Source organism: Ruditapes philippinarum, unplaced genomic scaffold (assembly GCF_026571515.1).
Source record: "Ruditapes philippinarum isolate M1 unplaced genomic scaffold, ASM2657151v2 ctg2837_1_1_1_1, whole genome shotgun sequence".
Taxonomy (NCBI): Eukaryota; Metazoa; Mollusca; class Bivalvia; order Venerida; family Veneridae; genus Ruditapes; species Ruditapes philippinarum.
In genome coordinates this window covers 63,465-192,885 of record NW_026861965.1, presented here as the reverse complement: position 1 = coordinate 192,885, position 129,421 = coordinate 63,465, and the positions used below count along the sequence as shown (strand labels likewise).

Sequence of the window (129,421 nt, the reverse complement as noted above, 5' to 3'; positions counted from 1 at the left end):
TAAGGCAGATAGGAAAGTGTTTGTATAGGCAAAATTTATAATAGGTCATGATACATGCTGTCTGTGTAAAGAGAACAGGTTTTTGTTATAAATGTCTTTATTGTAAGCTAAAATTTCAAAAGATCAAGTTAATCTCTTTTTAAATAACATTTAATTTGTATATCTTTTTAAGTATTACAGAGTTTCATTTCATTACTTGTGTAAATTGAGGTTTCCAAAATTTGTTCATTAAAAAAAAATATAATATGAATGCTGAGTTGTGTAGTGATTATGCTCAGTGAGCATTATACCTGGGGAGATTTGTGTGTCATGCTGAGTGCATAATGTTCCTATAGTGAGAATTGATCATTCTGAGTGAATAATGCCACTAGAGTGAGTCGATCATGTTGAGTAAATAATGTCCCTGGAGTGAGTAGTGATCATTCTGGTTGAATAATGTCCACTGATTATTGTGAATAATGTCTGTGAAGTGAGTTATGGTCATTCTGAGTGAATAATGTTCCTGGAGTGAGTAGTGATCATGCTGAGTGAATAATGATCCTGGAGTGAGTAGTGATCATGCTGAGTGAATAATGTTCCTTGAGTGAGTAGTGATCATGTTTAGTGAATAATGTCCCTGGAGCGAGTAATCTTCATGCTATGTGAATAATGTCCTTGGATTTAGTAGTGATTATGCTCAGCGAATAATGTCCCTTGAGTGAGTGGGTATCATGTGAAGTGAATGTCCATGGAGTGAAAAGTGATCATTCTGGAATAAGTAGTAATCTTGCTGAGTGAGTATTATACCTGGAAAGGTTAGTGAATAATGTTCCTAGAGTGAGAAGTGGTCATGCTCATAGAATTATATTTTGGAAGTGAGGAATGGTCATGCTGAGTGAATATTAAAAGGCATCAAATACATTGTATGAGGGTCTAACTTTGGTAACTGAAGTTAATAAAGTATTTGCAATTTTTTTTAAATCTTATGTCCACATTATGTAATCTTAAAGTATTGTACATTGCTAATAGACAGCTTTATTACCATCACATGATAAAGATTTTAATTAAGTTTTGCCACAAGGTCATACATAATCCTTCTGTACAAGAACACTTCTGTTGAGTGGCTCCAGGTATCAAATGGTGAAAAGGATATTGTTAATGTTCTATATAAGGATAAAAGATGAACACACTGAATTAAATGTCAAATTTCTCTCAATACATAGACGGTATACCTGAAATTATAGTGTGAATGCAAGGAAGTGAGGAAACTTGTATTATATTTATATGCTTCAGTTTGATTTAAGCTCTGTTGAATTATATACCTTCATAAATGCATGCATGCTGTTTATTTTACAAAACTTTAACTCATAAATTTTAATCATACACTCTTCAACAGTACATTAGCATGGAAAAAATGTACTTTTAACTACCATAAAATTTTCTCTTCCTTGAATAGATAGATCAACACTTTCAAGATCAAAATGTGTAAGATGTAAGCTTTATTAGCACACCTACAAATTCAATAAATGTTAATGTTTTATGAAAATTAAGAGCTGAGTGTTCTTATAAAATTACATCTTAATAAAAATTCATAGAGAAATACTTATTTTATATCAAAATATGTCAGCATTTATTACATAGAAAAGTTTAATCATTGTCACCAAGTATAAGGGGTATGACTTTAGTTTGAAATTCATCTTAACTTCTTTACCTTCACCTTTTTAGGTTAATCTAACTTGGATCAGGAATGGTAATATTGATTAATATAATTTAATACAGGTATAATATTTTATCTTTACACTGATAATATTGCCACATAATAAAGGTAATGTTGTCACACCGAAAGCCTGTTGTTATTGCATTATTTATGGTTTATTCTCAAGACTTATAGACGTATTACGTAATAATGCTTTATTCTTTACATAAATAATGGGGATTATTTGTAAATTGTCATATAAGGTAAACTAGAAAGGAAGTTATAGATAATTGTGTTATTGTTTAACTATTTAGATAAAGATCACAAGTATACAAAACATGTTATTGTGGTTGGATATTATATACAACAGTAATGTATTTGAAACTTATAGCTCCCAGACATGTACATATAAACACACATGTTGATTGACTGCCATCCTTAAGTTTTATCTATAGGCAATCATATCTTTATGAAATCACAACTGACTCAGTTGATGTAATCTTTTTCCTGTTCTTTAATTTTTACAAAATATAAAGATTTCATAACGGTTCATTTATCTAGAATTGTTTGGTATATTTAGAATTGTTTGGTATAATTTACGCTAGAAGTAAACTACCCATTTATTATATCCGTGACTATCAACCATTAACTGTGAAGTTGACTAAAAAATGAAAGTCAATCTGCAATAAAACTCCTATTTTGTAACATAAAGACATAATCATTCTAGATCATCTTTAAAAGATCATGTTTGTAAATAAAAAATGTGGTAAGGTAATTATTCAAATATCACATTTAAGTTTGATTTTGAAGTAAGTCTGGTGAGACGGTGCATGGATGTGCAGGCAGACTTGTCTCCAGGCATTATCCTGTAATATACAGTCAATTATACCCAAACATTTATTGATTAAATTTAATTCCTGAGTGTAATTTGACCATGCAAATCAAGTATTGAAGTGGTAATATCTTGTCTGTAGCCTAGAGTCATGTTACCTTATATGTTAAGGTGTGATTAGAAAAGCTGACAGATTGGCCGTCTTACTCACTAGCAGGTACAATGTTTGATAGGATAGTAAGTTTTAACAGATCCGCCAATGTCAGAAGTCTTGCTGAAATTAAACATCTATTGTCTTAAGCTAGCCTTCATTTAAGTATGATATTATAAAACTGAAATTTAACTTTATAAATTTCATTCAGATGATCAGTAGGTTTGTCCTTGTGTCCTTTCCAGTAAAATATTTTATTTTTTAAGAACTGTGTGCTTTTGTACTTCTTTATATGAACAACAACAGTTGCCTTATTGCAATTCCAAAATCTCATTTTCAGAACTGAGTAGTTTAGAACAAAAATGTTTGATTGAGTACTTAAGAGTATCCATACAATCCCTTCAGAAGAGCTAATAATATTCTGACTTCAAGGTTCCTGGAACTCTGAAGATAAATATACCTGACAATATAGATGTAATTTAATGTATCACATTGATAAGCTGGTATAATTAGACATTACACCTTTTAAAATATTCACAGTAGTACTCACAGTTATCTAAATTTAATATATCAATGAATAAGAAACAGTTTGCTTGAGCTTTTGCTCACCATGAATTGTTGAATGAATCCCAGGCAGTGCCTGTCTTAATACCAATACCCATTACATTAAATAACCCTGAAGCTCTTGCTGTGAGGTCTTACTCTTGGTTTCTACTTTACATTCTCATACAGTGCTCACCATGAATTGTTGAATGAATCCCAGGCAGTGCCTGTCTTAATAACAATACCCATTACATTTAATAACCCTGAATCTCTTGCTGTGAGGTCTTACTCTTGGTTTCTACTTTACATTATCATACAGTGCTCACCATAATTGTTGAATGAATCCCAGGCAGTGCCTGTCTTAATAACAATACCCATTACATTAACCCATTACTTCATGAGCATTTTGTGAAAAATGGCTGTTTTCATTGAAAAGTCTCCCGTTACAAGTTCAAATTGCTATAATACTATAAAAACTGCTTCAACACTAATCAAACTTGGCACAAATATTGACTGGACCATTGCCCTTGCAACAACATGCTCAGACATAAATTTTCTGTTACCATGGCAACGAGGGGACATCTCAAAATTGCCAAAAATCACTATTTTGCGTTGATTTTATCCATCATAATTGATTTCAAAGTGCTGCATCTTCTCAATGGATTGAGATAGAGTCAAATGCTTTTCAGCGTTGAATACACGTTACCTTATGATCAATCTGGGGTCATTTATAGCCTCTCACAAGACCAAAATTTTCTTGGCGATGAGGGGGACTCCGCCCCCCACCAAACCCCCCAAACAGAAGGGGGCACATCCCCCTTCTGGCAACCCCCTGATGTATCTTTTGGTAGGGGGGCCGCGCCAAAAAAGTGGTCACTTTTTTTAACAACATTTCTCAAACAAAAACAAGTGTTAGGGGCCTAAATAAGGCATTTTTTCACCATTTGAGACAACAAAAAAGGGGGGGGTGAAAAAGGCGTTAAAAGGCGTGTATATGAAGTAATGGGTTAAATAACCCTGAAGCTCTTGCTGTGAGGTCTTACTCTTGGTTTCTACTTTACATTCTCATACAGTGCTCACCATAATTGTTGAATGAATCCCAGGCAATGCCTGTCTTAATAACATTACTCATTACATTAAATAACCCTGAATCTCTTGCTGTGAGGTCTTACTCTTGGTTTCTACTTTACATTCTTATACAGTGTCTTAAGGATATGGAAACCCCAGTAGTAAAGTGCTGACCTTTAAAACTTCTTTCTCTCTCTGCCATCAAAGGAGTCTAGATGTATTGGAATATTGACTGTACAAGTATAATATCTACGTTATATGTTTTTCCCTCTCTCTCGTATTCTCTCTCGTATTCTGTCTCCGCGCTTCCGATGGCAGATCCAGATGAGTGAATCCAGGAATTATGAGGAAATCAATACTGTGGCAAATATTGGAATCATAGTATTGAATGAGGCTAGGGAAAATATAGCACACATAATCTGAGAAAGCATTATATAGCAGGAATGTCGATACGGCAATATTGACCTAATACAAAGCAGAATGGATCAATGTTTTATATTGTTATTATGTAGATTTAGCACACGTAGTAATGAGATTTGTTTATACCTGTAATGACTCAATAATTCACAAATGTTCTCAAATGTATTAACTAAAGAAACCCAGGATTTCTGCAATAGAGAAATTACATTTGAAAGTTAGAATAATAAGTGTCTAAAACTTTAGCTGTTAGAAATTTGTCAACCTTACTGCATGTATTTGTGAAATGATCTTTGAATGCTTTGAATTTAGCCTCTCCATCATTGTTTTAGAAAACATTTACTTCAAGATCAAGATCAAGCAGTCAACATGCACTAAAGTCTGGTTAGACAGTTTGCCTGGCATTATGTAGTCTGCATGTTCGCCTGACTTTATATTAAAATATAGACAACATGATAGCCTTGCATGAGTCTTTAATTATTATAGCTACTATCTCTGACAAGTAAGAAGAAGCACAAATTGAATCAAGTAAAAGGGAAACCTTAAAAAGACATTGGCAGAAAGCCTGAATTCACTGTTAGGAAATTATTGTTCTTCCCTCTTTGGACTGATGGGGGTAATCTTGCAAGTACATCATTTCAGTCTGATTATGTGTAATGCTGTCTAATGGGTAATTGTTTGAACTTTTATCTTGAACTCCATGAAATTGACATTGGACAGTTCACAATCAGTAAGGTTAGAGTTAATTGGAGAAGAAAATACATGGTGGCACCTTATCTGTCTAGCTGTTAAAGACAGTTGTTAAGTACTGTTTGTAGCAGACACCAATTCTTATTTATTGCAATTGTCTGCAGTACACTATCTTCAGCTCTTGCTGAGACTCACAAGTCCCAGACAGATTATAGATTTGTGTATGTAGGTAATTAAATCAGTAAGTTTCCTGCAGTGATTGGATTGAAAAAATTGCCAGAATCAAGTTATGCAAATTTAGACTTCAAGAAAGTAAGACTTGCCTTTAGAAAGAGATAGCACCGCAAATTACAAAGTTAAAGTAAACTGAGATTTCTATGTGACTAGCAAACAATTGTTTTGTCAGACAGCTCCTGCATGGAAATAAGTGGTATTCACCAATATTGAACTTGGGCTTGCACTGAGTAAAGGTGAACACTGTATAATTTCTTAGCTGATTTTATTTCATTTTGATTGAGGTGTTTAAATTGTTGAGATAAACTCTCAACAAAAATGGAAAGCATCCTAACACCTTGTTAGTTCTTTATTAACCAATTTCTTATTGCCATGGAGCATTATTATATTTTTCCATATGGACTTTCAATCTATGTTCATTATTGAATGGTATCTAATTTATTTTAATCATAAAAATTCAGTCTCTCCATGTCTTTCCATAATACCCTTGATGTTAACATTTCCAGTTAAGTACAGTAAAAGCAAAATCTTGAAAGAACATCCAAAACAGCAAAAATGCAAATGTTGTAGGCTCGGTTTGATTGAGCCTGTTCATGAAAGGTTGTGGTAATTTCAAAATGTAGCTACATTGTAGCTGTTAACGCGAGCTGATTTGGAGTGAACAAGAGCAGACATCCATTGACTCCATGCTATATTAGGTGAAAAATAATCAAACTCAGCTTGGCGCTTATGCATAATTATGCAGTAATACATGCTACAAACATTTACTGATCAATTGAAAACTACTATTAGTCATTTCACCATAGTGTATAGTGCATGGCTTTGAATTGATCAATGACAATTAAACCCTGCATGAAGGAATTCACAACAGAACAGATATTATTACACTTCAAGGTTAAAAAAAATTGCACCCAAAACCATGCGCAGTGAAAGAAATACTTATGATGATGTAGGTAGTTTAAAAATAGATTTGCTGCTAAATTCTATCCTAGATGAAGACATATGAGCCGCGTCACGACAAAACCAACATAGTGCGTTTGCAACTAGCATGGATCCAGACAAGCCTGCGCATCCACGCAGTCTGATCAGGATCCATGCTGTTCGCTATCAGTTTCTCTACTTGTAATAGAGTTGGTAAGCGAACAGCATGGATCCTGATCAGACTGCGCGGAAGCACAGGCTGGTCTGGATCCATGCTGGTCGCAAACGCACTATGTTGGTTTTGTCGTGACGCGGCTCATATATTTTACAGCTGCACCTCCAGCTTTCTACTTAAATATTACAAGATTTAAAGGAAACTGGTTGATTCAACTGAATTTACCCATGTGACCAGTGCAGACCAAAATGTGCAATCCAATCATGGTCTGTACTGTTTGCTATTCAGTCAGTACTTACCATAAGTTGAAATTTTTCCATAAAAAATGGGTTTTGCCAGAATAAAATGATAAAGAAGTCCATTATAGTGTGGTTAAAGGGTTAAATATAGTCAGGTTTATCAGGTTCCTGAGAGTAATGTTTTTTCTTTTGTCCTGCTTTATTACAAGAATGGTAAGTTTGTCTTATGTCTAGACATATTTGCCAAAAAATGAGTAGTCATATGTCCATTTATAATTGTTGCTGAGCTATAAGTTTCCTGCTTCAAACATAAATCAATGCTCCCATGGTACATCCTGTCTTACTTATATTTCTCAGACACACAAAAAAGTATATAATTTTGCTGCTTATAGGGTCTCCCAACATGAAATATTACTCTCTGAGCATGTAAATTAAGGTGATGTACAAGTAAACGTGATGGAGCCTTCCAGCCAAGTATTAAAATATAATTAAAATATTTGGTTGCAAAGTTATAAAACTGACACATTGCAACATAAGAAAATATTCTTAAAACTTCAAGACTCAAGGATTGTCATTTGTAATGAGTGTTAGATAATTTTGTTAGTTAAGTAACTAAACGTCTGAAAATTCAATGATTATTGTATATATTGTGGAAGTAAATTTTCTTTTGAGAATGCTTATTGATTTAAAATGACATACTAGTATTGGTTCATCATAATTGGTAATGAAAGTCTGAACATTCCTCTAGAAATAGAATAAGTTATACAAGTTTGGCAATAAGCCTGGTAATAAATCTCACAGGCCAGTTATATGTAATATTAATAAAAAATGTTTTCATGTTTTCTATATTTTATTTTAATTCTCTGAAATTATTCATGAAGAGTTTACAGTCACTTATTTTTTTTTTTTTCTTTAAGTAAGATTCGTAATTTATCGTAAACATACTAATTCATGAGCAGTTCATGAGCGCTGTTTCATGATTTATACGCATAGTGAAATGAGTTGGTGAAGAGTTATATTATGAGGTGTTTGTTAATTTCCTGGAGAATTCATGATATCACAATCTTTTCTTTCACTCTGAACCTTGCACCTTGAACACTTGGACAATTATTCATAATAATCTCTGAGTTTATATGGATTGAAAGTATAGTTCAATCAGAGGGTGTAATCTTTATATAATGAATAACACATGTTTTTGTTTTACATCCAACAGTATTAAAAGTCAAGTTTGATCCAAATTATCATTTAAAAAATATTTCTGACAGATTAAAATTACGTTCTTATTATCTCAAAAGACTTTCTCCTCAATAAGCATTTTTTTTAAATGCACAGACAGTCATGTATGAACAATATTAAGTGATCACAATTTCTTAAAAGCTTTTTCACCTAAGTTGTGGACATTTTGTCATACTTGAATCAACATCAGATAACATATAAATTGCCTCAAATTTACCTTCATCTTTAATTGTTGGGTCAATGAGTAAAGTTGCAGTCATGGTCCATAAAAGACTAGAAAGTTTTCAATATATATTGAACATAGTTATTATGTATCAAAAGTATTTAAAACTGAAAAATACTTGCCAGTATATTATTGCTGTAGATTCTAGTTATTTATACTGACAAAGAATGGAAGTCTCATGGTCAGGACCAAATTTATTACTTCAGTGATAGCTGTAAGAGTGGTAGAGCTTCTACCTTGTATGTATGAGGCCATAAGTGTGATTCCCAGTCATGTCATATCAAATTCAGATATAAAAATTATACTTGAACCTCTCTTACTTGTAACTTAAAATTTAAGTCGATAGTTACTGTTCTGTTCAATCTCAGGTATGGTTTAGTTAAAACATATTTGTTCCAGTTTGTAAAACTTGTGCTTGTTATTTACTATAAACACTTTTGAGTATACTTCCTGGAAATGAACCAGTGAGAGTGTGAGTTGTGATACTTATAGGGCTTGAACCCACCAATCAATGGGTTGAGGTGGAGACACCATTTCCCTCAATCTGGTATCAGTATATGAATTGAATTGGTGGTATGTTACAACAATAAATCTTAAAAGTCTTTGTCATCAAGATGGAGGAATATGCTGTGAGTATCACAGCATACTGCCATGCAAATTAAATAATTATTTGGGACTTAGGACATTCAAGGTAATTCCTAGACATACCAATCAATTAAGCAGACTTTATAATTTTAGGGTAACAATTTATAATATATTCTAGTTGTCATGAGGTTCATTGTTGATGTAATATATTTATATGACAAAGTAAGATTTTCATTAGCTATACAAATTGCTACTGTTTATTACAGGGACACAGTGTGGGGTGTGCTGACTGGTCAAGGTAGTGATAATGTTTCAAGTCTCGTGGTTCATGAGATCCGAGAGATTGAGACTTGGATATTACGTCTGCTTAGTGCTCCAGTTCCTGTACCAGGGAAGACCAAAGTCGAGGTATGCTCCCTAATTTATAAAGTTTATAATAATGATGACAAGCCACAGATTTAATTGGCAAAACTTTGGTCATGTCTGTCCCCAAGTATTATGAAGTGATTTAGATCAGTTTGTTAATTATAATGTGTGTGTGTGTTGAATTTTTTCAATCTTCCTTACTGGAGGCTGATGGTCAATTTTGGAAAAAACATTTTTGCAATTTTGGATAAATGTCATGTTTTTACAGGACAATTCTGGCAGAAAATAAAATATGTCATGCCATTGTCATATGCAAATAATACATAGCTGAACATCATCTGATTCAGCTCTTAAGTAGTCGACTTTCGCTTTTGTCCTATGTTACTATATCAGTATACATATATATATCCGACAATTGACAAATATACTGGTAAAAGTAGCTCAAAACATGCATTGCACAACACAACATATATAACTATTTACCATATTTATAACTATATACTATTCATTATTTAAATACATATATATTTATATAGAACATGAAACAGTAGCATAATAATTGCAATATCATTGTATGGAGTGTTTTCCAAGGCTGTTAATATAATTATTTATACTAATGTAAATGTTAATATAATAGAGAGACATTTCTTTAGTATCATTTTACCACTGTTGCATTCATTTGTTATGCATATAATGGCTCAAATTCCATGACAGATAGAACTGCTGACTCAGCCTTGTTATATTGTTCTATACTCTTTCCAAGGAAAATAACACAATATATTTGTATGGACAATAGCTGACAGAATTATTTATCTCTGAGATATAGCAGACACATTAAGTGATCAATCTTGCTTCAAACAAAATTGCAGGCAATACTATATTATTTGATGTTCAAATATCTCTTTGTAATTGTATGGGAAAATAGTTCTGAAAACAGATGGCTTGCATTAAAGGTGATCTGATATTCAATTTATCTGCTGATATAAATCTATATTATAAATGCTATATATAGAAAGTCAAGAGATATAATGTAAATGTTAATTCAAGTTTAATTCTTATATAATACATATATGGTCAACATTTTTATATTTGTTGGTCATTGTCTATATAACATGTTGGTTTATACAGAATTTATGTTTAGTTTGATTGTGTAGGAACCTATAAGCTTATAGCAACACTCTTGAATCTGTTCCTGGGACCAACCAGTAGTAAACAGTGAGTGTAAAGTTTCTTGCTCAAGGAAACCATTGCTCACCTGTGATGGGGGTTTAAAGTACTAGACAACCTTCCTCCGTGCTAAACTACCAAAGCATCTCCCGGGGATCGAACCCACGCCAGTTACTTCTCTGTCGTGGGTTTGATCCGGGGAGATCTTTGGTAGTTTAGCACGGAGGAAGGTAGTCTAGTACTGGTGTAACTCTCCGGGAATGATGGTTAGGAAACTACCTGCCTAAATGACTGAATTACTGTTGGGAAAAGGCGTAAAATGAAACAAACAAAGCAGGGGACCAGTGATCCTTAGATTACTTGTCTGAAGCATTAACCACTCGGCCGTTCCATCACTTATATAACCCGTTGCTTGCATATTGTCACTTCTCTGCCAGCAGATCTAGTCCAGCTAACAGTACTTTTTGCAGTCTTGCAAGGTTTTTTACAGCTTTAAAAAACTGAATATTTATTTTGTATAATTATATAAGGTACACAAGTCAAAAATCTTACTCGATCTGAGGACAGTTTTAAATTCAAAGCAGAACTGATCTTTTACTGATAAGGATTTTAATTTAGTTGCTCAGCCGCGTATTATATATATGAGCCGCGCCATGACAAAACCAACATAATGGGTTTGCGACCAGCATGGATACAGACCAGCCTGCGCTTCCGCACAGTTTGATCAGGATCCATGCTGTTCGCTATCAGTTTCTCTATTTGTTATACGATTTGTAAGCGGATGCGCAGGCTGGTCTGGATCCATGCTGGTCGCAAACCCATTATGTTGGTTTTGTCATGGCGCGGCTCATATATTCTTGGTTTTAACTTCTAGTATGATGGAATGTTTGTGTTTTAGAATAGTCTCAATAACAGAGGTATCAAATTTTAACACGTATAATGGAAAGTATCAAGTTTTAACCTGTATATATTGCCACTCAGGGATCAATTAATTAGTGTGTTAATTGGTTTATCAGTTATTGAATATTCAAGGTATGTTTACCTACTGATTTCAAACTACAGATCTTTTCTGATTAAGTTAATTAGTGTTTATTCAAATATATTGTTTTTCATATCATAATGTGATATAGATTTTGTTATAAGTTGACAAGGTTTTATCTATTATTTACATTGTAATTTCAGATTCAAGTGTTACCAAGGGATGTACAGCCTCCATTGTTGTTTGCTTTACCAGACCACACAAGATTTTCCTTGATAGATTTCCCCTTACACCTGCCATTAGAGCTTCTTGGAGTAGAAACTTGTCTCAAAGTTCTTACTGCTATAATGTTGGAGTTCAAAGTAAGTTTTTGATGAAAAATTACAATCATCACTTTTTTTTTTCGAGTGGGTAAAATACCTGTTGGGTCAGAGGATGAAGGGGTCACTAAGTTAGGCACTATTGTAATTTTAAATAATTGCCACACAATGACATTTCAGCTGCACCGATTGAGGAAGATCTGAAGGTTAACTAATGAATTCATGGCTTGGTTACTTTTTGTTTGTTTACAATATCCATTCTTTATTTTTATGTGACAGCTTGAGGGTTTATTGCATCATTGTCATACCTCTCTATATAATAAATTGTTAAGCCACAAACACAATTTTGTAAAAACATCCCACAACTGTGACTACTGTCAAATTGTTATTTTGAAGGTAGTTTACTATGCTTTTGGACGTTACTTTCAGAAAACAACATAAAGTTAGTCTTACATATGAAATGATTTATTTGTTCTTACGAGGAAACCATGATACATATATTATGTCAATCACATCTGTTGTATTTTATGTTGTATAAAGGCAATCAATTACATATGCTTGATTTTCATGATGTTGGGACACTCTTGGTGCAACTTCTATTGTTATATTAGGTAAACAGAAAAGCTGAATTTCCATGTTATACATGTTTAATGATTGTAAACATGTGTGAAATTACTACCACACTCTGGTTATGTTTTTGTGGGCAAGTTGGTATGTCCAAAACTACTGAAGGGAATGTGTTGAAACGTCAAACACTTGTTGTCTGTGATAATTTTACATGATGGACACAGGTCCAATAACTAAGAGTTACCTTTTTACAGAGTTATGCCCCCTTTTCTTATCGTCAAGTACTGAAATCAGATTACGTGTTGCCTTAAAGAAATTTTGTTTAATTTATTATTTCTTATTGAAAATAGAATTTTGTGTTTTGAATGTTCTTTATGAATTTTTGTTGTTGTAAACAGAAACTTGTATCTTAGTAATGGTTTTAATTCTCACTCATTGTACTCTGCCATTTTGAGGGCCACGGTAGCTGAGTGTTTAAATATGCTGACAGTGAATCACCTGTCCCTCACATTTTACCCCTCTATATTATGAAGTAGCTAGCTTACTTGGGGATATCTATCACACTTAATGCACACAGCTGGGGCATTGTTTAGCATTGATGCTAGCTTTTGTCTTAAAATTTTGATTTTTTTGTTATGCAAGTTGCGTTAAAAAAACCCCAAAAGAACAGTTTTAAACATATATCAGGCACAGGTTTTTGACAAACTAATTTTGTTCATAGACATTGGAATCTTGAGACAAAAAAAGCAATTACATATCTTTATAGATAGATATAAAAGGTGTCTCATTTATGTCCAGAAAATCTGTTGTAAATTACTAGGTGTCCAGTGAAGACTGTGATAAAAGTATTGATTTATCAGGTCATTTAATTAGATATAGAGGACAAATGATGGGTATTAATCAAGATGGTGACAGAATTTTCTGGATAGAACACAATCAGGTGACACATGTGCCAAAGTGCTCTGTATTTATCGCCCTATGTTAAAGATTTATTGTCAGAGATTGCTCTTTGCATTATTGTCTTGTGACTTGTGTTAAAGATTTTCTCTCTGATGTCTTATTATATCATTCTTTAAAGCAAGATATTTCTGTTTTCTTCAAATTTTTCAATCAACCATAAACTTTGCAGTCAGTCCTTTACCTAAATTTTTTTGCACATAAAAGAAATAAAAAAAAAAAATTGCTGTGAAATTGTTCTGTCTATATTCCATAGAAAAAGGCTAACACTTAAACTTCATATATATCATCACATTATGACCTGGCATGCTAGTATGTAAAATTTAATGTTTATATAGATATGTAAATTACTCACAAATTTTCTAGTTATAAATCTTGCAAGGAAGATGTACAGAAAAGTAATTATGGCTTTTGTAATCAGTCTTTCATATGAATATGCCATGTTGAATATTTAGCATGTAATTAACTTCTGGTGTTTGCATGCAAATGTACCGGTTTATATATTAGAACTTACTGGCATAATCATAATTCCTAGTTGAGAATATCTTGTAAGTTGACTGGGGAAATGACAGAGAATTGTTCAGAAACTAGGAACATTCAGATTTGATTAAGTACCCACAGCTAAATCACTTTACTATTTCTATAAGAGAAGTACAAAACAAACAAATCTTAAGAACATAAGCGTGACATTTACTTTATTAATCTTGTATCATGCAAAGAGACTGATTTCACATTGATAAAACCAATTACTATGATAATGTTGAACTTTGTTTTAGTGATTATTCTGTGGATTAACTTAATAATGTGGTTCCTGTGTATTTTCAGGTAATTATGCAATCACGAGATTACAACGCCCTGACTATGAGTGTTATGGCATTTGTGTCAATGTTGTATCCGTTAGAGTACATGTTTCCTGTGATACCATTGCTGCCAACGTGTATGTCCTCGGCTGAACAGGTGTGTATCTGAACATAATACTGTGACATTGTTGTATAAAGGACAAATGTTTGTCCTGTCTTGAATTTGGAACCATCCATTGTTTGTTGCTAAGGTTTGACAGGTTATATGACCTATTATAAACAGTTGTAAGGTTATATAACACCAAGTATACCAGCAGGCATAGCTAGAGCTGGAAACTTGTTTCCACTTTGTGGGTTCGATTCCCTGGCTGGCCACTTGAATTTACAAATCAGTCTTTCAGATAAGACTCTAAATTTAGGTTCTGTGTATGAGTGCTTTAACCCTTGGCACGCTAAAGAACCAGGAGAAGCTTCTTTGGCATTTTTCTGTATCTTGCACTGTCATACATGTGAACACTCCCACTTTAAGCAGGAGAAACTCTTTTTCTGCAGCTATATTTTCAAAGATTTTTCTTAAAATAAGGGGTATTTTCACAAATTAAAGAAATCTCCCTATTTTTGATGTCAGAATTTCCCTCTTTGTTTAATGCAAATTCTAAAATCTCCCTCTTTTTGAAGAAAAATCTCCCACTTGATCATAAAAAAAAGTTCACTATCCTCCAAAATATAAAATAACTAGTTATCTAAAAGTTTTTATATCTGCTTTACTACAAATACTGTACACATTAGTAAGACAAAAATCCAGCTGTTACTTTTATAGATGTTATTGACCTTACATGGTATTGTTTTCTTAAGATAAAAATCTTGATTGCCCCTGGATATTGCTAAATACTTTCTGTTTTAACATTCTAACTATATATAATTTTCCCTTACAAATATTCAATTTTGATAAGCAGACATGATGTAAATTTAAATAAACTTTCATAGTAAGAGTAAGTGTAGAAGTTTTCTTTATTGTAAGGTTTAGAAATATGAGCATGTTTTGTTGTTTTTTTTGCTCTGAGAAACAAAAAAGATTTTCCTACACTTCTACAACTATCTAAGCTCTAATATAAAATAGGAATATAATTGTCATCGATTTAAAATTGATTTAAATGAGAAAAATGGGGCCAATCACCAAAATGTAAAGTCTAGACAAATTAATTAAAATTAAAGAATTATACACAAAAAGTTAATATTGTATAATTTACAATATTGATATAGAACTTGGGTCGACAATAAATTTAGCTCTGCAGTCAATTTGCTTTTACTTTACCTGACAACGATTGAGTTTTAAATTAACATTAAATTCATTTGATCTCATGCATGCTGTTAACATGGCAACCAGCGTTACAAATTGTCATCGCAAGCTGAAATTGCTGGCGGCAATGACAACGAGAATCATTATACATGTAGTAGTGTTGGAAGAAGGATAATCATTAATCAGCAACTGATTCCATTAAAACATTCACATTCACAGACATGTCTTCTCTGTTTGGAATCCATTAACCTGTGTACACATTTTGTATGTATTGTACCATAGCTTGTCTCTTTAATCCTAAGGTGGTTTCTGGAAAAATATTGGCAAATAAAATCTGTATGTTGCAATAAAACCATAAAATAAGTATTATTTAAATAAGGTCCTCATTGATATTGTTAAAAATGTTAAGAATGAAAAGTTAAAATGAAAAAAGTGGCTAAATTGTAATACATATGTATGTGTATAAGTGTTTTTTTGTTTATGTTAATGATAATAAAGTAGCATGTTTTGTACATGTATATGTTGATTTTACAATTTGAATTCAAATGTCATGCATAAAAGATGATATGCAAGGTACAAATGTAATGTGAATGTAAAGTATAGGCTAGCCTTTCACCTACATAAACCAATATCAACTAGGAAAACTATGTGAAACTTTCAGCAGAAAAGAGCGAAAGAAAACAAAGGAAAAAAAAAGTCATTCTCTTAAAATAATCTGTTTTAATTAAATGGCAGAATGTTTCCATTTCATGTCATTAAATAAGAGGCTGTGTTTGTTATCAATTTGTAAAATGGATAATATTTCATGTTGACATAGAAAAAAATAAAACTTAATGACAATCAAGAAAATTTATTATCATCGCATTACTGTAGTAATTAGATTTTATTTTACAAAGATTCAGAACATTTCAAAATGCATATTTTAAGTGCTGTAAATGGAGCTTACTTGAACAGAATTTTAATTGTTTTGTTATTGAAATGTGGTGAGTCTTATATCTTAATTAGATGTAACAATATTTCAATTGTATTTTATTTCTTGTCTCCAACGGTAATGATGGTGTCAAATTTTCAATTTTTTTGGTGTCATACAAGGAACTATTCATGTTATTATACACATTATAGAAATATTAATGATCACAGAAAAATTATCATTTTATTGACAGTACATTTCATATACATGTACTGAGATATAAGCAGGAGGATAGTTATTTTCTCTACTTCACGATGATTACTTACTTACTTACTATAGCTTATAAGTTCAGTTTTGTAGAAAAAGTTGTCAAAGATCAATTTTTGTGTCCACAAATTAGTACCACTTCTTAGAAATTTGTTAATGTATTATTCTCAACAGTTTTTCTTTGATATGTTTATAGTATCTCGTTTCCTCTCCTCACTTCCATTCAATATATAATGTGTCTTGATTTATCTTTTTTATTTCTTTACTTTTTTTCTTGTTATTTACAGCTACTACTCGCCCCCACCCCATATTTGATTGGAGTTCCTGCCAGTTTTTTCTTGTACAAAAAAGATTTTCAATTACCCGAAGATGTGTGGCTCATAGATCTCGACTCAAACAAGGTAAGTCACAAGGCTGACAATTACAGAAATATGAATCACTCCTATGTCTACATTTATATTCTTCCAATATATGGTTAATAGGACTGGTGTTTGTGGGGGAGTGGTTCTTGCTGCAGGTTATCACACTTGTTCTTTCACTTTTGTGAGTTTAATACCAGATGTGAAGACTCTATCATGCCAGTTTGTACAAGAATTATGACTCTACTAGCATCTATTTCAGTGTATTTACTGTTTAGTTTGTCCCACAAAAAAATATAAAGTTCATCATTTATTTGCTCAGTCACATGCTAGGAAAAGAAATAGATATAATGTGTATTTGAATTTTGTATGTTCAGTTACATCACTTTTGAATGAAAGCAGTAACTGTTATATTGTCACCTTAGGATTGAAAGTTCTGTGCCTAAATAGTTTTTGTTTATTCTATTTTTAACTACAGAGTGAAAGAAATACAAAACTCTCAAATGAATTAAGAACCTAGATCAATAGCATTCAGCCAACAAAAAGGCTAGGCTCTCTGATAATGCAAATTATGCGAAATAGGAAAGCAAGGAAAGAATTAAGTTAAGAAAGTAGAAATATTGAATCAGAATTCTCCTCTTTTCGCCCATAAGGGAAATTGCTTCATTTACAGCAGTTAGAGGATTTCTAGACACCAGAAAGAAATGAATAATGTGGGCGGATAAGGTGGCGTGTCTTTCATAGATAAAAGTACAGAATTTTGCTGTAGAATTTTTAAGTGCTGTACAAATCAATACATAAAGTCACCTATTATTTTTGTCACTAATTTGAATATTATCGTCAGAATTTAGATCCTATACTCTAATAGCCTTTAGCTTGTTGACTGGACCAGGTGATTAAAGTAATAGTTCTGAATTGAGTTCAGTGATGTCAGTACCAAAGCTGTAGTACTAAGCAGTCAAATGTTATGTTAGATTTTCTTGGTCATACATATCAATTTTATAGCCAAGCTATAAAGCTATATTATACATGTTGTATGATAACTTTATAGGTCCCTAAATCAGTTATGAATTATTGGAATGAATCAAATAAAAAAAAGGTGAAATTGTATAATTATTATGGAAAACAATTTACAACCCCATTTCAACAACCTGGATACGTCATATGATTTAATAAAATGTCCTCTATAATTGTTTGTTGTCTTACACAAATGTCTGTTATTTATGGATTTAGTCTTGTGCTACAAACTGATGTTTGTAAATGAATCAATATTTTATAATTAATTGTTGTTACATTATTTAGAATCAATTAAGAACATGTTAATCAAACAAATCAATAGTTTAATCCCTGAACTGTTACATTGTTGGAACAGATTATTTCAGAGCTTTTCCTACAAACATAGAGATATGCCTGAAGTTCTATTGTACAGTCTGACCTGTGACTCTTGTTTGTTGACTGACCAGCTTCAAAACTTTCATTGTGATGTCCCAAAGATTTAGTATGTAATTGAAGTTAAACAAGTCCTTGCAGGAGAATTTAATGCTTTACTTAAAGCAGCACACCTCCAGATCTATGTTTATTTTTTTTAATTAAAAAAAGAAATTCAAATGTGATACTACCCTTGAAAATCAACAAATAAACTTCTTATAACATTATTTCATAAGTGGATTTAAGATAACCCTTCCATAAGCTTAGGTGGATAGCTTCCTTAAAGACAAAAAAATAGCCCTCAAAGACAAGGGAAAAAGGAAAATCATCTTGAATGTCAATTGTAAACATGTGATTGCTTGATATTACAGCTTTGATACTGACATCACTGGAAATTACAATATGGAAATTCAAACTCAATTCAGAAATAAATTTAATAGATTCAATCTGGCTGTAGTGAATCTCTGGAGTGTGAGTTGACTACTTTATATATTTAGCACACACATTTTTCTTGTTTTAAGCTGCTAACCTATCATTGAGTGATGAATTCCTTGCAACCTCTCCATCATAAACTTGCAGAATATTTAATTTGCATTCAAGATGATTTTTCTTTCTTGCCTTGTCTGTGATGGGCATTTTCTTGTCTTTCATGCTATTTTTAGAAGAAAAATAGATAAAAAGTGGCAGATGTGGTTTTCTTTAAAAGCATTTTTGATTTCAAATGATTATAATTGAACACATTATTTGACTGTTAAGGAAAGCAATTACTTTAATGGCTTCTTTGGATGTCTTAAAATAGATCAGTTCATCTGAATGTCTTCACCATTCTCTTAATGTTTACATGTAATTTAAATGCATTACTTTAAAAATCTAATTTTAGAATAATTGTAATTTGGGTGACATGTGTATTTCAAATTACATTTACTTGTATTTTGCAGGTTTTAGCGTAATTGCACAGAATTGTGCTAACATTAAAGTGCTATTTTATCATTGTTATGGGAAAAATTGTTATTTTGTACCTATTGCAGTTTGTGGGGTAGTTAATGTATGACAAGGATTAGTTTGTTGAGACAATTGATTGAGGGGTAGTTAGTGTATAACATGGATTTGTTTGATGAGACATGATTGAGTTAGTAAGTGGTAGTTAATGTATGACAAGGATTAGATGGTTGAGACATGATTAAGTGGTAGTTAAAGGTTTACAAGGATTTGTTTGTTGATACATGACTAAGGGGTAGTTAATATATTACATGGATTTGTTTGTTGAGACATGACTAAGGGGTAGTTAATATATTACATGGATTTGTTTGTTGAGACATGACTAAGGGGTAGTTAATATATTACATGGATTTGTTTGTTGATACATGACTAAGGGGTAGTTAATATATTACAAAGATTTGTTTGTTGATACATGACTAAGGGGTAGTTAATATATTACAAAGATTTGTTTGTTGATACATGACTAAGGGGTAGTTAATATATTACAAAGATTTGTTTGTTGAGACATGACTAAGGGGTAGTTAATATATTACAAAGATTTGTTTGTTGATACATGACTAAGGGGTAGTTAATATATTACATGGATTTGTTTGTTGAGACATGATTGAGGGGTAGTTAATATATTACATAGATTTGTTTGTTGATACATGACTAAGGGGTAGTTAATATATTACATGGATTTGTTTGTTGAGACATGACTAAGGGGTAGTTAATATATTACATGGATTTGTTTGTTTGATACATGACTAAGGGGTAGTTAATATACATGCGATTTGTTTGTTGAGACATGACTAGGGGTAGTTAATTATTACAATGGATGTTTTGTTGATACATGACTAAGGGGTAGTTAATATTATGTTACATGGATTTGTTTGTTTGATACATTGACTAAGGGGTAGTTATATTACATTGGATTGTTGTAGTTGAGAACATGACTAAGGGGTAGTTAATATATTACATAGATTTGTTTGTGAGACATGACTAAGGGGTGAATTATATTACATGGATTTGTTTGTTGAGACATGACTAAGGGGTAGTTAATATATTACATGTTTTGTTTGTTGAGAACATGGGACTATAGATTAATATATTACATGGATTTGTTTGTTGAAGACATGACTAAGGGGTAGTTAATATATTACATGAAGATTTGTTTGTTGAGACATGACTAAGGGGTAGTTAATATATTACATATTTGTTTGTTTGATACATGACTAAAGGGTAAGTTAATAATAGTTACATGGATTTGTTTGTTGAGACATGACTTAAGGGGTATAGTTAATATATTACATGGATTTGTTTGTTGAGACATGACTAAGGGGTAGTTAATAATATTACATGGATTTTGTTTGTTTGAGACATGACTTAAGGGGTAGTTAATATATATTACATGGATTTGTTTGTTGAGACATGACTAAGGGGTAGTTAATATATTACATGGATTTGTTTGTTGATACATGACTAAGGGTAGTTAATATATTACATGGATTTGTTTGTTGAGACATGACTAAGGGGTAGTTAAATATATTACATAGATTTGTTTGTTGATACATGACTAAGGGGTAGTTAATATATTACATGGATTTGTTTGTTGAGACATGACTAAGGGGTAGTTAAGTATATTTACATGGATTTGTTTGTTGAGACATGACTAAGGGGTAGTTAATATATTACATGGATTTGTTTGTTGAGACATGACTAAGGGTAGTTAATATATTACAAAGATTTGTTTGTTGATACATGACTAAGGGGTAGTTAATATATTACAAAGATTTGTTTGTTGAGACATGACTAAGGGGTAGTTAATATATTACAAAGATTTGTTTGTTGATACATGACTAAGGGGTAGTTAATATATAACATGGATTGTTTGTTGAGACATGACTAAGGGTAGTTAAAGTTTTACAAGGATTTGTTTGTTGGGACATGATTGAGTGGTAGTTAAAGTTTTACAAGGATTTGTTTGTTGAGACATGATTGAGTGGTAGTTAATGTTTTACAAGGATTTGTTTGTTGAGACATGATTGAGTGGTAGTTAATGTTTTACAAGGATTTGTTTGTTGAGACATGACTAAGGGGTAGTTAATATATTAACATGGATTTGTTTGTTGAGACATGACTAAGGGGTAGTTAATATATTACATGGATTTGTTTGTTGAGACATGATTGAGGGGTAGTTTAATATATTACATAGATTTGTTTTGTTGATACATGACTAAGGGGTAGTTAATATATTACATGGATTTGTTTGTTGAGACATGACTAAGGGGTAGTTAATATATTACATGGATTTGTTTGTTGAGACATGATTGAGGGGTAGCTAATATATTACATAGATTTGTTTGTTGATACATGACTAAGGGGTAGTTAATATATTACAAAGATTCATTTGTTGAGACATGATTTAGTGAGTGAGTGAGTGGTAGTTAAAGGTTTACAAGGATTTGTTTGTTGATACCTGACTAAGGGGGAGTTAATATTACATAGATTTGTTTGTTGAGACATGTTGGAGATTACAAGGATTTGTGTGTTGAGACATGCTTGAGTGGTAGTTAAAAGTTTTACTAGGATTCGTTTGTTAAGACATGATGGAGTGGTTGTTAATGTATAAAAGTATAAAGTATGGTATTTAATGTTCTTGTGATACATCGAAATTCTGAGCCAGTCTCTCCCTTATGCTTGATTGATTATTACGCCTGTTATTCTAGCATTTATAGCAGGGAAAAAATGTCCACATTTCCCCAGTCTGTCTCTTGATCAAAATATGGGATTAAAAGTATTCCCTTTACTGTGTCTAGATCAAACTACTGTTAGGAAAATATCCATATAGTTAGTTTTTCACTTGCAATGTTATGAATTTTTTGTGAATGATCACTCCCACAGGGATAGCTTGTTCAGCTCAAGTAAATTTTCCACTTATGCTTGGAAAGTTATCATGCTTATTTTGTTGTAAATAAATGCATATGTTGCCAGTGTTGTACAGTAAGGTTACTTTGTAACATTGACGTATTTGTGTAAAAGTAACTTAGTTGTAAGTTAGTTTTGTAACAAGTATTGACTTTCCTGTGTGTGGGAGTGACTAAAGGTCAAATCAAGAGAACATTCTTTCCTATTCTTTATTCCTTATGATATAAGAGAATATAGAATAGTTTTCAATTATTAATGATGATATTGATAAATCTCTCCTACTTTGAATTCTATTAACATTTCCCAATATAGATGGTCAAATCCATTTTTTATGGGGGTGTTCAAGTTCTTTTCCTATTATGACTACTGGGAAAGCTAAAGATCACTGTTATTCATTTCCATGTGTTTGGCTTTGTAGTTATTGCGTCTATAATATCAATTCTTTCACATGTTGGCTTTGAACTTATAATACATGTACTTTGAACTGCAACCTAAATCGATATTTTAATCCGACCCATTATTTTGTTCATTAAGCTATAAATGTCTTTTATTAGAGAATTTTGCAAGAGTTTAAATAAGTTTGATCATTCTAAAATGACAGAAAGTATTTCAGGGAAACTTTGTAAAGCTTCAGACTGATTCTGTATATGAAGATTTATTTAGCAATGTTATAATTATACAATATATAGAAAATTGCTTTTGTCCAGACTGATCTAAAAGCGGAGAAGAATTATTAAAACAGCCTAGAGACACTTGTGTTATGTAAATAGTTTTCGCAATATGCCATCCTAGTAATTTAGTTTCTGTAATAATAGAAATGCGTTATTTGTGTTTGTTGTGGAATTCTGTGATAGCTAGAGTGACAATATATAAAAGGGAATCATATTGTATTGATCTCTGATATATTGGACAGTATAGTGAGAGTTTGTTAACTATGTGACAGAAATTCTTGTCACAATCTAGCATCGTTCACAATTAGTGTAATAGTGTGATGCTGGTCAAACTGAGGTCTGTCACACTTTACTAATGAGCACTTTGGCTATAATTAAAGATCAGGATAAAATTACTGTAATTTATTTTGTCTTCCAATCAAGGCACTCTTTAATAGTGTTTGTATGTGGTGGCCAAATTCAATTTAAGTATTGCAGTGACACTGACTTACGTCATCCTAAAACTGACGCCATGTGCTGCTCTTGCCTTTGTTCTCTCTGTGTTGTATTATAACTAATATACTGATAAAATTTACTTATTTTATGACCAGTGACTGTTGATGTGTTGTGGCAATTATGTTGTCATTGTTCAAGTGTGACAATGATATATTGGCTGTGAGAATTAGAACATATGTTTTCCCTTTACCAATAATGTTATCTTGTTTATAGATTTTTATCAAATTAGTCAATGGCAAATCAATGCTTAAAAAGACTTTGGCTTAATGTCCTTTATTATTATTGCATTTATAAATGTTGCAAACCCCCTTCTGAATAACATACAATTTTAAATTATAACAAACTGAAAATAACCTTTCAAGTCAATGAAGTTAAAGTTTGCAAAAGAAAAAAAGGAGAATATGTATAATTAAAGCTATATACTGCTTCAAATTTTGTAAAAGAATACTTCCAAAATACCTGTATGATAAAAATATTCTTGTTTATTTTCCAAAAATCAAATTGAACATGCACAGAATCATTGATAAATTGTAAAGAACCTACTAACCATAGCAGTATCATATTTTTAGGAACATGTAATTCTGTTTACATGCAGTCGATATTCATGTGTGTTGTTGAATAGCGGAGACATTCTATGTTACAACTGTTTCAAGAATCATCCATATAATTATGGAAATAACATTATTATTTTACTTTATAGATTTTATGAAAATATTTCATATGATAATAACATAATACCATTCCACATATACATCAGAAATTTTGCACTTTTTCTGATGCATGCCAATTCAATATCCTTTACAATTACACTATCAAGTTCTTTTAGGGTTTATTTTGACAAATTTGAATTTAAAGATGTTGATATTGTTTCATTTACAGTGTTTTGCCATGGTAACAAAATAACATAAATTATTATAATTCATCTTCATTTATCACAGACCTATATAATGAAAATACAATGTGATAAAGGTTAAAGTGTAGAGTAATCTATAGTTTGTCAATATAAAGAAGTGGAAAAAGATTAAGATATAACTCAACCATCTGATAAAGTCATCCATATAAACCCAACACTTGCTTCTCATGAAAATTCCTTCAAGTCTTAATTGGTTGAATACATGATTATATAAGAACACCCACACTTTGACATTTCCCTTGAATATAATGACACCCTAAGGGGATAAAAGATATACAGAGGTAGCATTTAAGTAAAACTAAAAGTGTTGGGAATATGTGTTTTTAATATACTTGTATATATATTTTATTTAAGCTATTTTATTCTCAATATGTATTTGCAAAGAATGATACAGATATTAAGGTGAGTAGTGGGGCCTCATTGTTAGACATGACATACTAACTGCCCAATATCTGTATATTGATGTATTGAAATGTAACCTTGACTTTCATAAAAATTAAACAGTGATTTTGAAGGTATTCTTTTCACAAGTGTGAAAATTTCACAATAGCTTTGTTATTTATAGGTATATTTAAGATTATATATATTTTCACTTCTAGTTCTCTAATTATTGTAACTGTTATGAATATTAATTGAAAATCATCTATAGACTGTTTTTTTTTAAATCAAAACCATCTTAGCCTATCCTCTAAACTAGCATGTAACATAGTACTAATGAATTGCCATGCTTTTTTCCCCCTGTTTCTTTGTGATAATTGGAATAACGGTCTGAACTCTATATTTCATAATGTGATTATTGGGGGGAAAAAAACTGTGCTCAAGGAAATAGCAAAACATTAATGAAAATTGTTATTCTCATAGTAATAGACATTTGCGACATAATGTTGGGAACGATTATCGAGGAACAGTTACGTTAATATTGAGGGGTCATCTCAACACATAATAAAAACACTTGAAACAAAGCCAGGATATCCTACTGTGTTTCTTTCCTTACATCTTAACTTTCATTTTTAGCTCGACTTTTCTATGAAAAGGGGAGCTATCCTACTCGCCCCGGCGTCGGCGTTAGCGTCGGCGTTGGCGTCACACCTTGGTTAAGTTTTTCGTACCACCCCACTTTATTTCAGAAGTATTACAAGTATGGCTTTGAAACTTACCATACTTGTTCACCATCATAACCTCCATCTACAGACAAGAGTACATAACTCTGTCAAGGTTTTTGACCAGAATTATGGCCCTTTTTTGACTTAGAAAGTGTATTGAGCTTGGTTAAGTTTTTTGTACCACCTCACTTTATTTCAAAACCATTGGAGGTATTGCTTTGAAACTGACCATACTTGTTTACCATCACGACCTTCATCAACAGACAAGAGGACATAACTCTGTCAAGGTTTTTGACAGAATTATGCCCCTTTTTTGACTTAGAAAATACATTGAATATGGGTAAAAATCCACTTATTGCCTTAACCCTTTGAGATATTGCTTTGAAACTTTTAATGCTATTTCACATCATTACCCCCATCTGTACGCAAGAGAAGGTAACTCTGTCAAGGATTTGTTTTAAAAATTAAGGCCTTTTATCGACTTAGAATCTTGGTTAAGTTTTTAGTACCAGTCCACTTTTTGACTGAACTGTTTGAGATATTAATTTGAAAGTTGGAATACTTGTTTACAATCATGATTCCCAAACATGTCCAGGAGAAGGTAATTCTGTCAAAGATTTTATTTGAATTATGGCCCTTAACTGTCAATGTTTTGTATTATAGGCAAGCACTAAAAAACTTAAAAAATCTAAAAAAATTCATTCCTATCCACTTGTTCACTTTACCATAAATTATGTCATATAAACATTGCTGTAATATTCAAGGGTATCAAACAACTAGTTCACTTTAAAAATACAGAGATTCTTGTATTGCCTTTTACTGCAAAAACTTTTTTTATTGGCAAGCAATAAAAAAGTCGAGCGCGCTGTCTTACGGACAGCTCTTGTAGTAACTGCAAGAACGAACTGATGCCAAGTTCCCTAAATAAATTCGTAATTTTCTCATAAGCTCAGACAGTGGTCGTTTGCGTTAACGGTTGTTTTGTCTAGTGCACCGACGTGCATCTATAGTTTCGTCCTTTGATGATGTCAAAACGATAATGGATTGGTAGCTTGAGCACGGATATTTTGACGTCTTGACTACGGCCTCGATTGTGCAGTTCACGTGGGACTGGTCCGGGCTCGAGTTGTCTAGGGACTAGGCCAGAGCGAAGCTGCTGGTCAACTGTCCATGTTGGCCCTCATCATACGTCAAGATTAATCGGAGCTTACCTTGCAATGACTCCTGCATGTTAGTCGCTTAAGCTTGCCCTTGGTTTAGATGCCCGGTCTTTCCATAGGGACTGCACCTAAATGTGTTTTGTTTCGGCACTAAATCCTTAACTCAAAAGACGTCTTTCAAGACGTTGTACGGCCTAAGGCGCTGGCAATATTTTGAAAATATTGAAATATGAAATTGAAATGGAGTGAGTTACTGAATCGGAGTTATACATCAAAGCAGCAAGTGTCAAGTGCCGTGTGGCAGCCGTTAAAAGGTGCCCCGTACTTTACTTCAGTGTTGCTATATTTTCCTGGTCCTTTCCAGCATTTTTAAGTGTTGAGATTTGTGTCCCGCTTAAGCCGTTGTTAGGTGGCGTGAGGGTTGTTGCACTTTTATTGTCCATCAGGTACAACCCAATTAAACCGAGTCTACATTTTCATGATTACTTATGCTGTTTTTAATGCTTCCGAGGTATCACTTTTTTCCAGATATTTCAATACTTTTTTATTTTTTTCTTCATTTACTGATAGTCTATTGTAGGATCTAAACAGGTTCTCTAAACAGTGCACAATCCTATTTCTCACATGAAACATAGGTGGGCTATTGCTTGCCTTCGATATGTTAAACATTTTTCACTGCTGTTTTTTTTAAAGCTGATCGCCAAACCAGAAGCTGTCAGTTCAATAATTCATGTATTTGGTATCACGTGGCTTGAACTTATAACCTTCTTCAGTCAAAGAAGCCTGTCTACCAAAAGCCTTATGGAGGATATAAATTATATATTAAATATTAAAAATACCTATAAATATATAACCTTCTTCAGTCAAAGAAGCCTGTCTACTAAAAGCCTTATGGAGGATATAAATTATATATGGAATATTAAAAATACCTATAGATATATAACCTTCTTCAGTCGAAGAAGACTGTCTACTAAAAGCCTTATGGTGGATATAAATTATATATATATGTATGGAATATAAAAATACATCAGCATAATGCGTCAGTAAAATAGACAATGATGAATTTTATTGCAATTTACGTTAGGTTTGAAAGCTATTTTTTACATGATGTCAAAATATATTAAGAATGGTACCAATTTAGGGTAACTGTCTAACTGAATTAAGATGTAAATAGTTATGTAGTTTCATCGTTTCTCCTAATTATGTTCATTTTTTCGGTAGGATTTTTGCTTGCTTATAATCCCACCACAATTCTCACTGAAGAGGCAAATATGTATTTCAAATGCACACATTGATTTAAGTTCTTCGAGTTACGTTAAAGTATAAGTGTATCGTCAGTGAAAGACGTGATCCGGGCTTTTATTCCATGTTTTTATTTGACAAATGCGAGTACATATGGCGGTCAGGGCTATTGATGGGACATCTCACCTAAAGAAGAGCCACAGGAATGATATTATTCAGGACAAAGACAGTATCAAGTAATACAAACACAAGTTATCGTTGACAATGCTGGTGTTATCCGTTACCGTTATCCGTTAGAAACCGTGTTTATTATAAAATGTTAGATTATTTTGAGATTATCCCTTTATATAACTTGTTCTCGATCCTCAATTCCCGTTCCTCATTATAAGCCGCAAATGTCTAATATGAAGCCTGTTGCTTTATATGCCAGCAAATAAAAACTTGCTGCTTTTTTAGGCTAATTAGTATCGGGTCTGTTATTAATTACCCATTTAGTTATATAGTCCTCAAAGGCTTTCGGACTATTATTTTCTGTTTTTGCATAATTTTTGTTGTTTTGATATAATTGCTATTTTCACATGATGTAATCTTGTCATTTTCTTTGAAATATGATTAGTCATGCGAGTTAAAACATGGAAATATTGCAAAAAGAAGAATATAATTTCTTGACTACATTAAAGTCATTAAATGTCACATTGTTTGTCCATTAGTCAATTCACATGTTTTAATGCATGCACACATTCAAACTTGAGTTATACATGTGTGTATGATAGAAGCCTTTTAAACGAATTCAATTATAATTTTATAACTATACTTAGAGAGTAAGACCTAAAAAAAAATTTTGTTTTACTTTTTTACATAGTTTTTTGATTTTTACAGATGCAAAATAATTTGGTTAAATGTGTGGAAGCTTAACTTAAACCATTTAAAAACGCCTAACCAATCAGAAAAAGAAAAAAGTCCGCCAAGAAAAAAATGCGGGTTTTGGAACATTCATTTGAAAACCTTTTTAAAGTAAAAAAAGGGTCAACCCTATGAAAATTTGCAGAGTCTATGATTCCCCTTAAAGCAATTTTTTTTGTTTTACCAAATTTTTTTTTACCCCAAAAGGCTTTAAATTTTTTGTTTTTTGAAAATGATTTATTCGGAATTCCAGAAAAAGGGGAAAGACAACTTATGTTTAAAAGACAAAGAAAGAGAGGCAACAAAATTTTTTAAGTTTTTTTTTCCCAAAAAACTAAAAAAGATAAAGGGGGTTTATATTCCTGTTAAAAAAAATTAGAATTTTTTTTTTACTCAAGCCAGAAACATGTTATTTGTGACACTAATTTATTGCAATTTTCGTTTTAATTCTTTGAAATCAAGGAATATAAAACTATGGAAGGGAAAAAAAACTGGGTAATTGGGGAAAATATAAAGTGTGGGAAATTGGGAATATGTTTAGGGCCCTTATTTTACTCCCTTAAGATTTTTTTGTTTTTTTTCGTCACCCTTTTTAAAAAACAAAGAAGACTTGGGCTCAAAAAATTTTCCTGTAAAAAGTTTTTTCGCAATAGTTCCTTTATGAATTATTCATTACATTATATTTGAAATGGTTTATTTAATTTTAAGTTTTTATAATCCTTCAACAATTCCTGGGAATGTTTATTTTGGTTTGCAGATCAGGAGGGATAGCCTGTTTCACATTCACGTTGAGAGTTTTATGTAAGGGGCAGAAAATGGTATAAACATAAATAAATAAGTGAAGTGATTGAAGACATGATTTCATTGTGAGTTAACTTTCTTTGGTATCAGTACTAAGTCACATCAGTTCAAGAAAGCAGTTCAAAAGGGAAGAGAGTTGAGACATTGAAACGAAAAAGAAGGTTTCATAATTTATTGCACTTGATTGTAGAGGAAATAAATGACCAACACTTATATGATATGATATTAAGTCTATCCCACAAGTGTAATGATTTTACATAAAGTATTGATCAGGTTTGCCAACTTTTAGAACAGTTTATTAGAAGCCAGCAAATTTATGGTTCACCAGGGTGAAATATCCATGATGTTCCCCCATCAATATAGCTTTGCATATTCATCAAAGGATTGTTTGGACTCTTTTTTGGACCTTGTATTATCATTAAAAATAGTGATGCTTCAAAATATTCACAAGAAATTTGATCTATTTTTTCAATTTCCTTTACCCTTAACACACTGAATATCTTATATAGACTTGTCCAGCTTCTATTTTTGGAACTGTTCATTATCAATTTTGGTGATATCAAGATGTAAAAATTGAAGTTCAAGGTCAGCCAACAGTATAGAGCCTTGAACAGATTTTTTCTCTATAGTAGTTAAACAAAGGTTCCTGCATTTAAATTGTTTAGGCTTAAGAGACTATATTGCTATTCCATTCATTTTGAATTCAAACATGGATAAGGTTGATGTATGACTTTTTTTGGCATCTCAGTATCAAGTACTAGGAATTTTTTTTGTTATATCAAAATGTTTTTACTATGGCTTGCAGGAGGTAATTATTCATTTGGTCATAGCTATATGTGTGCTTCAGTAATAAAATACGAATACCATTTTTAAAACCATTCATCATTTGTAGGGAAAATTTCAAAGTTAGTAGTGACTGAATTATAGCTAAACAAGGCATAGTATGATCAGGCAGCATGGTTTTGCCGGCTGATCTAGTTCTACACTGGCTGTATGGGTAGAATTAGTCACTGCAAGTAGGTCAAGAGTCAAAGCACCATCATAAACAAAAATGAAACTTAACATTAATTTTTTAGACATTTATTTGTAAAATTCACCCATATGCCATACATATTTTTTCTTTCTTTCTGTTCTTTGTTTTTTGTACTTGCAAACTTAATGTAAATCATAATAATAAAAAAATTGCCAGTTTATGAGTGCCAATTTTGAAATTACTTATTTTGAGAGACTTTGTTTCACCAGAGGCCCCTTTTCTATGACTATTGGCATGCAGGCTTGAATGTTTCCCTTTAAAAACATTAATAAAAGATTTATAATGTAAAATGAATAAGCATATTGGTTTTCCACAGATGGATGACTTCATATTTGCTGCTGAATGCTTTAATTCTTTTGATATATGATAATAAACGAGTAATGGTGCTATTTGTGTTATCTAATATAAAATATTTAGTAAACCTGCATCATGGTTAATCAATTATGCCATAGTATCATTTGTTTGAAAATAGTAATTATATCCGGAAGATTAGTGCCTGATGTCAATACCCTAATACTTGGGGACTATTTGATTGTTATAACTGAGTTATCAGACAATTTACACATTAAACAAGAGATTCAGAAGTAGGCATTATTATGTAATTATGTAAGTGTACAGAAGGAAGGACAGAAATAAGCCACCTTATAAACCCCCTTAAATATATAAGGAGCATTTTACCTTTACCATGCTGAATATCTTAAATGGACTTGTCCATGATTCAATTTTGACAAAGCCATTCATCATTAAAGAGAAAATTTCAAAATATATTGACTGAATAGAATAGTGAACAGTGCAGACCTTGATCTGTGCCAGTTAATCTTGCTCTGCACTGTTTGCATAAGTAAATTAATTGTCACCATGCAGCAGGCAAGGTGTTAAAAAATGACAATGACAATTCTTTCATTCCATGTATAGGCTGATTACTGAATAGGAGGAGAAATTGCTATAAAAAAGAATTAAATATTTCTCTCTGTATTTAATCTCATTGAGTAACAGCCTGATCAAATGAGATCATTTTCAGATGAGAAAAAAATGGAGTAGGGATTTCAATCACGATAATAATGTTATGGCACCTTGCCAACTTTCTATTTTAATATTAAAGGAAGACCTGTGATACTTCTCTGCAATTCTTCATTGGTGGTTCTTTTGGAAGCTATGGATATATATTTCTCACCATCAAGAGTACATATTTGGTAAGATAGGTTTGAATTGGCTTCATTTGAAATTTTATGAATGACCCAAATTTAATTCTGTTTTCAGATTAATCCCCCAATACTGGCACAGTATGGCAGCAATGATTTACCTTGTATGCCGGAACCAGAGGGATCTATTCTCAAAAATCATCTCAAACAGGTAATTTAAAATCAATCTAGCCTCAAACTTTTCCTTTTTAATCATATTTATAACTTATAATGATATAGGTGGAATAACTTCCAGACAGATTGTACATAGCAATTTAAAGTGGTGATGGTTCCAAAATTATAACGCTAAACCTGTCACCCTGTGGAATTACGAAATCTTCTATTGCTGTAGGCATTCCAACCATGTTACTTGAGGTTTTACCCTGTTTTTGGCATTACTGGTATATAATGTACAGATTAGGGAGGAAGACATGGGACGCTCCAGCTTCAAAACTTCACTTGTGTTTTATGACTTCAAGTTCAATCAAATGCAAATTGTTTAGAAATAATTATTATTTTTATAGTATGAAAAAGTTATGTGCATTATTGATTTATTTCAACCATATCTTTAATAATTAGAAGTACTTTACAGATAACATATTTAAAGCCAAATCTATAATGCCCATCATTGTCCTTTGTATTTGACTATTGGCATCAACAAAGTTTTGATTCCAAGAATTTATGAAATCAGTAACATAATTTATGAAATAATAAATTGCAGGCACTAACAAGCATGAGTATGACACCACAACCAATAAAGAATTTAGATGCTCTTGCTCAAAATCCTGAGATGTGGAAACGGCGGGAAAGTTTTTCGTCCATGACAGGGTTCAATCCTTTAATTTACGGCAATGATGTAGATTCTGTTGATGTTGCTACTCGAGTTGCCATGGTAATATATTACTGATACTGTTTGTTGTAAACCAAATGTTCTTATTAATTCTGTGCTGATTGTCATGATGATGATTACTGTGTAAAAGTTTTTTTTAATTAATATGATGTGACATTTCACATTTATAAAGATTGTGTATGTCAAGGTCTGACTGCATTGTATTTTCATTGCTTTTTTACAGATTTGAAGTTATTATTTTATACATCAAATCTTAGATCTTTATAGAAAAAAATCTGAAGCCTTTGGTCATTCATAATTATAAATATTGAGATTTATTTGTAGAAATTTGGCTGCGAAATATGGTACACTTTTGCTGAATTTGCTAAGCTACATTTTTTTCAGCTTTATACATAAGAGCTTTGCACATTACACCTTTACAACTATTTGAAAAGAAAATGCATGAACTAAAGATGTTGGCAAGTTTTAAATAAAGTTTTATATTTCTAAACCTTTCTCATTACTGCTGTCAGATGTTGAAATCTAAAGAACAACTAGTGTGTGCTCTAATTTTGCTGGATAATTTTCCATGAAGCCTATAATATTTCTAGTTAATTGTTCAATTTAAGGGAGAGTTTTCAATCTGTATTGGCAGCAAACTTGATGGAAAGGGTGAAAGTTTTATAAAGAAAATTGGCAAAACTGTGATTGAGTGCACAGGTTTCTGCGTTATTGAGTTTTCTTAAATCAACGCAGGCTTTCTTTGTATTAAAAAAAATAAAAACAGTTTTGCACAATTATTTCAAATTAGCAAGAGGAAATTTCAAGTCCTTGGTGAAATATTGCAATTTATTCAATGCAAGTGACATGTGCTTTCCAATTACTACCTCAGGCTTCTTAATTGGAAAAATGATTTTTGCTTGTTCACGTTTTGGGGTTTCAAATAATGCCTGCACAGTATTTGGCTTATAATTAGCATTCTTGAAAGAGGAAGACTAAAAAATCTCCATCATACCTTCCTGAAATACTTTTTCAAGCAGAGTTAGCCATTTGGACGGAACCCAGGCAACAAGTGTTTAGCAAGTTGACTACCTCTAATAAATTTAATGTATTAAATACCTTAGGATGCTAGTGAAGTGATTGTACTTACAGTTTTTCTTTCATAAAGGCATTTTTACATTTACCTCACCCAATGACATTATTTTTCAGGTAATTTTATTTTGCATGGGAAAGAAAAAATATTTGTCATTTAACATCTTTCAAGTGCATGTACTAAGAGGAACAGGAAGGGACAAAGTTTAAAGTTAATTTCTTCTGGGATAATTAGGGATGAATACATATGAACATTTTGTTTAATTGTTTACAGGTGAGATTCTTCAACTCAGCAAATACATTAGGTAACTTTTCTGAGCATACAAGGACACTCAGACTGTATCCCAGACCTGTTGTAGCATTCCAGCTGTATAGTTTCCTAAAATCTAGACCAGTCAAGACACATTTTACCCATAGATTGGCTAAAACTCAGGTAAGACGGATGTATGCTATTTGTAATAATGGTTACAATATGTAAGTTGAAGTGTTGCTCTTACAAAAATAGGGGATATAATCTCTTACCTAGAATATTTCAACCCATTTCATGCTTAATACCATTTATGGACTTGTCCATCAAGCCATCATTTATTCGTATGGAAATATTCAAACAAGTACTGACTGAATAAAAACAGTGCTGACCATGATCAGATGGCCTGGATGTGCAAGGGGGTCTCGGTCTGCACTGGTTGAAAGGGTAGTTCTTTTACCACTAGCAAGCAGGGATTTCACGTTAAGATGAACTAAGTGTGGCTGATTTGTTTTATAAATAAATCTCTTGTATTTAAAATGGCTCCAACAGTTCAAACTACTATCAGTGAGCTTTATTAATAGGGCACAAAATGTAACATTGCTTTTCATTGAATAATTGTGATGTAGTATATAAAATCTATGTACTTGGCTAAAGAAATTTTCTCTTTTTTTTTTCTTCAAATAAAGTAATTCTGTATTAAAAATTATTTATAAAAATCACTGATATGTTATATAGCCATGCATAAATGGTTGTTTGCAATATAACCTGAGCGGCTTTAAGCTTACAACCATTCATACCGAGCCATATAAACCTGTCAGGCATCCTTATAACTAATAGTATATCAAATTTACAAGCATTTTATAATCATTATTGTTTTGAAAAGAAATTTCCCCTGCTTTTACATCAGTTTTTGTTATGTTGTTTATATAAATGGTATAAAAGTCAAGGTTTTGTTTGGTGCACCCTCTTTTGGTTTCAGTTCAGAGAAAATTAATCTGTGGTCAACTACTGTCTGTCAAGGATGTGTTTGTATTTTTATTCTTTTAGAAAGCAAATTCTAAATTTCCATTAATAGTTCAGGTTGCAATGTAATTCAGTCTTTACTTGTCAAGAATTGATACTTAATCTCTATTTTATGACAGATATTGAGAATATTTGCATTATCCAGAGATCATCATTTCAACCAGTACTTTAAGCTTTTACAATAATCAACCTTCAATTTGCATAATGCCTTGTCAACTATTTGTATAGAAAAGTCATAAAATGATACTTGTTTTCAGATGAATAATCACCATCATATTAGAGATTTATACATGTGTATTGCGTTCATGCTACATTTGAGACATCCATACAATTTCTTGAGACTTTCCAAACAAAATGATTTCTCATGTATATTTTCCTTTCACTGTTGTTAAAAGAATCTATTTAGGAAATAGATATAAATTTTGTGTGTACTGTTGTAGAATAATTTGAGTTCAAATACCCAGGAATATAATCACAAAGGTTGATAGGCATGAGTGATTAATTACAAAGCATTTAAACGCAATATTAATATACTATAATGCAAGAAAAATTAATATATTAACGCAATATTAATATACTATAATGCATGAAAAATTAATAATGAATGATTAATTACAAAGCATTTAAACGCAATATTAATATACTATAATGCATGAAAAATTAATATATTAACGCAATATTAATATACTATAATGCATGAAAAATTAATAATGAATGATTAATTACAAAGCATTTAAACGCAATATTAATATACTATAATGCATGAAAAATTAATATATTAACGCAATATTAATATACTATAATGCATGAAAAATTAATATATTAACGCAATATTAATATACTATAATGCATGAAAAATTAATATCTGTTTCCATTCTAACATACTAATTAGATAAAGAATTGATAAAAACATGTTCAACTATGTTGAGCGTACAAGTAATTTTCCTGACACCATTTGGTTTATTGATGTCATATATGACATGTAAGCATTTATATGCTTTGCATATATTTTGTAATAATGCAATTGATTGGCCTATCTTCTGTTTGATAGGGGTAAAGTGTGACAGTTTTGCACATTTTGTGATATTGATTTTCATTGGATACAATTTAATGTGATGTTACACTGCTGTTTGTTCTATTATCCTGTTCTTACAGATCGGGTTATTTAAGCTTTCAACAGTTCATACTTGACCATATTAACTGGTCATATAACCTGGCCATATAACTGGTAAATGAAGGGTAATGTGTACAGCTTAATTCAGTCTAGTCATAACGTCTTTAATTATGAAAATGCTGAATAATATAAACATTATCATTACAGGCAACGGAATATTTTGGAGAATGGTCACTATGTCCACAGAATGTTGCATTTCTACGGGTACAAACATCTGTGTTTGATCCACTCCTAATAGGGGACAAGGCCAAATGGTACGCCAATCAGTTACAGCCAATAACATTTCGTGTTTATGATGAGGCATCATCACTTGGTGCAGCACTGAGTTCAGCAACAGAGGTTGTTAGTGATGATTATCCTACAGGTAAATAAAAAAAACAAAAACAATACTGCATGAAAATTTTGTGAAAAATGTGGCAATCTAGTTAAGAGACTGTTTCAATGAAAGCTTGAAAGTAATCTGAGACTTTTGGAATAAAGCATAGAATAAAGTTGTCTATAAAACAATATAACAAAATTTTAGATAAAGCTAAAATTCAAAGGTATCTCAATATTTAAGCTTTTTTGATAACAATTATGTTGTCAAGTGGCCAGACTGATAGCCAAAAGGTGGTCCAAACTATTTAAAGACAGCTAATTATTGAATAAAAAGTGATAATTAGTTATTTGAAACTTGTTTTATATGAATTTTGCCAAGAAATTCATGGTAATTGTTTTACAGTAACTTTACAAAAGACAGCATTTAAATTATGTTTTAAATGAATTTTGCAGATGAAAGTGACAGTGAAAGTTTAAACCATATTTTACAGATTTTGCAGATGAATATGTAATAACCATATTTAAATGAATTTAGCAGATGAAAGTGGTAGTGACATTGATATTTTAAACCATATTTTACATGAATTTAGCAGATGAAAGTGGTGATGAAAGTGATAGTTTAATACATATTTTACATGAATTTTTCAGATGAAAGTGGTAGTGACAGTGATGGAGCTGAATCAACATCATCTTCCTACTCTTCCCTCAGTGACTTTGTTACTGACATGGTGAATAGTGAAATAGATGGAGATACACCATGTAAGATTTTCCTGTTTCATAAAGTACCTATGGTTAAGATAACATGATCAGGCTGTCATTACAGATTGATTTTGTTTAAAATGCAGTGCTATTTTTATGTGGATCAATCAGGATATTCACCTAACAATGAACAGTCAAATTTAAAATAAAGTAAATTATTTTTTTCACTTGTTAAGATCAAAAGATATTCTATTTTTCAAACATTTGCGGTGGTGTGGTACAGATTGTTACCCTTGAAATTTTTTCATAATCATTTGTATAATTTCAGCATTTCTGCCAGAGAATCAAGTTTTAGCAGTAGATGAATCGAAAGTGTACAACCCACCAGACAGATTACAGTTACCTGATTCATCATTACCAATGAGTGACTCCGCCCACTCACAGAATGACAGTGAAGATGATGATGGAGGGGATTCATCCGATAGTTCGTACTCCAGTAGTCCGAGATATGCCCCGGAACCTGACTCCTTAGCTGTATCTAATCCTAATATACAGGAAATGGTAAATAACTCAGTTGCTATTATCATTAGTTAAATGAGTTAGTGACGGGATATATTGCAGAATATACCCTGAGTAAGATAAAATATGACACAAGGGGTTAGCTTAAAGAAATAAACTTAACTGACATGCAGTGGCCTGAAAATTGAAAAGAGGTAGTGGGTATTTTAGTAATTATGTGTGGCCTTAAAATAAAATAAAGGCAGGTGGTATTCTAGTTTATATGTGTAGCTTGAAAATTAAATCAATAATGAATATTGTTGTACTTTTTTTATGTATTCTTAGCATAATACCATAACTACACCTCAACATATAAGAAATACATATAAAACACTGTTTTGATTACCATTTTAGTATAGTGTATGAAAGTCAACTGCCACAATGTCTATATTTTCAACTAATTAGCACAGTAAGACACCCTTTAGATAACAGATATTATGGTTGCTTAGAGGTGTTGCTTTACTTTTTACATTATTTAAAACGGGGTTTACTCTGAAAATAGGCAAACAAATTCATTAAATTAATTATTTCAGATATTTCATTTTCTTAGGGTATATAGTTTGTGGCTAATGTTATTACTGGAATGATTTTATCAGGAAGGCATTATTTAAAACTGTTTGATAAAAACATTACAGAAATACATTAATGTCTTAAAACATATTCAGTCTCTCCTAGATGAATTGTCCCGTAACAATTATTATGAAGTATAACATAATTACTACAAGTATGAAAACTAGAGTTCTCATCAAATGATGTTATATAAAGGTTGATTTTGCTCTCTCTAAACTTGTTTATGCTCTTTCTCTGATAGATATTGCCTGCTTCCTGTGCATTAGTTTTATATAGTCTGTAAATGATGAAAGATCTATTGATATCTTGTTATAAAATTGTGCTGAATCAGCATTTGTAATACAGAATGCCAGAGCATTGAATACCAGCAAGGTAAGCTCATTAAAGGAAAGCATTCGATATACTGATCTGGTTCTTTTGAGTGCGAAACTTTTGATGTTTGGTGTAGCAGAAGAGTTTAGCGTGTGACTATTTGGGTATAAGGTGATATCTCTATGGCAATTTTGTCCTATATTTATGATTATGAAGATGAAAAAACTGACATGGGCAAGATGTTGCTGCTAACTCTGTTTAAGTTTCTAAAACATTTCTTAATAATAGTAACTTGTTTAATCAGAATGTTTTATTTTTTAGGAACCATCAAAAGAGTTCAGATATGATTCAGGAAATATCACCCCAACTGGCAGACACAGAATTATAAGGTAAATATTTTTCATTTGATTTAAAATTTTGTGTTCATTTTGACAATCTCTTAAGTTAAAGATTACACTTTAGAAAAATAAGTTTGGCCTTTGTGCAGTTAGTTGATAACTTAAAGGCTGATAATAATAATAAAGACTTTATTTAAAGAGGCAACACTGTTGGACCTGTAGTAACCAGTTGAGCTTATTTGTTTACAGTCGTCAGGACAGTAGTGGGTCAGGCAGTCCCCCACCCCCAGGTCGATCAAGACCTCCATTACAACCTCTCAACAAGAGCATAAATTCTGCATTTGAATCTTACGAGAAACCACCCAGTCCTAGAGACAAAGTTCCTCCAAGTCCTAGGGAAAGGTTGCCTTCTGGTTCAAGTCATAGGTGAGAATATTGTGTTCATGAATATTATACAGTAACACAAATTTTTATATATTTTATCTGATTTCATTTTGAGTTTTGTACTTCCAATTAAAAATAACCCTTTTCATGTTTTGTATTTAAAGGGTGCCAACAAGCCCTAGACCTCCATTAAGTCCAAGAGATCGAACCCCAGGAAGCCCTAGAGACTTAAATCCTCCAAGTCCAAGATTCCCAAGGGTGCCACCTCCCAGTCCAAACATGGGTCGAGAGAGGTTTGGATCTCAGGGTAGCCAAGGAAGTCAGGACAGTGGTAAAGGTGGACCAACTGTACCTAGATCATTGAGCATGCTACATCCAAACAAAAATGGAACAAAGGTAATATACTCCAATATCTAGACTGATAAGGTAGAATACTCTATTATCAAGACTGTTGCCCATCAGGTTTTTGCTATATTGAACACATTGTTATATTGTTTAGGTTTGTAAAATTTCAACTGAGGAAGTTACAAGGATGCTTGTCCATAGCTTTTGGATGAGGTGAAATACTCTCTTCAGTCGTGATAGTTAAACATTACCATAGAAACTTTTATAAAGTTGTTTGTTTCCTTACACTCATATGTTTAAATTTAATGGCAATGATAAGTTTTTGAAAAAAATTTAAATGTCTCAAAGACTATTCCTTTGGTAAATTATATTAAGAAAATTTGAATTAGTTAGTTTTAGGTATAATTGTAATTAATGAGGAATAAATATGTAAAATATAAACACATTTAGTATTAGTACAACAATACTTCTCAAATTTTCAACAACAAAAAAATGAATTAATTGATTTCAGGTAAAATAATAATGAGGAATTATTTGGCACTTTATATAAAAATTACTCTGAGTAAAAGCGTACCAATACTGCTTTGAAATATTTAAAAGAATGAATTTCAGATTTAAAATATCATTAATTCTTAGTTCATATAGAGGTGTTCAACATTCAACATAAAAACATTTGTATTGATGGATATATCTACATAAATAAGAAGAGAAAATTTAGCTATCTGTAGAGTAGAAGCTGTTACCTGGATTACCTGTAATCAGCTGATGAATTATGTCAAGTAAACATGTGACCATGTGTCATCATAATGATGAAATGTTGATAAACAATATACAAATTGAATGTCAAGGGGAGATAATAGGACTCTTTTACCACTGTAATGATACATGGGATGTGAGCTTGCACATCAATTCAAATTTACAAAGCACTATACAGTCACTTTACATTCATATGCTTGATTAATTGATGTAGTTTGAATGTTTTTGTTCTAAATCTAAAATGGGAAGCATCCATTAAACAAAATATCCATCAAGACTTTACAAAACAAATCTATAGGTATGATACATATATGTAGGTCAGATTTAACTGCCATTTATAAAATCATTGGACACACATTGTTGTTGTTTCACAGTTATTGAAAATGTAACATCTGCAAATTGACCTTGGTATAACTGTTAATACTATAAGGTATTTTAAGACAACCTTGTAGCATACATATATATATATTCACTCACCTATATATTAACATTCTTTATTATTTTATATAATGTAGAATAAGGATAAAGATAAGAATTCATTTTGAAATTATTATTATTGTATTATTGTAAAGTTGATTTAAAAAAAATCAGAACTAATGGGGACTTTTATGCCTCGACTATTTTCCTATCATTATTGCGAGTATTTGCCTATCGTAATTGATATGTTAAAGATGATTAATGGTTAAATACTTTAGAAAATTAATTATAATGGTTGATGTTATAATTGATTATGAAAACATTGTAGTTTCAGTCAGTATTGTATATAATTTTCAGCCTTTAGATGGTACAGAGAACAGGCAGTCAGCCGGGTCTGAGCGAGGTGCGAGCCCTTCCTCTCTCATCTCAACTCTCAGTAGCGATTTGACAGATTTTGCTCACAATGCTAGCAGTACTTTTGCAGAGCTTTTTGGTAAGTATCTTTACATAGGGTGAGTTTAATACTACACTTTGATAACAAAATGGGCTTAAAGTACGAGAAACAATTGTTGTGATGTGTGGTCAATATTATATAGAGGATATTTGTTTGTTTTGCATGTAAGATTGAAATATAATTTCACTGAGTGAACACCAGATGCAATATTTTCATGAGTGGCGTAGCCACGAGTGAAAATATAATAGCTGGTGTTCACGAATGAAATATATTTCAATCTTATATGTAAAACAAATAAATTTTCTTTTTATTTCATGCTTTTTAAGTGATTTTAAGTATTTTTTTACTGACTTTGCCGCGTAACGTCGCGCATTCTCCTTTTTGACGTCATCACATCATGACGTCACATCATCAATTTTGAAATATAGTTCTGTTAAATTTCTCGAGCTTTGTTACATTTTAAACATGATGTATGGTGACATCGACTTTCTTTTCCTAAAGAAGCAAAATTTACGCATGATGGCATTTATTTTTGCCTGTTATTCCATTTAGTTATGATTTTCTTTTCATCCGCATTCAGATATAGTTCGGCTACAGTGAAAATTATATTTTATAAATTTCACTTGTGGTTTATCAGAATATAATCATCTGATATATTACAATAAAACACTGGAAAGCATGAAATAAATAAATATTACACTGGCTGCAGGTGAAGATAACAATATCCAGCTCAAGGGAAACTGTAAAGTGTGGTAACAAGGTTCTCCCAAGAGCCTGATATTCCTGTCTGTACAGGCAGTCAGTGTTTGATTATTTTTCTTGCATATATATATTTTTCATTGTTCGGAAGAAATAATAAAAAACTAATACTTTTATTTAGCCTATTGTATGAATTAACTACTTTATTAATGATGACCTAATGTCATCACTCAATGTAAGCGACTTATTTATAAAACGGTCTCACTCACACCAGGTGTGTGATGACAATTTCCAACACCTGTGCAAACATTGACACATCAAATTGATATGCAAGAAATATAGTTACATGTATGTGTATTCTTGATACAATTAAAATGATATCCCTGTTTAAATGGATCTATGCATGTTAGTGTTTTGTATTTATAAGATTTACCTCCCCTGCTGTAATGTATTGTTAATATTTTAGTATAAATGCTATATTGATAACTGTTATTATATGAAGAGTACTTTCAAGATATGGAAATTATATTGATTAAACCCTTACTGCTTTGAAAGTCAGCCAAGATAGCTTATAATAAATAAGAAGTAGTAACAATTCAGTGGATGACAGTTTACCTAGGCAGTTCATATAGTGTCACTGTGTGTAGCTATTCACAGTTGTCAGTTACTGGCAAAGCATAGAATAGAAAAAATACATGCCAGTATATATGCCAGAAATACTGTTTAAAATCAACACTGAATGGTTATGTATTGTATAAAGTACATAAATATTTTGATATATTGAAAGTATGTTAATAATAATGATATACAAGGTAAAGAAATGCATTATTCATTGATATAATTGCCACTCTTTGTTGTCAACAGAGTTATTCGGTTATTATTAAACTTGATATATCACACTTTGTTTAAACACGGTCATTCATTTATTATTAAACTTTAAATATCACAATTTGTTTAAACAGGATTATCTAGTAACAAAGGTAATGTGCATTATAAACAAAATCAGCCTGCTCAGTTTACGGATTTAGACAATATAGATTCCATCAGTCTCTCATCTGAACATAAAATTTGAAAATCTGGAGAAAATGAAATGTCTGCAATTTGATATAGGGTTATTGTTATTGTCTCTGAAATTCATTAATTTAATTGTTTTCAGCATTAATTAGAGTGTTTTCCAGTATTAATTAAAGGGAATAATTACTTTTCTGTAAAAATAATAAATCTGAGTAGGAAGATTTTGTTCTATTAACATCACAGTGAGTACATGTAGTTGAAACTATTTTTTTTAGGAGTGAAAACTATGTTCATCTTTTCCCTGTCCTGAAATCTACATTCACTTTTAACTAAGATCCTTACAGCTATAACTTTTTTTCCTGTATTTTATTTAAGTAATAAAGATTTTTGACTGATTATATAGGCCAGTATGAATGGCTGAAAGCACCCCAAAAATAACCAGGTGAGGTTTTATAACAACAAGGCCAAATAACATGTCAAAAGTCTTTATAAATAATTTATAATACTGCACAATTTATTTCAATTTTGAAAAAATAAAAATTTATTCATAGAATCTACATCAACTTAAGATTATAAATACATGTATCTTGATTATCCAATGAAAATTGACGTTGTAAAATGTGCAGTAGTATAATAGTGTTTGTTTTATAAAATGTCATACTTTATTCCTATTGTAGAGAATGTCTTAACAAAACTCATCTTTTAACTTATTATTTTGTAGTTTTTATTGATTAAGAAACTCCCTTTGCTAGGGGTTTATGTTCTGTTAGGAATGTAAAATTCTTAGATTATTTAAAAAGTATAGAAGTATATGGAACTACCAAAGAGTCTGTGTTATGTCTAAACAAGAAAGAGGTGTCTGTGACAGAGTGGTTAATGTTGTTTACTTCAAACCTCTTGACTCTCACCACTGTTGGTTCGAGTTACACAAGCGTCTTTGGATGTTTTCATGAAGGAAAGATATACAGCAGCTTACAGAAAGTCTGTGGTTCTACTCAATTGGCCATTTATGCCTGAAATAACACAAAGAGGGGCACCTGAAGTCGTCGTTCACCAGTAAAGCTGGAAAGTTGACTTATGACCTATCGGTTATGACCTATGTTGGTTCAATGTTAAACCCAATCGGAAAAAAAAAATTGTCTAAACAATGCACAAAGTGGCTTGTGAAGTCATCCTTCATCAGTTATACTTGGAATTAGCCATATAACCTATATGGAGTTGGTGTAACTTGAAACGTACTCCCTATAACCCTATATGAAAAATAATCTGTTTGTCTAAAAGTAGCATAAGGTGTATATATGATTTTCCGCAGACTCTATATTTTGGAAGACAGGGATGTATAATAGATATGGTGAATTTTTAGCTCGACTTTTCTATGAAAAGGGGAGCTATCCTACTCGCCCACCTTGGTTAAGTTTTTCGTACCACCCCACTTTATTTCAGAAGTATTACAAGTATGGCTTTGAAACTTACCATACTTGTTCACCATCATAACCTCCATCTTACAGACAAGAGTACATAACTCTGTCAAGGTTTTTGACAGAATTATGGCCCTTTTTTGACTTAGAAAGTGTATTGAGCTTGGTTAAGTTTTTTGTACCACCTCACTTTATTTCAAAACCATTGGAGGTATTGCTTTGAAACTGACCATACTTGTTTACCATCACGACCTTCATCAACAGACAAGAGGACATAACTCTGTCAAGGTTTTTGACAGAATTATGCCCCTTTTTGACTTAGAAAATACATTGAATATGGGTAAAATCCACTTATTGCCTTAACCCTTTGAGATATTGCTTTGAAACTTTTAATGCTATTTCACATTCATTACCCCCATCTGTACGCAAGAGAAGGTAACTCTGTCAAGGATTTGTTTTAAAAATTAAGGCCTTTTATCGACTTAGAATCTTGGTTAAGTTTTTAGTACCAGTCCACTTTTTGACTGAACTGTTTGAGATATTAATTTGAAAGTTGGAATATGTCATTTACCAAGGTGTTCTGAGTGACGTAAAAATACCTTATTCTCTCAAAGTGGGTTTAATACTATTAAATTTATTTAAGGCTCAACTCAGTTTTTTTTTCTTTCTTACCAGCCCTCTTTTGACTTAAACATTTCAAACTTTGCTGCAGTGTTCAAGGGTATCACACAATTCAGTAAAATAATTCTTCACTAAATATCTTAATGCTCATGGCCATTGTTCACTTTAAAAATACAGAGATTCTTGTATTGCCTTTTACTGCAAAAACTTTTTTTATTGGCAAGCAATAAAAAAGTCGAGCGCGCTGTCTTACGGACAGCTCTTGTTATAACACTTCTCATAGACATGTGTTCAAATATTATACTACACTCTCCTTGTGTTCATTTGTAGATTTTGTCTGTAATTAAAAGACAAGAGTTAAATAGTATCTGATGAAATTTTATTTTTATGTTTATTTTGACATTGATATGAATTATTATGCATTTTACTGGACTAGATTAAGTACATGTTACTGTTTTCATTTTTTTTCCAGGTTCTAAAACAGGTACGAGCCCAGTTCCTATCACTAACCCTGGCCCTCAGCACCAGAAGCCTACACCTAAACCATTTGCTCCCCTAGGCAACCGAAAGGCTCTAGTCGAGAAGTCTGGTTTAGTGAAGCATGCCACTAACAGAAAACCAACTAGCAAAGAAAAACAGAAGGCAAATGAAACAAAAGGTTCTTCCAACAGGTAATTCTGTTAATAAGTCATAAATTTAAATATCAAAACATGAACAAGAAGTAGTAGTTATTTATTTAAATTTCAGCATAATGATGTCTTCACTCTTAGTGCAGCAACATGTTCTTGTTTTTATAAACAGAAATAGTCTAATAAGAATTTCTGATATGTTTTATTGAGTTTGATAACCTAAGACCAAGAAAATTAAGCAAAGGATGGCAGGTTTGACTTTTGATGTTATGAAATTATATATTCTAATCCTCAATTACGTAAAAATATGAACTCATGTATAGGTTTTATATAAAAAATATATAGGGGAATAAATCAGGACTTTCATTTTACTTCGACAATTATTATAGAGAAAATTGACTAAATGAAGTTCAACTCATAGAAGTTCTACTGTATTACAAAAAATAAAATGTTATTTTTCTCCAGCTTTTTAAATACTAGATATTTGGTATTTCTTAGTGATTTGTCTTAATTTATGTTTGTGAATGGAGAACATAAAGTAATCAATGTCTCATATATCTCAATTTAACATGGTTTGATATTTACTTTTCTCTTAAAATTACTGTAATTAAATCCAAGTACAGACAGTCAATGAACGGAAACTACTATAAAAAGATTATTTTGTGAAGCTTGCATAACAATTTTTTATTAGTCCCCTACCGGTTTACCGGAGGGGACTTTAGGTTTACCCTCCGTCCGTCTGTCTGTCCGTCCGTCCGTCTGTCCGTCCGTCAGTCCGTCCGTCCACAAAACTGGATCCCGCGATAACACAAAAAGTACTGAAAATATTTTAATGAAACTTGGTATATGGATAGATGGCAGTATGGAGATTATGCACGTCTTTTTCTTTTCTTCCTATGTTGAAAATTCTGGTTGCTATGGCAACAAATAGACTGAAAATATGGCAAATTTTACACATAACCTGGATCCCGCGATAACGCAAAAAGTACTGAAATTTTTTTTATGAAACTTGATATATGGATAGATGGCAGTATGGAGATTATGCACGTCTTTTTCTTTTTTTCCTATGCTGAAAATTCTGGTTGCTATGGCAACAAATAGACTGAAAATATGGCAGATTTTACTTATAACCTGGATCCAGTGATAACGCAAAAAGTATTGAAAATATTTTTATGAAACTTGACATATGGGTAGATGGCAGTATGGAAATTATGCACATCCTTTTCTTATCTTCCTGTGTTGAAAATTCTGGTTGCTATGGCAACAAATAGACTGAATTTCAAGATTTCTGATTCTAGTTTTTAAGTTTTTTCACTATAAGTTCTTTATTTCTTAAGATATTTTCTTCAAACTTTAAAAATAAGTTGCTAGTCATCAACCACATCATATGTGACAAAGTTTACAACTCTAGCACAAAATTTATCAAAATTACCTCCCTTGAACTTAAAATTTTCATGAAAAAAAAAAATTGTTTTTTTTTTAATAACTTCTTTTTTTCTGAACGTATCTACTTCAAACTTCATATAAAGTTTCTTATTATCACTCAACATTTGTGAGTGTTCAATACTCTAGCAAGACTATTTCCAGAATTATGCCCCTTTTGAACTTAGACTTTTTTTTGAGAAATTGGTAATTTTTACTCCAACTTCTTCAATCATGATAGAATTTTCTTCAAACTCCCACATCATTATAATATGACAAGGTTTATAAATCTAGCATCCATATTTCCAGAATTATCTCCTCCTTAAACTTTTAATTTTTCCTATTTGTTCTTTTAACTTTCATTTACTTCAATTTCAAAATAAATATTCAATATTCATACCTTCATTACTAATTGTTCTTTGTTACAATCACATCATGTATGACATCGTTATCTCCTTTTTTTTAAATTTTGCTTTTAAAATGTTATATTTTGATAACAGGGATGTTTAAAAAATAACTTTAGACTGTCCTTTAGTCCGTCTGTCTGTCTGTTCACTGTGATCACTTTTAAAGAACTTTTTCAACAAATTTACTTAAAATAGAAACATAAGTGAATGGCCAATGGCCCTTCAGAATGTTGCTTGGGCTCTTACCGGTAGGGGACTTATGGATTGCTTGCAATACTATGATAATTGCTTGTTTATATTCTACTAACCCAGTTTTTATCTAAATCAAACATGTTCTGAATTTCTGGTATAAATGGCATTTCTATAATCTTCAGATTCTTAGAATAATGAAGAATTACATAAAAAAAGAAAAAAAAAAAAGGAAAGAAGAATAATATAATAACATGGCATTCCCATGCTAAAAAATAGCAGTAAATGATATCATAATATTGAAGGCTTAATATCTGATGTTTAAACAAAATATATTGATTTACAGTGCTTAATATCTTAAATGGACTCATCCTTTTTTCAATCAGGACAAAACCATTCATCATATATAAGGAAAATTAAAAAAATATGTATACACTAACTAGCCAACATCAGTGCATGAATGTGTTGACTGATCTTGGTCTGCATTGGTCACATGGGTAGAATCAGTTGCTGCTAGCAGACTAAGGGTTAATGTTGTTATTGATGCTATTAAGAAGGCAATATTTAGTACTTTATTTAACATGCATGACATTAAGGAAAATAAAGATTAAAAAATAGCTGTAAAGATAGTAATGGCTTGAGTATTTGACATTGTGCATTCATTATAACAATTTGATGGAAAAATCATTTTGAAGGTAATTGACAGATGAAGTAGAAATTCACGATACTAGAAAAATAATACTTATTTTATTTCAAGACCGGCTTAAGCAACATTTTCAATTTTGTTGTTTCAGGCATTCTTTAAGGATTCCATTTTTCTTGTTTTCAAAATAAGGTTGAGGTTTCTAAAACAAATTTTGATTGAATAAGTGGTTTCTTAATTGATTTAAAGTATTTTCAAGTCTCTTATTTGTCAAATGGGAAAGGGCCATAAAGCTATGATTAAAATCTAAAGTGGGAAAAGTTTTTTCATAATGTACATATATAACACTGTAAGAATTTTATGGTATTTGTTTACAGTGAGAATCAGCAGTTTTTGAAGGAAGTGGTGAGCAGTGTTCAAGAAGGTCAGGGAATAAGCTGGTTAAAGATGGGCAGGGTGAAGAAACTATTAGAAGATGAGAACTATCGTAACTTCATGATCAGTAGATTAAATAAAAATCTAGACAAGAAACTCAATGATGATGATGTACATATAGAAGATGTGGTAGGTGTTTCATAGTCTTTGGTTCTATTGAATATTGATGACTTGTTTAATTGCTTTGTGGTTTAAGTTGATGTCAAAAGGGATATCTGTTGTTGTTTAGTTTGTGTATCTGATTCTAACTACAGTGGCTAACACATGTTAATATAATAATACGAACATTTAACATTATGATTGAGGTGTTATATTGACTAAGTTAGTATAATTAGATACCTGTTAGAAAGTATTAGAGTTGTCCCCACCAATTCATATGAATGCAAAGCTGCAACATTGTCCAGGATAATTACAGGGAGAACTTTGAAATTTTTTTTTTGGTCATCTGTCATTATAATTTTTGAAATTCTGTTTACCATTTACACTTAGTTGCTATAACATAACTTTCAAACATAAGGGGAATAACAACAACAACAACAGATAGTGTTAATTGTATTTGAATCATTATTAAAGGGTATAAAGCTATAATGTCTCTGTTACAAGGCACGCATGAAACAGAATAACATTTTCAAGCTGCTGTTTTAAGTAGGGTTTAAATCGCTTAGCAATGATTTTCATGCATGTTTCATTTACTCTTAAGTAAATATACAAACATATCTTTATCAAGTATTTGTTTCGTAATTCAAGCAGTAATTTTGTAAATGAATGACAGCAGATAAATAAATTTATTGTATTATACTTTTTAAGTTGTCTATATGACTTAATAATTACAATATTATTTAACCTTGTTTTCAGGCAATATCAAAAGCTGTGTACAAGGGTATGTTGTCATTGTTGAAGGCTTTTGTACATGGGTTAGAAACAACATTCCAGAACTATGGTATAGGTGGCATGGCCAGCGCCTTTATGGTGCTAGAAATAGCTCACACACATCACTGGGCACGTGAACACACAGGCAGTAATAAAAGTGACACTTCCTTAACACCTGAGGTAATAATTCATAAGATCTGGTTAATCAATATCTGCAAAGCTATGAATCGTTTGGAGACTGTTTCATGTCTTTTGCTGAAACTAATTCATTAAAATTTTGTAGTATTTGAAAGAGATTCTGAGAGTTGTGGTAAAATAATTTCTGCAAAGCTAGGATTTAATTCAAAGCTAGCTTGTGTCCTGTAATGTTCATAGACATATAGACTAGTTTCACTTCTTGAAACATTGAAACAAAGCAATTTTGAAAGTTTTTTGATTGAATCTTTTATTAGAGATGACAATATATTACATTGTTTGTATCTATAAAATCTATGGTTACACCAGATTAGGAGAGATATATAAACTTTATTTTAATACAAATGATAAAGGTTCAGGCCACAGACATGATATGAATGAAACAAAAATTATTTAGATAATTTGTACTAACATCGACTTAATTGCTGTGTGCTTAAATAGCATTATAAGATGTATTGCTGTGCATGTGAGTGGGGTGTGTTTTTATTTTGATGTTTTTATGATAAAAAACAGTGCATATATCATGACTTACTTTATACTCCAGTGCTAATGTAAGGCTTGTTTTTTTATATGAAATTCATGTATGTTACTTCTTTGATTTCAATAATTTAAAGTGTCTCAAAGAAATTACTTAGTTTGAATTTACTTTCAAAATATTATAATGTAATTTTCTAAATGAATACTTTACTCTGCAAGAATTATATTTATCATTTTCATTTAAATGGAGAATTGAGCAAAATATTTTGGTGCAAACTAACATTTGATTGTTTTGTGCATGTGTTTGAGATATGTACTAACCTTTTTGTAGCTGAATTCTCCATATGGCAGTCAAGAAAGTCTCTCCATCAAGGGAGAAAACTCTCCAAGAAATCCAGACTCACAAAGTTTGAATGAAGATTCCATGGTTGCTGCCCTTGGTATGATCTTCCTTCCTTTTGTTACAAAATGACTTTTTAAACCTTCTTAAGGCATAAAGACAACTTATTGAAATCATTACATTTATAAATCATTAAATGAGTGATTTATTTCTATGTTACTAAACATACAGCATGAACTTCATGTTTAAAAGAAATTAGTATTCAGGAAATCATAGTGTTATTTAGGAAATGTTTTTGTTTTATGAGTGTTCTTGGACAAAAAAAGTTAGATTTTAATGATTTCATGTTGTCTTTTGATATAGAAGAAAAGTTTTTATAAGCATGCAGCCTTTTTTATATTTTATGGACATGGACCAAGGAAATAAACTTGAAGGTTTTAATACTAATTGTGTGTTTTACTTTGTGTGTGAGCTTTGTAAATTAAAATATTTATCTTTTCTTATATTGGCTTCCTTGAAAAATAACTTTTTCTAGGTACTATGCTTCATTTAAAATAATCAGTTAACCAATCTTCCACAAGAACTGGTGTCAGCCTTTAGTACATGGTACATGGTACATTTCTTGCACACACACATTATATAAGGTGATGGGTTACATAGACTATCTCACTATTCAACCCAATGTTAATGAAAATGTTCCTGAGTGTAAGCTACCTTACACTGAATATTGTTAGGTCATTTGGATTATCTTTTATAAAGTAACTATCCAGCTATGAGTGGAAAGTTGGTGGGTGGTTCTACCAAGCAGTCTGCTTTTGATTAAAATACTTCACAACACATACCTTAGCAGGTGACTTACGGAAGAAAAAAAAAAGAATGTATAAAATGTAAGGAAGCATTATTTTGAAATATGTTTTATACAGGTACACATTTAATTATGAAGGAATAGGGTAAAATTATTCTTTATACTTTTCCCTTAAAGATGAATAAAACACTTGCATTGTGGAGCAACATGGTATGGAATGCTTTGATTTGATGCCATTGAAAATACTATTGGCAAAAATAGAATATAATTCAGAATTATTGTAAGAGTTCTGCTTCTTTGAAAAGAAAATTACTTAAAGAATTATAAAATGAATAAATATATGTGCCATGTAAAGTGTATTTATTGCTTTATTTTCAAAAAAACTAACTTTATTGCATAGTACGCATTTAACAGTTGAAGGCTTGAGAAAAATTTCTGCTTTAGTATGATAAATGAATCTGCCTATTAGATGCTTTCTTTTTTCCTGATTTATTATCCTTGTGCTATATATATAATGATTGTACCTGACTTGTGTCCATCACCTTCTAACAGGACAACAGCAGAGACCATCCCCTCTCTCTTCCTTACCTTATGGCGGCTGGAACCCTGAGCACCCGCACGGACATCTACACAGACATAACAGCTCCCCAGGTAACACAAGGAGGGATTTCAAAATATAAATCTGACCTAAATATGAAAAATCCAAGTATGATATTGTTCCCGGAAAGTATATTGCCACTTCGAAACAAACCAGTTTCTATTTGCTGTTAATTTCATTGCTTTGGGTTCAGAGGTCAGTTTTGAAAATAAAACAAATATGGTAGGAAATGACTAGGCATGATTGAGTGTGGATTAAAATGAACATATATATGTTCAAATAGATTAGTGGGACTGTCATAGATATTGAACCGTAATCAGATATTTGTGATTATTTTATCATATACTCTTACCTTAATTTCTTAAATGAACTTGTAAATTTTTCAATCTGGGCAAAACCATTCCTCATTTTTAGGTGAAAATCTCAATGTATATACAGACTGAATATCAGACAGTGCAGACCATGATCAGAGCAGGGATATGCTGGCTGATCTTGGTCTGCACTGGTTGCATGGGTGAAATCAATTACTGCCAGTAGACTAAGATATAAGTTTTCAACATCATTTGTTCTTATTCCATTGTATTACATGTATTTTAATTACATGTTATGATCTATATAATAGTATTATATGTACCAACCATTGCTGAATTAGGATACTACACTTACCCAACTACCAGTTTTAGAACTGTTCATTATCAGTATCAGGGATATCAAGGTGAAAAATTTAAAGTTAGGCCCACAGTATTGAGCCTGGTCAGACTGCATGGATGTGCAGAATAGCCTGGCTCTATACAGGTGAGAAAGACATCACTTTCTGATTCAGCAGTTTTACGGTTAAAAACTAACAAGAAATAGAGTTGGTATGGAAATGTCAGTTTGATTAATTTACAATGTATTTAATACAGGACTAATTAAAGATATTTGTGAAATATATCCATACTAATTAATTATTGCACACAATTTCCTGATACCAATTTTGAAGAACTTTGGAAAACTATTAAAACTAGAGCAAAGAAATTTGTAAAATTTAGTTTAGATATGATGTGTTTTATAATTTTATTGATAATTTTCTGAGTAACCCCTTCCTTACCCATATATTGTACAGTTTTTTTTCCTTTTCTCTTTCCCCGCAATGATTGCTTCATATGCTATAAAATACTAAAAATACTCTGATTTCATTATACTGTTAGTGCTAACATTTCCTATGTGTTATACATGTTATATCTCTTTCATTGAAAATATTACTCATGATGAAAATGTTTAAAAAAAGGATTATATTTATGATCTGTTATTTTCTTAATATGGATTATGAATTGACTTTAAATTAATGTAGGTTATATTTTAATGTAAAGTTTCTTATACTTATAGTTTTTCATTTAATTAGAATTGAAAGTAATAAAATGTAACACATTAAAGTTAAAGAAGGTAAGAATTAGCTGTATAAACTGTTCTTTGTACCTAAATCTTTCTATGTAGTTTATTTATAATAGCTAAAACTCTGTATTTAAGTATAATAGTATTATATATCAAAACTTGAATGAACAAACAACTCTAAATAATACACAAACTAACTTTAGAAGTCCCTGCTTTGTCTATATATGGTATTGTATACTGTAACTTACTAAAACATAATATTATATAGTTATACTGTGAACATTTTTACTAATAAATGTTAGAAGAAATAATTATTAAAAGCCACTATTTCTGTTTTCTGAGTTGTGATTAAGAGTTATTTTGTATATATCACTTTTTCAGGATCTCCAGTGATTGTGAATGCTTTTACAGCTATTTGTTTATTTGACTATTCCAGAAGGATCTCTTGTGATTGTGAATTGTTTACAGCTGTTTATTTCTATAACTATTTCAGGATCTCCAGTGATTGTGAATGGTGACGAGTTTGAAAACATTGAGATCGTCCATAACAACATGTCTGATGATAACCCATACAAACTGAAGGGCTACTCCGGTCCTGATTTGAATAGAAATATTACCAATTCAAACCAAAAATGTGACATTATAATAACTGGATCAGCAGATGACCGTCATCGAAATATCCACCAGCATTCTTTATCATCACCTCCGGCAGACAGGGACGTGATGTTAGAAATGGTAAAAAACAAAGGTTTAATCAAGACTGCAAAAATGGACGAGCGCATGAGCAGCATTGATTCAGACATGTCGGAGGCAAGTACTCTGGTTAGTGTTGCTTCCGATAAGACCGGACTTGATGATAAAAGTAGGCGGCGCTCTAGGATTAACCACCATTCTATACGAGGTTTCGTCTCGGACTCGGAAACCGAGACATCAGGGGTCTGTGTTTCTCGTAAAATAAGTGATATTTTTTGCATGCTTTGTGGCAGGGTTTTTTTTTTCAAATTGGCTTCTTTGCTTTAAGTTCATAGAGTTAGTGGGAAATTTTTTCTCTTCATCATATGGTGCCAAATAAGGTGGCATATGCATATAGATTTTGAATTGTCCTTCTGTCCGTCAGTTTTTTGTTTGGTCCACAAATTTTGTATTTACGGATTGATTTGAAATAGTTTTTTACAGATGTGTAGCACATCTCACATGCAAGATCAAGGTTAGTAGGTTCAAGGTCAAGGTCAAAGTTACACTTGAAAGGAATTTTCATATAAGTGCATTGATGGTCTTGTCCGGTCAACAAATCTTTCATTATGAATTTTAAGTAAGTCAAAGTTATAGTTAAGATATGAATTTTTCATAAAAGTGCATGGATGGTTGTGTCCAATCAACATCTATCATTCCTTAATTGATTTTAGAATAATGTGGCATAAATGTGGTTGACATTATGATGCCAGTCACACTTGTACACCCAAAGTTGTGTTTTGAGATTTTCATAAAAAAACACTTCTGTCATTGTGCCCTGTCATTTGTCATTTCTAGATGGATTTTAAAGTAACTTGGCATATATGTATTGGACACCATGATGTTGTATTTATGCAATCCCAAGGCTTTTTGCTCAAAGGTAAAGGTCACACATATTCATACCCTAAGTATTGTTTCGGGGGCATTTGTCTGTTCCTGTTCACAAAGCCAGGTCTTGTTTTTTCTTTTGTTCCATTTTGTTAAAAAAAAGTATGTATATAAAGCGAAACAACAAATATGTTACCTAAAGGTATGATACTGAATTGTCATATTACAAGATCATGTTGCTATGGCAACAAAGTATGATTTAATGTAAGCATGAGAGCTTATGTTTGTGCTGCTTTAATGTACACAAAGTTAAGAGGAAATGGCTGACCAACTTTAGCTTTTGATATCAAAATCCTGTCACTAACAATGAACTGTTTCAAATTCAAAGCAAGTCAATTAGAACAATTTAAAGGATTCAGCTGTTATGTTGTTATGGTGGTTTCAAGGAAGAAATCATTTTACAAATTTGAGGTATTTGTTGTGTTTGCATGAATTTTGTCCTCAACCTGTCACCATTCATTGTTATTAAAGTAGTCCCTGTGTCTGTCTCGATTGTACAATACATATGACTGTTCACAGGCCACACTAAATGTTATTAAAGTAGTCCATGTGTCTGTGTTGATTGTACAATACATGACTGTTCACAGGTCACACCAAAATGTAATTAAAGTAGTCCATGTGTCTGTGTTGATTGTACAATACATATGACTGTTCACAGGTCACACCAAAATGTAATTAAAGTAGTCCATGTGTCTGTGTTGATTGTACAATACATGACTGTTCACAGGTCACACCAAAATGTAATTAAAGTAGTCCATGTGTCTGTGTTGATTGTACAATACATGACTGTTCACAGGTCACACCAAATGTAATTAAAGTAGTCCATGTGTCTGTCTCGATTGTACAATACATATGACTGTACACAGGTCACACCAAATGTAATTAAAGTAGTCCCTGTGTCTGTCTCGATTTACAATACATATGACTGTTCACAGGTCACACTAAAATTTGTTTATGAATAAATTTATATGGATAGAAGACAGAACAAAACTAGTTTCAAGAGTCATAACAAAGAAAATTTTGAAAAGCTAGTTGCCATTCATATTATCCCAGGTATGGCAGCTATGTCTCTGATTATAGAGCTTGGATTTTAGGAGATAATTTGTGTAAATAGAATACATGTAAATCTTTTATCAGATATTTGAAAGATAAACTTACAAACTAAGAAAATGCCACTGTGAAAACACCACTAGTTATCCCAGTCAAACATAAAAATCAGATTTAGTTTGACTAGGTTGAAGGCAATGTTAAAATTCATTGTGTCTTTCCAGGCCTTAAAACAACAGTTATTGTTCTTACAATGAAACAGCAAATGGAAAGCAGTGCAGAAAAATTTAAAATCCTTTATTTACAAACCTTCTTGCCGTATCTTGAATTTAAAAATATTGTTAGCTAAACTGTAAAAACTAAAAATTATCTTATGATTTAGCTAGTTTTTGAAGGAAAAGTCAAGTTATTAATATCAAGTTTTGGGTGTTGTCATCATTGTTGTGCAAAAACTTTAAGGTAGCCCATTATTATTCAACATTTAAAAAGTCTTCAACATGAAACCTGGGATACTTGCTTACCATGCCCCTTTTTAACTTGGAAATTTTAACAGACTAGCATCAAAACTTCATGTGGTGCTATTGTTTAACTAGTATTATGCCCTGTCTCTGACCGAGATAGACATTAGTTCATCATATAAATGGTACAGGTCAGCTGAATTGTACATTGCAAGTAGGTTTCTAAAGTTATCCTATATTATCTTATTTTCAGTTTTCATTTTTGATGCTTTTTTCCCTTTATAAGCTTCCATAGCAAACACTTAATTATTTTTATAATTTCCATATATTTTTAATTGGTTTAATTGCTTTTTTAATCTACATGAAGATTTTCTAAGTTGTTATTTATATAGATTTTAATTCTGAATGCATGTATAAAGGAGGCAATTAGGTTTGGATTTATTGTGGTTAGTAATGTTTACCAAGTTGGTGGTGGTTCAATCCCATGTGAAGCCTGTCTCAATTTTATCTCTTTTACACTGTTCAAATCTTACAAAATTTTACCAGAAAAATAAACTTTATCAGAAACACAAATTTCACCAGAAATACCAGTATATTTCCTTTGATTTGAAGACACTAGAAGCTTATTAAAATGCTATTTATTTGTCATCGTTAGTTTTACAATATTTTTGGACAGAAATACTTTTGAGCTTATAGATAATTATTATCAAAATTATTAAAATTTGACTATATTGTTATTTATGATCAGAAGCCTTATTTGTATTGCAAACCAATGTATTTTTGCTAACTTTTTTGTTGCTGATAAAATTTGTAGCTTTGAACAGCTGTCCATTTTTTTTTTAATTTTCTTTGCATTTACAATTTTAAAATCTCTTTTTTATTAAACTTTTCTGCATTTGCAGTTTCTTAATTAATGATATCCAATAAAAAAGTTATAAAATTGATTTTCTATAAAAGTATTTTATTTGCTTTATGAAATAATTATATTAATTTTGTAATTTAATAATATTACCTTAAAAAAGTAAACATTATGTAGTAAGTATAGTTCTTAACAAGACGAAATATAGCAGTAAAACATTAGTTTTATAACAAAAGAGATATTATATGTATACAGGGTAAAGGAAGTCTTAAGAAGGGTCGTTCATCAAGTTTATACAGTAATAAAAGCAGTTTAAGTACAGGGTCACGGTATAGGGAAGGTCAGATAATCTCAACATCCCCTATACCAGGCACTCCAGAAGTCACAAAAACATACCTGTTTGAGGGACTTATAGGTAAGATTTTCATTTCTTTTTACAATATTATCAAGTCATTGTTGATGATATTTCTTGTTAACTTCTAGTCAGTACTTCATTCAAGGCATTTTTGAACTTTTGAGGTTTTTTTTTTTATCCCTGCATAATGTTAGTGCCTTAGACTAGTTTAGAAAATTTTCCTTTTACAGTTGATGATTTTCTTACGGAGTAACACAATTTTCTTAATTCTTAAGAATGGCATGAATTCTTGAGGTTTACTTCCAGCACTTGTTTGTGTTAAAAATTAAGTACCGCTCAAGACGGTGCTAGTTACAGTGAGGGATGTTGCGCTTTTTCATTATCCCCCATGTACAATCAAACAGATTCTGCAGGTTTCATGTAATTTTGTTGTGATTAATGCTTCGGAGGGATCACACTTCTTCCAGATTTTTTACTGTTTTTAAGCTCATATACTAACATAGTTACTATAAACAATTAATTCCTAATTATGTGAACAATAATTTACTTGTATAATGATATATTATATAGGCAAGGAGAGGAGTAGATTGTGGGATCAGATGCAGTTTTGGGAAGATGTTTACCTAGATGCTGTAGCCCAGGAGAGAGATATCATTGGAATGGACCAGGGTCCAGCAGAAATGATGGACAGGTAAATTTATATTGAATTTGACAGTTTAATAACCAAAATGACATCAGAGTGATATTCTGAAAACCAATACAGTATAGAATTGTCACATAATTAAACCTGTAAGAGAGAAATGTGTGTATACATTTTGCTCATAGTAAAAGTGAAAACTTTATTTGTAATTAAACATATGTTCAACTGAAAATTAATGTGCCATTAGCAATGACTCTGAAAGAAATGAAAAGCAACACTAGTTGTCTCCCTTTACATATAATTTGTGAAAATATCTTTTAACAAGAGTATAAGGTGGTTTGTTTATACTGGTGGTCCAGAATCTCTTATTTATTGATGATTTTTGAAGAAAAAAATTGTTGTATAATTGAAAATGAAGACAATTTGAAATTTGTAGACCATGCATAATTTCTGTTACATTTCTATGTCATATTTTGATCATTTATATGAATACAGTTCTATAAAACTTAACAACATTTTTTTGATTATAATAACAGAAATCAATTGCCTTTAGAATAACGGATGATGTGTTTGATGACTGTAAAACAGTTGTTTTTAGCTCCCTATTCGGAAAATAGGGAGAGCTATTGTACTCACTCGGGCGTTGTCATTGCCATCAGACTTTGTTAAGTTTTTGTGAGTAAGATGATATATTCAAATCTACTGAAGGGAATGGGTTGAAACTTCACATGCTTATTCTCTGTGGTTATCTGACATGATGTGCATAGGTCTCTTAACTGTGAACTACCTTTTGACAGAGTTGTGAGCTGTGTCTTACTTTAAAAGCATCAAAAACAGGCAAGTGCGCTGTCCTATGGACAGGTCTTATTTTCGGGCGGTTATGATCGCTGCAATGTTGTTGTCGTTGTGCAGTAACTTTAATGTTTGCTATTACATGAACAATTCTAAAGGTATCAATATGAAACTAGGCATACTTGGTTATTGTGACAAGAGGCAGTTGTAAGACAAGGCGCATAATAATGAAAGCTATGTTTTTGGACTTATGCCACTTTTTAGCTTAAAATGCTTGAAAAGATGTTTATTTTAAGAGACAAGCATTAACATCACATAGTGCTCTTCTTTTAAAGAATAGGAAGTCAGATCTATGTTATAATGTAACAAATTTTTGTTGTTATATATCAGGTACAATTCATTGGGACCTGGTGATCGTAAAAGACTGGAGCATGATGAAGATAAACTGTTATCTGTGATGCTGTATAATCTGGTCAGTTTTATGGTGATGACCAAAGTACACAAGGTGGAAATAAAGAAGAAAGTACGTAGACTGCTGGGGAAGTCTCACATGGGCTTAAGTTATAGTCAAGAAATAAACAATCTGCTGGACAAGATTGAAACATTGGTAAGTACTGTTGTAATGAGACCAGCCATTACACTGATGCTACATTCTTCTCACATTTAAAGAAACAGACAGTCTTCAAGGAAAATCTTATAGAGAATTACTCGTAAAAGTAATATACTTTAAAGTGCAAGTTATATTTTTTCTTAATTCACACCATCAAAAGATGACTAATACATATATAGACAAGGTCTTTGTTACTGACTTCCCCTTGATTTTAATATCTTTTGAATTGATTAGCCGGTTAAAATGTCAGCATTCATTAAATGCCACTGAAATAAATAATCAACTTCAGATTGAATTGCAGAGCTTGAAATGATTGTAAGATGACCAATATAATTGTACCAAAATTTCTTTTTAAGTGCTCTGTATATAGTTATTTTTACTTTGTATGTAGAGATTTTTTTTCTGGACCCCTGTATAAACTTTTTCTAATCACCATGCACCTGTACAAAAATACACAGGTTTGATACATTAATGGTAACAAATATTATTGGTAACAAAGAAAAAGAGAATAATTAGAGCATGTATATGATTTAAATGATATAAATACTGATGGTTTTAATGTTGAAATTTAGATTTCTTATTTACAATTAGAAGTTATACATATTTGCGTTGTTTTGTTCATTTATGCCTGTTATTCACTGATTTTTGTTTCATTTGAATAATAGCATGGCAATGATATTGACCTTCGACCTATGGGGAGTCGTTTTATGCAGAAACAGTCTTTTACAGTTCACTGGGGCAGTGATAATAAAGGAGACATGCTTTTTATGGAGGTAGGCAGTTTTCTTACATGCCATCACGCATGAATTATGTGCTGAAATAAAAGATGTATTTCCTTTCAAAAAAACAAAATTCATAAAAATGACATTTAATGAACAGAATGGTAATTCTCATTTTTATCTCTGAAATATTCAAACAAAAAATACAGAATTATGTAGATTGATAGTGTGTTAGTTACTAATTTGTGATCATGAGGTAATGCTTGAGTATTTTCTGTGGTGACCATGACAACTGATTAGTAAGTAAGTAACGACTTTAATTAATGAGGTAAACACATGCGATTTTCTGATCTTCCAAGCAGGCCTCTGTAAATTCCACCTATGATTTAAAAGGCTTATATCTGAATTCACATTTATTGAATTTTATAAACCAGTAAAATAATCTTGTAAAATTAATTAGGCTTATTAATCAGGCTTATTGTACTCGGATAATAATCTGAAAATACTGGGAAAAATGGATAAAAACCTGACAAAAAAGTAATTTAATTAAGATAATAATTTTGTTAATTTACCTCAGGTATGTGATGATTGTATAATATTACGAAGTGTTACTGGTGCAATATGTGACAGATGGTGGTACGAGAAACTTGTCAATATGACATACTGTCCGAAAACTAAAGTCCTCTGTCTATGGAGAAAACTTGGTGACAAAGTACAACTCAATCAATTCTATACTAAAAAGGTAAGCATAATAACATGTGTATAGAAATACATTAATTTCAAACAAAATATATACCATCTGTTCTGAATATTCACAGTATTAGTTAAGGTAAGGTTTTGTTAGTTGGTAAAATGTAATGTTAAAGGTACAACAATGAAACTTTCTCATACAAATTCTGAATCATGAAAAGCAAGGTAATTTTTAATCGCAGTATTTTATTAAAAACAATTTATGAAATAATGTTATTTAAGCTAGTTGTTACATATAAATGTTTTGTTCTTTAGACAGCTATAGTATTTTACCTCCTGAAAGATATTTTTTCTTGTGTTATAATTAATCAAAAATATCAAAAAATAATTTTAAGAAGATACCATCAAACAAAAAAGTTGTAAAGTAGTTTCAATGAGTCTTAATAAAATTTGAATATATATTGAAAAACAAACTAAATAAAATTGATTTCAGTGTCGAGAGTTGTATTTCTGTGTGAAGGAGGCCATGGAGAAGGCAGCTACGAGAAATAATAGTAAGATACCAGGTGAGTGTTTCTAACAGGTGCTTCACATCATGTTCTCTTGCACTCCCAATGTGGTGTTGCCCACTTTCTGTGTCTCAGTCTGTCTGTCTGTCTGTCTGTCATGAGAGCTTTTAGCGTGCTTTCTCATACGCTACCAACACAGGTCACTCACTAGCCTATATTTCAAAAGATTTCATTCTCTTAAACAACTTATACTTTTAATTCTATGTAAAGCAAATGCTAAAATATAAAACAAGATATGTTATAATTTCAGCATATAGAAAAACGTTTGAAAATTAAGTAATGTGAGTGACATTATGATTTGTTGTCTTGTTTGTGATGTTAAATCTTTACGTGTTAACTCTTTACAATATTTACTTAATATTTATGACAGTCAGGCATAAATTTTGTAACTTGTGAACTCAATCTCCTGTTTAATTTCATTAAGTAATTGTTTTTTCCAGCAGAATAAAAAGGTTAGTACTGGAATATGATCCAGGAATTATTGCAGGTGTATGACTGAAATACTTAGTTAACTTGAATTTAAACAAACAAAATTTAATTGCCAAACAAAGATTGCTATAATAATTTTTCAGCAAACTATGAAAATAGTTGAATTATAATAAAATTGACTGTTGTTGGATATTGGTTTCAGTTCTAGTAATGCCAATGGGTGAATGTGAGTATGAGGTGTCATTATAAAATTAGGACAGAAATACCCATAATTATACATGATATACAATATGGGTATGGGGTTACATTTGAGAACGGGAAAGAAAAAAATCTCATCATTATTTATTCTAAACCACAATTTTACTTTGCTTGATCAGTTTCTGTTTCAGAGTATATATTGTCCTTCTTTACTTTTTGTTTTTGGGGAAATGTGATCTGGTTTTTTTTGTTTATTTTTCCCCTTCAAATTTGACAATGTCACAACACTTGTTTTCTATTTAAGTTCTGGTGAATTAGGCTTTTCACAACAAACTTAGATCATTTTATGAAAATGAGTCAAAATTTAATTTTTTGTTTTCTAAAATTATTGTACAATCTTTAGAAATTTTTACAATTTTGAAATTGTTTGTTGACATGACAAAAAGTAAAACATACTTATAGACAGTAAGATTATATGATCAAGTCTATCAGCTGATGCTGCACAAATATTTTATAAAAAATTCTCAGGAGAAAGATGTTGTTAAGCACAAATATGGATAATGTGTTTGTCAATAAGAATATTTTAATTAAGTAAACTAATGAAGTGAATATACTTTATAGAAACTGGTCAGCTTAAGGTTTTTATCATGATTATCATTTAATGTTATGCATGGGAATTAATTTTTGTCAATCACTTGCTCCTATTTATTGCTTTTATTCCCAAAATCCTTTCATTTAATTAATTACCAAAAATAAAACACACAAAAAAAGATAAGTTTGGGTCAGGTTAATATTTTCATATTCATAAAGCGCCTAAAAATGCTGTGAGTTTAAGTATAAGGAATAACTAATAAAACCAACAAAATCAACTAGTTGTAATAAAGGAAATAAGATTGTAAAATGCACAGTGCCTTTAATTATGTGATCTTTAAACATACTAGTAAGTTGATCTTTTAACATATGGTAAATAAATATGTCTATCTGAATAATTTGAAGACTTAAATTATTACTAACTTATTGTATCAGCCGATTGGGGAAAGCCCAAGAAAGGTAAGCCCTGTAGCGTCCAGTGATGTCGAATGGTCGTGATCTTTATACATTCCTCGCTTACAATGTTTATACTTGTCTTCTTTTTTCTGAACTGTTAATGAATGTGATGATTGATATTTAATTACTTTTACAAGTACAGTCTAGTGTGATGATATACACTTTTAAATCATTACAAGTTCTTTATAGCACTTTATTTTAATTTTTTTGCTCTTAATTCCAAAGGGAATTACTAAAATAAAATTGAATAGTAGTTTTCAATATAATAAACTCATCTGATGTTAAACAGAAAGAACAAGTGTAAAAAAATGACACATCATGAGCTTTGGACTTTATACCCAAGGATATGAAAGCTGTGAAATCTTTTATCATTGGCAATTTATATATGCATGCATTGAAATGATGAAAAATTATTCTGAAAAAGCAATATGGATAATTCATAAATCAAAGTGTTATAAAGTGTTTGTACTGTAATTCATTTTAAATTTGCAAGTATTTGATTTTATTTAATCACTGATTGATAACTGTTACATGATTTTAAAAACACATTTATCTGCTGAAACTTCTATGCACTTTTTTTACTTTTTATTTGCAATGTTTTGTACTGCAGTTAATTATATGTACTTTACCTTTGTGCTTTTATTATTTACTGGCTATGATTGTTCAGATGTTCGAGTGCTAACCTTCAATCATTCGGACATTTGATTTTGGAGTGTCCCACTGTAATTTCAATCGTGTTTCCTCAGTTAGTATATGTTGCTACTCCATTTAGCTATACGTTGATTAAACTCTAGTTTATTTGTGCATGGCAGTTTGAGTTATATACAAGCTATTTTGGAAATTCCTTTCCATATTAAAGAAACAACAAACCATCTTACCTTGTTTTTCTTCTTCCATTTGATGTTTTCACCCTTCGCTTCTTTATGAATATTTGTAAAGGGATTGTGGAAGGCAACTGAAGGATCAGTAAAATCGTTGAAATAACACATACCATTTTTCAGGCCCTGAACTAGGGGGCGAGTTTCCGGTGCAAGATGTAAAGTCGGGGCAGGGTGGGTTACTACAAGTTTGTATGGAAGGCATAGGTTTGCTACTAGCCAATAGTAAGGTAGGCGTATGTTGCATGTTATCCCATATCTTATCAGTTTGCATGGCTTTTGTTCTTCTTGTTGTAAACCTTAAACCATCAGCCACTTTTGGGCAATTAGATTTACCTAAATTAAGTTGTTTTTTTTTACTGCATTTACAAAAAAAACAAAAACAAGAAAACCAATAAAAAAAAAAAACGTGATAAACAGATATTTTTTGAGATTCAGTCAAATATTTGCCAAAGTTGCCCAGAGGTTGCTGATAATTTTTCCATTTCATGTCATGTATATTGTGTTTCCTAACATTAAGGTTTATTAGATATCAGTAATAGGACAGTTATGTGATAATCAATGTCAAGTTCCTAAACAATAAGATCAAGATATTTTTTAATGTAAGAATTTCCATTTTCTTGTAGTATAAAGGTCATGATTGAATTTTAGTGCTTTAAGTGACATTAAAATAAAAAAAGATTTTACCAAATTACTCATAGTTTCATTTTTATTTTCTGCAAACCTTTCTGTTGCTTTTATACACCATTGTAAGGTTTTAATTATTTTTTGGATTCAGTAAATTCAGGCACTAAATTAGTATCTTTATCACCTGTACAAAAAGAGATTAATTAGACCAAGTAAATGCTTACCTTTATGTAAAGCATTAATATGTTTTTAGCATTTTTCTAAATTTATTAACAAGAAATTAAACAATGGATTGTTGTATAATGGATAGTAATTGTTTTTTTATGTTATTGAACAAAGTATGAAAGTGTAATAACATTAGGCAAGTGTATTTTATGTATGCTTTGGTTTGTAGAATCATGTTTCATATTGAATGTTAGAATGGCCTGTTCTTATCTTATAAATGAATATTTGATTGCCTTGAATCTTCTTGATTGCATAATGACAGTGTAATAAGAAATAATTGTCAACAATGTACTCAGATCACATGCATGATGCCTGCTCACTGTTATAGAAATAATATTAGGGTAGTTGCATAAAATTTCACTGCCTGTGAAATCTTTCACACACTAACAACACACTATTGTGTAGCATATAGTTCACAAATTCTTGTAGAATAAAAAAAGCATAAATAACCAACTTGAATTAATGTTAGTTCTATCTGTAATACATAGATTAAATGTTGTATAATCATTAGTGATAATAAAACACATTGATTCCTTGTAAGTAATGACGTTTATACATATATAAAACCTGCACTTTAGTGACTTACATCTACATTATAATTCTACTACAAATTGTTTTAACATTTTATAAGCACATTTTCCAATGATCATGCAGTTTAGTATCATATAATATTATTTAATGTTTTAATAATAAACTACCCTAGTATTGTTAAAGAAAGTTAAAAATATCCTTGTGTTGCATATTTGTATGAAATTTCTGAAAACTTGGGACTTTAGATTCTAGATGAGATTTTGTTTCATTTTGGGATAAGACGTTTAGATGTTTTCATTTATTTGTTGAAAAACAAAAACAACACTAAACAACTTTAATTGTTTAAATTGTATGCATTTAAAAAAGTTCTAAATACAGTTGAATTAAGTACTTCTTAATTTCAATTTCATCATATCATCTGTTTTTGTACTTATTGTTTCCTAGATAAAGATGCAATTTAATCTAGTATGAAACCAGATATAATAGAATATTACTTACTACGGCAACAACAAATATGCAATGCATGGTTATAGTGTTTGTCTTGTTATTGCATTTAACTTTCTCTTCTTCTTTTTTCCCTATTGCCAACCCTGTGGTGCAGGATTTTGAGGTAATGCTATTTCTGTACATTGTATGGTACCATGTGACACACTCTAAAGTCACATGACCATGTTTGTCATGTGACTTTTGAGTGTTCGCAAGTGTACTACGTGAATGCTGGTGGACACCTTGTGAGCTTCTTTATTATTTCAATCATTTTCCTAAGTGTGCTTGTTCTTTATGTTGGTTTTTGTTGCAATTCTGTTCATTTTTGCTATCTGTTTCATTTTCCTCTCTCGTAGTTTTACTTAGTATTTTTTCATACAATACCACTTGTGGATTTTAAATTTTGATATCTGTTTTGCTACTTTAAATAAATTGGACGTTTATATCCAGGACAAATATCTATCAACTGCTTTTCATTGATCCTTTTTTTATTAAAGCCAAAAAAACACTAGATAAAAGCTAATATAAAGTTTATATTATTTATAATTTGGCTAAGTAAATATAAAGATTTCTGTTTATTACGGTGACTGGTGCCTTATTTTTCCCGTTAATTTCGAATCTCGATTTCTTTATATACAATACAAGTAAAGCAAGAAGTAAATTTCAAATGAATAATCTCTCAAGAGAATCAGCTATTTCAGTTAATATATTTTTTATTGTTTATTTATTTTCTACATGTGATATAACAGTGAAATAGAAATACTGATATTGTTATATTTTCTTTTATATTGTGCACTTGCCGGGACGTCACAAGTGGTATGGTAGCCCCATCACTCTACTGCCTAGTCATTTTGCTTTTAATTTATTTCAGTCGTTTATAGAGCTAAATCGTATCAAGAAGTGTTTTACCTTGAAGGGGGAGATATTTATTCTTGAAGAATTCGGTAAGATCTCAGTCATTTGTTTTTCTTTCATTTTTATTTTTTTCTATTTTAGATTTCAAGATTGAAACGTAAAGCAATGAATTCCGCTAGTATAGAACGAGGGTATATACCGGCTGCCACAGTCGCACCATTATCATATTTAGATGTGTATGTGTAAATGGTCTTGATTTTTAACCTGTTATTTTTTTCCATTTCCTTTTTTACCAAGTTCATGGAACTGAATGAATCTTAGCATGTCAAAATTGGAACTTTCTTCTCTATCTTTTCCAAATTTGAACCTGCCTGATAATAAGACACTTTGTATTTCAAACATTTATTTTTCTTGTTTTTATTCTTTCTTGATACCATTTGATTCTTCATGGTGTTTTTTGAATATATAAATTTTTGAATGATTTTTTTTTTTAATTCAACTCGTATTTTCTCTTTATACCTTTTGAATGAAGATTTAAGAATGTTAAAATGTATTTTTACCATTGTTGTGTTCCAGTTTATTTCAAGGCCATTTACATTTAAAGTGTTATATGTTGTCAGGATGTAATTGCACCATGGTATTCTTAAAACATAAAAACAGCATCTTAGATATTTGAATCAGTCTTTCTGAAGAAAACAGTTACTGTGAAAGAAGCAATATCAAAATGAAATGACTTACTTGAATGTAATATAAATTTGAAATAACATGTATAGACAAGAGACTAGCTCAAATATTGTGGTGCAGTTAATTTTAGTGTGATATTTGTTCTACAACTTTTGCAACCAAATCAATATTTGTGATCAAAATCAGATCAATATTTCTCTTTTGAAAAAAATCGATCAAAATCATGAATTATCCTTTCTCAAAGTATGATCTAAATTCTGTAAAAAAAATGATAAAGTTGGCAATGTAATTATTTATTGACACTGCTTCCCACAATAACTTCTAGATTTGTTGGTGTTTAGAACATTGTAAAAGTTGTTGCACAAAATGTTGTAACTCTGTCTGCTTTTATTGAAATTGTAAAACATAGATTTTAAGGTAAGTTTATTATATATGTAATAGACATGGTATAATAGGTTGCTGTGAAGTTTATTAGAAAGAAAAAAAATGTGTGTTATATTTCATAATTTGATAAATAATACGTGTATATATATTTTAATGCAAAGGGAAACAGTTATTATTGTCTGTTTAATTATACAATGAACTTGTTTTATTTGAATAAAAAAATAACAAGAAGGATAAGAGGTGAATGTTGTTTATGACATGGAAGGAATATATACAGAAATTAATGAGATCCAATGTAGATTGGACAAATGCAAATTCCAACTTTGATTTTATATAGCACATGCACTATCAATTATTTTATCTTGATTAAATGCTAATAAATGTCTTCCAATTTTGAAAATATTGAAAATGTAACATATTTGGTTTTACTGAATGAATATACATGTATTAAAGATGGTGAAATGAAGTAATTCTGAAACGTTTGCTGTCTAGTTCAAAATTTCATTTATTATAAATTTTATCAATTTGATACATTTCATCATAATTTTGCATTTGATATGTAAAGCCATCGTAAGTTTGCAAAGTAATATGTACCAACCAAATTTGTCAATTTATTCTTTATTTAAGTTACTAAATACATTCAATGTATTTTATAAGAATGTGTTAACATTTTCTTTCATGGAAAAAATAATATGAGTATATCATTCATGAGAGTTACATTTTATAGATTATTCTATAGCTATTGGTCATGTAGTAATATTTAATAAAGAAAGATTGCATTTACATGTGTTTAACCCTGCTAAATATCTGAAATTGACTGACAAGTCTTTAATTCTGGACAAAATTAGTCATTGTAATTTTCTAAATAAATACTGACTGAATGGCGACCGGAGCTGATCATGATCAGACAACAGGGAGCTGAGGTGCCATCCTGATCTTGGTCTGCATTGGTCGCACGGATAATATTAGTTGCCAGAGGCACGCTATTGTTGAAACTCTGTTCTTAAGAATAGTGAACAGATGGAAATAGCAAACTCGATTTGTGAGAGATAATGATAAGTCTCTCATGCCCCTAGCACCAACTTTAGCACAATAGCAAATGCTTTATCTAAAATTACACATAAACATGATCTACATATAAATAAAGTGTAAAACATGAACCTTTGCCAACAAAATGCGTCTGTCAGTTTGGTTGATTGTTTAAAACTGCTTTTCATTTATGAAAATCAGAAAAGAACATGAAAAAAAAAACAGTTCCTTTTTGAATATCAAAATAGAATATTTTTACCTTATTACATTGCAACTGTCAATCAAAAAAGTATAAAATCGTAGAAAGAAAAAACATACTTTATAATTTGACCTTTGTCCTTCTTGTAATACTTGTCATTTCTAAGTATAACAGTATTTCTCCTATGTTATCATGATTAAATAATGCATAATTTCAGATTCCAAAAGTAAACAAGTAGTTCAGCACCGTTTTCAATCCAGTATGGTGAGTAATGATCAAATACTATATAATGAATGCCTAGACTATCCCAGTTGCATGTTGAAATTCTCCTCAACCCTTCCTACTTGAATTGTTTTATTGTTTGAATTCTAATTGGATATTTAAGTTTGTTTTATACGAGTGGTTAATCTTGTGATAATATACCGTCGTAAATGGTTTTAGTTGTTTTGTATTTGTGCTATATGTTTTACATAGTAACCTGTCAGTAATAGTTTCACCATCTCCTGCTAGGAAACCACGAATGAGTATTGTAGAATATGTTATTTGTCCATTTTGTTTAAAGAGTGCTTCACATTTTTTTTTTATTAAAGAATGATACGAACTTACATGTCTTTCTTCAATAAGTATTAAAAAATGATTACAAGTCATCAGTGTTTGAAAGAAAGTGGCATTTTTCTGAATCTTTTGCGTAAACAAAATTATAGTTTAGTTTATATTATCATGGCCTTAAAGATGAAGAACGTATTGCATTAAGAATAAATGAATATAACATTGTTTATATTGGTTGATCATAAATTAGCTTGGACTAATAATAAAGATATATAGATATACATATATTTACTCACTTAAACATTCTTTAAATATTATAGGTGTATGACCATCCAACCTTGTTTTATTTACCTTTGTATTATGACGTTATGTTTGCATTCTCAGAAAGCATATTTTTTTGTTTATTTCTCCACTGGGTATTCATTTTTTGTTTTCTGTTGCATGTATCTACGTATCTTCCCTATTTTGTTGGATAGGCAAATTCAATAGGAATGACTGTACATCGTGTTATAAACTGTCCAAGTTGCCAAAATAGAACAAACAGAAAAAAAGACAAGAAAGTTTCGTCGTTTTGAGCAGAAGACTTTCTCATAAAGTTTTGTTTTCCTTTTTTTTCCCCCCCGTACTCACGTAAATGAAACCATTCGTTCTTTTTTTTCCTTTTTTAAATGGGTTCAAACTTGTTAAAATCTTGTTTCTATAATATAAAGAGTATTTATTAATTATATGATGTTCTTAAAACTTTATGACGTTTTGTGACTTTTAACAAGTATTTATTATTTCAAGATGAATATCTGTCAAGAAATATTTTAAGTATGTAAACTTGTTTAAATTGTTATTAAACAATTGCCTTATTGGTGATAAATTTTAGAGGAATTGATTGAAATAAGAATTATTTTTGTGAAAGAAGATCTGTGCTTATAATGTTCGTTACATATTACCATGCTAATACTGCCTGGTTCAATTTCTATGATACTTTTTCTTCATTATACAGGCTGACCAGATCTGTTACGCTGTGTTGTGTGTTTTTTCCTATGTTGCTGCTGGAAACGAGATTAAAGATCATCATCGCAAACAGACTTGACCAGAGTAGAGTCTTATACTACTAATATATATATATAATTATATTTTCATAAAAATAACGTACCTCAGGAGGTGAATGCCCATTGTGTTCATTTCACATATAGTTTCCATTGTCCATAATTATGCGTAAATAAATAAAAGTGAAATAATTTAGCTGAAAATATATGTAGATAAAGATACTAAGATTTTGGACCAAAGGTCAAATGTTAAAATAAATTGCCGATTGGGAAACATGGCATTTGTAGAAATTAGTTTTAAGAAATGGCAATGAAAGAACAATAGTAATGGGGTAACATAATAGGTACATGACATGTATATTGAATATTAATTAGTATTAATTTTCGAATGGTGCTTTTATGATGTCATTGACCTCGGAAATGTGCGTATTTTGATTCTTTGTTATAAAAATATATCAAATATAGTTGAATATAGTTGCTTATTTTTCTTGCAGATTACTTTTATAATATAGTAAAATCTGTCTGATTTTGTCTTTCATTATTCAAATTAACATTATTATTTTTTGTACAGAAAGTCTTTAAATATATAAATATTCTATTTTTTGACTTTTAAGTGTCATTTGTGTATTGCTTGACACTGTAAATGCCTTTATTCAGCTTTGAATATTTGTCCAAAGCTTTATATTGACAACAATTTGCCTTGCTTTCAGTTCAAAGGTAAACTATGAGTCATTTTCATATGTTTTCTTGCAGATATTGCCCTGAAAAAAAATCAAATAAGTATTTGGGCAAACGCTTTAAATTTCTATCTGTTGCATAATAGTTCACATCATAATATTAATGTCTCAAGTCTTCTTTACTTATATGCTTAAACTTTGTACTTTTTATCTTTCACTAAAATAATTCCACAAGAACGCTGAATTATTAGCAATTTAAAAGGAAATGAAATCTTGGAAAAAATTGATAATTATGACTCTACTCTGGTCACAACCGTGAACTGCAGAAGGAAGTATAGAAACAATAGAAGTTTAGTGAAACAGTTTACTGACAATACTGATGATTTCTTTGTGGAAAACAAAGAGTATAAGCAGACCGAGATATTTGTCGATTATTTAAGAGTGCAAAATCAGAGCAAATTGTGAAAAGAAGTGTAATGATTGGTTCGAATCACAGTGCTTGTGTACTTTTCTATACTTGATACATATCCCTCGGCCTTGACAGGAGAAAAAGAAAGCAGCGTGTTATTCTTATTTGTGTATTTTATTTGTTAATTGTCTGCTGAATGCAAACATGTGTTTAACACAATATTTGTAAAATGGCTATATTTTATACCCCATACGTTACGTCACATGTGTAAAATGTCTGTAAATTAAATAGCTTTATTTACTTTAAGAGTTTTATGTTTATATGCTGTGTACAGTGCTTTTCAGCCAACTGGAATTGAAGCTCAACAAATCTTGTTACAGAATGACATATGTATAAATGTTATTTATAAAGTTTATGTAAATTTGTTGTTACATTAATCGATGTGAATTTTTTGTATTTATTACAATTATGTAGTTTGTAATGAATCTCAAACAGAAATTTGTAAAGAAAATATTAAAAGTACATTTGTATGAATATGTTACAGCTATAATGTTGAGTAATTTAAGAAAAAAAGAGGCTCAAGTGCCGCTAGGGGAAAATAATTTTTTTGAAAAAAATTGTCGTCTTTCCCAACATTTTGATAAGGTGACGCTAAGTTAATTTTAAATTTTAATGGCTTATAAACTAGAAAATTTATAAGATTAAAATAGGGTAATTTTAAATTTTAAAGCGCTGGAAATCCCCCAAGTATTTAAAACTTTTTCATTTATAGGAAGATAATTACATACATTTTATTTTTCTTTTTTATTCCTCTCGGAAAAAAATCTGCTTTTTAGATCTACCCAGGATTTAAAAATATGTTATTAAACTTTTATTTTAAATATAATAATAGGGCATGTGTCTGTATTCAAAGGGGAACATTATTTGATTTCTAGTTTAGAAAAACTTGATTAGCTGAAAGCAAAATTTTGAAATATCTTTGTTTACAAAAAATGGGAAATGACCCCGAAATCCAAAAAAATTAAAAAAAATCCCAAATTTTACAATTAGTATGCTGAGTAGCAATGTTACGTAGATAAAACCTTCAATCATCGTAATTTTAGTTTTATCTGCATTTAGAAATTGATATCTAATGTTCATATTTCAGGAATTATTGACTTGGATAACTTTAAGTACTGATATATAACTTTTGATCATTAGTTATTTAATACCTTTGAAAATATGTAGTTAGTTAGCTTATTACAAATGAGCGTGTTTTTTGTTCTACCTAATTTGATCATGTTTGTCTAGATAACTTTTGCCACGCCTATGATGGCAGTATAAAGTAAGATCATTGTGTATGTTTCAAATTAAAGTAACGACAAGCCCATTACATCAAATAGAGGTCATATGTACTAAGAACTGATAGCTAAACAGTATTGTCATTAAATCTTTCGATTTATATTTAAGTATGAACGTTTCATAGTAAGTTATCAATATGCAGACAAATGTAAACAAAAATATAGTTAATTTACCGGTTCAGACTGTTGTTATTTTTATGATTGTTTAGGCTGTGATGGGTTCAGATGATAGTGATCTTTTTTATTCTAATGTAAAGGCATTTTGACTGTCTGTGCAATATTGTTATAACAAAACTTAATAAAGCTAATCACAGATATTACTTTGTTGTTGTGTCTTATTGAAACATTAGTTTACATCAGTCCAGATGTATGAATTTATAACAAACGTACTGAAATAACATAAATACTTTTCTGAACAATTCATTTATAGAATAGGACATCCAATCATGATATGTTTTCTACAAAATTTATGTACAGGGTCACATGTTTGAGAAAAAATATGTATTTATGAACCCTGTACATAAATGTCAGTAGTGAAAAATGTAAACATTGCACACAGACCTGTATATAGGATGGAACAAATCAGAAGCTGACTTGTATGCAGGCCTTGCATTAAACACTTTGACTAATTATTCTATGAAATGATAAAATTTGATTTAGTGCCATTGGCTTTTGTTTTTAGTTTTCGTCTCAAAAAAAAAAAACTAACACAGATTGCTCACTTTATGAAGTTTCTGGAGCTTGTTTAGAGAACGTCCACGATCTGCATTTTCATCTAGTTTGCAGCACTTTTTCTTACTAAAATAAACAAACCATAACCCTTAGTTTATAATAATTGCTGTGTTATGTCAATGACTATGGAACTTATCCGTGAAGAAGAAAAAAAACTTTCAAATCTTGGTCCCAGTTTCACCTTCCCGTAGCGTCCATGATCAGGTTCAATCAACCCGAAGCTACAATATTTTCATTTTGTCGTTTTGAGCGTTAGATATAGGGATTCCGTTTTCCTGTTGTTTTTTATAGGAATTGGGCATCGAGTATATTATATGTGAAATATTCATGCTTATACTGTATAGCTTATCACATGGCTATTTTTGCAAAACAGAATCTTACAAGCTGGTTCAAATTATTTGAGCATTTGTGCCTTGAATAGAAATAATCCTTTGAAATAATTAGTAAATGCAATTTTACAATAGCATTCTTATTTGAAAAAAAATGGATACATGTCTTATCTATTGTGGCTGAAGGTTTGCCTTTTAGGTATGAGGCATCAGAATTGCAGCCACCGTTTATCCCTGCATGATCGTAAAAGGCGACAAAATTGGTTCGATTAAATGAAGTCTCCGGCAGGTGAGGTAGTTTTGATCTCTGGTGTTGCTTAAGCTTTGTAACACCTGTGTTTAGCCAGAATTATTTTTTCTTGTTTAACGCCATATCATACGGCCTCAGTTGTTTAGGTTCACCGTAAAACAAAACGAAATCAATAGCCAAATATTCAACTATTAACTCGCTTGAACCGAAAATGAACTATCAACATTTGTCGCCTGGTTATTGCTGGAAAAAACTGTATATCCATACTGTTGGTTCATGTAGTTCAATTTCCGCACTTTGTTATTGAAATTCTTTCGAATAGACAAGTTTCCATCATGTGCATATAAAACATCAAGCCTTTATTTTACTAGTTTTAGGCGTGTACAAACCCTTAAGTACATTCCAACATGTTTTGACATTCTTATAACAGTTTACCAGGCTGTTCTTGTCTATAAACATACTTTGCTTTACGTATCTAAACCTTTTTACATACTTCTGGCCCGTCTCATTTCTTGTGTATTTACATCCTTTTAATTTAATCTATATGCATGATAGATAATGATATAATGGAGTTTATATTTAAATGTTTATTCCTGGTCCAATTGGATTCAATAAATTTGGTAACTTTAATATGCTTTTATAATCTCGAATCCTGAGGTTGCAATTCTTATACAATATACTTAAAAAGAATGACTGAATGACATTAAATATTGTTAAAATACTATCATTGAAAATGGATGTGTTTGTACTTGACACTGCTCATTTTGGTTGTATTTGTATTATGATAGTGCCCTACATATAGCACTAGGAAGCTTCAATAAAGTGATTTGTATAATGCGACGATTCAACGAATGTACTTATTCATTACAAAAATGTGTTTTTAGATTAATTTATTTAAAATGATACTATATTTTGTACCTTTTTGCACAAAAGAAATTCCTCTTATAATCATGATAAGTGACAGATTGGAAAAGTTAAATTTGGAAACGAACTATTTGTTTCTTTATTGCTGATATTGTTACATAAGTATACAGTTATAGCTAACCAAATTTGTAACAATGTATGGAACTACTTTCCCACTACTCCTGGCTGTGTTGCGCGTATAACATTGCATAATTGATATTTGTATTGTCTGTCCCTGAAACAAATTACAATTAATTTATTTAAACAAATATTAACAATATTGTCTTGAGCAATGTTTTATATCAGGGCTGTGAGTTCGAACGTAATTTGAAAATTATATTTACTTTTAAATAAATCATATGGTGTATATATGCTGTCATTAAAATGTCAACATAGAAATTAATGATATATAACCAATCACAAAAGCAAACATTTACTAAATTGATTTTACATAACAAAACAAAACAAGAAGAAGCAAAAGAGGAACATAATTTGACAAACACTGTCAAAACGCATTAACAAAACCTACCTAACTCGATGATCTCAATTTTGACAATAATCCTTATTCTGTGTTTAATAGAAGTATATTTGACTTGGATTTTCTCCAGATTTGTTTTGACCTCATTGGATGTTACAAGTGCAATGTTATAAAGAAGCTTACTCTTTATGATTGTCATGTATCGACACCACACCTTTCATTACTTTACCAGCAGGAGCGTGGAAATTCTGCGCACCATCGTAAGCGTTTGTCCATTGAGTGTAATCGCAATCATCTAGGTGGACATCTGTCAAAATAATAATATTTTCATCAATAAGCTATTCAGTTTTGAATATTTTTGCCGAAAAGATTTGTCAAATTTAAAGTATGAGTTAACAATTATTTAACAGATGAAAATCCCTGCAAAACACTAGGTCAAATGCAGCAGGCTCGGTTTGATTCAACATGGTCAAGAATGGCAATAATGTGCATGCTAAACCTCTGATTAGTTTATTGTACTTTTATTCAGCTAACGTCATGTTAATGAATGATTTGATACGTGTAATTGCGAATCTTTATTTCAAATTACTTCTAAATTTTCATGTTAAAATTTCAGGACTGCGTTACAGTTTTTGGACAATATTTAGGCCATAAAATGTCGACCAACTTCGTTACCATCCATGTGTAATATTCTTTTCGAAAGCTATTTATTTCCTGTCAAAAACATGTAAATAAACAATAATTATGTTAATGGTATTAGGAATGATGATTAGTAACATTATTTACATTACCATGCATTTCACAACACTTGAATCTCCAGATCCTGTCTTCATATTTGTTATCATGATGACTGTACATGCCGCTAATGTAGTGGTTACCTGGACACTCGTATGCAAGCAGTTGATCATATTGATTCTGATGACCTAGTGATAAAATCAACTTTGATAAATATATATTTTTGTTAACTGCGTTTAAAGCAAATATCCCACGCATTGTACTAAGTCTGATTGCTTTCGAAATTAAACGTCATCAAAAGATAAATTTTCACCATAGACTGGTACATTTGTAAATATGGAACTAGATGATTAATACATGTCTTGTCCGACAAAAATCATCAAAGTAAAGTATTTATAATGTTTATCCTTCTGTAATTTTAAACCGTTGCAATGTTTTATTATGCAAATATTGACTTAAAAATTGTACCTGTTACAAAACATGATGCACGTACACCGCTTACGTCATTAGTGACGTCAGAACAGGAAATGTCGAACATTCTGTCTTCTTTATGGTTGTCATGAATACTCTCTACATGACTTACAGACTGTGTTTCCTTTGGACATGCGAAATTTAGGTCTTGATCATAGGCATTCAAATATGCCATACCCTGACGCAGCATGCATAACGCGAAGATACTTGCAAATATCATCTGTATTAAATAGAAAATAAAACATTTCATCATGGCTGTCAATCCCTGTAAAACATTTTAGTTTAGTTTAAACAATATTTAGTTCATTGGATCTACTTTCAAACAGCGATGGCCAAGTTGTTGCTCGACATACCAAAAGGAGCGTTAAAAGAGTTATGTAGATCTACTGACAGTGATGAACTAGTGGCTCATGTCGTTGTGCCTTAGAGGCACATTTTACCGTGACCATGTTTTCATTGCTATAGTTAATTACTACATTACAAATAACCCAGTGTCCGGGTTGCGCGGGAATAAATTATTTCGTGATAATGCACAAGTGCACCGGCCAGCATTGCTCCATGCTTATTTAGAGGATCAGAGAATTGAGGTTTTGCTACATATTCCGCGTATAGTCTTAAACTCTCTTCATGTGACTTTTGGTTAAATCCATACATCAAATCTTGCCCTAGCGGTCGAATGATATAAACAGTTAACCAAAAGATCTGTTCAAAATGCTTTTTGGGAACGGATTATGACCCTTGAAAAGTTTGTAGAGGTCCATGGTGAATATTTTGAAGGACTCTACTAATCATTTTTTTCACAGGTATGACTTATTTATAAAAACGCGCTGCCGTCTAATTAAAATTTGCCCTGTACTAGTTCGAGGCGTTTCATTTATAAAAGAAATGTCAATTCAATATATAAAAAGTAAATGCTGTCATATGACTTTCAAATGTAACTTGAACTACTATATAACTGAAAAGCAATCAGAATGGAAGGGAAAGTGGAAATAAAAGACAATGATCATTTAATAACAAATCGACGTTTAGAACAAGATGCTACTACGCACAGTAATAATTTTAAAGCGTTGTGAGAACAAATCCCACCGTCCAAACAAAGAATGCTTATTTACAATAAAATGTTTCCCAAAATAATCTAAGGAAAGAAAGCTAGTTTTATTATTTTTCATCGCAGTGAAACTTTTTTCTCCGCATTTTTACTGGTGTTTTGCCGGACTACTTCTTCAAAATTTAGAAAATACACAAAATTTAAGGGAAAGTCTTTCAAATTGTGATGTCAAAAAAAAAAGAGAAAAATGTATATAATAAACATAAAATTAAAGTTTTTTTATAAATACAGGATTTATTTTTATCTTGTGGTATGAAAATTATCATATTTCACGCGTGGCTACCGCCGCTCATGAAATATTTATTTTCACACCAATCGATGAAAATAAATCCTGTACAAATGTTTTTGTAAAAAATGAATACCCTCTAAATACTAGATTATTTTTAATGAAAGTATAATTTTAAAAATATAATAAAAATGAAGATCTATTCGATCTCATTCAAAACTATTAACAAGAAAAGCATTGATGCAAAGCATCAAAGGGCGTCCAAGCAAGAAATGCAGCAGGTGAAGATGAACTAGTAGATATATGATGACAAGATATTCTTATAAACTTTTCAATGAATATTTGGTTTTTACCACTTATGAATGAATGGACGAAAGACATTGTTCATTATTAACTTTGATTGGCATGCTAGAGATTAGAATATTACATGTAATTTCTTTATGAGCAACGGATATATATGTATACAATCATTTATAATCCATATGTGTAACGCATGGTCAACACCACACTTGTGTTATTGTTATTATGTTATCACTATTAGCGAAGACCCCTCTAAAGGTATCTGTTCACACTTACTAACAATATGACACTGGTTATCATGGTTATATTACCATGTTGATCATGTTGAGCATAATTGTTTACAATAATTGTAAAATCTATTTTAATAAAAAAAAATACAGATTTTATGAATATTGTTTTCTTTTCTTTTTTTTTGTGTTTTATGTGCTTTTATAATACTGAGTTTTTACGTTAACTATTATTTTAAGAATTCAATTGTCATATTGACCGACCATTATAAGTCAAAACTTAACTGGAAAAAGCAGAGACATAGATATCTATGTCTCTGGAAAAAGTCAGAAAATTATGGTTAATCTTTCAATATATAATATTGTTTATTCTTAAAACATATACATGTACATTTGTATTTTTCTTTATCATTTTTTAAATTATCAATCAATTATCTAATTTGTAACTTTGAATAATTCCTCGGCATCTTTACTAAATAATTCCTCGGCATCTATACTAAACACGAATAACAAATTAAATAAAATGTTTCAAAGTTGATAGTGTCATATTAATACCATAAAAATGTCCCTTTTTATTGTACATATTAATTGTTTTCATCTCATATAGATAAAATAAAACATGCTATTGTTGTTGTTGGTTTTTTTTTCGAATTGTATGTTTATGTATAATAATAATCAATAAATTTGAGAGTTGATCTGTGTTTATTAATTATTGTAACCAAACTAAGTGACAAACATTCATTTTGAAAAAAAGCATATTTATCTGTAAAATATTTGTTCTGTTCTGTAACGATATCAAACATCTACTGCAAAACCGGGAGAGACCGGACAATAAACGTGTGGTACTATTCGCCGGCCATTAGTAAATCCCGGTCAAAATAGACCAGCAGAGACCGGGAATTACCGATAGGAGTACATCCCTCTATAAATAGATTTTCGGTATATTGGTAATAACATACCATAATAACCCACTGTGTACTACAAAATGATAAATAATAAATACCCCGAAGAGCGCGATTTATTGACGGAAAAGGTTATTTCATTTGAAAATTCTCCAGTTCGCGATTTCATTGTATATATCGCGACATTATAATCAAGCACCCTTTATGTCCGACTAAAAGGCTCGAGAAGTTGCTGTCGCCCTTTCACAAAATCTGATTTCATTCCATAAAAGGCGCCGCGCTTCGGCGCGGACGCCAATTAATGCGTCAGGGAATTGGTACTGTTTGTAAGTACAAAGAGTAACTATGCATACCATAGCAACTACATATAAAATATGGTAATAATGCTAGGTAATAATTTAAGTATGCTGTCATCAGACAGGAGTGGTGGCTTAATCGATGTGGTCAAGGGTTGGTAGACTTGCACCCTAATAACCAGCTTTTTATAATATACCACCAACTGGATAGCTCTAGGAAAGGGGCCCGGGTAGATTAATTAAGCTGCAAGCTTTCTTCACATTTGAGATTAAATAAACATTTAAAAGCATTAAAGAAATGAGCTGTTAATCACTTCAGATTTTCTGTTTTGATTTGAAGCATTTTGTTTACGAATAAAATCTTATAATTATGGAATATAACAGGCTTTTTAATTGGTTATTTTCTAAGGTTATAGGTTAAATGATATTATGACAGGTTAAAGGTCAAATTGTTTTACTACGCTAGTGCTTATAAATAGATAGTTTTGGCGCCATTCTTGTTACAGTTTTGTCAGACACGTTTGAGATTAGACGCTTTTTTAAATTTGAGAAAATTGTTGTCATGAAAGGTTTTACTGTGCCCGACATTTAGTTTCAAATATTTTCTGTTATCAATTTACTCGTATACGATGTAGTACTCGGGACTATTTGTTATTGAAAATCAGCTGTTTTGGGACCAGCTTGTAGTCTTTTTGTGTGAAGGACAAGTATAATTTGTTTTCGAATTTACTGTTCATCATGAGTGACCGAAAATAAGCGAGAAATAAAGAAGTAATCGATTACAAAGCAATGAATAAAGGAAGAATATCCACACCTGCTAAGAAACCACATATTTCAGAGGCAATAACGATTTCTCCCGTCCAGTTGTATGATTTTCCTAGGGAGAATGTCGCTTCGTCACAGTCTAAAGTACTTCAGGGAGATGTCAAGGTTTCTGAAAAAGAACATTTGTTGGCTCGTTTGTCAGCTTTAGACGAACAGCAGGCTCGCTTGCAGGAACGGAATGAGCTGGAGATGCTTAGGAGGCAAGTAGAAAAAAAGGAAACGTACATTCACGACCTTGAGAAGTTACTATCTGTGTCAGGTTCCGCTCATGTGAAGGATAGTGGCACCACTACAAAAAGTAAGAAGAGGGGTCAAGTTGACAAAAAGGGTAAACAGACTGTATTGAGTGCCCCTCCGGTGAAACAGACGTCGTCCAAAGGTGCGGGTACTTCAAAAGAAGGTATGTTTGTTACTATTGACGCTTTGCTGAAAGTACCTGGTTTAAAAAAGTCTGCCAAGAAGGAATTAGCAAATTTAGGTTTGTTAAGTTCTGAATCATCTGATACAGATTCAAGTTCTACCTCTGATTCAAGTTCTACTTCTGAGGATGAAAGTTACTCTGATTCCTCTTTAAAAATCTGGAAACACAGTGATCCCTCGGAAGCATTAATCACAACAAAATTACGTAAGAATTGCAGACTCGGCTTGATTGAGTCTGTACATTTAGACTTTAAGTCATGAGAGGGTTAAGATTCAAGGTAGAAAACACAGAACTAAATCAGGTATTACTTCTAGATCTTCTGACTCGGTTAGATATAAGCAACGTTATCCACATGCGAATCTGCGCTTTGATTTTGTGAGTAAGGACGTTTCATTTGAGAAACTTGATTTTAACTTATTCATTGCGGGAGAGTTAGAGATTGTTTGTTCTTCAAAGATTAGTAGACAAGAGAAACAAGGACGCTTAAATTTATTTAAAAAAAACTGATGTATCTTAACAGCTCATATGAATTTGTAGTAACTAAGTCTTTAAACGCTGCCAAACAGAGAGAAATTGAGTTCTGTCTAGATATGGTTAAAAATTTAAGTATAGGTCAGAGTAAGTACAGTTGAAGCCTAATCCCAGGAATGGCCTCCCTCAAGAAAAAGTTAGTACTGGTACAGTTGATTATAAGAGTGTCTGGTTTTGTTCTAAGTTTCAGAGAAATAAATGTTCTCTAAAGTCTGCTCATGAAGTCACTAGTAAAGGAGGTAAAATTCGTTTTGCTAAACACATCTGCGCTACTTCCTGGGACTTGGATAAGAAAGAATTACCACATCCAGAATGCTCTAGTGCTTGCCCACATACAAATCAGTGACTGTCTATTAATGTTGTTTAAAGAAATAATTTGGTTGATGTTTTCTTACCTGATTATTGTAAAAGGAAATTTGTCAGTTCTTTGGTCGGTAAAGTTCCTTCTTCTAATACTGGTTGTTTTTGTAATCATGATAGAAGATGTAAAGTTTGTTTAACTCTTAAAGAGGAGTTGAATTCATCTTCTGTAGAGAAGATTGATATTGCTAAGCAAGTTAAAGCTTCTGGTAAGTTTTACTTTGAAGGTTGCCGGATTCAGGTTAATCATAAAATTGATACTGATTTTATGAGTAAGATGCTTCATGGTTATTTTGATATGCAGGTTTGTGATATATTGAAATTCGGGTTTCCTATTGATATTGATTTAGAGGATAAAAGTATTTTATTGTCTGAAGCTTCAAAAGTGAAGAATCATATTGGTGCTGTTTTGTTTCCAGATGATATGGTCAAATATTTACAGAAAGAAGCTTCATATGGGGCTATTATTGGACCTTTCGATAGTTGTCCTTTTGTTGAAGGTATGGTTATTTCTCCTCTTAAAACTGTTCATAAATCAAATCCAAATAAACGAAGGGTGATTTTGGATTTAAGTTATCCTAAGAATGGTAATGGGGTAAATGACTCTGTTCCTAAAGATCATTATCTTGGGAACAAGGTGGAGTTAGTTTTCCCGAAAATTGATGATTTTGTAGCCTTAATTAAGAGCAAAGGTCAAGGTTTTTTATGTATAAACTGGATTTAAGGCGGGCATATAGACAGATTAGTATTTGTCCTTCTAGTTATAATCTGGTCGGTTTTTCATGGAAAAATCATATCTTTTTTGATACAGCTTAAGCAATGACGTTAAGGTCTTCCGCATATATTTGTCAAAGGGTTACTAACGCCTTTGCTATCATGATGTGTAATGTGGGTTTATCTTGTTTAAATTATTTGGATGGTTTTGCAGGGGTAGAAAATGAATTAACGGCTACTTTTGCATTCAATTTTTACGTGAACTTTTTATTAGAAGTGGAATTGAGGAGGCTATTGATAAAGCTTGTGCTCCTTCTCAGGTTATGATATTTTTAGGTGTTTTATTTGACAGACGTTCTTAACTATGCAGGTTACAGAAGACAGGCCTAAAGAGATTAAGGATTTAGTTTCTTCATGGTTGAACCGAGAGCCTGCATCTTTAAAAGATATACAGAAATTGCTTGGCAAATTAAATTTTGTCGGAGCATGTGTTAGATCAAGTCGTGTTTTTATTAATCGTATTTTGAATTGGTTAAGAGAGTGTTATGATACTCAAATGAATGTTTTTAATATTCCCTAAGAAGTGAAAAAAGACTTATTATGGTGGAATAATTTTTTACCCATTTATAATGGAATTTCCTTAATTGATTACGGAGAGTGGTTACAAGTTGACAGTGTTTTTAGTTCTGATAGTTGTTTAATTGGTTGTGGCGGTATTTATGGTTCTAAATTTTTTCATACTCCATTTCCAGGATATTTTTGGATCAGTTATTGAGCATTTCTTGTTTAGAGATGTTGACTGTTTTAGTTGCATTGAAGCTTTGGGGTCCTGATTTACAAGGGAAAAAAGTGGTTATTTTTTGTGATAACTTGGCCGTTTGTATTGTTATCAATACAGGTAGAGCTAGGAATACATTTTGCAAAATTGTTTGAGAGAGATTTGTTTCATAGCTTCAGTACATGAGTTTCAGTTAAGGGCTACTCATCTTGCAGGTACTAATAATCGTATTGCAGATTGCTTGAGAAGATGGCATTTAGATCCTAAATTTAAAGCACAGTTTTTTGACTGTGTTTCAACTTTTTCTTCTTTGACCGATGTTATGGTTCCTGTAGATCATTTTAAATTTCTACATGATTGGTAACTTCTTGTTTCAGAATCAGAGCTTAAGGTTTTGAAGCGAGAGCTTAGAAAGTCCAACACTTCAGCGTTTGCAGAAGGGACAAATAAAAATCTTAGCATTCAGTGGGAAAGTTTTATTCTGTTTTGTTTATATTTTACATTGTGTTATTTACCCGCCTCTACTGTCACTTTTCAATTATACGCTCAATTTATGAGCAGATCATTTGTCTCAGTGGAAAGTATTAAGAATTATGTGAGTGGTGTTAAAACCTTACATTTGTGTTTAGGTTACAATATTGATAATATTAACACGTACTTGTTAAATTTGTCTTTTAAAGGTTTACATAGATTAAAGCCTAGGTCAATTAAGAAGGCGGAGCCCATTACTCTGAATATATTGTTACAGATTTATGGAATTTTCGACTTTTCAATTGGTGATAATCTTATTTATTGGTGTTTGTTTTTATTTGCCTTTTTTCTTGTGGCTAGAAAATCTAATTTGGTCCCCGCAAATTTTTCAGATATTGCTAAAGGTCGGTTTTTAAGTAAAGAGAGTGTGCGCTATTTCGGTGATTATGTTTTGGTTTATTTTAATTGGTCAAAAACAATTCAGTATGGAGAAAGAGAGGTTATTAGTCCTTTGTTGAGGCTTAAGGATGTTAGATTATGTCCTGTATAGTTGCATATGAAAAAAGGCTTGCCTTAAAGTTTAACAATAGTAATAATGTTTTATTTTCTCTTTCTAATGGTTCTTATGTTTCATATTATTTATTTCAAAAGAAATTAAGGAAGTGTATTGCCTCAATTGGCTTATCTCCTAAACACTTTTCTTCCCATTCTTTTAGGGGTTTTGCAACTTTAGCTCATCGTTCTGATATTTCCCCAGAGCATATTCAGCTTTTAGGGGATTGGAAGTCAGACGCTTATAAATCGTATTTGGAACTGAATTGGTCTGATAAGGCTAACATTTTATCAAAAATGTTCGAGACAATATAATTTTTATAGCTCTGATTTTTCTATTTACAGATGTGCAAGTTCACATTTTATCGGATTCCATGGCTAAGTATGTAGATGGAATTTGGCATTCAAAAGTTCATGCTTTTACGGGCATCAATCTGGTTCGCTTGACTTCTAAGATTCAACGGGATCATTCTTTAGTGAAAAAAAAAACATTTTACTATTATACATGTTGGTACTAATGATATAAACTCTCGTGATAAATTGTCTGTAGACCAAATTATCAGTTATTTCAACAATTTGATCACAGTTATTCGTGATATTTCTCCTACACACATTGTTTTCTCCAGCATTCTGCCTAGGCCTGCCGATTATTCTCAAACAAGTGGTAAAGTCAAATTAGTTAACCAAAGGTTAGAGGCTAAATGCAAGGAACGTAAATGTCAATTTGTTCATTCATACCGTTTCTTTTTTCATGGTGGCAAGCCAATTTCTGATTTGTTTGCAGTCAGAGATGGTGGGTTACATTTAAATTTTGAAGGAACTCGTCGTTTACGTAATTTCTTCATTCACACTTTTTCACATTTAATTAAGGGTAAATTTGCTATGTAAACCAGGTTAAATTTTTGTTTACAGCAAGTGGTGCAGATTTGTTTTTTATACATAAATATTTGATATGTCCGGATAGGCATTTTTCTGTGTTTGTTGATTTGATCAATAGCTACTGTTGCTTTTAGGGATATAACTTTTGTATCCTTGTGTATATATAGTTTGTTGTTATAATATGTAGTTTGTGACTTTTCTTTTATATGATTCTTTTGAATATTGTGATAATAGTCAGTTGGGTAAATTGATGAGTAGGTTAGGGCTAGAAGGAAGTGTATTATTCCTTCAGTCTTTTATATACTCTTATGGTGGAAGTATCAGTATTTCACCTAGGCTTTTTCCGTTTTAAAGGAGGTATTGTTCTTCTTTAAGGGCTTCTGGACAAGTGGTAATGGTTACTGGACGTTATCCTTAAATAATTGTTCTTGTTTGGGTTGTTGTTTGTCTGATATCACAATGTTTTATTTCAATGTATTTATTGTACAGTGTTTTAGTTGCTTTTTTCTGTTTGTCTTTTTGTAAATTAAAGCTACACGAATTCAGATGTTCCATAACTTCTTAAAAATCAATCTTAGGTTAGTAGATTGTTGATGGTTATAATTTTCCTTTTTTGTGGGTCTTTACTGCAAAGGGATTCTGAAGGCTTGTTGTTTTAATGTTTGTATGTATACTTGTTTATATTTATGTATAGATGTTCTAATGTTTGTATATGTTACGCTTTAATTGTTGTTTTGCTGAAATTTTGCTTTTTTTGGACTGGGAGTTGTCGGATTTGTTGTATTTCATACTAGTTGTTTAAGCAGTTATAGGTCACTGTAACATTTTTCTGTGAAAGGATTTGATACATCAGGTGACTTTCTGTTCTAATGGAATTATCTTATCTAGTTGAGTTTAATAAGATATTCATTAAGTGAATTAATTATTATCATGCTTTTGTGTTTAACGTGTCTGCTTGCTCTATTAAAAATTATTATTATTTATTATTGTGTTTCTGGTTATGACATAATTATTGCACAGGAGCAGATCTATAAATACGTTGGATCAGGAAAACCATCACCGATTGAATGATTTGATTTAATCGTAAAGCAAAAACGATAAAACTTTATTTCAAAAATGTTGCTACCGAACAAGACACTTAAATACTGTATGCCATAATTAATACGGTTTTCTTTTCCTTAGAGCTATTGTTTCAATGGAAAGTTCGCAAAAGCTATTCATACACTGTACCATTCATACGGTCAACTTGAAATAGCTTAAATAAACACAAACTTTGAAAATATTTAAAAAGTTTTAATATAAGTAACAATTTGTTTAAAGTTAATTGAACTAACCTTGATTGTTGTTTACTCCTCTTGTAACTCAAACTAACAAACAGGTCTAAAAGTCACAACCTGACTTTATATCACTCCTTTAAGAACAATAGATATGAATTGACCTCTAAGACACCGTGATTTCATCAATATTTACTAAATTATCTACGCTATCACGTGGCGTTATGTTATAATTGTGCCTGATAAGAATATCCAGATGTGGTTTCGAATATTTGTTACTTTTAAATTTTTATCTATTTTGAGTTACTAAATTATTGTGTTTTTTTATATAAAATTAAGCCTGACTATCCATGCCTCATCTATATGTTTATTGAAATATTTAACAAAAACGTTTTAAAACTATATATGCATTTTAAAAACAATAATTGACTGAAATGTACAAAAATAAACAAATAAGAAATATCTATAGCGTCTTTTGATTATCTGTCATGAATAATAATAATAATAGTCTGTAAATGAACCTGTTCAGCAAATAAAGAGATTGCAGTAGGATGGCAAATAGCCACGCGGATTTTTCATCCTTGGCTGACAACCTAAAAACTAAATGAAATTTAAAGCTATTGAAATATGCAAGCCATGAGCTAATAAATACAACAAATAGTATCTATAACATTTAAAGCAAAATCAGTCACCTGAAGAAAATTGCAACGTATTTTGTAGTATTTTGATAAAGATTGAGGAAATGAAATTTACTTTGAAATCGAATAGTTGATAGTACAAACTATAAGTTGCTTGTTTTGGTTGCTTTAGGTTTATACCGTTTTGTGCCTTCTTCAACGATTCAGCTGTTCTTCTCAGATTGTATTTATTGATAATTATATAGTTTATATATATATCAAATAACAAACACTACATCCTATGTTATGCCAAGGATACCTGAGATTATACACTCAGTTTATATTATCATGAGCTTAAAGAGGAATAAAGTATTGCATAAAGAATAACTGAATATAACATTTTTATGTTGGTTGGTCAAAAATGAGCCTGATATTTATAATAAATATATAGGAATACATATATTTCCTCATTTCAACTTCTTTGAATATTATCGGTGTATGTTCATCCAACCTTGTTACCATTGTATTTTTGCATTCTCAGAGAGCAACATTTTTGTTTATTTCTCCACTTGGTATTCTTTTTTTTCTGTTGCATGTATCTAGGTATCTTCCCTATTTAGTTGGACGGGCAAATTCAATAGGAATGACTGTACAGCGTGTTATAACTGTTCAAGTCGCCAAAGTAAACAACAGACCCAGATGTTTTTCTTTAAATGTATCATTGTTTGTTGAAGTGTGAATGCTAAACACAAAATGGATATTTATCCTTTGCTGTATATGTACCTAAACTGGTTAGCATTGTCCAAGAAACTTTACTTAACATCGGTATACACTGCGGCCCAATTGAATTGTGAAACTTAGCAATTATTTGTAAATATACTTTATTTCACAAGATACTTGTATGTTAACATTATAATTCTCTGCTCACTTATCCAATCTGTAATTCAATGTAATACCTCTGTAATTTCCAACGTCATTCAATTTAATTGTATAATGTAATCATTAATCCATACCTTTGAAAAATACGCTAATTGTCTTATTTAGTATAAATATCTGGGAAAAAGTGACCCCCGGAAGCATTAAAAACAGCAAAATTATATGGAAATTGCAGACTCGGTTTGATTGAGTCTGTAGATGAGGGATAATGAAAAAGTGCAATATCCCTCACGCCCCTAGCACCGGGTTGAGGGGCACTCAATTCTGAACACTTAAAGTGTTGGACTCAATGACCCCGAAAGATCAGAAAAATATAACAACGCTGAAGTGAAGTAAGGGGCAACTTATAACGGCTGCCACATAGCACTTGACATCTGCTGTAGTGATGTATAAATATCTTATTTATAGATTTAATTGACGAATGCAGCTGGGAACTACCATGTTTAAAAAAATATTGATGTAAAAATCAGGACCACAACCTTTCCAATTTCTTGATTGTTTTATAGTTATTTGTAACTCTTTTATAATCATATCAGGATCGAATTCTAGAAACATTATATACAGTTTATTTACTATTAAGGTACGGTTTATTAAACTCTATAATCAGTTTTATCAGGAACATATACATGTCATCTGGGATGTTAATTGCTTTAAAATGATCCTCAAAACCATTCAACTTTATTTTTCCAGTTAAGGCGTGTATAAACCACAATCCAATATGTTTTAGCATTCTTATAACAGTTTACCAGTCTGTTCTTATCTAAACATACTTTGCTAATCTTTTTATATACTCCATATACCTATCCTTTCTTGTTGATTAACATCAATTTAATTTAATCTACATGCATAATAAATGATGATATAATTGAGTTCCTCTCATAATCATGTTAAGTGACATTTTGGGAAAGTAAAATTTTTTGGAACAACTAAATTTGTTTTCTTTTATTGCTGATTTTGTTAAGTATGCAAGTATACATCTATAACCATTCAAATTTGTAACAATGTATGGAACTACTTTCCCACTACTCCTGGCTCTGTTCCGCGTATAGCATTACATAATTGATATTTATATTGTCTGTCCCTGAAACAAAATGAAATTTGGCGTATTTTACAAAACACAATTAAAACAGATATACTCTTATATTATCTTTCAAGATAATGTTAATTTATCAGGGCTGTGACATACTATTTGTTTAAAAAATAAATCGTATGATGTATATATGCTGTCGTTATAATGTCGCCATAGAAATAAATGATATATAACCATTCACAAAAGTACACATTTACTAAGTACATTTTACTTAACGAAACACAATTTTACGTAACGAAACACAATTTTCATTTTTAAAGAAGCAGCAAAAGAGGACTACCACTGCCAGGCTTGAAATCAACCCAGCGCCAAAACGCAGTGACAACAAAGTTTTAAACAAAACCTACCTAACTCGATGATCTCAATTTTGAGAATACTCTTAAATCTTGGTTCAATAGAAGAATATTCGAGCCATGACTTGGTTTTTCTCCAGATTTGTTTTGACCTCATTGGTTGTTAGAGGTGCAATTTAAACGGGTAAATAGGTAAAAAAGCTTACTCTTTATGATTGTCATGTACCGACACCACACCTTTCATTACTTTATCAGCAGGAGCGTGGAAATTTTGTGCACCATCGTAAGCGTTTGTCCATTGAGTGTAATCGCAGTCAACTAGATGGATATCTGTCAAAATAATAATAATAATAGAATAAAAATAATTTCGGACCTAATCCTTTTTCAACAATTCGTGTTTGTATTGTGTACATTATTACTGTCATTATCTATATATACTGTGAATTTGTTCGAAATAAACTATGTTTAAACTAACTAAAATAATAATATTTTCATCAATTAGTTATTCAGTTTTGAAAACATTTTGTCGAAAAGATTTGTCAAATTCAAAATACGATTTAACAATTATTATAGATATATATATTCCTTTACAACACTAGGTCAAATGAAGCAGGCTCGATTTGATTTGAACATGCTCAAAAAATGGCAGTAATGTGCATGGTAAATCTTTAATGATTTGATATGTGTAATTGCGAATTTTTTATTCGAAGTACCTGTAAATTTCGTTAAAATTTCGATTGTGTTACTTAGACAGTTTTTTGAATAAGAGTGAGGTCAATGATTCAGTGCACACATGCGATTCAGATAAGGAAAACCGATATTTTATTTAGAATTCTTTATCATTGGAAGTACAGTTTAAGAAATCTTCAGCACGTTTGCACTTAAAGAGTGTATTATTTCCCTTGACACAATTACCAAAATGCCGGTAAAAATAATTAGTGAATTGATATTTTACAAGCTTCTCAGGAATAATTAATGAATAAAAGTTAATGTGTTCACACAATATTTAGGTCGTAAAATGTCGGCAAACTTCGTTACCATTCATATGTAATATTCTTTTCGAGAGCTATTTATTTGCTTTCATAAAACATGTAAAGAGAAAATAATTATGTTAAGGGCATTAAGAATGATAATAAATGACATTATTTACATTACCATGTATTTCACAACACCTGAAACTCCAGATTCTGTCTTCATGACGGTTATCATGATGACTGTACATGCCGCTTATGTAGTGGTTACTTGGACACTCGTATGCAAGAAGTTGATCATATTGATTCTGATGACCTAGTGATAAAATCAACTCTGATAAATATATATTTTTACTAAATTTAAGTGAGTATGTCCAAGGATATTTGCTCATACTCATGTATACATACTGTCATGGTTTCATCATTACCCCTGACCCCGACACAAGTAAATAAAAGACCAAGACACAAAAACTGTATTTTACGGGGCACAAGAACAGGCAAAATAGGCTCATGAACGGTAGTGGTCATTGCCCACGTCACCTAGAACCGTTTTATGCAGACATGAACATGCTTGAACTTTGAATAATTTATATCTATAATCCTTCAATATATATACATTTTTGTGCCATTTTGTAAAAAGCATCGCATGGTCCCAAAGTAAAAAGAAATATTAAGCACCTAGGCCTATAAATTCACCGGTATACATGTAACACATTAAAGTATGGTGGCTAATTTGGTACATTGGCGTTGCGTTGTTGATAGCGACAACGCAACCTATAGCGTTATCCACTTTTTGTCTTGTTGCTAGTGACAACGCGAAAAAGCACCAAACGACACGTTATCAACTTGTTGCCCTGTCTTTAACGAAGCACGCCAAACGGTGAGTGGTCGTGTGGCGGGTTGTCGCTTCTTCGATTTGAACCGAGCAACAAGGTGACATCGCAAAAAACACGCCGCAGGACAACGCGCCGTTTGGCGTACATTGTTAGCGATAGGACGACAAGACGAGAGTCCAACAACGTGCCGTTTTTGCTTTGTACTGTTGTCGCTAGCGCCAACACGACACACAAAAGCGTTCGAAATCAGCAATCATATCAAAGTGCCGACAAATGGAAACCGAAGTCAAAGTAGCTAGTATGTGCTTTAAGGTAATTAATCCCTACGTCTTTGTGTGTACGTTGGTTCATCGTTGATTTTCAGCAAATATACAAGTGCATTACATGTGATCTAATGATATTTCAAATAATGACAGATCTAATTGGCTATTTTAGTCTACTTTCTGGTATTTTTGTTTCATAATGAAATTAATATTAAAAATATTTCCCGACTTCTATTTACGATATAAAATATCTACCTGTAATAAAACATGATGTACTACCATCGCTTACGTCATCAGTAACGTCAGAACAGGAAATGTCGAACATTCTATCTTCTTTATGGTTGTCATGAATACTCTCTACATGACTTACATACTGTGTTTGTTTTGGACATGCGAAATTCAGGTCATGATCATAGGCATTCAAATATGCCATACTCTGACGCAGCATGCAAAACGCAAAAATACTTGCAAATATCATCTTTATTAGATCTTTTAAGGTGGCCAGATCAATCCCTGTAAAACATTTTAGCTCTAGTTTTACCAAATTCTATTTCATTACTTACATATATATATATATATACAAACACCCTACAGTATAATTAAAAACATGATTTAGAAGGTTAATAACTTTTGTAAATCTCGTTCCTGTAAAAAGTGAAAAAGTAACAACATAGAATCAATGTATAGATGTACTGATTATGTATTACAATTATTGTAATTTTAGGAGCAAACAGATTTGGAATTAAGGATCAGCAAAACAAAACGACGACGACAATTACCGAAAATTCCATACATATAGTAAAAGAAACTATTAATGAATTGACATAGTAATACTAGTTATGTGCGTTTCATTGATAAAAGAAGTAAAATTCTATCATCTACTTTCCTTTTTTGTAAAACATTATATTTAAATGTAACTTGAAATAATATACAAAGGCGTGGAAGAAAGGGGAAGTAGAAATAAAAGAGAAATATCACTTAATGTAATTTTTTTGACAAACTGATCAACGTTTAGAACTAGATTCTAGCTCTACAACACAGCAGCAATTATTTTTGAAACGTTGTGAGAACAAATCCCGACTTCCTAACAAAATATACTTCTTTACAATAAAAGTTTCCAAAACAATGTTGGTCAACAAAATCTAAGAAAAACATTCTAGATATATCTATATTTTAATGTTCCATGTATATACATATATCTATAATGCTTTCATAAGTTTGAGAGGAGCGGTGACCTGGTCGGTATGGTTTCTGCCTCTCAGTCCAGGGTTGGTGGACTAGAGCCCTAATGACCAGTATTTGTTTTTCCATATGACACAAACTGGGTAGTTCTAGGAAACGGACTCGAGTAGTTTAAATAAGCTGCAGGCTTTATTCACATTCCAGATTAAATGAATATTAAAAACATAAGCTGATGAGTCATAAAGTTCTTCAGATCTTGTGTTTTGATTATTGCACTGGAACATATAAAGATGTGCGGTCAGGTGAAATGAGGAGTATAAGCGTAAAACAAAAGCGACAAAACTTTACTTTTAAAATGATGCTACCGCACAAGACACTTCAAAACACTTGAAGTATGCCAGAGTTTACGGTTTTTTTAATAGAGCTATTATTTCATGAAAGTTTTGCGAAAAACATATTTCTCATAGGGTCAACTGGAAATTTATAAAACTTTGAAATATTTCAATTTAACTATCTATTTGTTTTAACTTGAACTGACCTTTATTGTTGTTTACTCCTCTATAACTAAACTTAACAATAAGTCTAAAAGTCACTACCTGTCTTTATATCAATAGATTTGAATTGAGCTCCAATACAAGACCGTGATTTCAACATTATCTTTGCTATCACGTGGCTTTATGTTAACATTGTGCCTACTTTATACGTTCGAATGTACTTATTTGGTACTTAAACTCATTATCAATTTTGACTGACTAACTTGTTTTAGAATAAAAGGTTAACTAACTGTAAATGCAATGGTGCCATGCCTTATCTGTTTATTGAAATGTTTTAATAACAACAACGTTCTGAAATTATATATGCATTTTAAAAATAAATTGACTTAAATGTAAAAAAAATCAATAAGAAGAATCTATAGCGTCATTTGAATTATTGACAATAAAAAAAGTGATAACAATAAAAACCCTACTTCACTTGTATTTATGTTAATCGTATTTTCATATATTTTGTAATGAAACAGCACACGGATTATCTCGTGGCAGAGCCCCTAAATGAACCTGTTTAGCAAATAAAGTTGTTTTTCCATAGGATGGCAAATCGCCCGTGCATTTGTCATCCTTGGCTGAAAACTAAAAGAAAAAGAAAAAAATAAATAGTTAAAAAAAATTAAATTTAAAGCTAATGTTTAAAATATGCAGGCCAAGAGGTTATTACACTTTTAAAGTAATTAGCCAATTAATGCAGGAATTTATATCAATAAAAATCTTTAAAGCAAAATCAGCCACCCGAAGAAAATTGCAGCATATTTCGTAATAGTTCGATAAAGATTAAGGAAATGACGAATAGTTGGTAGCACAAACCATCTTTAAGTTATATTTTGGTTGCTTTAGTCTTGCAAGCTTGTCATATGTGAAGTTTATACCGCTTTGTGCCTTCTTCAATGATTCAGCTATTGTTCTCATTATTTTTGTATTTATTGATAAATATATACTAGTAGTAGTTATGAGTTTCATTGGGCATTTGTAAAAGAATATATAAAAGTATATTGTATGACTACGTTATAATCATGAAATAAGTAATTATGAAAAGAGGTTTAAGTATGTCAAGATCAAGAAAGATAGCTCTTTAGAAAACATTGCCGTCTGCTCTCATCTTACCCAAGTAATGCGCTTATTAACTAGAACACATTTTATGATTAAAGGCATGCGCCGGAAATTTAATAACTATCTCTCCATTGTATTAGTCTCTTCATTGACTTTGAGGATAATTACATTCATTGATTGTTCTTTTTTACTCCTCAAAGACAAGTCTGCTGTCATATTTACCTAGAATAATCTACTTATATGTAATGATATTAGTGAAGTATATTAAACAGAATATATCTGTATTCACATATAGAAATTATTAGATGCTAATCGTGTCAACGATATTGGCTTTTGTTATGTAATGAAATATTTCTAAGAATATAAAATGAATGGTTACCGATTTCTATCCGACTGGCGCCTGGCATAGTGGTTAGTTATAATAATAGTCATCATCAAATACAATTCAAAATTACTTTGCTTGTCAACATGTGAGTGTAATAATTATTAAAGGTATTCTTCGCATAAGGTCAGGTAAAAGTCTTGTTTTATTATAGTGTCACCCCTACTGAAAAGGCCAGCCATTTCTGACTTATGAGACACCTTTTGCTTGCATACCATGTACCTCCCACCTCCTACCACTATGCCAGGCGCCAGTCGGATAGAAATCGGTAACCATTCATTTTAACTACCTCGCGACTCACGAAGCGGCCATTTCGGCACGAGTCCCACGAGAAACATTCATCTTTCAATTAACGTTCCCCGTGGGGCTCGAACCTCCGACCTCCCGATCCGAAAGCGGACGCCTTAACCACTAGGCCAACGGTACCGGTGCATAATGCAAAACTCATTGTCATGAAACAAATCGGACAACACTACAAAATCCAATTGCTTTACAAACGTTTTTACAAGATAGAAAAATGTTATGGACATATAAAACCTACTAAGAGATATTTTATCTTATCTCTTTAGCAATGGATTTTTTTAATTTGTAATTTTATTTACCCCGTCATAGGTACTAAAGGGTCAGGGGGCATCCTCAGTGTACCTTACAATTACAGTATTAGTATATATGAAATGCAAAGATATAAGTTGAATTAGTTTATAGCATTGTGTAGAGCAATATATTAATAAGTTCATAAACACTTAAAAGTTTATATAGATCATTATTATATTTGATACTACAAAGTTTTAAGCCTTTAAAAAGAAAGGAAATTTTAATATGTATCTGTATATTCAAAGTATTATTAATTATATAGAAAGCATGAGTTCAGAGAGATTCTTGTAATTTGCAAATATAAAAATGAATAAAAGGCTTCTATAAAAATAATGAGATCAAAAAACTTGCTTTTCATAATTCCTTAGTTGTAAAAGTCATTCTTCAATGTTACCTCACTTGTGGATATTTATCAACAATCTGATTTAATTTCTTAATTACTGTTTTGATATTTGGAGGAATGTAGCATTCATTGTAAGAATTTTACCAATATATGTTTCTTATCTGACCTTTAAAATCCCAATTACTATTTACAAAATAATGACAAGAAGTTTTCTAACAACTAGTTGTTGCCCACTTAATAGGTAAAAAGACTTCTCTTTCCAGTTATATACAAGAAAAGCATTGATGCAAAGAATCAAAGGGCGTCCAAGCAAGAAATGCAGCAAGTGAAGATGAACTAGTACACATATGATGACAAGATATTCTTATAAACTACCAGAAATGTATACCACTTATGAATGAGCGGACGAAAGACATTGTTCATTATGAACTTTGATTGGCATGCTAGAGATTAGAATATTACTTGTTATTTCTTTATGATCGTGGTTATTAATAGCAACGGATATACATGTATGCAATCATTTATAATCCATATGTGTAACGCATGATCAACACGTACCACACATTTGTCCCTTATTATGTACATGTTATCGCTATTAGCGAAGACCCCCTTAAGGTATCTGTTCACACTTTAAGTTAGTAAAAATATGACACTGGTTATATTACTATGTTGATCATGTTGAGCATAATTGTTTATTATATAGAGGATATTTGTTTGTTTTGCATGTAAGATTGAAATATAATTTCACTGAGTGAACACCAGATGTAATATTTTCACGAGTGGCGTAGCCACGAGTGAAAATATAATAGCTGGTGTTCACGAATGAAATATATTTCAATCTTATATGTAAAACAAATAAATTTTCTTTTTATTTCATGCGTTTTAAGTGATTTTAAGTAATTTTTACTACTTTTGCCGCGTAACGTCGCGCATTCTCCTTTGTGACGTCATCACATCATGACGTCACATCATCAATTTTGAAATATAGTTCTGTTAAATTTCTCTTAATTTTGTTACATTTTTAACATGATGTATGCTGACATCGACTTTCTTTTCCTACAGAAGCAAAATTTACGCATGGCGGCATTTATTTCTGCCTGTTATTCTATTTAGTTATGATTTTCTTTTCATCCGCATTCAGATATAGTCCGGCTACAGTGAAAATTATATTTTATAAATTTCACTAGTGGTTTATCAGAATTTATTTCATGCTTTCCAGTGTTTTATTGTAATATATCAGATGATTATATTCTGATAAACCACTAGTGAAATTTATACAATTGTTTTCAATTCAGTGAAAAACTGGAAAAATGTCATCTTGAAAGATTTAGCATTTCATGATTAATTGTGTTTCAGGAAAGACACAATCAACATAAATCCTTAACCATATATACAATATTTGACAAAAGGTTCCTGTTTACATTAAACGCTTAACACTTTTAAAACAAATGCGCAAACCTTATCCAGTGCAAATTACTTCAAATGCGCAATCTGGCTCATAAAAATCGTTTTTAAACGTCAATTACCCTCAATATTTAAGTGGTATCCGCAATCTTAATGGCAAATATCCCGAATAAATGAAACACCCAAAATCTTACATAACAATACCAGCTCAATATTAAGATGTTTTTACAATATTACCAGTTTCATCTATATCAATATAGGTCTAAGAATGATACACTAATCACTAATATCATCAGGTGACCGATGAAGAACATTACATATTTAAACGTGGGAAGCCATCATAATTTCATCCAGTAACATCATTTTTAACAGCATATTATATATACATATATAAATAGTAAATATATATAATTTAGACTTAAGTCTAATTGGCTTGAGAAATACTGAATCTAAGCCTAGAAATGTTAATTTAAGGCAAAGATGTATTTTAAGTATGCCAAATACTAGAAACATCTTGACATTCATACATTTGCGGAGCTGTGGATGTTTCACATATTCTGAAAACACGCAGAATAAAAAAATTCAATTATAGAGCAAAACAAAATTGTCGATTAAATATAAAAAATGTATGAATCAAACATAAAAAACATTAAAAGATCTTTGATAAGTTTGAGTGTCGTGAATCAATACAAAATATCTTCTTTATTTTTATAAGCAGCTGTAAATGTTAACAAACACACACACTCCAGTGCTTAAATACATTGATAGTAATGTTATAACTGTAAGAATATTGTAACAAAGTGACATATAGAAACAAATCAGTATTTTTAATAAATAACTTTTGCCTTTTTCTTTAAATCGTGTTTCAACTGAAGCTTATTTATTCGGATAGTAAGTTTCAACAGAACCGAGATGTTCCATTGATTTGTTTTTACCTCAATGATTGTATCACATGTTATTTATTTATGTAAATATTTGTCAATTTTCATATTGCAAGTCTCATTGGTATATTCATTTTCATGGAATACATTTTTGGCCAGTTCATTTTGAAACCAAATGCGGGTTCACTGTTAAGCTGTGAGGTCCGAGGCGCTGTGTTCCGTTTCTGTCATAACAGCGCATTTAATTACAAAAAAACAACAACAAAAAACCGGAAAGATATGTACTTACAAAGAAATTATATAACATAAACTTAAAATAACAAATCAGATAATCTGAAAATATCCAGCAGTCGGATTGTATATTGCGGACGTCTCCGCCATAATATTTTTATTGGCCCGCTGACTGCATCCTGATAATTCTATTATTTGAAGGCCCCTCCCCATCCCATCCCGTCACTTATATATCTAATAAAGAAGGGGCATATTAACGCACGGTGAAATATACAGTTTAAAGTTATATTTTCTATTGTGTATATATACAATGGTTACAGTGTAATAACGTGATATTTCATTTTTTCTTTATGGTATTATGATATATATTACACTCATGGGTACCAATAAAATGTATATTCAAGCCACCAGTAGACGTAAGATGTCGACAAACTTCGTAACCGTCCGTATGTAATATTCCTTAAGAAAGAGGTAAATTGACTAAAACATTAAAAGAAAACAAAAACAAAAAAACCCCAGAAAAACACATAAAATGGCGAAGAGTATATTCTATTATGGTTTGATTTGGTATTATTATTAACAGATTTACATTTCCAGGCATATCACAGCACTTGAATCGCTCGACTTTGTCTTCATATCTGTTGCCATGGTAACTGTACATGTCGCTAATGTAGTGATTCCCTGTGCACTGTAGCAACTGCTGTTTGTCTCCCTTCAGTCCTTGTCATCTCTTTATAAACTATACTAGATATAAATTGACCACTGACATGTTTTATGTTGAGTCAAGAATAATAACAATCATTGTAAAAGTTAAATAACACTTCAACAATTTTTTCATGCTATGCAACGTGACGTAATGTTTTGTCATTTTCAGGCTTACTCTATTCGTTACAAATGATCATTATACTGTTTTAATACTCATATGGTTTCGAATAACTTACTGTTTAAATACTCATATGGTTTCGAATAACTTATATCAGGTTATTATAGAATAAGGAAAATTCCGCGATTTATGCAGTTATCTAATTTTAGCGATTTTGTTGTATTAGATTCTTTAAATGGTTTCGCGTTTTTTGTGCTGCTGACAAAGCAGCATCACTCTTTTCTCTTTTTAATTTTCAATTTCATTCATTCAAGAAGTGTTAACCGTAACCGAGCTGTTGCTATATATGTACGTCGAAATGTTACATCAACGACAGTGTTCATAACAAAAAACATTTATAATTAGGATATACATGTTAACCTTTGTTGTGTATTTTCTGATGATTACTAGTTAATTAATGCAAAAATATTGGCAATTGCTCCTGTTTTTTTTTGTTTTTTTCTGAGTTGGGAGACTGGTCTTATATTGCAAGGGATTGGAAAATATTGCTAAAGTGTTTGATGCCAAGGAAAATAAATTACAGAACAAGTAAAGGGGAATAAAAAACCGAAAACGCATGTCATCTTTGTTAACAAATACTATCTTCTGCAAACTTACAAAATAAAACATTTAACAATACTGAATGTAATATAACATTACTATAGCTTTGATATTTATCGTACTTTCTTATATTTTATAGTTTTGATACATTTAAACTCAACAATAACAACAAAACATGAATATAACTTAATTGTTTTTATTTGTTTTTTTATCTATCTAATGAAATAGCAAAATTTGTCCGAAAAGAAAGTAGAGTGAAAGAAAAATGGCGAATGTAAGGTAAATTTACCTAGTTGAAAGGATCGCAAATAGCTCGTGCATCTGTTTTCCCAAAGTAAAAACAAATAGCCTTCGGCCGAAAAATAATTTAAATTTAGAACTATGAAATATTGAATATCAGACAACATGTTATATCATTATTAATACAATTGACCAATTAAAATAACCAAAAAAAATAAACATGTAATGAAAATAACTCCAAATCATAAAAACAATGTGGATGGAATTTAAAATAAAGGTCAGTCGACTGAAGACATCGTATTTTGATGGAAATACACTTTTGTCTGTTAATAAAGATATTAGAAACGAAATGTACTTTTTGAATTTGAGTGGTACTGTCTTTAAAGTTCTCAAGCCACAGCAGCAACGCTTTAACCTTGATTAAGACCGCATACACCTCTAATAGAACACAGATTTTGTGACGTAGATTATGTAAGCTCAAGTTCGCTGGATATCTTCTCGACATTCATTATCAAATAAGTCTGTAACAAATATATACGGTATTATACTGCAACATGCAGCAAACAAAACACACGAAGGTTCATATGAACATGTATTTAAAAAATCTGATAACGTTTTTTTTTTTCGTCAATGTCTCTTATCGAGATAGTTTAATAAAAACAACCTAAACATTTAACCAATAAAGAATTCCAATACACTTATGTATGTCATAAGAGGACAGGGAAGGCAATGTCCTGAACAATAATGAATTTTAAACGGATAAGTTCGTTGTTCCTTTTCTTTTTGTAAGATCACTGAAATCATGATTTCGTCTCTTATATTATTACGGTATCATTAGTAGTATATATCATTTAAATCAGCAGGCAGCATTTGTGATCTCTTTTGGTAAAAACAACAACAAACAAATCAAAATCTTCTAAAAGACTACGCTACATCAAAGGTCTTACGAGACTGATTGTATCTTTTTTCTTGTAAGGATCTAAATGCATTTGTTTCAATTCAGACTAAAGTCGATACATGCTTATTACATCTCCTGTTGTTAATTAACCACCATAGCAACGGATTTTAAGTTTTGCAAATGATAAAGATTGGTTGCTATGGACGCTTCCAACAAAGGATAAAGTAACAGCTGCAGTCTTTAAAGTGTTCTGTTAATAGGAAACAATTCCCTCGAACCTTGATCGTCAATATTTGTCTCGAATTTATTTATTTTTGCAATAAGAAAAATTATAATAAAAAAAAAAACAAATTTGTGTTATTTCAATTTTCGGATATTATTGGTTTTAACTTACTAAATCGGTAGGGTACATGCGAACGTTTTCGCGTTTTAGAATATTTATTTCCTTCACCGGTCTGATAAGACCAAGTCTACAAATGTTTTGTTTAGTGCTGTTATTTCTGCTATGTCATCTCCGTTTATCAACCTTCCTTTTTACCTGAATATGTATCAGAACAGCGTGTGCTATAGTTTATAGTTTACACAATAAACCAACTTTAAAGCTAAGTCAAATACGTACTATTTTTCGTACATACTTTACGGAGTTTATCTTAATCAAAACAAACAGTGATGTCATTTCTAAAAAAGGGTTATCATTGATTGAAATTTCTTTTAACTCTCTTTATTAAAATGCACACAAAAAAACAGACAAGAATAAAGGTAATAAGCGCCTTATATATCTATCCAATTACATAATTTGTTAAATTATGCGTTTTATGTGTGATAGAACGACACAGAATTTTTGTATATATACAAATTGCATCTTCGCCATTTCCTAAAAAAGAATAATGACAATACAATCAATTCGTGAAAACTGTTGTAAGTTTTATATAGAGTTTTGTAAAGTAACTATAACACAATTGGCATCACATGTCATACACATTTCTATGAACAATTTGTCATGGAAACATTAATTTTATATGAAAAAGTACACGATAAAACAATATGGCTTCCTAATACTAAAACTAAAAAATATCTAAAGAGACTGATAACAAGTTGGTTCAATATTACTTATTCTATTTTGTTTCATGATAAAATACTGAACATATGGTTACTTAAAACGGAATGACGAAGGCAAGAATCTTTGTTTTTGATGTCTTAACATGTTTCTACCATGATACTTACAGCAAACAATATTATGACTTTTGTAAACAGACAATACATATTTAGTATAGTATAGGAGGGAGAGCAGCGCTCGTAGAAAGCAGTCCAACAATATCGGTTATAATATTGGATAACTTGAACGAGTGTTGCAGTAACTGTCGCGCTTTCATTGTATTAACACATTTCAGAGTCACCGTCAATAAGAGTGTGTTACAGGTGCGATACAGTGTCTCACACTAGATATAACCTTTGCAATATTGCCTAATGGATACTAATGGTTGAGGTATGTGTTTAAATTTTCAAAACTACATTGATTTTGTGGTAACTTTTGTATAATTGCTCTAATATTTGATTGTAATTTTATGTAAAAGAGCCGTTAACAATATATATAAATTAACGATTTGATCAGTCCACGCCTTAATTGGTTTATAAATATTTTCATTAAGGAATAAAAGTGATTTCACAAATATTCATTATTATGTAAAGTTATTCTTCAATTACTGGTTTTATTTAGTAGTTAATCTGAATTAAATATCAAGACAAACAAGTACAAAATTGTAAACAATATAACAATATCTTTCAAGAAGTCAAAATTGTATTGACATATTTCTAGAAATGTTCATAAAAATAGTAAAATTTGTTGTAAAGAGCCAAATCATATTGACTCCGTGAGAAAAAGAATAATGTAAACATAGCTAAACTATTTTAATATTCTTATCAGTTAATAATTTTGGTTTGACATTAGAAATTGTGTTTTGTTCATATTTCTTCATGTTCATGCCTTCACGAAATGAAAATTCAATTATTTATACTAAATTGCATGCAAACATTGTTTTGCTTATAATGTACTTGAAATCTTTATTATAATTACGGACACTTCGTCGAATTATATATTTAACATACTATCACATGTTTTAACAATTGAAAACCAGTCAGTTAAACACTGTTGAATATATGGTTGATTTATTGACCGGGATTTATACCACTTAGTAACCAAGTTATGTCTGTCAAGAAAGTTCATATAAAGAACACGCTTTTTAATTACATATCTTTATTCTTTAAATGTACATCACTTCAAAATATTTTTAAAGTTAATAATATACATTGATACATGTACAATATATTATTCTTTGGCATCAAAATAGTATTATTAATTTATAAATTATTTTTCTAACGTATATATTATAGTGAACAAATGTGAAGGTAAACTTTGCACATGCCATTTACTTAATTACATAATTTTAATGTTGTATAAGAAAATAACAGTCACTTTTGTTATTAAAAAGAAGCAATGTCGCGTGACATTGACGTCAAATTTCGTCAAGCAAGGAAAACATAATTAATAATCCACTCAATTTGATTCCTTTCAACACGCGAAGTCTTTGGTTTCGTATAAAATCTGACCAAATTAAGCATAAAAGGGGAAATATGAAATAAGTGTAGTCTGTAAACATGTACACAGGACTTTTGAAATTGAACAAAAAATATTTTCCTAACTAAGTATCCGTTTCTTTTCTTCATATCTTGTAAAGAAATAAAAGATCTAATCTGAATTTGGAATTCTGTATATATCGACAGGATCATGCGTTATAAACACATGTAAAAAGTGTATGGGCATTCTATATAGGTAGCCACCAAATGATATTTTTGGAGAATTATTTGTAATTCAAATAAACGTTTTACGTTTAATTGTATTCAGATTGCTACTATACGTAAACAAACATGTGAATTAACTAAGACTTTATCAAAATAACTATACTACTAAGTTAAGGCTACATCAAGTATTTCTGGAAAATGTTTCATAAATGTGTTCGGTCCATTATTTTGTCGTTGAAGTCACAGTATCACATTGATATTTCCATGATCACCGCCATAGGAATACATCTTCGCGCCATTCTAAAGTCTTAATTGGGAACCATTTTCATGTTTGAATGTTGGGTTGTGTTTCAGCCGGTGCTATAGGGCGTGAACCGTAGATTGCAGACATGAACTGAGCTTACTCAATCAGTCTGGATCCATGCTGGTCGCAAACCCATTATGTTGGTTTTGTCGTGACGCGGCTAATGTGTAGTCATGACAGTAACTATTGTCATTAAGGTTTTTTTATGATTGCGTGACAAAACAGGCAAAACCTCTTTCTGACATAACAAAGTCTCTGAACCTTCTTAATGAAAAGAAAATTTACAAAATATCTCCATGGCAACATAAATAATGTATTTATATTGTTATTTTTGTTTCACATAAAGGTAATGTACAATTGAGTCAATAATATGAGCATAGTGGATCTTGAACATTGTTATGTTGTGATAAATATCGTAATATCAAATAATGGCAAATGTACGGTCGAAGCAGTAAATTTGTTTTAAAACTGCAACATAATGTGTCTGCTTACCTGTATGATGTATGATATTGTGTAATTATTATTTATTAATGAACAGATGGCCATTTGAAAATACCATATAAATATTATCCTCTACTGATATCGTATAAATCAAACACACAACGACACTCAATTAAAACTGCCAACGCAATAAATCAATGGTGATGAATGAGATCTGATGGTCATCATTAACTTTTCATTAGTGCAAGTTTTTGTTATATAAAATGTACTGATATATCATAAGCTCTAAATATAGGATGACAGTAAGAGCTTTAATTTCAGCACGATTGATATTCCGGGGAGATTTACTGTAAATAGTTGGATGAACAATAACATTATGGTTTCATATGTTAATGAGATAAGATCAGAATACAGTAGACTGAACTTGATATCCCCATTCATTAAATAAGACCAGTGAGAAAGTTATGAATCAAGAGTTTCCTTTGATAAAGAATTAATTAGTCGCCATTTTTAAGTTTCATGCGAAAGAGGAAACTATTAGTTTGATCATCAACTTATCGTCTCCACCAAAGCACCACCAAAATTACAGGAATCTCTACACGACAAAAGTTAGTGTCATTTCTTAGTATGGTAACAAAAAGTATGTCATGTGAACACTTACTTGCACATGCATGGGATCAACATTGTGTTTACATAGCTACACCACCATAGTGCCACTACAACAACTGTTTTTTGTTTCTATTTAAGTTTAATCATTATTTTAAGTTTGTTTGTAAATAATAATATCGTTGTTATTTGAAACGCCTCCCAACTCCGTCTCATGGAACTAATGGTCATATAAGGTGAAACGACTGCCTATTGTTACCTGGATGTAGATACATTATCTTCACATTTACATTTATATCCACTAAGTAAATCTTGCCATTCTTGTAAATGTGTCAAACTATGACTTTATTCTTAAATATTAGTATAGCATACACATTCTATAATTACGCTTAAACCGAATGTATTTGAAATGTATTTGAATGTAAGTTTTTGTCTTAAAATAACCATGCAGGTTCACGTTGTAGAATTCTATCATTAGATAGAGCAATACATGTATCGTATTATGTAAATTTAGTTTCACTTTGTTTTTACAAATATAATATTACAATGTAATATTCTACCTATGAAATATTTATGTGTTTTATGAAAAGAATTGATGGCAATATGAAAACCAATGAATTTAATCAGCTCTTAAATTCAACTAAATTATTAACTGAACAAACTCAGAATAAAAGTGCCATGAAATTGATATTGCAATAGTTATAGTTAGAAGACAACTAAAAATATAAACCGAGTGTATGAGATAATATGGCTTTGTTTTCTGTTTTGGAAATAAGAGTAACAAAACTGCAAACATTTGTGCATTTATTCATTTCTGGCCTTGCTACTTTTAATATTTATTCAATTCATTTCAGTTTTCAGACACACGGTTTACTTTGTTGAGGACTGCATACCGCTTAAGTCGTTCCTAGAGGGCATGCGTGGTATTGGTAATTACAAAATTCTGCATTTGTAAACTAGTTGCTTTGTTTTCACTACTTTTAATAGTTCTACACTTTTCCACAGTTTTTTTTACTCACAACGAAAGTTGTCATGTGCTCATGTTGTTCCATACTTTATGCCCGTGTCGTTATAGTTTTCAGGTCCTTCGGGATCATTTACTGAAATACTCTTGGTGCCAACTATTTTACTTTCTTTACATAGGTCTTGCGGGATTCCCCTTTTCAAGATTCTTATAGTGATATTGGGAGCTTTTTTCAAAATATTTTACCTTGAAGATCTTAGAAAAGCCATTGTATATGTTAACAACATCTAATGTTTACATAACATTATTCCAATAAGAGCAGTGTCATGATATTCTATACATTATTGTTTATGCATCAAATGTTATCGACTTTTAAAGTCTGCTCATAATTTATTGCGTCATTGAATTGAAAAAGATTGATATAAATTCTAGATAATTCAATATGGATTTTACAACGATTTCATTAGTGTGCACACGTTTTACATAAATACAACAAAGAAAAAAATCTGTAATTTAAATGTGCTCTTTATACCAAATGAAAATACATTTTTAACTTATGATGTAAAAATTAAAGAAAAAAAGATACTTGTTTTGGTTTAATGAATCACGCAATGAGACAGCATCTGTCAATTTTGTTGATTAATTAGATATTTTTTATTATTACAATTAGGTTATCTTAAAATAGCCACAAATATATTGGCTTGTTGACATATAAATAGAAGTTAACTAAACTTGTTTTTAGATTTAGATATCCTCACGGAATAGGAAAATACACAGGAGTTCAATTAGATAATTGCCTTTCAGAGAAACAAATAAGTACAATTACAGGAGAGAAATGAGCCGCGTCACGACAAAACCAACATAATGGGTTTGCGATCAGCATGGATCCAGACCAGCCTGCGCATCCGCGCAGTCTGATCAGGATCCATGCTGTTCACTATAAGTTTATTTACTTATTATAGGGTCTGTAAGCGAACAGCATGGATCCTGATCAGACTGCGCGGATGCGCAGGCTGGTCTGGATCCATGCTGGTCGCAAACGCACTATGTTGGTTTTGTCGTGACGTGGCTCAAATATTTTCTGTGAAGAATGTTGTAGACAAGCGAAGTATATAAATTGATTTCTGTATCTTCTATAGTCATATCATATTTAACAGTCGCCATGGTGTTCACCTGACACACATGTTATTACTTCATTCAAAACGGTGACTTTGACTTTATGTGCTTTTTTCACAAGAAATAAGTATAGTTATTGTTATGAGAATAATTTGTTATAGGCTTTAATATTCAAAAGGATCAGTTGTCACCTATTATTCTAACTATATTTGAACAATTACGAGCCACAATGACTGTTTTATCATGAAATTGTCCAAGCAAAAATGTCATATAAAGCCAGCAATGTATTCACAACAAATCATCCTTTGACTAAGAATTAAATACAGCACTTTGATTTGTCATAATTTTACCTGTTATATTCAATTATACACATCATAATTAAACTAGCATGGAAACACATTGGAATAAATCATCTTTTAGTATGATGATTGATAGAAATTTTCACCTGCGAAAAGGGATTTCCTTATTAAGGGTGGACAGTTTTCTCTATCACCCTCAGTGGGATGTTATATTTATATTATTATACAGAACAAATCAATATTAGAATAAATATCTCTAACTAAATAAGTGACAACTTCCGGCAGTGCCGTTTTGTAATGTTGACATTTAACATTTTAAATAAAAACCTATAAAAACAGTGTCCTAATCAAATTCCTAATGTTAAAGCATTTGTTCCTGGTAATGAAATACATAAATAACACACAGGTTTGTGAGTAAAAACGGTTACTTATTTTATTACCCCGTGAGTCACTGTTTCTATTTTTTAGGTTTTTATTTTTCAGATCTTTATTTAAAAAAGTACTGTTACCTATGGAACAGTACAAATTTTTTTAGTAACATTGTAGTTTGTACAATTGAATTAACAGTAAGAATAACCACCATTGACCTTTGGGAAATTAACATTACACAAATGTGAGGGGTAATAATATGGAATGTTACCCTCTGATGTCACATTAGGCCAAATTGTAAAGAAATCAAGTGAGGTATAATAAAAAGTTCCTGTTACACAAATTAATAAAATGTAAACATGTAACTATAGTTGTAATCAATACTGGTTATATTTTGTAAAAACACAGTTATATGACTATGATTTTAAATCTAAATAGTTAAACAACAAAACAACAGGAAATTCATATTATATCTGAAAGGTAAACCACGATGGTAATTACTTTAATTTAAAATCTGGTTTGCTTCCGTTGTAATGACAAGATAAAATGTAAAATAACTCAAAACTAAGTTAAATTGAAACCAGAATAAAGTTATTATATCAAGTTATGTTGTTTTTTCATAATATTTAAATGTATATGTACAGAGTTGTTGGAACTTATTGATATTCTGTTTTCAGACATAAAGGGAAAAAATAAAGATTCATGACGTCATGAGGCTAAGGCTAAAACGTCACTCCTCAATGGAATGGTTCTGGAAAGCGCATATGATTTACGTAACTCCAGGTAAAACACAATATTATACCTTAAAACAGACAGAGCACACGTGGTTTACCCAACGCCATGTAAAGCATATATATTTACATAACAACATATAAACCACATTTATATTAAAAAAAAATAATACCAGGTAAAGCACATATGGCTTACCTAACTCTAGGAAAAGCACCTTACCACAGTCTAAGCACATACGGTTTATCTAACGCCATGTAAAGCACATATATTTATATAACAACATATAAAACACACACAAATCACCTTACGTCAGGTAAAGCACGTATATTTTACCTAACACTAGGAGAACCACATGAAATTTACATATCACTAGACAATTTTAACATTATGTTGAATTTAGTCATGTTCTTAGTAAAACATTTTTTAAGTTTTATTCTTTACTAGTATATGTCATCATGGAAACGTTTTCTTAACATAATTAATGGTCCGGATTGTTTCAATGCAATGATATTGCGAATAATCTTTTTAATTAACCCAAAATGTTCGTTCTGGCTTCAAGTTAAATATACATATACATTGTAGTTTCTTTTTCTTTTGCAGGTGTGTTGTTGCTAGTGGTGAATGGTCTTGTAAACTCTGGTAAGGTTTACTGTTATTTTGTTTTTTAACATAGCTGACGTATTTTTGTTCATGTCCTAACTCGTAATCTACTGATACAAACAGATTCTACCCATGTGACCAGTACCGACCAACATCATTGATTATGGTCTGGACTGTTCGCTTTAAATTCAATATTAAATTTGAAGATATCTCTAAAACGATTATTGAATTAGTCCAGGATGAAAGATAGACACAACGATCTGGAGAAAGGGTGATCCCTTTGAAGCATAAATTACAACGAAATTACTTTAAAAAAGTGCAACATCCCTTACGCCCCTAGCACCGACTTGAGCTGTACTAAATTGTCAACACTGAAAAGTGATGCAATCAATGATCCCAAATATAATAACACTGAAGTGTAGTACGGGTCCATGTAAGATAATTACAATAGCAATTAAAGGTTTAACCAGTTGACGTATTTTTGTGACAGTTTTTTAAAAAACAACATTTTCACGGTCATGTCTGATGATTTTAAGAAGACATTATTATGTAATAAGCTGAATGTCACCGCCAATAAAAATTGAAACTCGTAAAATTTTAAAATAGGATTTTCAAATCAATAAACTGTTACATAAAATATTGTCACCAAAATATATTGTAGTCATTATGTTATAAATAAATTAAAAATGTTTTAAAAATAGATGGATATTAAGTAAGACTGAATGTTCAATACGAAATATGAAAAAAAGTATAATATGAACACTTTCGACTTAATGACACTTGATTTTTTGCAATTTACAAGTTGTCTTATTTAGAAATGCGTAAAATGTATCGATTGAGAGTCTATGAAATTCCTGTCAATTGGATATTAATTCCCAGCTCATTCCCGGTATTTATCTTTTTTATGTTTCATCTTTATCTAATGATGAACATGACAGCAGTATCGTGACATTCAGTTATATATTAATAGATAAATTACAACTGCTTTCATTTCATTGCCTGTTGATCAAGAAAATATGGAAAATCCATAATCAAGACAAATTTCTAAATATAATATTATATGTTTCTGCAGTTCCAGTACCAGATACAAAAGGTACAAGCTTCGAATTTTCAACGCCGTTTTGTTCTAATGAAAATCCTGCAAAAATGCACGTAATTCCCCAATCAACGGAAGCAGTTAATGTCACGCTGGAATCATTGATTGATCAGGATCATTCCTCGAGTTCATCATTCGAGATTAGAGCAAATGATAGTCTACATTTACAACTTGCTTGCAATCAATTTGTATGGGAGTCTCCAACAACAATGGGTAGATATTGATATTTATAATTGAAACATAATTGTTATACTTACAGGTATTTTCATTTTCATTTATAACGATGCGTAACTCATTTGATATGTCATTTTTATTCAAGTCGGAAGGTTGAAAGTCGTTGTTCTTAAATACTAGTTCTGATAGTTGTTGCCAAAAGTTTAATATGTATTTTGACTTTTATCAGTTTCAATAAAAATATCAGAGCAGCTTTTATGGCTTAAATGTTAAGAACAATATGAACATGACTGTATAACTATATTTCAGGTTTTCTGTTGAAAGCAACAGCAGAAGTGTCAGTGTACATAGATTATAAAGACGATAGTTATATATTGATACCCTCAGATGCTTTTGGCTATAATTATATAGTAACGTCAATAACTACGTCCAAATTATCAGAGTCCTTTATGGTGATACATGGCAATAATTCATATGTGGAATTAACATTGCCGCAGGGTATCCAATCTCAAGTTTCAATTAGCGGAACACAATACGGAGGAGGCTCAAAAATTAACATTTCCTTACCTGCAAGTGGAGTCATTGGGATAAAATGTTCTTGCGATCTTACCGGTGCTACAGTAGATTCCGCTCTTCCAATTAGTGTACTCGTCGGCAGCTTTGACACTAGCTTTTCTTCTGTGGTGTTGGAACAACTTCAAGCTAAGAACACGTGGGGAAGAAAATTCATTTTCTCTCATTCATCTTTGATTGCTCAAAACGTAACTGTGAAAATTACTGGTAGGCACAGTTGTTAAACTGTTTTCCTAGCATATCAATATAGTATACTATTAAGTACTGCATTTTGTTCTGAATGAACGATATGCTTCATTGTTGGTATCATGCATTAATTCATGCAATTTTATCTTTCTTTTGATCCGTAAAATACTGTAATCATATACATGTATATGTACTAATTCATACATGCGATGCATGCTATTCTATATTTACAAAATCATCCTTACATAATTGTCATGTTTTGTATAGTCTAAACTTGATTACTTGGCGAGTGCTTCTTAAACCTTTTATTTAAATAATGCTTGCCGAGAATGTTTATAAACTTTTATACTAATATATTTGCAAAAACGATATTAAATCAAAACGTGACATATATGATAAGCTTACAAACATGATATAAAATGTAAACATATAAAAATTATACCAAAATAATATAAATCTTATTATTTGAATTTCCACCATGTATAAAAGGTTATTTAGGAATGTAGCCATTTTGTATCTACAATCATATGTAGATTCATTTCATTTTTGTTTTTATTTTACATTATGTTACTTCCCCAAGTGTTAAGTATATGTATTCCACTTATCGAAGCGTTATGTTTATTTTCAGGCTTACAGCTCAATACCGTTATAACAATAAAAACAAAAGATACGTCTGCAGAAAAAACGTTTCTGAACACGCCAGTCTTATCTATGCAACTTGCCTTAAGTGACTTCCTCTCCATAGAAACAAATTCTTCCGTTGCCTGTGCTGTTTTGTATGAACTAATCGATACTCAAAGTGTTGGCCATATGGCGCTGTCGTTTCTGGTACCTGTTGAATTATATCATTCAAGTTCCTCATTCACATTTAACTCAGTTGATTCAGTTTACGTCAGTTTAATTTCAACTTCGAGTAGCTTTAAATATATTTCATTTAATGCAACCACAGATAACCCTTTTGATGACGCAATGACCTACTGGTGGAATTATTTCATTCGCACAAAAATCGAAGTATTTAGACCTAATATTTTACATACAAATGCTAATAATGCAGTGCCTTTTTATGGAACTGTTGTACGCAGAGACAACACTTCCGCATATGAATACTCTCTAGGTATGCGTATAACAAGTCTTTATAGCGCATGCGTAAAAACAAAGCCTTCAAATGGCGGGAATGGAGATGGTTTAGACAACGACTGTGATAACAAAATTGACGAAGAAAAACTTAACAAAGTTGATGACGATAATGACGGTTTAATAGATGAAGACGTTGCTTATGCAGGAAAAATCAAGCACCAGTCGAGTCAGTCAGCTTGGGAATATCATTTGACACATAAAGAAAAAGGCGAAAAGTTTTCTTCTTCAGTGATAAGTATAGTGATACCGTTATCAGCAGCGTTGACTGCAGTTGTTCTCTTTATTGGGGCAATGTTTGTGGCTGAGAAGATAAGACGATCTGGCATAACAACAAGGGTCACTCCTATATGTACGTTAAGTACTTTCAATTGTGTGTTTTGTATATGTTGTTGATATGGTTGTAATGAAATATTACGATATACCCATATTGGATTATACTGTCTTTCTTTGTTGTAATGTTTATTAAAGTCACATGTCAATTGTTCATAAATTCATAAATTGATATTATATATATAATATTAATAATAATAAACTTCATAATTCATAAATCTCTATGATATGACAAGCACAATTACTTTGTGTAGATACTTTATATTGTTGGTGTTTTTTATGTTTACAAACAAACTTAAAATGTTTTCTTTTCAGATTTGCAACAACAACAAGAGCCAATCCTACAACGATATTGATGATTAATGCTGGACGGTTTGGCTGAAAGGAACACAAACACATAAACACTTATCAGACGAACATTATTATTATTATACATATTTTAAAGATTTAAATTTTGAATCAAAAATATCTTATTTATATTTTTTTCAATATTAAAGCTTACCACGTACATTAAAAGGCATTCAGCTTCAGAAGTAATACATTTTTCTTCTTGAGAGAGTTCAAACATGTGTTTTGTATTGTTTATATAATAATTTAAAAGGCATGTAATAATAAAATAGTAGCTCTAAATGTATAATAATTTATCGTCAAAGTATCAACATGTAAACAATGATATTTTGACCTCTCACTACAATTGTACTGAATGCCAAAACGCAAAAAAAAAAATGCAGAGAAATTGCAGTTACTTGTTTGTTATTCAGAAAGTCGCCGCCGAGATATGACTCAAATTTGTAAAAATTCAGTGTTATACAAATAATTCAGTGTTATACAAATAAACATACCATTATACAAGTAAAAGGTATCTTAATGTGCCTTTCCTGTAGAGTATCTAAAATGTGAATTACATTACATTTAGAAAACAAAACATTTCAGAGAGAACCAGCAGTTATTTATCGCACTTTGTATATTATTTTACAATATGAATAATTTTAGCGTGAAAACATAATGTTTTAATGTTTGTGAACTGGTTAAAATCTTGATATCATCTCTACACCTGTAAAGAATTATATTCCAAAGACATTATCAGCATTTCTAATAAATATGTTCTGAGAGGATATTTGGTTTACAGATGGAGATGATTTTTTGAAGATATTTCGTCATATTGTCGTGCTTTCAAGACCTTCTCTTTCCAATTTTACTTCATTGGTTTGATAAAATGCTTTAAAAATAACAATTAATGAATATGTAATAATTTTTTTATAACAAGGGCTTTCATTAGTTTAAAATAAAATCATAAACATGTTGCGAAAAAATGCTTTAGTTGTTCTTTTCTTATATATAACGTATTTCGTTTCAAGAAATTCTATTCATATCGAAATATTTATTATTTTTATTTTAGCATAAATATTCCTATGAAGAACAAACTGTCGACTTCTATTTTGCTTTGGATATAAAATATTCTATAAGATTTTCATATTGAAATGAAAATGAAATCTACCAAGCTTTGTAGTATACAAATACATACGTATACAAAGGTACTATATATACTATTTACTATTTGCCTAAATAGTATTTTTAAGATTATCTGGGGGGGGGTACGCTCTGAAATAGTGGTATTACCAAAAAGCAGTGCTGTTGTTGTAATATAAAAAAGCCAATATCTCGCAGAAGTATACAGACATCGTCTAATCTTGTACATGAGGGTTGTCTGGCTGATTTAACAAGAATCCCTATATACCTGGTGGCACCAGACGACTCCCTTCTTGTCGCGAAAACTAAAATCTGAACAAAGTAAGATAATGGGAGCAATGAACCAACGCAATAATTCACAAAAATTGGTTTCATGACATTGGTCATGAGGGCTTGGAGCATTATAGAGCAAAACAAAAACAAATGAATACAACGATTACTTTTTAATAAAATAAAAAAAAGAATCAAAAGCATCTTTCCAGTTCAAAATTCAGTTACAACTTAACAGCATTTTTTCCCGCAGTTAACATAAATTCATATTTGAAAATGTGAATTTAGATGTTATAATGGAGCAGGGGGCGGGGTTGTAGCCGTCTACGAAGCCTAATCTAGACATGTTTGATGACGACAGACGACCTTTAAGCTCTCCATTTTCCATTATTCTTTAAAGTTCATATGGATACGTTTTATTTATTATTATTTAAATTTATATCTTGTGGAAACAAGTTTTCAATAAGGTTTGTTTACTTTACATTTTCCGCGTTATATATCATGGTTCTACATGCCTTTCTAAGTTAATTATGAATGTTGGCAAACAGTTTTGTAATAAACACTTGAAATTCCTGCAGATATAACGGCACACCAGAGAGTTATATCAATAATTGAATCACGTGACACATGTACCAGAGTAACCAGACTCCAATGCGTTTTATAACTATTCTCAATTTCCTTTAATAGTCAAATAAATCTTTTCTATATACAAACATGAGTTTGTTTGGATACTCTTAAAAAGCAGTAAAATTAATAAATTATCCGCTTATTTACCATTCGCCTCCATATTTCTGTTTATAAAATGTGTTTGTAATTTTCTGAAAATATGAGTGAATCAAATGCCGCCGATTGGTTTAGTTTAAACAATATTTATTTATAATCTTTACATTTACATAATAAGGTACATAAAAAAATTACGGATTGAGTAGGAAGCTTGAAAAGCTTGAAACTCTCTGTAATCAGTATTTAACAAATTTCGAATAAATAGTTACACAATATTAATTAAATATATGAACTAAACTATACATATCATATTGACTTGTGCTTACCGTTTTATCATATACATGCTATCTTTATAATAAGTATTCATGAACTAACTTTAAGATCCGATTGTATTCGATTTGAGGTATAAAGCACGAGTCAGAATTCATTTTTAAAGGGATACTTTGCTTAGTTTAGCGTTGATCTATTTAACTAGTATATTGAGAGTATTTATTAAAACATGCGTATTGAAGAAAAAGTAATAAGAGCAAAGAAGACGAGATAGAAAACAAGAGAAAGAACCACTATGGAGTTGAGAGGAAAATTGGTTTGATTAAAACATACACGGTATATATATGTAGTCAATTTTTCGGATGATTATACAGGAACTGTAATAATACAAAGAACAAAGAGCTGTCCACAAGAAAGCGAGCTCGACTATTCTTATTGTTCGACAGTAAAAAAAAATGGAGCGTAACTGTAATAAAACTTACTCGGACTTACAGTGACCTGTGACTATAATGTTAGATAAGCACACAGAGCAAATGTGTAAAGTTTCAATAAATTCCTTTGAATAGCTTTAGAGGTGCCAATTTGCACACAAAAACAAATGTGTGACAGTGACATCGACACCGTGATGAATTCAATGGCTATGCTTATTCCCCAAATAATCGAGCTAAAAGATGCAAGCTTTTTTACCCGGAATAATAATTCATGGGTAAATTTGCCTCTAAAAAGATTAGCCTCGTCATCCAGGCATTTCTCAAAACTCAAAGTCATCTCGAGACTTTTTCGAATCTAGATTCCAGGATCCGGTTGTTCAAAACATTGGTTAGTGTTAACCAGTGGTTAAATTCATTATCCGCTGGTTAAATTTTGTCTGTTGGATAAATTATGTTGCTCAAAACTTATTCAACGGATAAAATGCGTTATCCAGCGATAAACTTTAATCAGTCCTATGACAACCGGATAATGCCCTTAACCAGTGGTTAGTCATCATCATTAAAACAGTAAAAATAATTAAAACTTGTTTTAAAACCAGATTTTTCTTACAAATATATGTTTATTTTTCTTAACTAGAACATTTCATATGAAATGCATAGGATTAAATTGAAACATTTCTAAAAAAGTGCTTTAAGAACCCTTTTTCAATCTAAATTTGTTGTTGTAGTTCAGAAAATTCAGTTAAACAGTCATAACTTTCTTATTCATTAATAAAACATAGAAGTGTCAGTACTCATTTTCTTAGTTAGAACATTACCCATCTAATGGAAGTAATTTCAATTCAAAATTTGAAAAAAAAAATGTTTTTGATCATTTTCTTACGTGTGCCTAAGGGAAAAATAAATCTATCAACACTTTAAGGCCTCTGATATACTTTTTGTTCAAAAGCACAAAAACATGCAAAATTATTTTTGGGAGCTTTCTGATTCTAATAAATTCATTATTCATCAAAAAATCGGCCATTTTGTTTACAGAATCACTAACCAACCCTGTTGCATTGTGGTACTTAACCAGTGGATAAATACGCTATCCACTGGTGAGGTAGCCAGTGTACTATCCAACTATTGAACCCACTGGATAGCTGGCCGCTGGTTAAGGATTTAGCCAGTGGATAAGCTATCCATTTGTTAATTTTAATCAATGTTTTGAACAACCCGGTCCAGAAGGCACATTCTGGCGTTTCCGTGAGTTTTATCCATGCCGGAAATTTCATCTGGCACGGGGGTGCCAGATGAGTCGCGTGCCAAACAACAACGTAATTTTAGCGCACTTTATGAATGAACCGCGTTAAAATGACGTCGTTTTAGAAGGGAAATATGTGCTTAGGATGACGTCTTTTCGCCGTTGTTATTTAAGTTGTAAGTTCATGCGCTATTGTAAGAAAATAGTTATGGATGAAATGACTCTAATTTCCATGAACATATATCGTATTGAGGTAAACCATTTTATATATGAAATAATATGGCAGAATATGCAAGAAAAAATATCTTTCATATGTTTGCGGTTCGGATCGGAATATCCGTCCCTCGGGAACCCGCCCATGGGCGGTAACTCAGCAAGCCTCGTTACCGCCCAATGGGCGGGTCCCCTCGGGACGGATATTCCGGTCCGAACCGCAACATATGACAGATATTATTATTGGATTTAGCTCAATACAGGATTGGAGCAGTACCTCTAGACGCTTGCAGAAATCATGATCAAAAATAGACAAATATCGTTCTTTTTCGCCGAATTTTATATTTTCCCTTGATTATCGTACTTGATTCGGTGTGAAAAGATGAATTAGACCTGTTAAAGTTCATTCCGTTGGGTAAAAAGACAAGATTTTATCATTTTATCATTCAAGCGCCTTGTCCGGTATATACCGGAATACGGTATTTAGTGTGGTGCTCCAATCCTTTTTTAGTCACAGCCATTATTATTCCTGCGAAGCGGACTCATAACTGATATATAAGAGATTACTGAAATAAAACAAGATTGAAGCGACATTTTACTGAAAAGCTTTGTTAATTGAAGTTGGTGTGAAGAAATTAAATAACTAAATCAAGTGAGTGTAAAATATTTGGGTTATTGATATATTTTTACGAATCACATCCACAGGGAACCAATTTCATTTTAATGATATGTATAACTTATTAAGACTGACAGCATTAATATGCCGGATTGATAAGTCTGGAAGCTAGATTATGTACATGTATATTCATATCGGTTTGTATCTAAATACATCATTATTATTGTGTAAATTTCAATGTTTTCTGACTGAGAAGACGTGGAAAACTATGAAAACAGTTCTGCTTCAGTTGAAGGTTTGTGGATTAAGTTTTCTCGTGTATGCCGTATGTTGGCATTTGCACCTACCGTGTGTGTTTTAAAAATATTTATTGATACTTTTTATCTAAATTTGATGTATTTTACTATATATATATATTTGCTTTGACATAAAAGAATTCAACGACATGTAAAATATTTATTGATACTTTTTATCTAAATTTGATGTATTTTACTATATATATATATTTGCTTTGACATAAAAGAATTCAACGACATGTAAAATATTTATTGATACTTTTTATCTAAATTTGATGTATTTTACTATATATATATATTTGCTTTGACATAAAAGAATTCAACGACATTTAAACTGACTGATCAATGTATGTTTCCGTTCTCAACGTAAAAGTTTTTATGCTTTAAAAGGACAGGAACCACACTGCTTCAGAATTCGTGAGAACACGAATCGAACGTGTAGATAATATTTCGTGAGTCGCGTTGTAATTCATAGCACCGTTTTCCAGGGTTTATTTTTAAAATGTTTTTGTTTTAGTTTTTTTGTTGTTTTTTCTTCATTTTGTAAAGATCTTCGATAGTGATTCAAACTCTGTTGTGTACACTTGATGTTTGGTCTTCGTGCTTAATTGTTCAAAAATTTGTTTCGAAGTTCGAGCAAAAGTCAGTATTGTCCATACCACTAGACAACTGATCGATTAAACCCGTTTGCTTTTTTATCTTATTGAAAACAACATTTCAATACTTAAATATCTGCACTCCGTCACATCCTATGATACAAATGCTGTAAATATAAATGTGTAAATAGCATGATAGAAATATAACATAACGATAAAGCCTTGTTAATTGTTAAATCGCTTTTATCCTACGCAAAACATGTTAAACATGTATAATAGATTTATTTTACTGTTTAGCATCTTACAATTTTTTCAATCTTGGAAATGTTACTCAATTTTTTTTTATTGATACACTCAGCATATTTACATATGATAAGAGGTGTACAATAATATATAAACAAAATTACAAAATGTGTAATCAGGTTGTGTATACAAATTAAATGAACTACTGCAGTTTTAAAAAAGTTTTTATAACTACAATATTTCATAACATACAATGTAACTATGTCATTGTGTACATGCTATATTTTGGAAAATAGAAACATATTTATAGATTATAAATAAAAAAACAACAACAAAACAATGTGACTAGCCAGGTGGGTTCTTAAAGTATTCAAGTATAACATAAACAGATTTAACTGAGTTGCCTAATTTTTGTGGATCTGTTTCATTCATTAATTTTCTAAACGTAAACATATTTTTGTTTTGTTGATTAATTTGTGGTAAAAGTCGTGTTCGTTTATTTTCAAAATAACTACATGAAAAATGTAATGGAATTCATCACCTATATCATTTGAGTTACAAAGACTACATTTTCTTTCATTTCTCACAATACCTAACCACCTTCCTCTTTCTATAGGGAGGAGATTGTTACACAATCGAAAATTAATAAATGTTTTTAAATATTTGTCTGACAGTAAACAAAGGTACGGTTCAAAGCAATGATCAGTCTGCAACATTTTCATTTTCTGCAACGAGCCTGCAACATTTTCAATTTTGCCGTGTTGGGCTTTCTTTAGGGATTCTGTATTTATCTATTGTACATTCTATAATTTAAACATTTTGGCATTGAGTCGACATCACTACGCCATTTTTGTACATATTGGTTACACATTGATATATCAATTGTTTTTAACAATAAGCATTTAGAACCACTAAACTTCTGATTTAACCAAATATACCTCATACCTGTTTCGTCAAAAATACTCATTCAATAACCATTTGTACTCCTTACCATTTCTTACAAAATCTTCATATACAAGCTTATAAATATTTAACGATAATTTTTGTATTGAATTACTGTTAACTTAATCATACCAATAACCAGCAATTCGTTTCTTAATAGTAATTGATAATGGAAATCGCCCAAGTTCGCCATAAACCACAACATGCGGTGTACTTTTCTTAACACGTAATACATATTTAAGGAAATCTGTATGCACTTTTTCTATAAGCGACAAGTCACCATAACCCCAAACTTCACACCCATAAGTTAAAATTGGTATAATTGTATGATCGAATAACTTTAACTGACAATCAATAGCTAAATCTAGATTTCTTATTTTCTTATATAACCAAACATTGCCCGTCTTGCTTGATCAACAATATGTTTCTTTGCAACCGCAAATTGTCTGTTCTTAGAAAAAACTACACCAAGATATTTAAACGTGTCTACGATCTCTAAAACGTGATTATCTACCGTAATATTCCTGTTTCTATTTCTTTTATCACCAAATACCATTACTTTTGTTTTATCAAAGTTTATATTTAATTTCCAGATTTGACAATAATTAGAAAAGGTGTTCAACACAGATATACATGTAAGATCTTGTTCTGTTTTAGCAAAAAGAATGGTATCGTCAGCATATAACAAAACAACTAGTTTCAAAAATATTTCAATGTTATTATCTTCAAGTATAACAGAAACATCGTTATTACGTAACATGTTATTTTCTAAGTCATTTAGGTACAGAGAAAAAATTACCGGTGACAAATTTTCTCCTTGTCTTAAGCCCCTATAACAACCAAAAAAATTTGAAAATTTGCCATTTACACATGACTTGATTTCACTGTACATATTCTTTATAACATTTAAAATCTTTCCAGAAATATTGTATTTGACAAGTTTACACCAAACGCCTGCTCTCCATACAGAGTCAAAGGCTTTTTGAAAGTCAATAAAAGCACAAAAAAGTTTTGTTTTCTTATGTTTAAGGTAATCTGTTAACATGTGGAGAATAAAAATATTATCAACAGTTGAATGATGCTTCCTAAATCCAGCTTGGTTTGAATTTAATAAATTATAACTTTCTAAATATTTTGTCAATCTTTCATTTAGTATACTTGTAAATAATTTCCCTATACAACTAAGCAATGTAATAGGTCTATAGTTTTCAGGCATTTCAATACTACCTTTATTTTTATAGATTGGTACAATACATCCTGTCAACCAAGAATCTGGCAAAAAAACCAGTGTTTAGAATACAGTTAAACAATATGTGATAAAGTGGTATAAGTAAAGTACTGCTTTTCAACTCTGTATTAGAGGTCCATGTTTTATGATCTATGTACGCTTATTTAAGAACGGGCATTTAATAACTGCATGATTGGCCATACTCCTATATTATTACGGCAAACATAATTGATTTAAACACCCTAGCTATAATTTATTGCGACATTGAATTGAGACAAATTAATATAAATACTTGATTATTCAATATCGATTTCATATCTGAAATTGGCACACACTTTTAACGAATAACATTTTAATTATAAAATAAATAATTTAAAAAAAAACAATCTGCGCCTAAAATTTATGAATCTGCGCGTTTATAATATCGAGGGCTTCGTTTTTTTTTAAATAACCAAAGTAAACAAAACTTTTAAATGTTAAATGACCATTTTTAAATGGTTAATAAACGTTCATTATGGACTATATTTCAAAATAACTAAAAATTGTCATCATATACTGAAAATAGACACAAAAGAAATAAAAACAATATTTCGAGTATTTACCCCTCGGCTTATAATAATTTCATATCTTATGTGTGCACATACAATGATTATTACCTACAAGGTTTGTTAACATTTAATCCTTGTGTATATAGTCACAAAGAAAACAACTTGTTTTGATTTTCAATGACATTACATTCAGAAAAAAGCACAGGAGTTCAATTAGATAATTATCTGCAAAAGCAGCAAATAAGTATAATAACGCGAGAAAATGGTGTGAGAACTTTGTGGACCGAAGATTTATGATAATTGATTTTTTATCTTCTTTAATCAGGTCATATCAAACGAGCTACATGACGTCCATCTATTTCACATTTATTATTGTCTTATTGTACATGGTGACTTACTTTATTTTATTAGTTTCGCATCCGTGACCGTTACTTTAAGCTAACATTGTTCAAAATTTGAGAAAAAGAATATGTCTAAAACAGAATATTTTTGTCGAATCTTTTATTTAGCTTGTCGATTCTTAAGTTTCAGTAATTTCACTGTGAACGCGCGTTTGACACTGACGCGGCCCAGCAGATGGTTATCAATTTACGCTCAAGTACTGAATGACAGTCCTACGGCTATGTTAAAAAGTTAAAAACTGTGAAAAAGAACCTGTATGCTTTGCAAGCGTTAGATTTTAAGTGTCTTAAGAGATATCTAACAGATAACCAAACAAACATAGCAAAAAAGGATGTAAGTAGTCAAGCAATCATGAACAGTGGAGAAAGTTGTAAACATTCTTAAGACATCAGTTTGCAGGATCTCAGAGATATTAGAATATAAAAATGACTGTGCTGATAATTATAAAAAAACAATTTGAGTATGTCTCGTATAAATAGGTGACTTGACATCAGAAGTGTATATTGCACAGAGGTGATACTGTGAAAATGAGAAACATTAACATAATGCCATGACTCATATAACGTTATTATGACGTTGGTGCGTGAGCTGTGTTGCATTACCAGATAGTTTTATCATTTGTTTTGTGTGATCAAATTAAATTATATCTTGCTGATGTGTTTGCATGTAAACTCACTGATGCGTTGACTTATAAAATATAAGTAAAAATCCTTAAGAAAGCCAATGAGTAGTTTGCATTTAAAAGTTGTTGTCGACAGCCCTCGTACATCTTGGAATTATTTACCACACAATATCGATGTTTGATAATCGAGACCGCTGTTGACTCAAAGGTGGTTTCATTATCTATATATATTACAAATATAAATAATTTATTTACTTTTAAATCATATTTTATACATTTGAAATCATGGTTTAAAATACCCTGCTGAGTAATTTGTGAATGTCGGAATGCAGTTTGGTAATCAGCTCTTAAAATTCCCGCTGATTTTATGACACTCAAGAGTCTTATATCGATAATTGAAAAGCAAAGTGGTACAAAATTTGTAAGATTCAAATCTGATAAATGCCCGTACATTGGATACTTTTTTCTGGGGTTTCATATAGTGACGACAGGGAACATGTTTTTAGTTTTGCCCATTACTCGTACAAATCAACTAGCCCGTGCTTCGATGTCCTTTCTATTACTTACAGAACGCTTGGAGAGGACATACCAATAAGTTAACTAACATTCTGAGTCGTTAAGGAATAAACATTGAAAGAAGCAATAATTTTTGCAAAAAAATCAGACACATAGATGAATCCCTGCAAAAATGAATGGTATGGTAAAAAATAAACAGTTTCACAAGCACATATTATGCATGGGAAACACATTATCTCTATATTATTTATAGGAATATTACTTTGAAAATATCACAATTCATTTTATGTTTAAATGTACAGATAAATTGAGAGAATTGTAAAATTGTATCGATATGACAATAAATAAATCATTATGCCTAGGTCTATATCAGTTTTACATTCTCACTTCCTAATTGTTGTTAATAAGCAAACATAATCTTCTGTGACATGATACAATATTGATCTGTGACTTCAGGATGATAGTTGACGTAGATAATTATCATATCAAAAGCACGGCTTCGATCATGAAATATTTATTCCACGTAGTAATAGAAATTCTGACATTAAAGTAACATAAAATACTCGTAGCATAACGTTTATTTACATTATTTTTCAACAAATTGAACAAAATGTATGGGAAAATACAACAACAAAATTTGAGCTTTTAAACAAATTTTTTTTTTGGCCAGATGAATTTGAAATTTGTGAAATTTACTATACAATACTATACTGTGCAATATAATATAAGATTAAAGAGATCGATTATATCATTATTAAACCAAGGAATCTAATACATAAACAAGTACCTGAAAAATGGCAGAATAAATGATATGTAAACCTGATTATAAATTAAAAATCACTGATTTATTTATTTTAGTTTACAACTTGTAAAACTGATCGTCACAAGAAATAATTATATCAAAAAGGTGTTTGTAATATTTAGATATAGAAGGAACTTATAAGTTATGAATAATATTATTAAATTATGTCGATTTGCAACTATAAGGACTGATCAACACACTTTGTCCTGTAAATGTGATTTTTTTTCTCTGATTGAAAAAGCACGTGTGATAATTGTAATTGTCCTCCTTCAGTCGCCAAGTTAATTAGTCTTCATATCAACAAACACAACAGTATTGAATATTGGCGCAAATGCAATCTGATGATTACTTTTTATTGATATATTTTTATCAAATCAAATATCAGTGTTTGTACGACGCAGATTTCCTATGAATAGAACACCATGTGCTCTGCTTTGGAAAGTCATGCTTAACATAATAATATGGGTGAATAGTGAACAATCTGTTATACAAAGGTGAACTGTAATTAATAAATTTTAATAACGGTATATTGGACTCCAGTCAAAGCGAATTTTTACTGAAAAGCTTGGTTACATAAAGTTTGTGTAAAGAAATTAAATAACTAAATCAAATGAGTGTATAAAATTTGGGAGATTGGTATATTTTTCGAATCACATCCACAGAGAAACCAATTTTATTTTAATAATATGTATAACTTATTAAGACTGACAGCATTAATATGCCGGATTGATAAGTTTGGAAGCTAGATTATGTACGTGTATATTCATATCGGTTTGTATCTAAATACATCATTATTATTGTGTAAATTTCAATGTTTTCTGACTGAGAAGACGTGGAAAACTATGAAAACAGTTCTGCTTCAGTTGAAGGTTTGTGGATTAAGTTTTCTCGTGCATGCCGTATGTTGGCGTTTGCACCTTACGTGTGTTTTTTGAAAATATTTATTGATACTTTTCATCTAAATCTGATGTGTTTTACTATATATATTTGCTTTGACATACAAAAATTCAACGACATTTAAACTAACTGATCAATGTATGTTTCCGTTCTCAACGAAAGTATTTATGCTTTAAAAGAACAGGAACCATACTGCTTCAGAATTCGTGAGAACATGAATCGAACGTGTAGACAACATTTCGTGAGTCGGGTTGTAATTCATAGCAGCGTTTTTCCAGTTTTTATATATATTTTTGTTTAGTTTTTGTTGTTGTTGTTGTTGTTGTTTCGTCATTTTTTAAAGAGCTTTGATAGCTGATTCAAACTCTGCTGTTTACACTGATGTTTGGTCTTCGTGCTTTGTATAATTTGTTTCGAAGTTCGAGCAAAAGTCAGGTTTGTCCATACCGCTAGACAACTGATCGATTAAACCCGTTTGCTATTTTATCTAATTGAAAACAATATTTCAATAATTAAATATCTGCACTCCGTCACACCCTATGATACAAATGCTGTAAATATACATGTTTAAATAGCATGATAGAAATATAACATAATAAAGCCTTGTTAATTGTTAAATCGCTTTTGTCCTACGCAAAACATGTTAAACATGTATAATAGATTTATTTTACTGTTTAGCATCTTACAATTTTTACAATCTTGGAATGTTACGTAAAAAGTTATGCTTACTATTTATTTCAATTCTTTTCAACTCTGTTTTAAAGGTCCAGTTTTTATGATCTTCTTAAGCTTTTGTAAGAACGAGCATAACTATATTTGAAAATTGACTGAATGTACATTTTATCAATATACTTATCCTTTTTTTTTTAATTGATCACGTTCATCTGTTAAAAATTTCATGTCTGTTTTTCATGCATTGTAAATGGCTATGTATGTAAACACTTATTATGCTAATAAACTATATGTTATGTTATGTTATTACTATATGATCGGTCATCTTCTTTTATTATTACGGCAAACGTTATCGATGCAAACATCCTGGCAACATTGAATTGAGACAAATTAATATTAATTCTTGATTATTCAAGATCGATTTCATATCTGAAATTGGCACGCACTATTTACGAATAACATTTCAATTATAAAATAAATAATGAAGAAAACAAACTGCGCCTAAAATTTATGAATCTGCGCGTTTATAAAATCGAGGGCATTTATATCATCAAGACTGCTTCGTTTTGTATAATCAAAGTGAACAAGACTTTGAGAGGTTAAATGACAATGTTTGAATGGTTAATAGCCGTTTATAATGGACTATATTTCAAAATAATTAAACAATGTTCTCATACACTGAAAATAGACAAAAGAAATAAAAACAATATTTCGAATATTTACCCCTCGGCTTATAATAATTTCATATTTTATGTGTACACATAGAATGATCATTACCCACAAGGTTTGTTAACATTTAATCCTCGTGTATATAGTCACAAAGAAAACAACTTTTTTTGATTTCCAATGTCATTATACATTCAGAAAAAAAAACACACAGGAGTTCAATTAGATAATTATCTGCAAAAGCAGCAAATAAGTATAATAACGCGAGAAAATGGTGTTTGTTGAGAACTTTGTGGACCGAAGATTTATGATAATTGATTTTATATCTTCTTTAGTCAGATCATATTAAACGAGCTACATGACGTCCATCTAACTCACATTTGTTATTGTCTTATTGTACATGGTGACTTGTTTTATTAGTTTCGCCTCAGTGACATCAGTTTCGCATTATACTAACATTTTTCAAAACTTGAAAAAAAGAATATGTTAAAAACAGAATTATTTTTGTCGAATCTTTTATTTAGTTTGTCGATTCGTAAGTTTCAGTAATTTCACAGTGTTTGACACTGACGCGGCCCAGCAGATGGTTATCAATTTATGCTCAAGTACTGAAGCATAAATGACAGTCCTACGGCTATGATAAAAAGTTAAAAACTGTGGAAAAGTACCTTAATTCTTTGCGATCGTTAGATTTTAAGTGTCTTAAGAGATATTTAACAGTTTACCAAACAGAAATAGCAAAAAAGGATGTCCGTAGTCAAGCAATCATGAACAGTGAAGAAAGTTGTAAACATTCTTAAGACATTAGTTCGCAGGATCTCAGAGATATAAGAATATAAAAAAATGACTGTACTGAGAATTTCAAAACAGAATTTGAGTATGTCTCGTATAAATAGGTGACTTGACATCAGCAATGTATACTACACAGAGGTGATACTGTGAAAATGAGAAACATTGACATAATGTCAGGACTCATATAACGTTATGATGATGTTGGTGCGTGAGCCGTGTTGTGTTACCAGATAGTTTTATCATTTATTGTGTGTGATCAAATTAAATTATATCTTGCACGTATACTCACTGCTGCGATGACTTATAAAATGTAAGTAAAAATACTAAAGAAAGCCAATGAGTAGTTTGCATTTTAAAGTTGTTGTCCATGACTTATTGGGAGAGCCCACGTACATCTTGGAATTATTTATCACACAATATCGATGTATGATAATCGATACCGCTGTAGACTCAAAGCTGGCTTCATTATCTATATATATCACAGATATACTTTTAAATCATATTTTATACATTTGAAATCATGGTTTAAAATACCCTGCTGAGTAATTTGTGAATGTCGGAATGCAGTTTGCTAATCAACTCTTAAAATTCCCGCTGATATTACGACACACAAAAGTCTTATATCGATAATTGAAAAGCAAAGTGGCATAAAATTTGTAAGATTGCCCGTACACTGGATACTTTTTTCTGGGGTTTCATATAGTGACGACAGGAAACGTGTTTTTAGTTTTGCCCATTACTCGTATAAATTAACTAGCCCCGTGTTTCGATGTTCTTTTTATTACTTACAGAACGCTTGGAGAGGACATATCAATAAATTAACTGACATTCTGTGTCGTTTAGGAATAAACATTGAAAGAAGCAATTGCAAAAAATCAGACACATAGATGAATATCTGCAAAAATGAATGGTATGGTAAAAAATATAAACAGTTTCACAAGCACATATTGTACATGGGAAACACATTAAAACTTGTAAAGTATATATAGGAATATTATTTTGAAAATATCAAAATTCATTTTATGCTTAAGTGTAAAGATAAATTGAGAGAAATGTAGAATTGTATCGATATGACAATAAATAAATCATTATGCTTAGTTTTATATCAGTTTTTCATTATCACTTCCTAATTGTTGTTAATAAGCAAACATAATATTCTGTGACATGATACAATATTGATCGTTGACTTCAGGATGAAAATTGACGTAGATAATTATCATATCAAAAGCACGGCTTCGATCGTGGAAAAAAAACAACATAACAACAACAACGAAATAACTTTGAGCTTTTTAAACAAAATCTTTTCTTGGCCAGAGGAATTTGAAATGTGTGAAATTTACTATACAATACTAAACTGTGCAATTTTCATGTATATAAGCTTAAAGAGATCGATTATGTCATTAGTAAACTAAGAAATCTAATTACATCTCACATTTACATAAACTAGTACATGAAAATGGCAGAATAAAATGATATCTTCACGACATTTCTAAACTTGATTATAAATTAAAAATCACTGATTTATATATTGTTTAGTTATGATCGTCTCATCAAAAAGGTGTTTGATAAATATAGAAGGAACTTATAAGTTATGAATAATATATTCATTCATTTCAATTTGCAACTATAAGGACTGATCAACACACTTTGTCCTGTAAATGTGATTTTTTTCTCTGATTGAAAAAGCACGTGTGATAATTGTAATTGTCCTCCTTCAGTCGCCAAGTTAATTAGTCTTCATATCAACAAACACAACAGTATTGAATATTGGCGCCATTGCCATCTGATGATTACTTTTTATTGATATATTTTTATCAAATCAAATATCATTGTTTGTACGACGCATATTTCCTATGAATAGAACAACATGTG

General features: G+C 31.0%; 4 protein-coding genes across 20 annotated transcripts; 2 read left to right on the top strand and 2 right to left on the bottom strand.

The window, feature by feature from the left end:
- Positions 1-9,255: 9,255 nt before the first annotated feature.
- LOC132717479 (MAP kinase-activating death domain protein-like) lies at positions 9,256-72,464 on the top strand (the record flags this gene model as incomplete). 16 transcript variants are annotated; one of them, XM_060700956.1, is given in 32 exon segments in its annotated part: positions 9,256-9,397; positions 11,705-11,863; positions 14,171-14,302; positions 16,910-17,023; positions 31,897-31,989; positions 32,539-32,709; positions 34,013-34,171; positions 36,333-36,549; positions 37,152-37,262; positions 37,531-37,763; positions 38,964-39,031; positions 39,230-39,406; positions 39,529-39,760; positions 41,240-41,375; positions 42,998-43,015; positions 45,561-45,759; positions 48,756-48,942; positions 49,669-49,863; positions 50,687-50,795; positions 52,053-52,151; positions 53,966-54,282; positions 57,712-57,871; positions 58,382-58,502; positions 59,634-59,850; positions 60,519-60,626; positions 61,150-61,314; positions 61,756-61,828; positions 62,463-62,486; positions 64,507-64,613; positions 67,124-67,196; positions 69,621-69,667; positions 70,947-72,464. In XM_060700956.1, coding segments are annotated over 32 exon segments (4,453 nt in total), but the record flags the coding sequence as incomplete, so codon positions are not given.
- A 3,254-nt stretch (positions 72,465-75,718) lies between these two features.
- On the bottom strand, positions 75,719-87,391 carry LOC132717478 (hemagglutinin/amebocyte aggregation factor-like). Of its 2 annotated transcripts, XM_060700948.1 has the most exons (5): positions 87,241-87,391; positions 77,314-77,536; positions 76,902-77,033; positions 76,294-76,417; positions 75,719-75,867 (listed from the first exon to the last, which is right to left on the bottom strand). In XM_060700948.1, exons 2-5 carry the CDS (start codon positions 77,534-77,536, stop codon positions 75,798-75,800), a joined length of 549 nt encoding a protein of 182 aa, XP_060556931.1. In that variant the 5' UTR covers positions 87,241-87,391; the 3' UTR covers positions 75,719-75,797. The 2 variants fall into 2 exon arrangements, with proteins under 2 accessions (XP_060556931.1, XP_060556930.1); XM_060700947.1 differs by lacking the exon at positions 87,241-87,391 and having other exon boundaries at positions 77,314-77,583.
- A 2,269-nt stretch (positions 87,392-89,660) lies between these two features.
- Positions 89,661-94,037, bottom strand: LOC132717476 (hemagglutinin/amebocyte aggregation factor-like). The gene is made up of 5 exons (XM_060700946.1): positions 93,965-94,037; positions 92,442-92,699; positions 91,272-91,403; positions 90,323-90,446; positions 89,661-89,814 (listed from the first exon to the last, which is right to left on the bottom strand). Exons 1-5 carry the CDS (start codon positions 94,020-94,022, stop codon positions 89,745-89,747), a joined length of 642 nt encoding a protein of 213 aa, XP_060556929.1. The 5' UTR covers positions 94,023-94,037; the 3' UTR covers positions 89,661-89,744.
- Positions 94,038-102,704: 8,667 nt separating this feature from the next.
- On the top strand, positions 102,705-113,557 carry LOC132717475 (uncharacterized). Its single transcript, XM_060700945.1, has 7 exons — positions 102,705-102,851; positions 108,941-109,046; positions 109,596-109,634; positions 110,668-110,904; positions 111,175-111,645; positions 112,253-113,110; positions 113,407-113,557. Exons 2-7 carry the CDS (start codon positions 108,974-108,976, stop codon positions 113,445-113,447), a joined length of 1,719 nt encoding a protein of 572 aa, XP_060556928.1. The 5' UTR covers positions 102,705-102,851; positions 108,941-108,973; the 3' UTR covers positions 113,448-113,557.
- Positions 113,558-129,421: the final 15,864 nt, after the last annotated feature.

Excerpts from the sequence above, each read along its gene's own strand:
- LOC132717475 (XM_060700945.1), top strand. The coding sequence starts at position 108,974 with ATGAGGCTAAGGCTAAAACGTCACTCCTCAATGGAATGGTTCTGGAAA. Across the intron at positions 109,047-109,595 it reads TATGATTTACGTAACTCCAG|GTGTGTTGTTGCTAGTGGTG; the intron begins GTAAAACACAAT and ends TTTCTTTTGCAG. Across the intron at positions 113,111-113,406 it reads AACAAGGGTCACTCCTATAT|ATTTGCAACAACAACAAGAG; the intron begins GTACGTTAAGTA and ends TTTTCTTTTCAG.
- LOC132717478 (XM_060700947.1), bottom strand. The coding sequence starts at position 77,569 with ATGATGAAATGTTTTATTTTCTATTTAATACAGATGATATTTGCAAGT. Across the intron at positions 77,034-77,313 it reads TGCATCATGTTTTGTAACAG|GTCATCAGAATCAATATGAT; the intron begins GTACAATTTTTA and ends TTTTATCACTAG. Across the intron at positions 75,868-76,293 it reads ATACATGACAATCATAAAGA|GGACAGACAATACAAATATC; the intron begins GTAAGCTTCTTT and ends AATTTGTTTCAG.
- LOC132717476 (XM_060700946.1), bottom strand. The coding sequence starts at position 94,022 with ATGTTGAAATCACGGTCTTGTATTGGAGCTCAATTCAAATCTATTGAT. Across the intron at positions 92,700-93,964 it reads ATCTATTGATATAAAGACAG|GGATTGATCTGGCCACCTTA; the intron begins GTAGTGACTTTT and ends AATGTTTTACAG. Across the intron at positions 90,447-91,271 it reads CAGGTGTTGTGAAATACATG|ATATCCATCTAGTTGACTGC; the intron begins GTAATGTAAATA and ends TTATTTTGACAG.